Source organism: Citrus clementina, unplaced genomic scaffold (assembly GCF_000493195.1).
Source record: "Citrus clementina cultivar Clemenules unplaced genomic scaffold, Citrus_clementina_v1.0 scaffold_8, whole genome shotgun sequence".
Classification (NCBI taxonomy): domain Eukaryota; kingdom Viridiplantae; phylum Streptophyta; class Magnoliopsida; order Sapindales; family Rutaceae; genus Citrus; species Citrus x clementina.
In genome coordinates, this window is record NW_006262022.1 from 2,078,124 (window position 1) to 2,213,287 (window position 135,164).

Sequence of the window (135,164 nt, forward strand, 5' to 3'; positions counted from 1 at the left end):
TCTTTTACTTTTGAAAATCTTGGAGGAATAATGAAAAGAGGGAAATATGTAATGCTTATTTCAAGATTTTTTAAACTTCCATTGTCACATGTCTTAATATTATTAGTTGGTGATTTCATGTTTGATTGTGATGTGAAATCTCTAATCTGCTTTAGAACTTATGATTGAGATGATGGTATCAATTGCCTGCGGATTAAAGAAAAGTATTCTATTAAGGGCCAATTTGAGAATGTTGTAATTTCTAAAATAATTTTTGTTAGTTATGTTGTTGGAATAATTAGTTGCGAAGAGAATCAATTAAGTGTTTGGTAAATTTTATTTTCAAAAAATATTGTGAGTTTTGAAAGCAGTTACGAACGTTTAGTAAATTTTATTGTTAAACTATTGAAAGAAAATAAATGACTAAAATATATATAATGTACAATAAAATTTACTTATACATATAAAACATGTACATATAATACTTTCAATTAAGTATGATAATAATTTTTACTAAAAATAATATTTATAATATATTGATTTTATTTTTTTATCTTAAAACAATTGATAATTAAACTTATAATATAATGAACCAAATTTAATAATAATTCAACCACCAAATTGATATTAATAAATTTATATTGAGGAATTATAATAAAAAATATTAAATTATTGATTTTGTTTCCTTCGAATAAGGATAATTTTGGGTTTAGGTAATAATTTTAAGGATATTTTTGAAATTATATTAAAAGATAAAATTAATTTTTAAAATCAAAATTTAAAAGTTACTCCTTCTTCTTTTTTCAAAATCAGTTGCAAGAAGACTGATTTAATAAAAATAATTTTGATTTTTTATTTATCAAACACTTAAAGTTACTTTTTTAAAGTAATCTCAAATGGGCTCTAAGATAGACACAAAACGATGGAGAAACTGTTGGGTCCACCTCATTTGGGTGGCCCAAGCCCAAGTTTCATTAGTTTAGGTGTTTATGTAATTAAAGAAATATTGTGGGGTTAAGTGAAATTAGCGAATAGAAAATGTATATATAAAGAACAAAAGCATGCGGCGGCCCCAGTCACAAAATCCGAAAAAGAACGGAAGACAGAAAAAAAAAAAAACACTGAACTAAATAAAAAAAAGAACGAGAGAGGGAGAGAGAGAGAGACAGCGGCCTGAACTTGGTTTGGAAAGGGTTTTAATCTTTGTTTGAGCTTGATTCTAATTCCATTTTTTTTTTAAATTTAAAGAGTAAACTCCTGGCATCGTCTTCTATAATTCTACTGGCCTTAATTTTTATTTTATTTTCTTATTAGTTGTTATTTGAGATATTTACTTATTGGACTGACAAATATTAAACTGTTACGGCAAATTAAAATTTTTGATATTCTTAATGTTATTAGCCTCTAGAGTTATTTATAAAAAAATTTGTATTGTAATTCTATTGATATAGTAAAAGATTATATCATATTATGGTCTCGTAATTTTTTTCGTTTTGGGTTTTTCACGTAAAATATTGATCTCTTATAATTGATTTTTTAATTTGAATTGTGTTGATTTATTTTTGCCTTATTAATAAATGATACACATCTCATTTTAATCATTTAATCAGATAAAGGAGTAAAAAATTTAATTTCCGCTTAATTTGCAACCGCTTGTGTGAGTTCTTTTCCCAATAGTAACATAAACCGATCGACTTGTCTTTTCAAACTCAAAGATGCATCTATGACCCTCTGCAGCAGCTGGAACCAATTTGCTGAAGTTAACTTCTTGAGCGAAAGAATGTTTCCTGCATGATTGAAGATCCTTGTGAGCCAGTAATTTAAACAACAGCTCTCCCTCCTCCGTGGAGGATGATGTGTGAAAATGCGTGAATCCTTTTCAGGTAAAAAATTAGAACTATATCATTATGATAATCCTGAAATAAGAAAGGTGCACAAACACCTATAGAAAAACGAATTTCAATATTCTCCAAGGATTCATGCTTTGTTATTCTCTTGCCCACTCATTCTTGTCATAATCTTTTCAGCAGAAACATCATTGGATGAAAATTTGATAATAGCCAGGGATCCTCTCAGATTAACCAACTTAACCCTTTTCATTGTTTTCAAATCCAATGTTCGGACGAGAAGTCACCTTGAATTCCTCTTTCTTGAATTCCGATGTTCGGTAGAATCAAAAGGTTTTCAATTCATGGCAAATATCTTCAATTCATAAGAAACCGTAAGCAACCTGAGAGAGAGAATAGACTTCTTCCCACAGCTAGACCAGAGCTTTAAGATTGGATTCGGATACTGGTCACTCTCCTTGACACCGTTATCATCATCGTATATAAGTGAACGCAAGGGAGTATAAGCACCTAATTTAGGACAGGGAGAAACCAGGATTTGCGGTTGTTCTTCAGCTGAACAAGTAACATGCTTGATAGCAAAAGAAACGCTGTCAATTGGGTCAACCCAGAACTTGGAGACATTGCGGAACCGCTAGAGCGAATAACGGGGAGTCTCAGAAAGATTTCGTAGACGATCTCTCAAGGAATGCACGGACTTTGACATTTTGTGACTTCTATTATTCTTTGATCTGTAAAAACTATTCGAGTATCGTATATATTTGTGGGCAATTCCGAAGGTATTTGTATCAGACCTAGGAGACATATATGTGATCTCATAATTCTATTATGGTATACAACAATTATATTATTTTAATTATTTTCAGCAAGTATTTTAATTTTTGTCAATTATCTAAGTCCTTTCTATTATTATCGACGTACAAGTTTTTTTAGTCTAGTGGATTTATTCAATTATAGATAGTGTTAGATAGTCTTTCAATATTAAAAAAACCCTCTTTTATAGTTTCTTTTGAAATTATCTATCAAAATTTCTCTAATTATATCATAATAATCAATGTATTAAGTAGATGAAAGATATCCCCTCTGTCCAAGAGTCACAAATAAAAATCGGAAGGGCAAATTTAATAGAAAGAATGAATGCTGGGTTTATAAGGTGATAGTGAATACAGCGTCTTGGAAGATTCCGTATTGGAAAAATAAATAATCACAAGCGGTTTGCAGGAGGTTGAAGTGCATATGATCCTGCTGAGATCGTCTACTAACAAATCTTCCTGAGACTGCCTGTCAAAACACTTTTGATTTTCCATCGTGCCTCCAAGATCTGGCACATTGCTTCAGCAGCTCAACGACCAAATATTGTATTCTTCCAGTACTCTTGCCTGATTAAAGGTGGTAATCATCTGCATAAGACTGCATTCCCTTATATATGCCGGTAATTCATCAAAGAAAGTGCGTATTTGAATACAATATTAAGTGTTTTATATTAGTGAAACAGAACGCCATGTTCCCTGACAAAGTACAAGGGTGAAAATTTATTTATTTGGCTAATTTGGGATCAAGAACAATACACTGTAATTCTTGTAGGTAAAAACCATTTAAATAAAACCCTTACAGATGGGAAGTGAAATTTATGATTACACTGACTACAAACTTGTTCTCAGCTCTAGCGTTTTTTTCCAAAAGAAAAAGAGAAGAAGCTGCAGAACCAACACAATCAATGAGTACTCCTACTAATCTACGGCCTAAGATAAACCAAATCAGCTGTCTTGAGGAATTGGCACCTACGATCCTCCTCTGCTCCAATTATGTTGCCAAAGTGTCTGAGGGAAAGAATGTTCGCAGCGTAACTGTAGTTTCTTCTGTTATAATCCACTCTCTGTGGAACCTGCAGATTTAACACCTCTCTAGTTTTAAGGTCAAAAACAACTACAGGCAATTTCTGGCTACAATAAGCATCAAGAACAACCCCGGGACCCCAAGCTCCTACATACAAGCAGAATTCCTTGATAATGAGCTCACAGTTATGCGTTATTTTGTACTCTTTAACCCACTCTTTCCGATCATAATCTTTCATCATCCATATCTCAATGTCTTCGGGAGTCAGAATCACAATAGCCAAGCATCCCTTCAAATTAATCATCACGAACCTTTCGTGTTCATATGACAAAGAACCAAAGTCTGGAGTAGGGGTCCGCTTGAACTCCTCCTTTTTGAAGTCAAAAGATATTATCACACAGTTATCAACGCCTTTTCTTTGTCCAAAACTGAAGTGATCATCATCCGCCCAGTGCATGTCTCCATAAGCAGATACTCCGTTACTCATGTTGTCTAGATCCTCAGGGGGAACAGAGGAGATTTCACGCCATGAACTCGTGCCCAAAGTGTAAATTTCGCTTCTCTTTCCAAAAACTCGAACAATCTTATATGTACTGGTCGTACCATCAAATCCCATTGCATAAAAATCTAACCAACTGCCACCAGTTGTTGCTTGCGGTAGCTCTAAAACCTCCTTTCTAAGTGGATTGCATAGATAAGCTTTCCCAACTCCCCCACGAGTGTGAAAGCAAAATAAACCATAAGCAGAGTGACTAATGAAATTGCTTTCTTGAATATTGTTTGGAAGCTCTAAAATTGGATGCGCGCTTCTCTTAATGATATTGCCATCTTCTAGTGTTAGCAAGTGAAAGGGGAAAGGAGGCTTACTTGCAAAGGTTAATTGCAGAATTTGATTATCTTCATCTGCAGAGGCAGAAGCAGAAGCAGCAGCACTGCGCTTAATAGCAAAAGCAAGACTGTCGATTTTGTGGAGCCAAATCTTGGAGACACACCGGAACCGCATTAGAGATTTAGCGGGTAATTTTATAATAATTTCATCCACAATCTCATCAGGAATAGAGGGTCTTTCCCTGACCTTCATTCTCTTCTCTTCTTTTCTCCGGGGCCCCAATAACCAAAGAAGAAGAAATCAGAAAAATATTAAAGCCTTAATTATGAATATACGAGGAAAGCCGAAACAAATACGAAAACTTTTTAAAGAAGAAATCCTCAATTGACTTAAAGGAATAAAAGTATGACCTAATCCTAAATAAGAAAATTAATGTTGACCCAATTAAAGAATTACTAAAATCATTTGGACCCTAATTCAAAAAAGGCCACGGCTAGGCTACGTTGGACCAACTCTAACATAGAGCCAACAAATATAAAAGTGCGATGATAGCAACTCAATTAAAGAATGACAGCTCCTCTAAATTTTGATCGCACACCTACATTTGCTGGATCTACGTTGGAGTTGCTCAAATAGCCGAATTCAATAAATAATCCAACTAGAGAGAATCTATCTATGTTTCTAATTTAATGGCAATTGCGTGTATCTGGGTTGGATTTACCATGTCCATCATGAATCCATATTTTCGGCCCCCATAAACGTAAGGGGCCCAATTGGCAGTTTCTGTCAAGTCTTAATTCAAGGAACTTAATCAAGAAGTTTCCTTGTTACCTACTCTTGCTCGATTTTATACTCTTTTTGTATAAACTATCGGGTTGTAAATTCATATAATAGCGCCCTCGTGTATTATTTTATTATTATTCATTGATCAAAATTTGATGCTAATATTCTTAATTTTTTAATTTCCTTATGTGTTTTTCTGTATTTTGAATTGTTGTTCTATTTATAAAATTTTCTGTTTTATTTCTAAAAGTTTAATTATTTAGGTAATTTATGTCATAATTTTATTGTGCGACTCAGTTTTTTAATAGATATGTAAATAAACTGAGGATTGAGGTTTTTAAGAAGTCTAATTTAAAGAGAATGTACAACATTTAATCATGATGTAAAAGTAGATCTTGTAAACAACCATGAAGAATAAGCATCATAATTTCTTATGATGTTAGAAGTCAAATCCAACTGACCAATTCTTAACAACTTGTGTTCTAGTTTCATCATCTTATTTTAAAATTTTTAAAAATATATTCTTCAAAAGTCTGGAAGAGGACGAAAGACTTCAGCAACTCAACAATAATCATTGTCCTATTATTATCCGAATACAAGTTTCCACATGCACAAAATATATTTATGATCAGCTGAATTTTGACTTATTAGTCAACAAGTTACAACAATTTATTACTAATTGTTTCAACCCTTTTTTGCTCATCCTAGTGGTTGAAATATTAGCTAAGCAGCCCAAAAGTGGGCGAATTGGGTTTCTAAAAATTATAGAGTAATTAAAACAAAATTCAATACAAATATCTATATTAAGCAAATAAAAAATAAATAAATATCAACAATTTAAATGTAAAGAGAGAAGGAAAAGAGAATCGAACACGGGATTTTTATATGGTTCTGCAAACTTCGCCTACGTCCACGCCTCCAAGCTCACTGGGCTTAAGGATTCCACTAATCAAGCCTTATACCTTAAAGCTTCAAAATCTTTAGAATTGACTTCACGGGTGTTAATCAAACTTAACAACTAGAGGTTATCCCAAACCTCTTAATCCAAGTGTTTTCCACACTCTCAAACACTCAATTTGAAAATTACACAAAATTTTCTTCACACAATGTATGTGTTTACAAGTGAAAGCCCAAAGTGTGATTAGATGAAAGACTAATCAAGTTTTAAGTACAAAAGAGATTGAGTATGCAATGACAAGCTCAATGATAATTGTAGAATCACTGTAATTTGAATTTGATTGAGTCTTTTTATAGTTGGAGAAGAAAACTAGTTGTTGTTAACTTTCTGAGCATAATTGAATCGCCATTAATTGCTGTCAGATCATTATTTTGACCTTGTGCAAATTATTGTTACATTGAATTTTGAATAGTCAATTTACCATTAAATTTAAGTAACTAATCTGCTTGGAGTTGGCTTACATTTTAGGATTATTAGTTTGCCGTTTAATTCCAGAAACTTGCAAGAAATAATCGGCTACCTATTTGCGCTAAACGGTTCATCATTTTCAATTAAATTGCTCTTTGGAATTTATCAGTTAGCCATTTTCTAATAAATGATTCACTATTATCTTCCAGAATCAAAATTAAGTATTATCTTTATAAAATTGGTTTGCCGTATCAAGATTAACGGTTATTCAATTTTGTCATGATTCTTAAACATGCCAAAAAACATCATATGACTTTAAGAACTTAAAACAATTTTAATAACTCCAACATTTTTAACCTAGTTTGTTATCATCAAATGTGGGCTAGAGAGCATTAAACATTTACTTGATTAGGAGATGGTGACATAGTGCTCAGATCAGTTAGGAAGCTGTGTGTTTAAGGGAACTCGAAGGGACGTTGTGGGGCCCAAGGACATCAGGAAGCCATGGTACGCTTACAAGTTCCTCAAGGAGCTCTAGGGAGTAATTAGGACCACCTGAGGAGCTTCGGCAACTTTAAGGATGCTCTTGAAGGAGTATAAAATGTACACAAATGTAAATATAAAGGGCACAAGATTTATGTGGTTCAGCTTATGACCTTCGTCTATAAGGAGCGTCTCAATAATTCATCCATTATGTAAAATATGATATTATAAAAAGGTTCTTTATATGAAATGGCTTTCCTAATGCTTCTTCTCAGGTTCCTAAAAGGGAGATCTATATTGGCCTATGGAGATACTTCTTACGAGTGTCCTTATGTATGGAGGGTAAAGGGGACTGGCTACATTGTGTTGGCCATGGAGAAGCTCATAAGTAGCAATTGCCTCTTAGAAAGATGAGGATCGAGATAAAGAATGAGGAAGACGATCTCTTATGGAAATATGATAATAAAAGTGGGAACCCCCTATGGTGTATGATGTATGGTCCTGAGAGCTCTAAGAATGGAAGACATAAAATGATTTTGAGGAAATGTGATAGGTCAAAAACTTCCATTTCTTAAAGAGAAAGAAGAAAGAGAATAAGATAAAGAGTGGGCTCCAAAGTGAAGAATCTCTTTTAGCGGTTCAAGCTTGGTTTATATAGTAGTGCTGCTGAGGGCACCCTTAAGTCCCTTGGAATACATGGCATAACTTATTTGGCTATGACCCGCCTCATGTAGAGGCATTTCAATATATTCTTAATTTATTCAAATATTTGGAGTGTGTCTCTAAAAGACCTTTGACGTTCTTTTATTTTAGGATACCTAGGGGACTTATGAACCTTTTCAACATGGCAAGCTCCTGTTGGTCCCTCAAATTGTGTAGGGATAATGTATGGTTCATTCCCATGTGGTAGGCTCATATTAGTTCTTTATGCTAGGTAAGAATATCAGTTGCACAGGGATGCTCTGACAAGAGTTCACACATTTGTTCAGGAGATGCATACCATATATTTAAGAATTTTTCAGTGGAAGAATTTAGATCGCGCTGAAGTATACACTTTAGACACAAAATCACGGTGTCTAATCTCATCAATTTACTTATATTTCCTAAAAGAGCAAGGAGTATTGGCATATGAGGACATGGACTGGATGACTTATCGTTAATGAATGTTGTATAATGAATTTTGACTTCAAAGATGAGAAATTTAGGAGAACTATCTCCTTCGGATTTTGGACATAAGGAATATATCACATTGACTTATCTAAGGGAAAATTAGATTATATGGAAAATCTAGCTCTATGGGGCAATTATTGGCAAAATTCTTTTGTTCAACTGAGTGATTTATATTTCTTTTTAACCTGAAGACAAATTGCATGGAGCTAGAATTTTTTTATTGTATGGCAAAATTTTCTGACATGAAAAGATTCAGAAATGCAAATGGCAGGTTCGGAAAATTTAGGTCCAACTTTCTTAAGACAGCTCACTTGTGTTATGCCTCCCTTTAGAATAAAGACTAGAATTTATGTTATGATGCTAGACTGGAGTCATTCCATTTTTCAGTTTCTCAAAAAAAAGCGTTTTCTCCTTAACTATATGTTTTATAACATTTCTTATCAGTAGCTTGTCTCTTAATTATTTAATTACACATTCTTTGGTATGTTTGAATTCATTTCCAATTTTGTTTTCTTTCATATGAATTTTCTTCAAATAATAGGAGTTTGATGAATATCAGAAGAGGTTGATGGTCATCTTATAAGATGAAGAAAATATTATTCTTTTTTTTTGGAAAATTATTTAAAGAGAAAAATAGAAGCATAAAATTAAGAACAAGAGTCTTGAGAAACAACAATCACTAATAGAAAAATGGCCTTCAATGATACTAAAATAACATAAGTGGTATGTGTTTGGGTATTAAAGATGCACTAGTTGGACATGTCCCCATTCCTAGTCGGGGATGAATCTCCTCGGCTAGATGATGTAAGCAGATTCCTGGTGGTGTATTCTCCATGGAGCACGTGATGACCAACCAGAAACGCGTACCGACCAGAAACTTGTCATCCAAAGAGAGGGCACGATCTCACGACAGTGCGACAGTTTCGCCACACCTTAAACTGCTGGGGAGAACATGATGCCCCATGTTTACCCACGTTGATTGTTGAGACCCATAATGACCCTTGATCGCTCGAGTATGACTGGGCGTAAGAAATTTTCTAGGGACACGAAGTGATCGCCTATAAAATCTGGGAAAATCGATTGAAAAGAAGAGACACAAAAAAACAAAGAGGGAGAAATTCTGCCAAATTGGCATCAACATTTAACTTCATAAAAGCCTCTAAGGCACCTTTCTTTGATTAAATTGCTGTTAGTTTGCACAACCCTAAATTATATAATTTTTCCGAAAACCCCGTATACTGACTTAAGTATCGGAGGGTTTTTGGCGAAAAAACCACCGGCGCCTCTGATTTATTTCTGTAAGTGCAGGTCAGGAAGGACGAAGAAAATCACCGGCGCCTCTGATTTATTTCTGTAAGTGCAGGTCATGAAGGACGAAGAAAATCACCGGCGCCTCTGATTTATTTCTGTGAGCGCAGGTCAAGAAGGAGGAAGAATGGTGATTTGAGTTTCAGGAGTTTGTGTAATTGCAGAAGCTTGTGGAGTGCAGTGTTTTCATCGTAGTCAGTACAATCGTTGGTGAGCCAATCTGGTCGGGCAAAGGTTGACCAGATTTCAGCATCAACATTTTGGCGCCATCTGTGGGGATTCGAATAAAAAGCTATCATTGAGAGAATAACCATTAATGGAACAGTAAAAGAGCAGTTATGGATGTGATAAGGGGTGGCGCCCTAGGGGGCGATAATGAAACCAATGAGGCAATCACCCTCCAGGAAATAGCAAATGAGGCCAGAGAGAAACTAATGCAAGAGCGAATGGAGAGAATAAAAAACCAAATGGAAACCCTTACTGCAATACTGCACGAGATGAGGAATGAGTGGAAAAGAGACTATGACACTGTCGTAACAGGAGGTGAAGCAGCTGCGGAACCCAGTCATCGAAGGCATAGGAACGAGGAAATTCATTTACTGGGGGGACTATCTAAAAGGGTATATATATATAGAGATGCGGTTCGGATTCTGGGAGAGCATGGAAATAAAGAGATGGACCAATCCTGTAGCGGGCGAGTCTTGGGAAGCGATAGCCTAGAAGCGAACGCTCAGGAGAACGATTTTAGACAGCGGTTGCATACTATTGAACATGAGCGCGACTAGGTTGCTGCGCGCGATCCTAGTCAAGCTTTGGAATTTGAGGGAGAAGTGCGGCGGCTGGCATAGATAATAGATTAAATGCAGGATAGGAGAATATCCCCTAGTTGGAGGATAATGTTAGACGACGAATCTCTTCTCTCGGTGGAAATCATGGGAACAATAATACCGAGGGATTTTCGTTTTTCAGACCTCAAATATTCTAGGAGAAGTGACCCGTTGGTGCATATTAAACGTTTCAATGATATGATGGAGGGGTTAACACCAGCACAAAGGTGTAGGGTATTTCCATTGACGTTGGAGGGACGAACCCGAGAATGGTATCGCAAGTTGCCGCGTGGAAGCATAAAGGGCTATGAGCAAATGTGCCAAGAGTTGGCCGAACAGTTCCTCCTAGCGGTAGCCCCAGAAGACGATTTAATAGGGATGAAATAAGAGGAACACAAATCTCTTCGAGATTTTGTGAAGAGATATCATCGGGTCATACTTGACTTGAGGGTCTTCAATCATCGCCAGGCATTGAAAGGATTAAAAGAAGGGGTGAGAATAGGTTGATTGTGGTACAACCTAAGGAACCCCATTATTCAGAGTTATTTAACGGGGTATGAGCAGACGAATAGGGATATAGAAATCGAGGAGGAGAAAGTGGCGAAAATAAAGAGTGAACAGTTGGAAGAGCTGAGGCGAAAGGAGAAGAAAGTACCAGGTATGAGCGTGTCAAGGAAGCGAACCAGAGAATCATCAGCAGGTGGGGGAGCATTAGCTCGGACTCGTCCCTACCAGATGGCTTAAAGACCGCAACCGTTCCAGCACGGTCGAGCTCAGCATCAAAGCTCCCCATCCTTATCACAACACTCTGAGGACATTGAATGTAGTTAACCCTAGGGTTGGCCGACCAAACCAGCCACCCCTAATGCCAACCCATGGCGATTTTTATGACAGCTGAGCAGTCCAACTGATTGACCAGAACCCAGCGTACAAGTAGTACACCCCATTGAAGGTTTATATGGAAGAGCTATATGAAAGGATTGAAAGGTGAGGCCTACTGTACCCCCTATCTCAGTAACCAAACCTGTTCATAAACGAGATGAAGGCCGATTTTGCAAGTTTCACGACACTCATGGGCTGATGGGCATACTATCAGCCAGTTCCACGATCTGAAAAACCAAGTTGAAGATCTGGTAAGTATGTCGACGATGTGTTTCCTGTTATGGATTCACAATACACATTGGGAGCTGAAACTAAGAGAGACCTGGAGCGTGAATAGCCAACTATCAGGGTAATAGCAGAAGGGCCAACACTGGCTAGTGATTCGAATAAAGCAAGAAAGAATTATGGAAGATATGCTCTAACCAGCAAATAGGTGTTTTTCAATTTTTCGATAGCCAAGATGGCGAAGGTGAGACAAGTTCCCATCATGTGGACAGATGATGATGAAGAGGGCGTCTTATACCCCCACGAGGACACACTAGTAATCAAGGCGAGTGTGGTGGATAAAGAGTTCCAACGGATACTGGTGGACACAAGCGGCTTAGTCGACATACTCTTTAAATCAACCTTGAATGAAATGGGAATTGCAGACCTGAAATTGGAACGCACGAACACATCCCTAAAAGGATTTGGAGGATGACAGTTTACTCCCATGGGGATTATTGAGCTGCCGATTACTATAAGCTCAAGGCCGTCTAAAAAGACGGTGATGTTGGATTTTATTGTTGTAGAAGAAAAAAGCCTCTACCAGATAATACTTAGGCGACCATTCATGAGGGTAAGCCAATGCGTCATATCCACATATTACCTAGCGTTGAAGTATAGAGTGAACGGGGTGGTAGGCATGGTGAAAAGTGACTAAAGAATGGCAAGGAGTTGTTATGCTACAGCTGCCAAGGAGACCTTACAAGTTACCGCTCTCGATAGCCGATGGGATTCCAGGAATGGTCGCCAGGAGCCAGCTGAGACTTTGGAGGAGGTGGTGGTGAACCAAGATGATCTGAGCAGAACAATAAAGATCGGATTCAGCTTGAGCCAGGCAATAAGGGACGGGCTGGTAAAGTGCTTACAGTCTCATGCAGATATATTTGTCTGGTCACATGAAGACATGCCAGGAATTGATCCCGGGATCACTTGCCATAAGTTAGCAATAAAAAAAGGAGCTAGGCCGGTGAGACTGAAAAGGAGGTGTTTTAACCAAGAGATGTACGAGACCATAAATGTCGAGGTGGAAAAATTGTTACGAGCAGGTTTCATTAGGGAAGCCATATATCCGGAGTGGATTTCTAATGTGGTACTGGTAAAGAAGACAAACAGAAAGTGGAGGATGTACTTGAATTTTACGGACCTCAATAAGGCATGCCTAAAAGATGGTTTCCCTTTGCCAAAGATAGATCAACTGGTTGACTCAACGGCTGGCCACAGCCTGCTCAGTTTTATGGATGTATTTTTTGGATACAACCAAATACCCATAGAGAAGCAGGATGAGGAGAGCACGATATTTATCACCAACATAGGTTTATTTTGTTACAGGGTGATGCCATTCAGTTTAAAGATGTAGGAGCCACTTACCAGAGATTGGTAAATAAAATCTTTAAACTATTGATCAGACGCACAATGAAGGTGTACATGGATGACATGATTACAAAGTCCAAGAACTTAGCAGATCATGTGCAGCATTTAAAAGAAACCTTTGAGATGTTGAGGAAGTATAGAATGAAACTTAATCCCGAGAAGTGTGCATTTGGGGTTTGCTCGGGTAAGTTCTTAGGATTCCTGGTGAGCCACCAAGGAATTGAGGCCAACCCAGAGAAAATACGGGCAGTAGTAAAGATGAAGTCTCCTCGAACAATCAAGGAGGTGTAGAGCCTCACGGGGAAGCTGGCAGCCTTAAACCGATTCATTTCAAGGGCCACGGATAACTGCCACCATTTCTTCCAAATTATGAGGAATGGAAGAAAAATGGAGTGGAAAATAGAATGTGAGGAGACGTTCAGGCAGCTGAAGGAATATCGCGCTCGTGCCCCATTATTATTAACTCCAAGGGAGGGCAATGAGTTATACTTGTATTTGGCTGTCTCTAAGTGGATTACCAGTTCGGCGTTGGTCAGAGAGGATGAAGGAAATCAACATCCACTTTACTACACCAGCAAAGCCTTGGTGGACGCGGAGACTAGATATCCCGCGATGGAAAAATGGGCACTGGCCTTAATAACAGCAATGCGTAAACTCATACCATACTTCTAAGCGCACCTAGTAATAGTAATAACGGATCAACCTCTTTGAAAAACACTCTTGAAACTGGATGCATTCGATGGCTTAGTTAAATGGTTAGTGGAACTGAGCGAGTTTGACATAACCTATCGACCTCGAAGAGCCATCAAATCACAAGCCTTGGCCGACTTTGTGGCAAAGTGCACAGAGCTTGATGAAGGGGTTTATGAGGGACGACCAGCCGAAAAAGAAAGGCCAGAAGGAGTGTGGTTGATAATGGTTTGATGGGTCACACGGTGAGCAAGAATCTGGAGCAGGGGTGGTGATACAGAGTCCAGAGGGTGCCGAGATCTCCTACGTAGTGAAGTTTGAGTTTTAACTCATGAATAACCAGGCGGAGTACGAAGCCTTCATTACTGGGCTTAGGCTGGCGCATGCATTACGAGCAGAAAGGGTCGAGATTCGAGCAGACTCTCAGCTCGTCTGTAATCAACTTAATGAGAATTTTCAGGCAAGAGGTGAAAAGATTGAGCTTTATTTGAAGAAGGCAAAACAGATGATTGGGCTATTCCGAGAGGTTGAAGTAAAGCAGATAGCCAGGATAGAAAACTATCGAGCAGATATGCTAGTCAGGATGGCTGCAGCTGCAGATCCAAAGTTGCCCAAGTCAATCCCACTGGAAGTGAGAACTTCGTCAAGCATTGAGGCAAAAGCAGAAGTAATGGGGGTGGACACTGAAAGATCCTGCATAAATCTGATTCTCTAATATATCTGTGATGGCACCTTACCAGTGGACAGAAAGCAAGCAAGGAGGTTGAAATGTTGAGCAGCTAGAGATACGTTGCTCGATGGGGTACTTTACTACTGGGGGTTCACCTTACCCTCCTGAAATGCTTAGATGACAAGGAAGCAAATTATGTGCTACGGAAACTACATGAGGGAATATATGGCAATCATTCGGGAGCAAGGATTTTGGCGTTCAAGGCACTGCGATAGGGATATTTTGGCCAACCATGCACCAAAATGCAAATGAGATGCCATAAATTACAAAGTCTGCCAAAGTTTCTAAGATGTCTTTGCTCAGCTTCTAGAAAAGCTGACTGTTATGTCATCTCCTTGGCCTTTTACACAATGGGGGATCGACCTAATTGGTCTCTTGCCCAAAGGACAATGAGCCGCCACGTATGCAATCGTGGCTATAGACTACTTCACGAAGTGGGTAGAAGTTGACGCTCTAAGCTAGATCACGGAGAAGAAGACGACCGATTTCATTTGGAAGAACATCATTTGAAAATACAGAATCCACTGCGCAATCATAACAGATAATGGAAGACAATTTGACAACCATAATTTCATAGAGTTTTGCCAAAATTTGAGTGTTGAATTGAAGTTGTGCTCTCCAGTATATCCCCAGGCAAAAGGACAGGTAAAGGCAGCCAACAAATTCATAGAGAGAAAGGCCTACCGGACAACACACAAAACCGCAACTGGAGAAACCCCATTCGCCTTAGCCTTTGGTCATGAGGCCGTGGTCCTAACAGATATCGAAGTGGGAACACATCGAACATAATATTTCAGTGAGGAGCAGAATGACGAGCAAATATGTATAAACCTAGATCTGCTGGAGGAGAAAAGAGAAAAAGCCTTGCAGAAGGTAGCTCGGTGTCAGTAGAGGATAATGGGCTACTATAACCAAAATGTGCGCATAAGGCAATTCTGAGCCGGGGATTGGGTGCTCAGAAAGGAGAATCAGAACACGCGATATCCAAACCAGGGCGTTTTTGGCCCGAACTGGGAAGGCCCGTACAGGGTAATACTAACAACTGGCCCGGGAGCCTATAAGCTGGCCTACCCATATGGATGGGAGGTGAAGAGATCATGGAACGCCGAACACTTGAAGAAATATTTCCAGTAAGCAAAGTACTTTGTGAAAATTTTCTCGTTAAGTTATCCTTGCTAGATGTAGTAAGGAGTTGTTGCATGTGTATGTGTTCTATTCATTTTAACCCGCCAAATGTTCAATAGAGATGAATTATGTTAACAGATGTCTTGTTAAAACGATTTTAAGGTAAAAGAGTTGCCTAAACCTGCTCAGTCACTTGAGGACGAGCAGGCAAATTTTCAAATTCCATTAAGGCTAAAGAGTTGCCTAATCCTGCTGAGTCGCTTGAGGACGAGCAGACAAAATCAACAAATTTTGTTAAGGCAAAGATGTGTCTATTCCTGCTCAGTCGCTTGAGGACGAGAGGCAAAATCAACAAATTTCGTTAAGGCAAAGATGTGCCCATTCCTGCTCATTCGCTTGAGGACGAGTAGGCAAAATCAACAAATTTAGTTAAAGCCAAGATGTGCATATTCCTAGTCAGTCACTTGAGGACGAGCAGACAAAATCTATAAATTTTGTTAAGGCAAAGAGGTGTCTATTCCTGCTCAATCACTTGAGGACAAGTAGGCAAAATTTATAAATTTCATTAAGGCAAAAAGGTGTCTAATCATGCTCAGTCGCTTGAAGACGAGCAAGCAAAATTTACAAATTACTTTAAGGCAAAAATTTGCCCAAACCCACTCAGTCGTCTGAGGACGGGTAAATAAAATCCTAAAACCTACTTTATGGTTATACCACGAGCTGACAGAAGCTCAGGGAAAATTTCTAAGGCAATCCATAAGGAAAAGACTAGCAGGGAAACAATTAGAAAGCATCAAAAGTTTATAAAGTTCCAACGTTTGTAACCAAGCAGAAAGTTTATGATTTACATAGAGATTAAAGTTTATAGGTCCTGAGTAGAAGGTTCAATAACTTCAACGGAATGGGGATATACAATCTCAGGCAAAGAAAGACCAACGACTTTTAAGGGAGCAACCTCCTGACCTGCGCCTAAAGCTTAGTCCCTCTGCCTCCTTCTCCTGCTCCCCACTCGAATGAGCCTCTTCTTGGCCCTTGTCCCTCTGACCCTGCTCAGCCATATACTCCTGCACGCCTGCCTCCAGCTTGTTCATGTTCAGCTCTGGATATTCTTTCTTGAGCACGAACATGATGTATTTATAGCAAAAAGCAAGCCATAATCATACTTCGCGTCCAGTCGGTCGACCACATCAGCGGACTTACCCTTTAACTCAGCTACCAACATGTCCAAGGACTTGATTTGTTCTTTGTATGTCATCTTCTGAGTGTCTTGTTCGCTTTGAGTAGCCTCGAGATTAGACTTTAGGTCAGCCAACTCATTCTCAAGCTGAGAAGACTTGGACTCAGCAGAGCAACTTTCTCTTCTAGGTCCATGACCTGCCTGTGCAGCTTGAGCATCTTCTCCTTAGAGCGGTCAGCAGATTCAACATTTTTCCTTAAGTCCTGAATCTCCGCCTATTGCTTCCTCTCATGAGGCACGGTCCTGAGCTTGTAGCAAACGTAAAAGCAACCCTTTGGAGGAAGCCTCCCAGCTCGCCAAGATTCATGCTCTCAACATCTTTTACCAGTTTGGGCCCCACTGATTTGGTGTGTTCCCTCTAGTATGAGGCCAAATGATCACCTCGGTCACGAGGCAGGGGCGATGAAGTTTGATATCTGGATTGAGCGCTGCCCCCAGGACTCTTTTCGCAAAGTTTCTCTCTGCTATTCTTTCGGGTCGAATGAGGGGGCAAAGCAGGAGCAGGGGTTTTGGAATGACCAGTATTGCTTTTCTTCTGTGGAGAGGGAGCGTTGTTAGATTCGCCCGACGCCCGAGTACGTTTCCTTGACATGGCGCTGAGGATCTTATTATCCATCCCAGCAGTTACGTCAACTAGACGGGATTCGACGAAACTTGTTGGCGATAAGAGATCCTGGCAGTTGGAGGCATTAACTAGAGTAGTTTCGATTTCGACCTTGAGCAGCGGCTCGTTGTCGAGTTTGCTGACCAGGCCCCACGAGTCTAAAAACATAGACAAGGTTAAAGGAACAGATAAGTGACGACTAGAGACGTGAAGCATAAAGAAAAATAAACGACCTGGGGTGACAAAACGCGTGGGAAAGTGAATATCACCACTAAGCGACTGAATTGCTGGGCACCAGTTTCCCCCAACAAAGAAGAATTTGTTCTTCTAATTTTTACATGAGGAGGCAAATACCAGTCCGCCTCTTTTGGATTGCTCCTCAGTTGATACAACTTTTTTATTTCTAAAAGGGAGGGTTCCCCGAGCTGACACATTTCCCACAACACGAACAAGCTCGAGAATACCCTTCACCCATTCGGATGAAGCTGACCAGGAGCCAAATGCATGCCACCCAAAATCTGGACAAAATAAGGTTGAAGGGGCAATCTAGCTCCTAATTTGAAGCTCTCCAAATGCAAAGTTACATAGCCTCTAGGAGGTCGACTGGGAACATCACATTTCTCGGGGATGGTAAGGAGAACGTCGTTAGGGATTTTATAAAGGGTTCTCAGTTTAAGTAGGTCAGTATGGGTGGTGGCACACTTGAGGTAATCAATGGGGTAGGAATCGGCTTCCATCCTATGACCGATATTTCTTTTCTTGGCTAGTTGGCTTGGCTCGGACCTACTCTCTTCATTGCCACCCTCTTCTCCAGGGATTTCAGCCCCGTCAGAACAACGATTCTCACCAGAACCCGATGCTTGCCCACCGCGGTTCCCACTGGGTTCGCAGCTGGAAGGTGGCGAGATAACTTCTGGTCGTGGGTATCTAAGAGTGTCCTTGCTAGAGGAATGACCTATGATACTGGAAGGGATTTAGAGATCAGTGGCTCTCAACAAATTGGGGTATGAATTTATTTCCTCATCACTCTCAACTGCGATTATTTTTCCCTTTCGTCTCGACATAGTGGAGTTTAAAGAGAAAAGTACAATAAATCCAAGCACCAGAGCACGAAAGAACAGTATAAAACCCATGCAACAACAACCAAAGAAGAGGTTAAGGGCGATACCTGGGATAAATCAGCGTTGGTGGTGTCGCTGTGACAGTAAGAGGGCCAAGCAAAAGGAAATCTCTGGCGTAGGAAATGCGTTTGAGTTTAGAAAAAGAGTTAGTTCACGATAGAATGACGGAAAGTTGAACGCAGTAAAATCGTCGAATTAGGGATTTAACGCAGGAGAGAGTAAATAAGCGTTTAAGTTACGCAGGTGTCAGTTCAATCGCCGCATATCGAGGGCATATAAACCGCCATTTCAAATTTCAAAAGCAGAGTGTAGAAAGTGCCATGTCATCGACATTTAAGGCGACTGATAAGAAGCCAGGCCGGGCGTCTATGTGGAGATACTAACGTATATCTAAGCCCTGACTAGAAATCGTCTAAATGGGGTGTGTCATCTCAACTCCGTCGTAACAAAGCCATACCTGGGTAGTTGAACCCAAATGCGGCCAGATTCGAATTCTAATTTCCAGTCTTAACTCGTTTCACTCGCACTACTAGAAACCGAGGGACTGGTGTTTGGGTAGTAAAAAGGCACGTGTTTGGGTATTAAAAAGGCACCAGTTGGACATGTCCCTATTCCTAGTCGGGGACGAATCTCCTTGGTTAGATGATGTGAGCAGATTCATGGTGGTGTATTCTCCATGGGGCACGTGACGACCGACCAGAAACTTGTCATTCAAAGAGAGGGCACGATCTTACGACAGCGTGACAGTTTCGCCACGCCCTAAACCGCTGGGGAGAACACGACGCCTCACATTTGCCAACGTTGATTGTTGAGACCCATGATGACCCTTGATCGCCTGAGTATTACGGGGCGTAAGAAATGTTATAGGGACACGAAGTGATCGCCTATAAAATCTGGGAAAATCGATTGAGAATAGGAGACATACAAAAAAAAAATAAGAGGGGGGGAAATTCTGCCAAATTGGCATCAGCATTTAACTTCATAAAAACCTCTAAGGCACCTTTCTTTGATTAAATTGTTGTTAGTTTGCACAACCCTAAATTATACAATTTTTCCGAAAACCCTGCATTTTGACTTAAGCATCAGAGGGTTTTCGCCGAAAAAATCATCGGCGCCTCTTATTTATTTCTGTGAGCACAGGTCAGGAAGGAGGAAGAAGGGTGATTTGAGTTTCAGGAGTTTGTGTAATTGCAGAAGCTGGTGGAGTGCAGTGTTTTCATTATAATCAGCACAATCGTTGGTGAGCCAATCTGGTCGAGCAAAGGTTGACCAGATTTCAGCATCAACAGTATGTTTTACTGACACTAAATTTTAGTGTCAAGAACCTGGGGGCCAATAACGAATTGTCACTAAATTTTTGGAGTCAATAATTCCATGTTACTATAGTATCAAATGATTGTTGATACAAAAAAAAAATCCAAACAATGATCCTAGCTATAGTATCAAACAAATGTTAATACAAAGGCATCATAAAAATAACTATACTATGGTATCACCATTTATTTGAGAAAAATTTTTAAAAAAATTGAAAATTTGCAATCGCGTTTGAGTTGAAATCTCCATTGAATAATATGAAAAGTTATTACATTATTTAGAACTACACTAACATTGAAGCATAAAGCCGAGACATTAATGTATCAAACTCAAAAAAAAGAGGCGAAAATCTACCACATGAAAACTAGTAAACTGCCCATATCAATCATCAAAATTAGAAGTCTTTATTTCTATAATCTTGCTTAATCTTGAAAACCTATTCAAAAAAAAGTCATTTCCTTGGTACATTATAGCCTCCAATAAAAAGAAGCTCCTAAAACAAAGTAGAGCACCAAAGGTATGAAAGTATGAATTAACAATAAGAAAGCATGCATCATGGATAAGTTTACGAGCATATTAGGACACCCATTTTGCATGAACAGCATCAGTGAGTTTGCCCTGCAAAATATGAAATCAATATTAATATTCAAGTAAAACTGATAAAAATGGATGATTGCAAAAATTCAACTAGCAATATAGGCTTAAGGTCTCTAGTTGTTGCAAGCATTATATTGCTTATGATGCTGACAATTAGAAAGGTGTTGATCGATTTCGTTTGGTGCAAAGGTATTATTATTTGTTACATTTATCATAATTTGTAAATCTAATTAGTGTGACGCATCATGTTATATGTCTGATACGTTATGTTATCATAATTAAGTTTTGGGTTATTGCAGGTAACAAAGCAAGACTTAGAAGATATGTATCAGCCACCATTTAAGAGCTGTGTAAAGGAGGCACATGTCAGTAGTGTGATATGCTCGTACAACAGAGTAATTGGAATTCCAACATGTGCTGATCCAGATCTGCTCAAAGGAGTTATCAAAAGCCAATGGGGTCTTGATTGGTATATACTTAACATATGATCCAAATTCAAGCTCATATGCATACCACTTGTGCCTAATTGTGCTTTTATTGTTTGCATTTGGCAGATACATAATGTCAGATTGCGACTCTATTCATGTCTATTACAATGCCATATATTATTGCATCCAAATAAATGCTAACATTGAGTTTAATTTATAGTCATGATTTCATTTATACATAATATCTTCATATGATTTTGTCACACAGGTTTAAACATGAATTGTGAGGATTTTTTGGGAAAGTATACAGAGAATACAGTTTAATTGAGCAAGGTTGAAGAATATGAGGTTAGGCTTCTTTGACGGGGATCCCAAATCACAGCCATTGGGGAATTTAGGACCGTCCGATGTACATACAGATGATCATAAGTCCTTGGCTCTTGATGCAGCGAAGCAAGGAATAGATTCGCTAGATAACAAGGGAGCTCTTCCTTTATCTTCAAATAACACTAAGAACTTAGCTGTTATAGGATCGAATGCTAATGCCACGAATGTGATGATAAGCAACTATGCCAGCAAAACTTGTGGCTATACTAATCCCTTACAGGGCCTACAAAAGTATGTGCCTGCACTGACATATGAACCAGGTCGTAGCAACGTGAAATGCAGAGACGACTTCTTATAGAACAGGCAGCTAAGGCTGCAGGCACGGCTGATGTTGTTGTCATGGTTGTGGGCCTTGATCAGTCTATAGAAGCAGAAGGGCTTGATAAAGAGAACTTGACTTTACATGGATATCAAGAAAAGCTGGTGATGGAAGTAGCTAATGCTACAAAAGGAACAATGATTCTTGTTGTTATGGCTGCTGGCAATGTTGATGTCTCCTTTTGCAAAGACCAATAGCAAAATTGAAGGGATATTGTGGGTAGGATATCCAGGACAAGCTGGTGGAGATGCTATAGCTCAAATCATCTTTGGAGACTATAATCCAGGTAATTTTTTAACCTATGATCAGCTTAAGCTTTTGTACAAGAAGTTGAGGTTAATTGCTTAAATAACATTTAACTGTCAATTGGAAGGTTTCCATTTACATGATATCCGCAACAATATGTAGAGCAATTGCCAACGACAGAGATGAACATGAGAGCCAATGCCACAGCTGATCTCCCTGGAAGAACCTACAGGTTTTACTCGGGCAAAATCATCTAACCATTTTGCCCACGGACTCAAGTACTCATCGTTTTCCAAGATCATTATCTCGGCTCCTTCCACAGTACTCATCAAACCAAATGCAAACAACATTTACTCTTCTAATGATCAAGCAATTGATGTCACCATAGTAAAATGCAAAGATTTGCAATTTGATGTTGTCATTAGTGTCAAGAACAGCAGGCCAAGGGGCCGTTCTCATGTTGTGCTAATGTTTTCGAAGCCACCAAGTGCATCAGTAGCCGGTGCCCCAAATGTGCAGCTAGTTGGGTTCGAAAGAGTGGATGTGAAGAGGGGCAAAATCAAGAATGTGACAGTAAGGTTTGATGTGTGCAAAGGGCTTATATCTTTATGGATACTGATGGAAAAGGAAGCCGGTCATAGGGCAGCATATTCTTATTGTTGTATCTCCTAATAAGCGCCAAGTGAGGCACCGTCTCACTGTTAGGCTGCTAAAGGTACAAGTGAAAGAGAGTTAGCATTCGTGTAGTTTCAGCTCCACCATTACAAACAATACTAATATTAGCCACCCATATATTTGAGGCGTAGTATTATGTAATAGAAGTTACAGTTTCATATTTTCTTAATTTTTTAGGAAATAGAAAATATCCATTCTAAACTAGAGACCTGTTTAATAAAAGTAAAAACTTATATTTTTATACAATAAACATTTTAGAAATAATTATGGAACGAGACAAAAGTACCTCAATTTTCAACAATAGGTCGATTCATGCATCACCACCATCAATTCAACAGACAACACCATAGGATCTGTAGTAACGGTTTTCAACTGCCTATTTGATGTCCAGCATCGCAGTTTTCGTGAAGCTTATTGGTTTCTTGTAATTGATATTGCTGTAATTCAAGAGAACAAACCGGAGATGATCAAGAATCAAGAACCACGTATCCTTACGAAAAAAAAAATTGTTGTGCGAACAATTCTAACTGTAATTAATTCATAGCCCATAAACAACCCATTTTCCTTTCTGCAAAAACTATTTCTTGCGCTTTCTTGATCTGAAACACTCAATTCTCCTTGTTTTTTTTTTTACTATTAAACAAGAAAATGATGGGCTAAGTTTCTTTTCTTTTTAAAGAGTATGGGAGAATTGAGTTTTGGTGTTCTCTTGAAGCTTCTTAAAGAAATGGAAGGCAAGGAAAATGAATCTGATGATTGTAGAAAGCCTGTTTTATTACAAGTTAGAAGCATAATTCCTGTTTTGGTAGAGGGTGATAACCTTTGGCCTAATCAAGGATTTTTCTTGAAAGTTTCTGATTCTTCACGTGCGGCATATGTGTCATTGCCTGAAGAACAAGGCGACATGGTTTTATGCAACAGATTACAGCTAGGACAATTCATTTATGTTGAGAAATTAGAGGCGGCATATCCCGTTCCAATGCTTAAAGGCATGAAGCCTGTTCCTGGAAGGCACCCTTGTACAGGGGACCCTAAGGATCTTTTTTCCATAGAGAATTTGGAAAGATTTTGTGGGGTTTCTGAATTGAAGATGATCCTAGAAGAGTGTGATGATGATAAGAAGAAGCATACGGTAGGCTTCCGCACTTCAAATGTTTCAAAAGCTCGCATGGAAGAGCACGTAGGGATGGCAAGGAAGGCCTTGAGTTGCACCAGAAAAGTTGATCCTGAGAGGAAGACTTCTCGGAGAAATGGAATGTGTGATGTTGATCAAGATTGGATTATCGATTCTGAAACTAACTTGTCATCGGGATCTGCAACTAGGAGAAGAAGCTGGAATGGTCCAAGAATTGCAGAAGTTTCAGACTCAGTTATTATAAAGCATGAGATCAAACCCATTAGCCGTAGTGTTAGTACCAGTGTTTGTGTAAGTGCTTCAATCTTTGCATTATTATTCAATTATGAATTCAAATTAGCACCAAGATTTGAAGCGATGGCATAAGATTGTTGACCTTCTATGCAGTGAATAGTAATCAAGCATCTGACAGGAACTTTTAATTCACAAGTAGAATTTAAATGGAATTGTTATTATTTTATAGCTTAAGAATTTACTGTAATTACAGGTGGCCCCAGTGTGTCCCCCTAGATATGATAGCTCTGATGAGCACTCCAGCTCTAAACAAAGAAGAAAAGACATTGGCATTCCCAGAAAATCAGTAAAGGGTCCCAACCAGAGGGCCTCAGTATGGAAGAAGAGTGATGTAGAGTCCACTGACAAAAGATGGGCAGAAGCTGACATATCCTGGGACTCCCTCCCCTCAAACTTAGTGAAGCTTGGCCGGGTATTACTAGAATACGTTGCTTCATTAATTCTTTTTTTAATATTTGCATAAACACGTATCAAATGCTTGGCAGGAAGTGTTGAGGCAGAGAGATGTGGCTGTTCTTGCTGCTATTGACTGTTTACAGGAGGCTTCAGCCACTGAGAGGTTGCTCAAGTGCCTAAGGTATGCATGTTGTAGGCTTCTGCGCTGGTTGATTTGATCAATCAATTTAAGATTTATGCATAGTTTCACCAACCTGACCAACACATTTTTTTTGCATTTTCAGCATATACTCGGACCTTCATAAGCACCAATCAGTCGGTAAATTTTTCAATCTTCAAAAGGATTTGGCACAGACAAAACTAATTCTTCATTCATTAACAAAAATGAGTTCACTAAGATCGAATGATACTCAGTCAAATGACATTAGTTCCCTCAAAGAATTGCTTAAACTCGGATTGGATAGAAAAAAGAATGCTACTTCTTGGATCAAAGCAGCTCTAGCATCCGATCTCACCCCACCTTCCCCCGAGAACAATACCAAGAGATCTTCTTTAGACGCAACAAGTGCCAGCAAAAAATCAAGTAGAGCAAGTTATAGCAGTAGCAGTAGAACAAAGGGTACATACATTATTAGAATGCAGAGTAGCAATGTTGGATTCCAGGTAGGATTGGCAGGTGAAAATGAAAATCAGGCTGATGGTTGGGTGAAGGGAACCGCTTTGTACACAGCTTCGGAACTGGCTAACTCCTTGAATGATGAATGTAGAGCATTTTTTTTAGCTTATGTTGAGAGTTACTTAGATGAGTTTGATTGTGAATTAATTTTCAAGCAGTCTGATAGCCACGTAGCTGAAAAGATGAGCCAGATTAAGAAAGTGAGTGACTTGTTAGGTGTGATTGTCAGTAGGGAAGGTGACAAAGACAGTTTTGTATTGAAAGATTCAGAATTGGAAGCTTATTGGAGAGTGAAGAACAAGATATATGGTATCTTGATAAAGCACGTTGAGAGAACTGCCATGGCTTTTTAGCATATGGGTGCAGTTGCTCTAGTTTGAAGATCAATAGAAATGTTGGTACGTAGGTAAAGAGACACCTGTAGCAGAGATATAAAAGTTTTCCATTTTTAAATTATATCAAAATAGAATCACAGTCATATTGTTTAAGTTGGATTCTCAACCTAATTACCTAACCAGGAGAAATGTGGCAATGAAGACGTTGAAATAGACCAGTAGTTTGGTAGATATTTTCCAGAAAGTGTACATTTCTACAATTCTACGTTCTACTACCTACGTTGCCACTGTGCCCAACTGTCCTCACCATAATATTTATTATTATTTAATGCATTCAAAAAGCAAAAAGGGAAATATACAAAAACTTGTAATATTTAATGGATAATTTTGGCACTCCAACAATATTTTACTCTTCCAAGATTTATTTAAGGGTTAATATCATGGAGATCCATAATATTTTACATTTTGTTCTAAAAACGTAGGTTACCCCCATATATATTATCATATAGGTCCTTCACTAATAACTATCAACTACCACAACCGCTAAAGTATTTTAGTGTTGACTTAGATACTAAAAAATTGTACGGGCCAGCATTTGTAGCATTATTAAGTTTGAATTGAAATAAGATTATAATAGAGTTATCCGATTTGTATTACTTGTTTATTAATCGTATCAAGTTGAGATTGAAGATTTCAATACACTTATCAATTTATGAACATTGATTTGTTATATTAAATCATTCATGTTAGCTTGTTTGTTACCCAATATTACAGTGCTATATTTAATATAATTCAAAAGTATTTAATTATATTTTTTATCTCAATTAATTACAATTGAGTAGTATAGTATTATAAATATTTTAGAAAATTTATTAAAAGTACATCAGAACCTCTTAAAATTAATACTCGATAAATTGGTAATCTCGATTAAATAATAGTTTTTGTCGGTCACGACTTAGGGCTAATGTGGTAAATTAATAATTCAGTTAATTTATTAGATAATAAGTTCTTTAAAAAAATATTGTCATTCTATATGACCTAGTCAATATATAAATTGATAATTGACTAATTTAAAATTAAATACATATGATATGTCTATAATTTTCTTTGTTGTACTGCGTAATACCTTACATATTTCATCGATAATTATTACTTTCCTTACACCTTTCAAATGAGAGCCAATGTTGTATTTTATGTGTTATGTTAAGAGAAATAAGAGTGATATCGACTTAATATATTATCTCTAAAAGTCTTTTTTAACGCGTTACTATGTAATCATGATCTACCTATACAATCCAACCAAAAGATTATCAAATAACTAAGACGCTCAATCAATATCAAATTCAAATCATACCATATAGCTTTATGAAATCGCTACATTATCTAATTATACCACCTCTATACTTTATAAAAATTTGTATTATGTACGTGATATTATCTTTATAAATTAATAATCAATGAACTTATCGATAAAATAATAATGATTAATTTATCAATGTACTAATATTCATTAAATTAATATATTTTATATGATCATAAAACTATTAGTTTATTGAGAATTTACTATATGTTAAATAGGTGACATGATTACGATACAATTAGCAATTGTGTTGAATTAATTTTTTGATATTAATAAATCATAGTATGACATGAAATGTCTAGCCGCATTGTCGCCTTTACAAGATTGTTGATTAAAATCAAGTGGAGTCGGGGAAATTTGGTCATGTCATTTCATAAGATCCTTATGCGAGAAAACATACAAATGTAGGGACCAAGATGTTAAAACTCTAAATCATTTAATAACACATGAATTAACAATTCAGTAATAAATGCTGTAATAAAATATCATACAGTGACGGATTGACCATTAGATTAAGTTATCTCACTGCTGACAGGGGATTATGGACGTTGATTCTTCTCACGCCACGCACGTTTCACGCCCCTTGATCGTTAATATTAACTGAGAAAATTAGAAAAGCAAACAGCTTCATCGGACTTTTTATTTTGTTCTAACAAAAACCCCACTTGATTAGATTTAGGTTCTACTTCCCTCATTTTCCCCAACTGAAGCTGAAACTGAAACTTACCCACTTACATGTTCTAATCATTTGATCCAAAAATCCCAAATCCCCACCAAATCTTTGTCATTGTTTTTTTGACAAAAATGGAGTCACACGGCTCAATAACTTTGAAGCTCTTTCTGGGGTTTCTGATTTTGTCCTTAAATGTTCATACTTCGGTGTCGAGATTTGTCGTCGAGAAAAACAGCTTGATGGTGACGTCACCGGAGAAGATTAAAGGGTCTCACGACAGTGCGATTGGCAACTTTGGGATTCCGCAATATGGGGGAAGCATGGCGGGAGCTGTGACGTATCCTAAGGAGAATCGAAAGGGCTGCAGAGAATTTGGTGACTTCGGGATTTCGTTTAAGGCCAAGCCTGGAGCTTTGCCCAATTTCGTTTTGGTCGATCGTGGAGGTGCGACCCACTTGAATTTTTTTTTTTTTGTTTAATTTGATTGTTAGTTTGATTTGAGAGGCATCCTTTTCATCATTTGGATTAAACTGATTGTTTAGCTTGCTTTTTGGTTGATTGAGAAGATACCCTTTGGATATTTTAGTGTAGTTTGATGATTTTTTGGTGTCGGTTGTTCTGGGAGGTACTTTGTTGATTATTTGGATTAAATTGATTTGTTTTATCTTGATTTTGGTACTTTTCTTAGGTTTGAGAAGGTACTTTCATTAATCATAGGTCAGTTTGGTTGCTTTTTGCTGGTTTAGGCATTTGGTGAGGTATTCGTATAATTAATTTTGGTTATTTGGGAGATTCAAGGTTTACTTTGGTGATAGCATTGTTATTGTTCAAGTAATATTTGACACATTTGATTGTTGTGTGAGGTTTGAGGTTTAGTTGGTTTGTTTTTGGTATATTGATTTAGATCTTAAAGGGGAAAGTACCACGGTGGTACTATTTTATTACATATCTTGTGATGCTTTGAGGTCAAATTGGTTATTTTTGGTATTAATTTGAACCCAACTGCTTGTTTGTCTTGTTAGTCTCGAAACTGTCTGTTCAATACTGCGAAATTAGCTGCTTGTTTGTCTTGTAATCAATTTTCATTTATGGTTTGCAATTAAAAGACAAAAAAAGGGAAATGAAGGATTGCTTGCATTAAAACTGACTTGTGGTATTAAGTTTTTCTATTATCTTGGGACATAGTTCCTTTACTAGATCACTATTTTATGTGTTGCTTTCCAGATTGCTTCTTTGCCTTGAAGGTCTGGAATGCCCAAAAGGCTGGTGCTTCTGCAGTGCTTGTTGCAGATGACATTGAGGAAGCATTAATAACAATGGACACACCTGAAGAGGATATTTCGTCAGCAAAATACATTGAAAATATAACTATACCATCTGCACTTATTGATAAAAGTTTTGGTGAAACATTAAAGAAAGCACTCAGTGGTGGGGAAATGGTCAATGTGAATCTTGATTGGAGAGAAGCTGTTCCACACCCTGATGATCGCGTGGAGTATGAGTTATGGACCAACAGCAATGACGAATGTGGGGTTAAATGTGACATGTTGATGGCATTTGTGAAGGAATTTAGGGGTCCAGCACAGATACTTGAGAAAGGTGGCTACACTCAGTTCACCCCCCATTATATAACTTGGTACTGTCCTATGACGTTCACCTTAAGCAGGCAGTGCAAGTCTCAGTGCATCAACCATGGAAGATACTGCGCTCCTGATCCGGAGCAAGACTTTAGCTCAGGCTATGAAGGAAAAGATGTTGTACTCGAAAACTTAAGGCAGCTGTGTGTGTTTAAAGTTGCAAAGGAATCCAAAAAGCCTTGGGTTTGGTGGGACTATGTAACAGATTTTCAGATCAGATGTCCCATGAAAGATAAAAAATACAACAAGGAATGTGCTGCTGCTGTCATCAAATCGCTTGGTAAATAAGTTTCCATTTTGTCTTATGATTCTTAGTTCAGCGGCCATTGAGAGGATGCTTTTCATTTATGATGAATGATCATTAGATGTTCATATGATGTCTGTACAGGGCTTGATGCTAAAAAGATTGAGAAGTGCATGGGAGACCCCGATGCGGATGCTGACAATCCTGTTCTCAAAGAAGAGCAAGATGCCCAAGTAATTGTCTCTCGTGGTGCACTTAAGTTTAATAAATTTTATCACATTTTGATAGTTTATGACATACTTTCATTTGACACTTTTCATAGGTTGGGAAAGGATCAAGGGGAGATGTTACTATATTGCCAACCCTTGTTGTCAACAATCATCAATATCGAGGTCTGTAAGTGATTTTATGTTTCTTAGATAAAGATTTGGATGTCTTTTCCTTCCTAAAATACGTGCTTGCAGGAAAGTTGGAGAAAGGTGCTGTCTTGAAGGCCATATGTTCTGGTTTTGAGGAAACAACTGAGCCTGCTGTTTGTTTGAGTGGTGGTAAGTTTTTCCTTTTAGTTTGGTACTATTTAACAGAAATATTAACTAGTTGGGTTGAGGAGAGGTGTTTGGTAAACCAGTAGAAGTATAAAAAGCTGCTAAACTCAGGTATGATATCTTGAATCTTAGAATGAAAAGGTTAGATCATGTTGAGGACTCTCTTTGGTGGGAGTTGGAACTTCTTTGGGTAGGGTTTGACTCTTGGAAACATATTTATTTCAATGAGTTCTTCAATGGGTATCTCTTGTGTGGCAGATGTAGAGACAAATGAGTGCTTGGATAATAACGGGGGTTGCTGGCAAGATAAAACAGCCAACGTCACAGCCTGCAAGGTATGAACTAAAATATATTGGTTTATGAGGTTCTAGTAATGTTTCATTCTACTTAGATTTATTCTTTCCATTTGGCTGGGGGCTCAAGTTGTTTATGTTCTTTACAGGATACATTCCGTGGGAGGGTATGTGAATGCCCCCTAGTTGATGGCGTGCAGTTCAAAGGAGATGGCTATAGCCATTGTGAAGGTGAGATTTATTGAGTTGCAGCTACATTCGTACATAATCTATTGACAAGATAGATGTTAATCAGATGGTGTTTAGCCTGAGAATGATTCTTTTACTTACATTTTCTGAAATTATGATTTTTGGCTTAGTAAATTTAGGGAATTGGTGTTAAATGACATATGCCCGTTATGTAATTTTTTCTGTTTATTTACATTTTGCCATGTTTAGAATTTTAGTTGATAGCTATTACGAAATAAATAAATGAATCTTAGAAAGAAAACTTATTTTGTCATCCCTATTGAAAATGGACTTGGGAAGATGTTCATTCCTTGTTCGGGAGAGAGAGAGAAAAGGAGGAGGGGGGGGGGGGGGAAGGGGTTTAAACTCCATGAATTGTTCCACAATCATTTACTGTGGATAATCATTTAGGACAAGTACTGGAGCCATAAGGGGATTCTCTTGGGCAGTGTGTGATAGGGACAGGGCTGGAACTTGTTGAATCTAATCCTGATCCCTGACATTGATCAGGACAGGGCTAGGATGAAGCAAGGGTTTTTTCAGTTAAAATAATGAAAATCCTGAAGCAAATAGGTTATCTTGCATAACAGTAAGAATGATAAGTTTTAGCATTTAAGTTGCTTTATTCTGGCCGGTGGTTGTGAACCATTGGCATGTATGTAGCGTTTAGCTATTTTTCTTGAGAATTAATGCCTATGGTCATTTGTATTTGCACACCGAAAAGCAGCTCTGGTGCATTATCTTCAATTGAGTTTCTGGAATTGTAATTTTGGACACTTTATGGTTGTGTATTATGCTTAAAAATTTCCCTTTTTCTTTCAGTGAGTGGACCTGGGAAATGCAAGATCAATAATGGAGGTTGTTGGCATGAATCCAAGGATGGGCACACCTACTCTGCCTGTTTGGTTAGTGACCTCTCTTACAAATTATTTTGTTCTCCTAAACCTCCCATGCACATATGCACACTCTCCACAAGAAGTTGGGTTAATCCTCTGTGTGCTTTGAACAGGATTCTGAGAATGGAAAATGCCAATGCCCTCCAGGGTTTAAAGGCGATGGTGTCAAAAGCTGTGTAGGTGAGAAATACTCACATTATTATCATATTTTATGACAACTTTGACAATATACAGACAATGGAACTTCAGTGTCCCTTTACAATTTATTTGATTAAGTAGCAACATGAAGGTCTGCCATGAAAGATTCTTAGGTCTAGCTATTTGCATGCGAGTCGGAGGGGGTGATTCTCTGTCATTATGACATTGAAACTAACATGTAGTCCCGAAATGTTAGGAGCCTTAACATTTGGAAATTCTGGGCCATATTTTCAAAATGACTATGTACAAGCCTACATAGTCAACTTTGAGGCAAAACAGAAATTTCTGCTTTTAGGATCTTAGATTTATCATCATCTTGAAATATTTATTGGGAATTGATTTAATGTGAATAGTTTTTCATATCAGTTAGGCGTGTTGAAAAAATAACTACTGCTGAATTGATATTTAAACTCATTCGTTCACGCACGCGTGTGTGTGTGAATACAGATATTGATGAATGCAAAGAGAGGAAAGCCTGTCAATGCTCTGAGTGTAGCTGCAAAAACACCTGGGGAAGCTATGAATGCACTTGTAGTGGAGATCTTTTGTATATCAGGGACCATGATACCTGCATAAGTGAGTTCAGAAACCCGTGCTCTGTTGTCATTCAAATTATGTATGCTTTTGAAAATGCCTTCTCTGGTTCTTGTGTTGAGCTCAGCCACTTGTTAAATGGCAGGTAAGACTGCTACAGAAGTTAGATCTGCATGGGCTGCTGTTTGGGTCATCTTGATCGGCTTGGCCATGGCTGGTGGCGGTGCATATCTTGTTTATAAATATAGATTAAGGGTAAGAATCACTACTTGCTTGTTTTTCTTTTCCCTAGAGCAACATTTTTCTATTTTGCCCACCTCGGTTTTCAAAGCCATCGAAATCTTGGCTCTGCTGTTATATTTTATCCCTATCTTGGACTTGGGGACGTATGTGTTTTGGTTTTAAGCTGTGGTTAAGAATACCCAACTGCCCAAAATCGGAAGCCAACTATGTTGTATATCATGTGGTTCCTCTAATGAAAATTATATCAGCTATGTTGATTATCATAAGAAAATTATGATGTCTACTTCATTACTCTAATCAGGTTGCTGATTTTCCTTTCTTCTGCTGTGTCGCTTTTGCAGTCTTACATGGATTCTGAGATCAGAGCCATTATGGCACAATATATGCCTCTGGACAGTCAATCTGAAGTTCCAAATCACGTCAACGATGAACGTGCATGATCAAGGAAAATCATCAATCTTTGTAACGATTTCGATTGATACAGACTGGAGCCCTTCTTTTTTCCAGTCTAAGATTTCAAGCATGGATCTTACGTCCCTGTAATATATACGTTGGACAATAAAAGCTTTGATTAGAAATTGTCCTGTTGTTTATTAGGATTGTAACATGCTGAAGAGTTGAAATAGGAATTATTGCATTTGGGGCAAGCAATGAGAGGGATTAGGCTGTAACGTTATAAGAGTTTTTCGTTCCCATCCCTTCTCATATCACCCGTAATTTTTATAACCTATATATTCATTTATTCCTGTTTGGACCGGCTGAACATTTTGTCTCGACTGTACTTAGTTTTTAAGTTGAAGATATTTCACATTTTTATCCCAGAGTTATTTGAGCTGGAATGTTATAATTAGCTAATTAATTATTATTGATATTTTTTCATGGATTTTAAGGGTATGTTAATGACCATTCAATCTGCTATCTATGTGTTATTATTAGTATTATTTCAGGGAAAAAAAATGCTGTATTCCCTATTTCAGTTGTATTGGATTTCATATGAATAGCGTTTATTCGAAATTGAAGCTTGCGGGTACAAACACAGCTGCCAAACAACAGAAACTTCCAAGTAATTGCTGAGACTGGGTAGCTATTGTGCTGACAGTTAAACGCACAGAAGTTCCGACTTCCTGGTGCTCGCTTGATAGATGTTCACTTCTAGTTAAAAGGTTCTTATTTATTACTCATCAAATGAGAATCCTTTTCCAAATGATTTTGGTTTTCATGTTTTCGTGGGTTTTCGAGATGGATCGGGATCTTTTTCTGATCTGATATTTATCTAAGTAAATGTTATTAATATGAATAGTGGTTAATAAATGAAAGAAAAAGTAGTTAAATTTTATTCATTCATTAATATTAAAACACAAGTGGCACAATATTTATAAAAGATCAGGAGTGATCAGATTAGAAAAGGATCTCAATCCCTTCGGGATACTCTCAACGACTTATGTTATTATGATAATAGAATCTTAATGATCCGATCGATAGCTTAAAGCTTGCAAGAAGAATAACGAAATCGAAAGAAGTAAACATAAGTATACAATAAAAGACAATTTGTTCGATTAGTAATAAATAGTGATTGCAACTTAATTACATCTTTCTTTTGCAATTAGTTGTAGCAGTCAGCACCAATCATACATTTTCTCTAGTAAAATGCTAAACGGTTAAAAGAAGGAAAGAAGGACGACAAAAACGTAACATGAGCTACCGCTTCATGCGTCCTTCGCTTTCTTCCTTGTGGCTGGCAAGAATTATTAAAATAATATTTAAAAAAGAATGCAAAAAATAAAATTAAATTAAAAAGGCAGCCATTATCCACAAGCACCAGCACTCACATCAACATTGAAACATGCTAAGTGGCCATAAGGAAGAGAGAGAATGACGCATGAAACGGTAGCACAAACTGTCATTTCTGTCGTCCTTTTCATTATTCATTAATGGGCAGAAATTTTCATCTTAATCCAAAGGATTTCAGATACTTGATTGATACTAAGAATTTATCGGTTTCATAACTTTAAGCAATTTCTTGATCTCAGACAAATATTATATTGATAAAACTGTTTATGGCTCTACCATTGGTGATTTAAGACTTGGTTTTAGAGCAATGATATATGGCTGAACATTGGTGAAACGGCACCAGTTTATTGCGTTTTGTATTTGTTGAGTCAAGCACCAAAACGACACAAAAGTGAGAGTGTAAACTGGCCATTTTCGGGGTTGACGTTGGGTTTACGTGGGGATATATCATTTTTCTTTTGTTATTATATTAATTTCCAAAGTATAGTTTCAGTTTTTTATCAAAACCAAAGCAAGGCTAATTAGTTAATTACTTATCCGAATTGTCCCTTTCAAATTTTTGGGAACTAAAAAAATTTTTTAGATGCTATGTATGTATCGAATGAACACGTAAGACGAGAAATGAACATGTAACAGTATATTTTTCATAAAATGCTCTTCTTAAATTTTTTTGAAAAGAGGAGTTTCATAAATTACTTGTACAAAATAATTAAACCCAATGCCGTTTTCTTAATGATCTTCTAAGATAATTTTGATGCAGCAGCAAGCTTCAAATGATCAAGTCCAATGTTCATTCCATTATAAGCAATGGGAGCATACATCCATAAATCATCAGAGCTCAGGAGCTGCAAAATAACAAAATCAACAGAATTAGATCACTAATTAATACATTTTCTTTAAATTTCAAAAAAAATAAAAAATTTGTTGAAAGGATTGGTAATTGATTCTCTCTTTAATTACCTTAATTTGGAGCTGTAGGAACTTCACATATTGGACTGCTTCTTCAAGCATTGTGCTAATATCAACTTTTGTTCCATTTGGTACCAGGTTCTGTAAAATCCTCAGCCTCTCGTTGATCCTCTCTCTTCTTTTCTGCAACATAGATGTGAATCAGGAAACATAAGTTCATCAGCATTCTATTCAATAAGCTGCAAAAATGCGAATTCGGATTATTTTTTTCGTCATAGATAATTACCCTTGCATAGAGGCTTTGAGGATCAGTTGCTGAGCCCCTGCTGGCTCTAGTTTTGCCACTGAGATTGAGAGCTACCTTCCCTTTTGATGAATCCTCTCCTCCAATTTGATCCTGAGATGCATTCGACTCATCTTCCGAGCAGCAGCTGCTTGATAGCTGCGGCCTATTAGCACCAATAATACTCTTATTGTTTTCATTTTCATTATTATTGGCATCATTATCCTCCTCAGTATTGCTGATTGCTGAGACAGCACGCTTTTGATTCTTCTTTGACTTCAGATTCCTCTTGTTGTTCTTTTGAACCTGCATATTGTTGAAACAAAATCAGAACAAGCCATACAAAGTAACCAAGCAAAAATATAAGAATGGATCTTGAATAATGGACTTACGTCAGTTGCATTTCTTGATCTTTTCTTAGAACATTCTGATGGGTTGTTGAGTTTCTCTTCAACCGCCGGTTCTGTAGCTTGCATCTCAGATTCATTTTTCGTGTCCAAAGCCTTAATAGGAAAGCCAAGTTCGGGTTTGTTTCCATCACTAATGTTATTATTCTCTTGATTATTCAAACACTCATCCTCACCTTGATTATCAATAAGGTATGAGCTAGTGTTACAATTTGCATCCCCCATGCAAAAATCCATGGAAATGGAGCTATTGATATTGTTATCATTAATGTTGTTATTGCCCAAGATTTGATGTGAGTCACTCAAATAAATGCTTTCTTGGCTTGATGAATAGGGGTAAAAAATGCTACTGCCACCACCTCCACTATAAGCACCTATATCTAAAGAATAGTATGAACCATAATCATTAGCACCATGGCTAGGCCAAAATGTTGGTGATGATGAATTTCCAAAGCTTGAGCTGCCCTCAAGCTCGGCGGAGACTGGGCAGTTTCCAAGCAATTGAGCCATGAAATCAGCTTCTTGATCGGTGGTGCACATTCCACTTAAAGAGCTCCACTCTCCCTCTGCAATTGCTCCCTCCATTAATTTCTAGTTTGTATTTTTTTTTTCTTTTTTAAACGTTCAAGGAAGCTAATAAGAAGCTCAATTGTAATTCAATTAATGCTTGAATGGGAAACAAGATTAAGGGACATATTTATACCCAACAGCTTAGAAGAATGTCGCAAAAAGCATTGACTTAATATTGTGAAACAATATCTCATATGATATTAATCAATTATTCGTATGCAAAAGGTTTTCAAATTCCGTAATGGGGCCAAGTACAACTCATCAGGAATAGACCAAGCTCACACAATCATGCACTAAAATAAAATTAAATGACATGCATCATTTTACGTGGCCTTAAACATTACCAAGTGACAAAAACAAAAGAATGGTTTTAGTTTTTTTTTAAAATTTAAGTTTCATTTCACAACTGAAAATCTGACTTAACCTGAGATTAGTTAGGATCAAAATCAAATGAAGTCAATTATTTGGTACTGGGAAATAGAGAATGACACCTGGCAATCAAGAGAACGTGGGGGGGTTTTATTTTAATTAATTAATATGATGAACACGAAATAAAATGATTAATTATGTAAAAACAGCATGGAAAATGAAAGTGATGTTAATAAAAGGACTGCCAGATCGTGGAGATGAGTATGAGAAATTCTCAAAACTCATATAGAATCAGACAGTGCCATCTGTTTTCTGGATATTTGTCTCCTCTTCTCATTGACACCTAACAAGTGTTCTTCCAACTTTTTAGCTAGAAACTGAATCTGATCAAAATTTGAACATTTTGATTCATATATTTTGTTTAATGATCAAACAAGATAGATTCATTGGACTGTGTTCCAATTGTAAAACCTCCAATACATACTTTGAACTTCTATTAGGGTGCATATTCTGGTTAATTAGAATACATTAATTCTATGTTAAATGTGTCTTAAGGATATATGTTAAGATACTTATTTTATAAAGGGTGTCGAAAAGATAAAACTTTGATCACTCTATAGACGTACGAAAGTGGCATACAATTATCTTTTGGATTTATGTAAAATGGTTAGAGAATCATAGATGTATGAGCAAATGAGTTGCATTAATGGCAATAGTTAGAAGTCCATTGAAGCAATAAATTTGTGTGAAAATTATATATTTGAGGGACTCATTTTTAATTCCATATATATATATATATATATATGATCATTTTTCATCAAATTTTGCTTAAAGAATATGTTTTAACTTCAAGCGTAGTAATTAAGTGAATGTTAAATACTTAAACTGGTAAAACATTTGACACAGATCTAATAATATTAATTTATAAAAGAAAAATCAAGATGCATTTGGTTATAGTTGATTTATTAAGATTTAAAAGCCACTTGATGGTTAATGGTTTTTTTAAACATGATAATGGTTGGGTGCTTGTTATAAAATAATTAGATAGAAATTATTGAAGTTGCTCAAAATAAACAAAATCCAATTTTTTAAGGTTGCTTACAAAAGAAGAGGAAGAGAGATCAGAGCTTGCTTCCCTTTCGATTTCAAATCCCCAAATCATTGTAAATTCATTAAGACAACTCCAATCATTTACTAAATTTAGTTAACATAAACAAAAATAATAATAATATCTACCACTTTACATATATTCCATATCAATCTATCAACCCATATATTAACTATATCTACCTATCTACCATATCTATCTCTAAATTCATATCTATACTCTATATTTTCTTATTATACTTCTTATTAACTAATATAAAACCACATTCAACATCCTATTATCTCCCACACATGTTGGAATAATTTACAATGTTATAAATAAGATACAAACTCATCTCTAATAACTAGCTAGGTCCAATTATTTTTCATAAGATTTTAACTTTAATTTAACAAAATCCAACAGTATCAAATTACTTTTACCACTAAAATAAAATATGGATAACCTTTTTAATTAATTTTAAAATTGTTTTGACGTATAAAAATAGACTTCTTACTTAATACGATAACTATTTGAACGTAAATTTTTAACTCCATTCAAGACATCGGTTATGTATATATATATACACTCACACTTTATCTAAAACTTCGATTGATTCAAATTTTAATATTAGATTTAATTAAAATAAAATAAAATCAAATATAATTAATGTAATGATTATTGATTTTAGTGCATCTCGATTAGTTTAAATGATAAAATCTCTTATAATTATATAGTTTTTAGATTGGGTTTACTTCCCATTTCGCACTAAAGTTGGGATTGTTAATTCTGGGGAAATGAGTATGAAAAATGAAAACAAAACACCCATTACAGTATAATAAGATTGTTTTAAAACTGAATTCATATGAACTCATTAATTTTTCTTGGCTTTCTTTTTCAAATGAAACCTAGCAAAGCAGTGTGAATCAAAATTTTGCTTGGCTTCCATTACTCTTTTCACTTACATTTCAACCATAATATATTACTATAATTAATGTTAGGGAGTCAAAACCATGAAAGTAAAGAAAGTCTATTTCACTCTTATTACCACCCATTGCTTATACCCAAGTAATTAATTCTTAATTTAGTGATAAAGCCTCATCACGAGCTGTGTAACATGTAATTAAACTAAAAAAACTATTTGGGAGGGGTAAAGAGCCTTAACTGTGACTACACCCCGAATCCGAATTAGTCGGGGTCCAATGCGGTCATCGGAAATCGGGTGATTTAAACAAAAAAAAAAACTAAAAAAACAAGTGCTAATTACAAAACCCAAAAAGGTTATCCTGTAATTTAGCCTAAACTTAAAGTCTCTCACACAAAATCAATCCAATTAAATGAAATAGTTCTCCAAAAATGAAAAATTTAAGAACCATCTATCCTCCAATGGCCACATCCCCAAAAACCCACCAAAGATTCTGGCGACCTTCACGCTCCAACTACGCGTAATATTATTAATTAAACAAATTATTTTTGCTAAACGAAGCTTCCAAATTAAACATTTTATAAATATTCAAACACACACACTTTCATGTATATATTTTTTGGAAAATTAACAGGAAGCCGGCCACTTGCACGATCTCTTGTTGGCTGGTACATACAAAAGCTTTATAAGTTGATAAAATTAACAAGGTAGCTAGGGTTTTGGCATAATGGAATAAGATCTTGGCTCTGCAGCAATATTGGAAACTCATCATAAAATCTGATTTTATTCTTCACACATGAGATTAATTACATTTCTCGATTCACGCCGGCCGCCAGCGCGACCCATAAATTTTTATTTGAAGAAAAGGCAAAAAAAAAAAAAAAATCTGTTATGGATAGAGCTGGCAGCTTGGTTCACAGCCCCTGGCTATTAAAGAATGGCGAGAGAGGACATTAATACAAATTGTATCATCGTGAATTTAATATATCAACCTCATTTGTTTAAGATATGAAATTCTTTTTTTATATTTTATTTTATAAAATGTTTAATTTGGGGAATAGCTATGGTGTAGATGCGATATTCATCATTTTGGTACATTAGACATATAGCCTGATACGTTAAACATGTAACATGAAGCATTACACTTAATTCCAAAATCCTAAATTTATAAGATTTGATGTTTATTTTAGGGTTATAACTTTTCATATTTCTATGAATTTATAACATGAATCATTAAACTTATAACATAACATATATATTAGGCTCATAATATGTGTTAACGCTCACATTGTATAACGGGTAACCCTATAAATTAGAGGCTAATGTGATCGAGTTGCTGATTATGCATCATAAAGCACGATTTTAGAGTAATATAGAGCCACATGGTTTGGATATGGTTCATAATTATCATGGGGATTAATCCAATTTTATTTGCTAAGAGTTATGTGTGCTTTGTTGTTTAATCACGAATTTAGAGGATTTGATGCAATATACAATTAATGAGCTCTCACTATCCCTGGGAATCAAATCAATCTCTGAAAGATAAGAACTAAAAAATAATGAGTAGTGATTCTAACTTCCAAAGAGAAAAATAAAATAAGAAGAATGCTATGCATTAAAAACTTATTGAAACTTCTTGCATTCGGGCACATGTGAATCTTGTGGCTAGGTAGATGGAATGTGGTGGTGCTTGCATGGGAGGTTTAATCGGTGGGATTTGATGTCTTAATTTGATCACATGAGACTGTTTATGATATGTGAAGATTGACAATTGACGGAGAGTAAGTCACGATTTTAATATGAATAATGATGTTAAAGACTTGTTTAAATATTAATGTTGGGTTCTTGTCAATTAGGTTAAGTTTTTGGATCAAGTAGTTTTTTTAACATAATAGTAAAGCCAATGCCTCAAGTTTTGATTTTCTCTAAGTATGTAAAAATTCTTTCAATTTTTTTCTTCAATTTTCTAGTTCATTGTTGAAGTACTATTGTATTTTAATCTGTTTACTAACTTTTATCGTTAAAGTTATAGTCCATTTTTCACGTGATAAGTTTTAAATATTATTGTTAGAGTAACACAAGACGTTCATTAATTGATAATATTTCATTTGAGATATAAATTTTATATCCCAACTTTATAAATATATTATTACTCAACAACATCTTATTATCCATCCATGAGTGGAAGAATAAAACAGCTACATAGGTCAAGGGCACAAATAAATATTATAACATATGAGAAACCTACATGGAATAACAAGAAAACTAGTTAAACTAGCTACTTCATTAAAATAGAAAATTATTTATCAAAGATAAACATAATAAAAAGGTTGACAGTGCTTAAATTAATTAAGAACTTCCTTCAGCATGTCTCTTTACGATAATTGGCTTAAGCTTTCAATAAGTCTATCGAATTTCAGTTCTTGGTTTTATTTTATTTTATTTTTTTGAAGTCTTAAAACGAATTTCTTTGACTCTTTGAATTGGAACTTTTGCTAGTTACATAATTAGAACACATGCCCTCCTCGTGAAAACAATAAACTACTCTTAATTAATCGAAAGTAAAAGTTCTCACACCCACCAAGAGAGAAAGACCTCTCCTTTGTATATATATATTTATAGCCCTCAATAACCAATAAACTCCGTGTATGTGTGTGTATATATATATATATACATTCGCTGCATGCGTTGACATGACACAATTTTAGTTGATGAACTGAAGATGCAACTTAGAGTCTTAGACTCAATAATAAGGGATAATGACACGAGTCCCTGTTAGAAATTATTTTTATCATAAAAAGTTCTGATAAATTTTTAATATCTCCGTTTATTTTATATGTATGAATTATGGGCTGAATCTTGGAGTTAGGGTTCTCGATAGATTGAGAAAGAAGCATGGTATTGGTCGTTAATCATTATTGAAACTTTAAAGTCTAGAAGATTGTATTAATCTCAAGGATTTTCCCAACAATTATACTTTTTTTCTTTTCTAAGATGTTAAAGACATGTTCTAGCTTTGTGTAATTACTCGATGAAAGTATATGTCAAAAATGAAAATTTGGAAGGAAAATCTGATTGAAGTGGCTAATAATTAATATTTGGAGAAAGTTAAACGAGGGCATGCACAACTTAAACCCCGTTTAGTTTTGAAAATAGACAATGGTACCTTAAATCCCAGAGTATTTAAATTGTTTGATAAATAGTAATTGATTTAATTTGTAAGCTAAGCTAATTTAATTTACCACTTGTATGATAAAAAAAATTATAATATCTTTATTGGTTTTATCAAAATTATTGCTTAAAATTCATATTTATTATACAATGTTAACTTCTATTTTATAATTACAGTATCTTAATATCAAATAAGATCAGGGGCGGATGTAGTATGTGACCAGTGGGAACTGCAGCCCTCACTAGCTAAAAAAAAAAACAATTTTTAAAAATAAGGAAAATTATTTAAGATTTCTAATTAGCACCCATTAAATCTATTAAAATTGACCCTATAAATTTTATAAACTTACAAAATTTAAACTTTAACTTTTAAAATTATAAAAGCCTACGCTATAATTAAAAATAATTATACGTCATCACCACAAACATTTTTCTATTCTTAAAAATACATCAAGAACAATTATAAATGTATTAACAAATATTTTATACATTCAAGGTTTTAATTTTAAAATTTTACTATCATGTAATCTAACCCCCAGTAAATTATTTTTCTAAATCCGCCACTTAATAGGATCTCAATAACAGAATAAAAATTATTTCAATTCTTACTTATATGTTGTTTTAGTTTTTTGCCAACTAAAATAACCAAGGATTTATTAAACTCACACCCCATTCCCATTATATTGTTTCCTTTTAAAGTTTTATTTTTTTTATTTAATTATTATTATTATTATTAGATAATTTTTTTTAGATATATAAGTGAAGGCAACAGTATACATTTGTATATTGATCAAGTGCTCACTGGATCACATATGTTGACAAGTTCAAATCTCGACGGGGACCTCTAGTAAATGACCACGAAAACAACAAAAACTATAATGCTATATAGCCGTGAACACATTAATATAGCTAGTTCTATGTATTCTCTTTTTTTTTTTTTCAATTATTTTTGGCTTCAATCCAATTTTACGACCCATCAAATCAAATGAGTTGCATTTCTTTTTCACGAAAATAAATTCAGTTAATATAAAAAAGAACAGCTAAACGCGCAAAACAGTCTAGCATATAAACACTCGGTGATCACTTAATAGGAAAAATATTGATTAATATTTTGATCAAAGCGGAAGCACTAAATGCCCTTAAAATCTTTTGAATAGTTAGAGAAGAAGAATTCAAATGCAAAATTAACTTCCGTGTCGCCGCATAATCCCAAAATATATAGCTTGATAATATACATACATATATGTATATATATATATATATATATATATATAAACAAATTATAAATTGAGAAACAATTTTATAGATTCAGTTTTATTCTCTCTGGATGATAAGCCTAAGCTATGCTGCATTCAACACTAGATTTTTAAAATAAACAGAAATTAAAGTCACTGTTTGGGCGATTAAAAGAGCACGTGCTTCATCCGGTTAAGGTAGAATTAGGGGTGGGCAAAAAAACCGTAGTCTTAAAAAAACCGAACCGAACTAACGGTTTTTTTTAATTCGGTAAAAAAAAAACCGAACGGTACAATTTATAAAAAAACCGAGCCGAAAAACCGAATTATTTTTAAATTTTATTAAATTAAATATGTGTTCATTTTTAACTAATTGTGTAAGATAACTAACATAAACTTGCATACACACAATCAGAGTATATATATATGTTAGTGTTACAATTTCGTAAATTTTTATTTCCCAAAATAAACCCTAAAATCAAATATAAAACAATTTCTTAAATTTCATAAATTTCAATTTCTTGAAGAATTTTTTAGGCCAATGCAATCTCAAGAACAACAGCAAGTAGCTGAAGAGTAAATGATAGTTGATTGATGTTGCTTACCAGTAAGTTTTTTTTTTTTTTTTAAACTAGCATCTTATTATATAGATTGTTTATTTAATTATTTATTAATAGTTAGTAAGATATTATTGATAAAATGTGTTTTGAATACTTTGTATTTATTGTTAATATTTATAATGAAATTAGGATGAACTTGTTGAAAAAAATTATTACATTTATGAAGCTCAATGGGCTAAAAATTTAAAAATTCAAAATAGGCCCAATAGGTCCAGAACCGAAAAAACCGAACCGAACCGAAAAAAACCGTTTAAGTTCGGTTATTTTTTAGTTCGGTTCTTATTTGGTTCTTTTTATAAAATAACCGATTTAAATCGATTCTACTTAATTTCGAACCGAACCGAACCGTGCCCACCCCTAGGTAGAATCTTCTCTGCTCCATTACGATGAGTAGATACAATGGCACCAGAGCCTTCTTCGGTGTAAGCTATAGGTCGACCAGAGAATTGTTACTTAAAAATCGGGCACGATGACACATCAAGGCAGCAATTTCGCCACGTCCAAATCGTACAAGGGAGGCACAATAACCAATGTACGGTTTTTGCAATCCATTTGATCCATGATGGCCCGGATATGGAGGATGTGGGGGGACCTTCTAGACACAAAGGGTGGCTGCTTATAAAACCCCGAAAAACGACAGAAAAATGGGAGAACAAAAAAAAAAAAAAAAAGAGGAAACTCCACCATTTTGGATTCAGAGCTTACTTTCGTAAAATCTTTAAAAAACATTCCTTTCATTTAACAATTGTTAGCTTACATAGATCTATAGTCTAATGTTTTTCCCGAAACCCTACATACTGACTTAAGTATCGGAGGATTTTCGTCAGAAAAACCACAGGCACCCCTGATCTATTTCTGTGAGTGCAAGGCAGAAGAGAAGGAGCGACGTTGGTTGAGGTCACAGAATCCACTCGATTGGGGAAGGAACGAGCAGCGTAGTGCCCCAGTCATAGCTAACCTGAGCGTTGATGTGACAACATGATCAGCCCTACAACACGACCAAATTTCTGCATCAATAGTCACTATCTAATAATCATCATGTATTATTTTCTTCATTTTTTTCCTTGTTATGGAAAATTTCTCAAGCTCTTTTAGACTTAGTAGGACTTGAATATGTTACTATTATTATTGTTTTCTTGTACATTTTTAATTCTATGTCAACGAGTCACTTTCAATTAATTATCACAAAAGATATGTATGATTTTAGTAATTCATTAACTATAACCAAAAATAAAAGACTCATGTGCTCCTATTAATCAATTGTCCAAAGAGAGTAATTCTGCGGCTAATGCTTAATTTGGTTGAATTTCGAATGTATTGCTCATTATCTTCAATGGTGAAACACTCCTCCAATGGTAATTCAAAAGGATTTTGAATATTCAAATATTTTTCCTTTTAGCCTACCTGCAACTCATATTTGGATCCAATATATTAAACTGACCTATGATAGTGTATTTATTCAGCGTGGTTAAGATTTAATTATATATACATTTTTATCAAATAACCTTCAATTATAGATTACAATTTTATAAAAATGTGTGTTCACTTCAATAAATTATACTCAATAAGAAGGAAGACAATTTTAGCAAAGCTTAGAATCAGTCCACAATAGACAGTTGTAAAAGGCCTGGCCCGATGCCCCCTACTCACTACACATACATATATTATATTATATATAATATGCTGCTCATCAGAGAGAGATGACTGCATCTAATGGGAGTTTATTATTTTTATTTTCATTTTTATATTCTTTAAGCATTGTTTTATGTGAGTGATTAGGTTTAAAGAAAAAGAGAATAAATATCCAATTCTTATTAAAATCAATTTCAAATTCAATTCGTTTAGGAATTCGGAGTCAAATGTTCGTAATTGAATTATTGATTAATTAACTAATTTGCCCACCCCCTACTTTTTTTTTTTAAAATTAAAAAATCAAATTGATTATTTAATAAAGATGATTTCATATTAAGAATGATAATAAGACACCATTAGTTGCATTAGGAATGGTTATGGGGGCATGGGCTGGCTGGCCCTTTCTTTAAATCAGCTTTACATAACATTGTGGCTAGGCTGACCTAAGGCCCCTACTCAAAAAAGAAAATTCTAATAATCTAAATTAGCACTATTATTTTTTTTAAAAAAATTCAACTTGTAGTTTGATTTACATACAATATAAATACTACTCAATGTAGCAATCTCTTTGCTTTCAGGGGAGGATTTTAAATAAATAAAAGTACAATTTCTTTTTTTCCCTATGTAGTAATATACATTGACACCTTCTTTTGAAAGTGATGGAGAAATTAAACAAGTCAACCATTTTCTAATTCAGAATAAACAAAGTGAAAATAAATCCATTAACTTATTATTAAGCATTTAAAATGAGGATAATTATAGTAATTGAAACGGCCCATCTGTGCCATTGACCCATGCAACTCGCGATATAAACAATAAAAGGTGAAGAAAAAAAAAATAATATCATAAGATTATGCAAGTTTGAGGGTTCAAATTCAAATCAATTCAATGGTTAGAAGTTTTTAAAACAGAAACATAAAAGAAAATTTTTAAAATTTTTTGTAAAAAATTTGATTCATCTTAAGGCCCTATCTGCCGTTTTAATTAAGGATGTATGAAGTTTTTTATTTGTTAATTTACTCGTCACTCAATTTTAAGCTTTTTTATTAAGTCAAGATTCCCTGCCCTCTAGACACATAATTTATGCAAATATTAATTCTCAACATTAAAAGAATTAGCGTTTGTGTGTGTGAGACCAAAAACAAAACAAAACAAACCTAATCAGAATCTCGTTCCTCCCATTAATATACACATTAACTTTTGGTGCTTAGTTGCCACTTTTATTTATATATTTATTTTTTTACTTATAATAAATAAAAAAATTGAAATTAACAAATATTCACCCAAAAATTACCTTGTTATTAAAAATACTAAAAAGTTTAAATTTGTTCGATTTTCCACACCCATTGTTTACAATATGGATCCATTGTCCACCAAAAAACAGAATAATTCTCACAAACTAACTACCACCACAATTTGTGTTTGCATTTGTTTTGTCATTTCATAAGAGTAATAATATCTTTTTGGTGGATAGTTGATACAAGTTGTATATATTGGGTGCAAAATTGAACAGATTCAGACTTTGTAGTACATTTAACAACAGAATAAACTTAGACTAGACGACTAATATATATATATATATTTATATATTGGAATCTTAGTTCGTTCTTGCAACCAAAATTTAGATTAATGTATATAAATCTAATTGTCAATATATAAATATTATTGAAGTGAATCATCATTATTAGTGGAATAAAGAGAAAAGTTTTGCTTAAATGATTCAATTCAATAATTTAATTCAAGTTACGTTTGATACATTTTTAACGCATAACATTTCATACACATGGCATGGATGTAATATATGTTATGACTATTTAACTAAACGGCAGTGCCTTATCTGGGGGCGGCACTTAATCGTCCAGGTCTTATGGTGCAAAAAGTAAAATATATTAAAAACCAATGAAATTTAAAATATATTAAATTGGTAACATATATATGAATATAATTAATACACATTTTCGGTTAGTTTTTGCAATCAGTGACATGATTAATTAACAAATCAGCATGATTAATAAACAAATCAAATGCATGTTACATTTTGCCCAGATAAATTTAACATAACTGGCCAACTAGAATTGCCATCCCTATGCAAATTGGAAATTGTGTAACAAAAGATTGTAAAACTTTTAAAACATTATGAAAATTTTCAATATTTGCAAGTTCAGTACCTGAAGCTGAATAGAAAGCTAATTACAAAAAAAAAAAATCCACTTGCAACATAACATTTAGCCTTGTACCGGATTCACCGGTTTCCACTCCAAAAACAGATAATGAGAAAACAAGAGAAGAGAAAGAGGGGAACGCTATATATAAAATTCAACCGTAAACCGCATTTAACAAAAACAAAAAATTACCCCCCAGTTCACTTGTGCGTTTCACTGAGAAACCAGCAACAGTTCAATGCAACTATGCCTAGCACAAGGATGCAGCAGGACCATCATGCACGTCTCTGCATAAGTCACCCGAATCGGATCATAACTGCAGAATATTATTGCTACTGCTCCTCATCATCAAACAGCCTTTCGCCCAAAGCCCGCTGTGAGAGTCTGTAATACAGAATACCCATTGTCGCCATGCATGCCCTGTGCATCGATAATAGAAATCAGGTAAACAAAACAATAATTCATCCCAAGGGTCAAACAAAAAGGAGATTTGTAATGTGGACATTGGACAGTACATGATTGCTATCAAAAGAAGGATTTTTCGGGGATCTGTCCTCGATGGTCTTGAATGCCGCAAACGACCGTCCGTGGCATCATCTGCATTTGATGCATCTTTACGTGGAGGAGCAGTTACTGGTAAAGTTGGTAATGCACTTGACCAGAAAGGAAGCAGTGCTCGGAGAAACTTATGACGGAGGGGACCTACAATGGCTCACCCCAATCAGTTTAAATTTTAAACCTAGAATTTATGAAAATAGGGAAGAGGGATTGGAAGAATTGCAAGCAGAGTAGGCATTGAACAAAAGCAATATAAGGCACTACACCCTCATTCCAGCAGCCTGGCATTGTTACATGCTACCATTTTCCACCGAAAGAAAGTAGGTAAACATCAGGATTTAATATGAAGATAGTTCCAACCGGTTCATCACATAAATAAGAAGCTTCTACTCACCTCTTCGACTGTACTTCTTATGATTCCCATCTTCATCATCTGCAAAATATGAAATTTCAGAGTTCTGTCGCTCAACCTGGGATGAACTCTTTCGTGTTGTGGCACCAGGCTGGGTTACATTTCAGTATCAAAAGAAATGAATTAAACAACTAACAAGCAAGGATGAACCAAGCTTGAAAGCATAAGATAATGACATAACTATCTTATTTTTATATTCAACGATTAATTACAAAACCCTTACCACAGGACTAGAGCTTTTGATAAAATTTCCAGCTGGACTAGGGCCATCTATCTCCATAATTTCTGACACCGTAGATGGAGCCGTGTATCCTTCAGTTATGTTTATTCCATCTTTTGAGGGTGATGAGCTTGCATTTACATTAACTATCGGATCAGAGGCGAATGCAGGTGGAGGACCACGGGACTCTGCCACTGCTAAAGAAACTGGATGATTTCCAAACAAATTCTTTTCCAGACCAGTCTGCAAAAGTATTGAACAAAAGTAATTTACAATCTAATCCAACTGAACACTAGTATAGCAAGCTTAGTGACTACAGAATCTTTTTGAATATCCTTCTACATTTCAGAATCAACAAATATAGCAACAAGAGATCCCTCCCCAGACACTAAATCCAAAAAAGATGCATGCATTGAACCCCAAAAATAATGGCCATAAGGCTTCATCATGTGACCTATCTAATCATCAAAGAGAACAATATGCACTAACTCATAGTGGTGAAAGCTGCATTCAATTTAGTACCACTTAGGACCCTCACCAGCATAATTGCTTCCTTCAGTAGTGAATGAAGGCGAGATCCTGAATCTTTAACATTTTTAGGAGGCCATATCTGCAACAACCATGAGAAAATGAACCATAGTGTACAACTTAGACTGCCAGAAGAATAAGATAAGCAACAAATTAAAGGTGTACTAGAGTGCAAAAGCATCAAGCAAAAAATGACAGGTGACATCACTGGTTCGCTTGTAAAAGCACACAAATAACCATAGACAGAAATGCTCAATTCAATCAGAATTTCAAGGCACCACCACAGAATTGCATGGTTCACTTGTAATTGCACACAAATATCCATAGATAGAAATGCTCACTTCAATCAAAATTTCAAGGCATATATCAGTTGCGAAGCAATTTATTCTTTCCCCAATTTCGAGACAAAGTATACCCAAATCACTTTGCAGGAAAACTTTTGCCTCGGTCTCACTTGAGCCTTGAACACATAAAGGATCAGGAGAATATTTTAAAGGGCTTCTCTAACCTCTCATACAATAGGTTCCCTGTGGCAGAACTCCTACTATCCTTATTTTATTTATAGTTTTTTCAGGTGTGCAAAAACAAATATTTCTTCTACCCTCACTTCGCACATAATTACCTACACATGCAAGACCATCTGCTTTTAGTTTTCTTGACACTTTTTCCCTACTTAAATTTTAATTTACAGTTGTGGTCTCTTGGTATGCACTGAAGATATGAACTTTTTTTAAAAAAAAAAAAAATTAAGCAACTTAATAGTTTAACCAAGGAGATTGACAACAAATCGTTTTGAGTATTCTACCCTTTCAAAACGTAAAAAATAAATAAATCTGAGAGTGTTTACATATCACCTGATATACTTGCCATCAGAAACATGACACCAAGCAAATGGAAAAAGAAATGCTCTAAGATGAAAACAAGTAATAAAAATCTCACCGTAGTGGAACATAAAGGACACACATATCCAGCAGGTGCAGTGTGAGGAGGAAAGCTTTTGATATGTGAAACCAAGCAACTTGTGTGGATAACATCTAAAACAAGAAAAAATAGTTTTATGCTAAAAAGTATCATTTCAAAATGGATTCCCAACAAAAACTTGCATGTTGAATCAAGTATTTATATCTGCAAAATTACATACGTAAGCAACCCAATCGAGTGGTTTCTGAACCAGACTCCTCTTCTAGAACAGCTTGGCACTGGCAACACTTTGGAGGCCAATCATACTCCCCATCTATCACCCATTCTGAGTAAGTCCGAACCTACAAAAGTGAACAGAGTAAGTAAAAGCAACAAGCAAAAAAAGATTAAAAAAATTCAAATTCCCTCAGATATTTTTTCTCAAGTAAAATTATAAGCACATTTAACACTTGTTTAACAGTAAAATCTCATCCATATATGCAAACACACATCCCTACTCCACATAAAAATCATAATTGCCTCCGTAGCTTACTTTCTCTTTCTTTATACAACAAAACTGACCTATGCTCCTATTCAATTTACCAAATTAACTCCTTATATGACCTATTTCTCAAAATATATGCTAACCCATAATGCCACACAAGTATGCAAACTTCATTGCAGCATTCAAATTCCGATGGAACATAAGAAAAAAACCCTTAGAACCCAATTCACTTACTACGCATATTTGATGCTCGGGGAAGCAAATGCATTCGCCACAAAGGGAAACTTTGTGCACAAAACAATATAACTTGGTAGCCTGAAACATCCGAAAAATAAACAAAAAACAAATTAGTCACTCTTCAACTGAACAAAATTTCACAATTCATCAAGCCACGATGAAAGCTAAAACCGAACAAGACTGCATCGAGATTCTCCGATTCAGTGTTTTCATTTTGTTTTTTAACACGACAATCAAGTTGATCCATTAACTCAACGAACAAAAACAAAAGCCATGATCTGAATCACCCTTCATGCGACTCAATTGAAAATAATAAAATTAAAATAACGCCAAGATGATGAACCCGTCAATTAAATCAGATCTAAAATCCCAATTAATAGATCACACATTTCAACACTAAGTAAATAGTTATAGCCCCAATAAGCAAAAATTAAAATTTTAAACTAATTTTAACAAATCATACAAAATAATCAGCTCAGAGAAGACAGAAAGCGAATACCTTGCGGCATTTGCAGACCACCATTGCGTCTAAAAGCGTGTGAAAACAGAACCAATCAGTGAATATTTGATGCAATTAACGATTTAAAGAGTATAAAGATTTTTCAATTTTGATAAAAAAATTATCTAGGGTTTAAGGTGAAGCTGACTGAGATCGAACGATAGACGAAGTAGAGTTAGATCTCCGAAGAGAACAAACGGCAACCAAATTCGTTTTGTTTTTGCTTCAGTTGGTAATTTTTGTAATTAATTAATTATTTATTTATTTTTATTGGCCAAATAGGCTTTCCGAAATTGAGTGTGATCTATGAGGCCTCCAACCTATGGCCCAATAATTGTTAAAAAAAAAAAAGGCTTCACAGTGAGCCCAATTGTTTTTTTTAATATTTTAAATTCGTTTTAGCAATTAATTTGATTTTTTTTTAAATACATACAATATTAATTGGCATGGTTAATATTTAAATGAGTACTAAAACATGTTGAACTTGAACTAGACCAATATATTGTTAAGGATATGAAATTATATTAAATACTTGAATTTGAATGTGTCATAATTTTTTTTTAAAAAAATACATATGAACAAAGTTAAAATCAATTTTTTTTTAATTCTTTGTCTCTCTAAATTGAAACTCAAGTTGACAGTTAAATAAGGCTACTACTAGATCAAGCTCTTGATACCAGAATATACTAAACTCTTGAATGTGTATAACTAATTAAGATAGAATTTTGATTTGAAAATCAAGTTTTCTATTTTGTTTCTACTAGGATTTATTTATTTTTATTGAAAGAAGCTGTTTACAACAGTAATTATAAACCCCACACCCCCCAAAAAAAAAAAAAAAAAAATCAGAATCTTCATCTTCACAAGTCACAACCGTGTATCATCGCTTCCCTTGTTATTTTTTAAATTCAAAATTCCCCCGTCTAAATTCAAAAATCAATAAATAAATAAACAACCCAAAAAAAATACTCTTCACTCACTTGTTATTTCCACCTAGGAGTGGCAGCAGCAGCAGCGGCCACTCGTTCAATTTTCAAACCTCCTTTCCCCCCTCAGCCCCTCTCTCTCGCTTAAATCACTAACAGAACACGTCCCTAAACTCCTCTTCTCAATTCCCCCCCAACCAATCACGGCATGACAGCTGTCCACCCGCCTCCTACCTCCGGTCGCGAGCTCGGGAACCCTCCAAGCGACGGGATCTCGAACCTTCGATTCTCCAACCACAGCGATCACCTCCTCGTCTCCTCTTGGGATAAGGTACCCGCTACAGTCACAACCTCACTTATTTTTCTTTATTTTTATTATCCTTATTTTTTAAAAAAAAATTAAGTTAATTCATTTTGCGGGATTAACGATTATTAAAATTTTAAAAAATAATAATTAATGTAGAGCGTGAGATTGTACGATGCGAGCGCGAATGTGCTCCGAGGAGAGTTCATGCACGGTGGGCCCGTGCTCGATTGCTGCTTCCACGACGATTCTTCCGGTTTCAGTGCCAGCGCCGATCACACTGTTAGACGGTTTGTTTATGCCCTTTTCTTTTCATTTTATGAAATTTCAGTTTTGTTTTGGAATTATTTGATGGAAAATTAAATTTAAAAAAAAAAATCCAAATTTTGGTGCTTTTAATTTGATGGAATTACTAGATGTTAACTTATAGTTGGACGGTGACTGGTGTGCGGTAAAAGCACTGGCTGTCAAGTAAAAGTGAGTGTTTATAGAACACTGTTACTTGTTGTGCTTTCAAAGTTGAGTGGATGCAAGCATGCAAGAGTATAATTCAATTTTTTTTCTTTTCAGAAGTTCCAGAACTATAACCATTTTATGTTTTCTGAAAGATGAGCCGGTTGGTTTATTCAAATGTTTTTGTTCCTTTTCAGTGTGATGAGCTGCATGTATTGACTCTCTTGATGCTCATTGTTGTTATATTTTTAGACGGTTTTATGTTGGTCTTTATCAACTGAATGTGATTCTACTTGGATTTATTATTATTGACATAAAATTTGAATAAGTTAACCGTTATTCTCTATGGTGTTTCCAATTAGCCAGTTATGCCTTTGGAGTCATTATTTTTACTGAGCTTAAGATGACGGTACTAATGTTTCAGGCTAGTATTCAGCCATGGAAAAGAGGATATCCTAGGGAAACATGATGCACCTGTGCGTTGTATTGAGTACTCGTATGCAGCAGGTTAGTTGTGATTCACATGCCCCCTTCATTACCTATTTAGCCTTACTTGTTTTAGTGATAAATGTACAAAAAGCATGTGCTTTCAAGCAAAGGTAGCTGTGATCAGGATTGCAGTTACATTTTTAAGCAAGTGCTTTGGAAGTTTCATGAATATTTTACTGTTGCCTTATGAGTTGATTTTGTGGACAATTTGGAATTATTAGCAGCAGAAAGATACAAAGAGCATAAATTTGGTTTCTAGTTAGGAATTGACCTCATTTGTTTAGTTAGTCCCAATGAGCAGCAAAAGGTACAAAATGTCAGTAAAATATATTGCTACTGTGAAGGAAAGTGGATGTAAGCCTTAAATTTGTGGAAACTGATTATGTTGAAATCTTTGTTTCGAGGTCCTTTACCCAGTAAATGATCTTCCATATTATATCCATTCCATATCATATCCATTGCACTGCTGTTCTGGAAGGTTACAGCTGCTAATGTTGATATCAAGATATCTAGGAAAAAAAAAAAAGGTTGTTTTCTGTACTTTAGCATGACTTGGGAGAATATTATTATTTGTATTATTTTGGAATCTTGTATATTTAAAAATGCAGCTTTTGTTTTGTTTTTTTACTTTTCTCTAATTTAGCAAGTTCTACTCCATAATTTCCTGACTATGATTACAGGGCAAGTGATTACTGGTAGTTGGGACAAATCTCTCAAGTGTTGGGATCCTAGAGGAGCAAGTGGACAGGAGCGAACCCTTGTTGGAACATACCCTCAGCCTGAGCGTGTCTACTCCCTATCTCTTGTTGGAAACCGTCTGGTGGTGGCCACTGCAGGAAGACATGTAAATGTCTATGATTTACGAAACATGTCTCAGCCCGAGCAAAGGAGAGAATCTTCTTTAAAGTATCAGACTAGATGTGTGCGTTGTTATCCAAATGGAACCGGTAAGATTACTCTTTATTCGTGATAAGTACTTATAAGTAGCTTAAAATGAATAGCAGTTAAAATATATTCGGTCTGCTATTCATCCCTGTTCTGAGGTCTTTTCTCTTGGTATAATTTGTTTTCATGCACACAATGCAGGATATGCTCTGAGTTCTGTTGAAGGACGGGTTGCTATGGAGTTTTTTGATCTCTCAGAAGCTAGTCAAGCCAAAAAGTACATGTTAATATTTATTTTATCCTGTTCTGTATTCCATAATATATCTTTAGTTTGATACATGCCTGGGATCTGCAATACAACCCTTCGTGATTCTGTTTCAAGAAGTAATCCATTTCTTTCTTTCATATATTGCCATGGCAATGTTATTGACATATCATTCTGCTTCATATTCATTATTTTGTTCAGATATGCATTTAAGTGCCACCGAAAATCAGAGGCCGGAAGGGACATTGTGTATCCAGTGAATGCCATTGCCTTCCACCCCATGTAAGTTTCTAAGTTGTATTTTTTGATAAATCTATCGCTGAAAGACTTACGAAGAGTAGAAACTTCAGATACTCTGAAGGATTGGGTCAGTTTTACTCTGAAGATCCTAATAATTTGATATTCTGTTAAAAATTTCTAATTTGATGGATGGTTCAAATTGATGGTCTAATGCAAAATATTGTTAGCATGTTATCTGTCAGTTAGGTAAATAGAAAATTTGGAATGCAAGCCAAACCAGCACTAAGGGTGCACTGAACCTTTCCCTCATATGAAATTGTCTGTTGGAAAGTACAACTGGCCCTACGAGTTTGTGAGTAATTTTGCTGTGAAATACATATTATATAAACTTGAATAGGAAGTTTTTTCAAAATTAACTTTGATTTTGCCTTTTAGATAGGAAAATGTAAATATAAATTATTGATATCATCAACTAGAGTTGCGCATGATAAATTCATGTTTATAGTAAGCTAAATTGGTGGTTTTGATAGTAGTTATTACAACATCATCTTCTTCTTACTCACATAATAACTAACCTATGATCTCATTTACATTTAATCTTCAGCTATGGTACTTTTGCGACCGGAGGTTGTGATGGTTTTGTGAATGTGTGGGATGGAAACAACAAGAAGAGGCTGTATCAGGTAAACAGCTGTTAGAAGTTTGATGGTTTTTAGGTGAACGTGTGCGAAATTTCTCATTTAATATGAACATAATCATGCTTTCCTTTGGCAGTACTCAAAGTACCCGACAAGCATTGCAGCACTCTCATTCAGTAGGGATGGCCGACTTTTGGCTGTAGCATCAAGTTACACATTTGAAGAAGGAGATAAGCCGTAAGAATCAGTCTTGTCCCACATCCTTTTCTCCCTTGTTTCCAGCTTTAACGAATTGTTTGTTCATTTTTGCAGACATGAACCTGATGCTATATTTGTACGGAGCGTGAATGAAATTGAAGTCAAGCCAAAACCAAAAGCTTACCCAAACCCTCCTGCATAAATTAGGTTAACACTTTTCCAATTTACTGTAGTGTGTTTTCAGATGTAATATTTTGAAATACTCTGTAAAAGCTTCATTACTTAAGATGAAGCTTCATCTGAAAACTAAATTTGTATTATAGATTGGAATTTTCATTCTCTTCATCTTCCATCCTGTTTGCACCGACCGATAGTAAAGTTGGTTCAAAGAATTTCATTTGTTCTTTTCCCTGTTATTTTTGTTGAATTACTTGGACTGTAGTATTTCACGGAATTGATTTTGATGCATTTGTTAGCCTTTCTTACATAATCATAAATCATGTCAAACTTGCAAGTTCTTACATCCAAGAACAAGAGAAACTGTTTGGGGCCTTCAAATTAAAACTCACCAGAAAAATAAAGCAAAAACTGCTTAATATTGGAAAGATATTTGTTAGAAAGCAAAGAAAAATGTCAAACTTTTGATGTCTTTGCCAAGAAGGTAACCTAACAAAAATCCCATTTCCACAGATACAAATCTATACATCATCTAAAAGCTGAAGCAGCTACGAGCTTACCAGTCAGCATAGATACAACCACTGGGATCAAATGTAACCAGTGGATGAAAAAAAAGGATCAACCATAACCAGTAGCTCCTTGCATTGTGTGTGGAACAAAAAAGTTGACGTGATCAAACAGAACCCTTTCTTATGTATTTTAAGCTTATATGTTACAACTAATTCACCTAAATCCAGAAGGAGCTGCTTGTGGACCTCCTGCTTCTCTCTCCATGGACATTTGTTGAGCAAGCATCATATCGTAATCCTAATTTGAGAGAACTTGTTATTATAATGGACGTGGAACGGTGGAAGCATCAAATATCAGTAAAAAACTTGTTAGTTTTGATAAGTGAAAACATTACCCGTTTTTCATATGCTGCATCCTGTGAGTCGATTATCTTGTCTGCAAGGCCATACACTATAGCTTCTTTTGCTTGCATGTATTTAGGTCGTTGGATGTCTTTAGCAATTTCTTCCTTGGGTTTTCCTGTTCCTTTTGCTAATAGCTCAATGTAGCTTTCAGCGTTTGCTTCTAGATCTTTGGCCTAAAGAGAAATATAATGAGAAAAAGACTGAGGGTAATACAGGAAAGAGAGGAGGAGGAAGGTAGGGAATACCTTGCGCCACATGTCAGTAACGGGCCCACTCGACCTACCAACGACAGGCAAATATAATTTTGCTGCAATTTAACATTAAAATGATAAGAAACCATGGCGAACAAAGAGGATGATCTTCAGTTTTTATTTCTACATGTGATAAAGAACCTGTGGTTTTACAGTTTGATGACCAGCTAGCATATCATAACAGCTCCATTCTTAGAACAGGTCAGTATATAACAATATAAGTACAATTTGATTTGAAATTGACCAATGATTCTACTACTTCCTCGTTTACTTTTTCTTAATTAGAGACTGATGAACCCTTTACTGTGCAAGGAAAAAAAAGACAAGTTCTATGTCCTATTCAACAAGACACAGACAATATGCAGAAAAGTTATTATACTCCTCCCCTTGAAGGGAGTTACATGTTAAATCCCTGATGTCGGTCCCCAATTGGTCTAAAGTCCTACATGAACGGACAAGAAAGTAGGGCTACCAGTCTCATGAGTGATTGTTAATTTAGAAGTTTAATGCTAAAGTTTCAGGAAGAACTGGAAGCTGCCATACATCAGCGTTCAGCAAGCCCAAAGCATCAAACGCAATGAATGCAGTCCTACAAACCATTTCACCATCATTTGACCTTCTTACCGCTCTTAATGGCTCTCTAAATGAGCTTCGTCTTACTATAACTCTCATAATATAAAATTTTCATTCACATTCTACTCATCCCTTGAGTCCCACCAATATCGTTGCACAAATTTTTTTTCCCCTGCCAATTAATGTCTTATCAGTTCAACTGGAAGCCACAGGTAGTTCAGGTCATGGGGGTGATTGATAAGTTATTCTCTGGTAAAGTTAGATTCTCCCTATCGTGAATTCATTCACCACAAATAAAGAATGGAACACTATCATCACAAGCTTCAAATAAAGCAAAATATATCAGTAAATCATGACAATCAATAAGGTCTATATAGAAAGTGAATCATACTGGAAGAATTTGGCTGTAAACCGCGGTAACCCTTTGCTCCAACAGATAGAAGCATTGCTGCTTGACCATATGCCATGCCACAATTTACTGTATAGACTTTTGATTTGCAGTACTTCAGAAAAAAAAGAGAAAAAGGAGCAGAGGTTAATTAAAGCAGGTCATAAAGTTGATATAGAATGTAAACATAATCCAAAGCTCTATTAAATGATATAGGCCTCCAAAGGTTCTTTACAAGTATGTTGAAAAATGAAAACAACTCAACAAAGACGTTTTAACAAAATGGTGGTAAATAAATGAGTATTGAACCTTTGGCCACTTTCCCTAGTTCTATGGCACGCATTCAATATATACTTACAGCCATGGCATCAGCTATAGCATATGCATCAGTTTCGGCTCCAACACTCTCCTTCTTTTCATTCTACATGGTATAACAAAAAGCATATCAGCAAATGAATTTAGAAAGAGAATGCAATTCAAACAAGTTAAGAAAATTGATTCATATGTTGACATCCATTCAATATTAAGAAACAACATGTTCCAACACTAACCTGTGTCCCAGAGGAATTTATGTATAGATATATAGGCTTTGAGGCATTATCAAAATCCAACCACATAAACTGAGCAATAAGAAGCTCAGTCACTGCAGATACAATCTGAAGCAAACAGAACGAAAGTTTTAAAGTGGTACAGATCAAAAGGAGGAAGATGGCAGTAAAAAGTAGGGAAGATTGGTCAGCAGACAAGTTGAGGACCAGATGCATCATAAACACTCACCGGCATTCCAAGATAGACAATCCGAGCATCTAACAGCAAAGAAGGTAAGTCAGGAGGAGCAGATTGGGGCATATCATATACTCCACCTCCTCCACGATACATGCTCACACTCATACTATACTTTGAAGGGCCCCTATCACTCATGCCAGATAGACTCCACATCCCCCCATTATTCAAATAATGGTGGGCAGAAGAAATGGTTTCCTGTCAGGAGTTGTTTATTCAATAATCTCTTAATATTTTAATATTAGCAAAAATTAACTTCAAACCAGCAATTGACAAATAAAATGCAATGCTTTTTCTTATTCTATATCATCATTAAGTCACTCAGAAACTAGAGGAGCGTGTAAGAAGAGAGAACCTCTGTTACACTCGCTGCTTGCCGGCACACAGGGTTCTCTTCTGTCATGAACATGTCCATCTGTGAAGGTGTAAGGCCATAAAGGTGACGGGGCACATTCTTGTAGTTGTCCATCACTACGAAAGAGAAACAAAATGAATTAGAAGTAATAACATGAAATTAGAAGTAATAACATGAATCATCTTACTTCTATATGGAGTTAATTCAGAGCTCCTAGAACGATTTAGAAGAATCTCAAATTAGATTGTTAAAAATCAGTGCCCCCAAATTTTCTATGGCCACAATATCCTCTTATGCAAGCTTCTCTGTGAGAATGAGCAAAATCCCAAAAGCAAAGAACGAAAGCTAGATGAGGGTAAAACAAGCATTGGAAATCTAGTTTCATGAGTATAATTCGATACATAGACTCTCAAATTCGCAAGTGCTAACAATATACTATTTCTACTAGTCCATACGCCGCTCTAGATTCTACACTTACTAAATCAAAACAATTACCTATTCTCCTTCATCTACATGCTCACACTCACTCTTCACTCATTGTCACAACCCTCATTTCTGCACTTCTGCTCTCAGCGAAGATACCTAATTTCTACATTCTGAAGTTCAAATCGACCTTCTACCATATTCCAAAACATTACCACAAAAGTTATAAGAAAAATTTTCAAATACTTCCTCCAGAATTAAAGATATTAAAAGGGCCCGTGTTAGCTATGACGTCAAGGAAAATCTCCCTAATTTTGCTAGGCATCTGCAATTCCTCAATATTCTCATTCACCTTATACTTATAATCTCCGATACCAACATTGAGTGCCATTCGTATAGCTTCCAATCATATTGTCCTTCCAGAAACATAAAACAAGCTTTCTTTCCAATCAAAATCTAACGTTCATGACAACTCTATGTATAATTTTCTCTTACATTAAAATTGATTCAACATACACTCGTGTCGATTCTAAAGTCCCACAAAAGATTTTTGTTTTCCTTTAATATCCTTTATGTTAAGCTAGGTACAACTCAATCAAACAAAACGGGGACACCAAACCCACCAAAAACAAAAAATCCAGACTTTGGGCTCTGAGCACAAGGAATCGAAAAAAGAAGCGATGGGTATTGAGAAAAAGAAACAGAGACTAACATCCATCTTGGAGATTTTCTTCTCTGAACTGCTTGGGAATATGATTCACGGACTTCGCAGAGGGTGAGTTGTAGTACTTGGAGCATCGTTGAACACAGCGTTTTGTTCTTGAAAAGGGCGTCGAGAACAAGAGCTTGGGGTTGGGGATGAAGGAAGATTTAGGGTGGCTAGAGGTAAGAGCCGGTGGCTCTATTGATGGTGATGAGAGTGGAGATAGCAGAGAAGTTGCCATTAGAGAGATTGAGGATTTTTCTGCTTTAATTTTTAAGATTGAATTTATGTGTTAATTACTTGAACAACAACAACACAGAGTTGTGTTGAATCGAATCTGTTGATGGCGCTGTAATTAGAATTCATGGGTAATTTCGTAAATTAATCCTATGGACTCACTATAGGGCCCAACTAATCCAGACAAATAAGCCTGAGCCATGTGGGCTCGTAGCCCAGTTTTTTGGTCAGCGGGTTAATCAGGATGAAAAACAGTGTCTTTAGAGCCATTGGCACCCCTCTAAAATTCTCATCAAACGCCACTTTTGCATTTAATAAATCTATCTTCATCAGAATTTACATAAATGGACAAATAAAGCTACACTAAAACTCAGCTATTGTCTTTGTGCACCACCCTTATTGTAATACATTCAGAAGTTTTTTTTATTTGAAAGATTATTTCAGATAGACTACTAAACAACATATTATAGGATTTAAGTTTTTTTTTTTTTTGGATTTATACCTCAATTTTCTAATTCATCCTCTTTCTTTAACATATTTTCCTTCCACTCATTAATAGTCCAGTTGGTTTGTTGAGTATTCAATTATTTTTTTTTTCACAAAGATTTTCAAAATACTAGTGCAAATCTAGTAAATCTTTGTTTCTGTCTCCAGCTTTAGAAAATTAAATGACAATGACAAAAGAAATTTTGAGATAGAATCTATAAAATATGATAATAATAATTGTAAACATACATGCTGCTATATTTGGTTGTTTTAAATTATTTATAATTTATCAAAAATAAACTGATTTAATAAACTAATTAAAATTCAAAACAGAAAGAGAGATTTAAATGTTTGGTTGAACGATATTTTAATTTTTTAAAAGAATGTTTTGGGATTTAATTAGATTTATATATGTCCTTAAATGCAGTTTGCTCTATCAATTAAATTGTAAATACAGAAGAAGATGTTTTATGACGACAATGAGAGCGTGCCAACATATCTTTTCTCTAAATTATTCAATCCGACGGAAAACAAATGCAAAGAATATCCCTGAACCACCAGGAAAGTTACAAGTGAGGAGACCAGGAAAGTTACAAGTGAGGGGACCAACATGATTTATGGTGTGTTTATTTTTTTGGAATTGAAAATTATTGAAATCAAAATAAAATTGAATTAAAAAGAAAAATAAAAATAAAAATAAGTTGTTTACTTAAATTATAAGAATCAAAATTGGAATAAGTTGTGGCCCTGCCCTCCAACTTGGAGGGCAACAGTTCGAACCCCCACAATCGTAATGTGGGGGTATTTCCTTCCGTAATTATATTGTAAAATTGAATGAAAGTAGTCTTCTCTCTTACCCAATTGTGAGTTTAGTAGACATCTCTCGAATATTAATAAGGGTTCCCAAGTGTGAGTGGAGTAGACATCTCTCGAATATTAATGAGAGTTGAAATCTGGACAGAGCTCCATAAGCATTGATGTAAGTTGGTCTAGTAATAGTCTGATTTGTAAATATCAATTATAGTCTCGTGTAATATGAGTTGTAGTTTGAGCAATAGTCTCATGTAATAAAAAAAAAACAGAATAAGTTGTAATTCCAATGATGTATTTACTTTGTCTTGTAATTGGAATAAATTGTCACAAGTTATTTTAATGCCCTTAGACACAATTATATATTTGTTCACTAGCAGAATAAAGAGTAAATATTTTTACTATAAATATTATGACCCTAGTTGTTATTACAATTATTACAATCAAAATAATTATTTTATCAGTGCCATTATTATTATGATAATATAATATAATAATGACAATTATGATTACTATAACATTAATTATTACTATTATAATAATTGTTGCTATAATTATACGTATAATAATAGTAGTAAAATCATAATTATTTTATTTATTATAATAATTATAATTAATATTATAACAGTAATAATCATCATCATCGTCATCATCATTACTGCTACTACTATTTCTATAATTATAATAATATAATATTTTTGTTGTTGTTATTATTATTGCTACTACAATTATTTTACTTAAAAAAATTATTGTAATTATGATAATTATTATTATTTAATATTAAAATGGGGTAAAAAATGAATTTTTTATTTTGTTCAAGTGCTCAATATTCAACCAACCCATTTTTTTTAATATTTAATCAGCTTACTCTCAATAAACCGTGTTTAGGTTCTCGTTTGGGGAGATCTTGGAACGTGCCTGTTGTGTGAATGCGCATACAAATAGGGTCACTATTCACCGACTACTAATAAGGTAAGGGCAGATAGTGGATTTTAGATTGTATCAGTCGGGTAGGCGGGTTCTGGGAAAATCTCTACGAATTCTTCTTTGCAAGAGACATCCTTGGGTTTAGTGAAACATCAATTCATTCCCTCATTTTTATTCTCACCTCTTTTGTGAAAATGATGTTTTCATTCCTCATTCCTAAATTTTTGGACCACACCCAAAATTCATCTCCATTATTTTAATTTTTAGCAAGGAAGCAATATCAATAAGGAATGTGAATCATTCTTATTTCCTAATTTAAGAAGTAAACACACCATTTTAGTTAGATTCGGTTTGACATTGTGACATTGTGGCTTTAAAACCACAATCCTGTTTGGTATGACTTGTGTAATGGCCATAAGTGCGTATATAATTTTATAAGATCTTTTCAAAAATTTTGGTAATGTTTCATTATATTTTGAGTAGAGCTTTGGAGAATTTAATAAGCTATATTGCTCTATTAATGAGAGCTAAATTTTTGGGTTCTTGGGAATAGAAGTTGTAGTTGTAGAGCTTTTTAAAGAGGTAAATTATCTATAGTATCTTTAATTTGTTTCACAGTCTTAATTCATTCTTTTCATGAAATAACTTTAAAAAACTAATCTATCAAGGTAATTTTATAAATTTTGATAAATTTTTTTATTGACAACCAAATAAATTCTTTTTTTTTTTTTTGTAAAACTCTACTTGTCAAAACGTTACAACTAAAAGTTTTACTTAAATAAATTTTATTCGCAAAGTTATACTAAATAGAATTATAAAATGAAAAGCACTAACCATCAAATGAAACTATATAGAGTGTTTGGTCTTACTAATTTTTAAAGTCAGAGACAGTATTAATATAGATTTTCATTAAATAATTTTAAGATGAAATTAACTTAGTTTCAAAAACAAAAGTGAAAAGTTTAAAAAATTAAAAAAAAATAGCAACTTTAGTGTAGAAGCCCAACTGGTACACAAAAATTTGAAGCTTTTTGTTTGTATATCCAGATGCAGAAAGTCGAATATGGGGGCATCAAATTCTTAGCTTTAGCATGCAACGAGACAAAGAGGACAATAAAGAAAAGTCATTATCAAAACTAATGATAGCTGAACAACATGACTCCATGATGATGTCAATTAAATTCACAACTTCAGTATTATATTGCGCCACCAATACAGCGGGAATTATTACTCTCTAAATCATCTCTTGCACGGGCCGGGTTAATGCTAAATTGCTAGTCCTGGGGTTGAGCTTTTGCAGGCTCACTTAGCTCAAAGTTGGGCTCGGCTTGGAGTCCAATCCAGCCCAGCCCAGCCCAGCCCAATTGACAACCAAATTGCTTGCCGTGATATGACTTCAGTCAGGAGTCAACAGTGAAAAATGCATCGCCCCTGAGTTATTGGTTTCGGAACGGTCAAATACAATTTACGAAACGTGGGATTTGACCAAACATTCAGTTTCGTAACTGTTAAAATAACAAACGCCAATGATCGGAGCTTAAATTAATCAGCTTTTCAATGATACGCAAACGACCCCTCAGTTTTCTAGAATACTTCGAACATCGCACAAACCCAACAATCCCCCCCGTCAGATACACCTCAAATGTGATACAATTTGTCAATGCAAAAATTAGGTCAACGGCCCTTGTAATTCTTTTTCAATTTGTATTTCTAATTCATACGAAGAATTTTTATTTATTTTTTAATCTTTTCGATCCTGATTCATTTTTTTTAATACCCGAACCATGTTCGAGTGGAATCGGATTAATTCGGCCAAAATACAACTCCCAATTGGTTGATGATAAACACTAGGTATGATGGATAAAGATGAGTGCAATATGACTGTAACAATTTGACTGGAAACTTTTTGGTTAACCTTGGAAGTTCTTAGAAAATCCATAATTAGAGAGAAATTTCTTTACACGTAAGCTGTCACAGACTCCTCGACATTTCTAGTCTTGTGGGCAACTTTGATTTGGAATTTGAACGGCAAATCAAATTTATCCGAATCTTAATTCCCAAGTTACATGCAGTATTTTCTTGAAGCTTCCAGTAGATTTCCAGGAAAGCGTGGCCAGAAGGAAAAAAAAAAAAAACAAATAAACATATGACACCAAATAAGCACATACGTATATAATAAACTCGTGTAAATCCAATACAAGTGATTATGCGTGACATGACTTCATCAAATTTGCTACCTTTTGCTTGTGTGTATTGTATGCATAATGTTTTCACCTCACACTACCCTTCAAAAATTAAAAAAAATAAAGAATTGAAAATGAAATGACTTGCACTCTACATCATGCTTGTTAATTAAGTTGCTTTCTAAAGAATCGATTGGCCAAAATCATGCAACGATGACGCAATTCCGAACACGGGTTGGCTCGACGAATCAAGCAACAAAGTTGGTTCAATGCTGCTGCCCGCTTTTGGCTGCTTTCGCTTCAATATTCTAATGCAGTAAAAGTAGTTTATGACACGGCATGGGGGCGTTTTTGAGCTAGCTTTGAGTGATGGAAATTGTGAAGAGGAGGAGTGCCGGGTGTGAACTAAATGTAAATGCACATGCCTTATCCTATCTTCTTTAATGGAACCTTGAATTTGGCAAGCAAAATGCCAAAATAATTCCAAATGGACGCGGGACACATGCTGAAGAACTTTTTATCATTGACCCTCAATGCATTAACTTGTGAATATATTCTATTTGGTGGCTTAAACCATTCTAACAAATCTTCAATTTTACATGGTTTATCTAGAGTTGCCTACCGCGACGTTTTCTTTTTTGCTTCTTATCTACTAACTAAGTTAATTTATAATCAATGTACGCTAGCACCTTGGCTTTATTTTTGTAAGCAATAGTTAAAATGTTTGGTAAATATTTCTTTTCGTATAAGAGTGAAAAATAATGAATCAATTGTGGCATATTAATAATAAATTAGACCCATTCTTTAAGTTCTTTTTTTTAATTATTATTCTGATTTAGCTCATTTTTTGAATGCCCAAATCAAAACATCTTCTATTGTCACTTAAACTCAGATAATTATATATAGACATAAAATACATTCTTAATTATTTGAGATACGGTTGGTAAGTCTCAACAATACATAAATAATAATATTTGTGTATTTAAAGGTATATTTAAAACGTTTACCGAACAATCGAAAGAGCATCAATGATCTAAATTCCAGTCCTTCTCGTTCTTGTTAATTTTTATTTTTCTTGACTCACCTAAATTTCTTATTCCGCCGACTTCCAACTAAGAACACACAGTGAGGTAATTGATAACATCACCCCACACAACACTTTCTAACTCCTTCACGGCGAAGTGATCAATGCAATACGATACATGTCCACATATTACAACATGTGTAACAACCAAACCTTGACGTACTAGTAGCCACCAGAATTCTCGAAGCGTATCCGTTCAACTGTCGAGCCTGCCACGTGTCGTCTTCGTCATCACCCCCTTGAGCTGTCTCCACGTGGCGCCTTTTTAACAGACATCCCCAACAAATGGACGGCCTGATCTGGATCGTGGCATCTAATTGTCGGTTATGCGAAAAGTAGACAAAAACGACTTTAAGCCGTCACGTGTCCGTTTGTTAAAATATCACCGCGCTTGCGTGCCGTATGCCCTGACGGTTACGCGTCTCTCAAGCTACAGTCTTTGACAGTTCCACTCTACTTCTACTACCGCTTTACTCTGTACTAAGCTCAATCCCACGTATAAAGTTACCAAAACGCCCTTGAACAAAGTCAATATTACGGTTTTTTTTTTCTTTCGACTCTGGGTGAGATTATGCAATTACTTTTGAGTTTCTGAGAGACAGGCTCTACGGAGTGATTACACTAAGGTCTCTAATCTTTTCCTTTTCTCAAACTATGGCTTACTTCGTTGATTTGTGTGAAGAAGGTCCTCAACTCTCCTACGAAATGACTAAAATACCCTTGATGTTAACTTTATACATATGGTGCAATTTCAATTTGGGAGGTAATTTAGACATTGTGAAAAGGATTCGAGGACCTGTCTGATAGAGATGAGTACACTATGTCTTTCTTCATAAAAAACAAAGAAAAAAAGGGACTTAAATGTATTTGTCTAAATGTCGTAATTACGGTCATGGTAAACTATTACGCACGTTGAAAATTAGTGGAGCTGCTTGAGGCTGAGCTGTCCTTCTGGAGACAAAGCCAAAGGGCTACCAACCAACAAAACAACCACCCCAAGAAAATAAAAGCTTAGAACTTGGACAAGAAAGCCATTTCTCTATCTCTAAGCGACAAGGCTATGCGCGTGAGAGGCGTGATATCAACTAGAAACGGAGAGTTTTGTGTTGGTAGTGTGTACACTAATTAAAAAACAAATACTAAAAAAAAACAAGGTTAGTGCTTGTTAGTATATTTAGAAATTAGAATATAAAAATCTCATTGAGTAATTATTTTAAATAAAATAAATAAATTCGGGGGTGAAAGTGAAATGAAACCATTTTTTGTTACCATGTAGAATATCCTCTCTTTTGGATTTAGTGTTTTTGGACACTAAAGTGTCGAAAGGAAAATTAATGGTGATTTTACTTAATAAAAATGAGTTTTGTTTATACTATTTTCTATAATCTAGAATGTAGTTTTCATTAATTTGATGCTTCGGTAGCAATTTATAGTAATTTGTGAAATGAAGTTAGAATCTACAACACAAATACAATGCATTTAATTGGGTTGGAGAAGGAATTGACCAATATTACAAGCCACAAGATCCCCCCACTAAAGAGAACAAAACAACCCATTATCCTCCCAGATCTTCTAAGATATTGCCTCTTAACAAATTCAATCAATACCGCCACACAAATTAAAGATAAAATAATTCAGCCCAACTTTCCAAGAAATTACGAAAGAACCTAACACTTACCCTCCGTCCATAAATTAAGCAAAACGAAACGTGCTCCACACGCCCCTCAAACAGTGAGAGCCCCACTATCCCAAGTAATTGTAAAATAACTAAGGGACCCATCTTATTTGGTTAAAATTATATTTTAATCTAACAAAAAGGCAGAGATAAAAAAGTAAGCGTAGGATTGTTTTGACTTGAAAATAGGAAAGTGGAACAAGTCCAATCGTACGAGCTTATATTAAGAAGAAGAGCTCAGTCACCCCTTCGCCACTACTTCCAGTATTGTAATCTTTAGTTGACCGACTTCACTTCCCCCCACCAATTCTCCACTCTCCCCCTCTTCTATATATAAGGCCCCCACCTCACTCACTCTTCCATCATCATTTCCATCCATTTGAAATCACCTCTCTTCTCCTGCTCTCTCTCTCTCTCTCTCTCTCTCTCGAAACTCAACAGATTCAACCACAAGAGTCGAGAATTCACCTACAAGAAAAGAAAAAAATTCACGACTATGGCTCTAGAAGCTCTAAACTCTCCTACAACAAACACCCACAATCATCATCCGTTTAGATACGAAGACTCATGGACTAAAAGAAGGCGCTCAAAACGACCCCGTACCGACGAGTCCCCACCACTGCCACCAGCAGTAGCAGCTCCCACAGAAGAAGAGTACATGGCTCTCTGTCTCATCATGCTCGCCCGCGGTACCACCACCGCCAACACCGCTCCAGCCGAAAGAACCCCATCCCTGGCGCCGGAACAGCGGCCGCAGGATCAGTTCCCGGAGCCGCCAAGTTTGAAACTTTCTTACAAGTGCAGTGTGTGCAACAAGGCTTTCTCTTCTTACCAGGCCCTTGGTGGGCACAAAGCCAGCCACCGCAAGAACGCTGCTGACGCCTCGGCTTCTCCCAACGCCGCAGCCGCCAGTGACGTCACCCCACCACCGTCAGCAACGGCGAGCAGCGGAAGCGGCGGTAGGACCCACGAGTGCTCTATTTGTCACAAGTCTTTTCCCACTGGACAAGCTCTAGGAGGCCACAAGCGGTGTCACTATGAAGGCGGCATCAACAACAACAACAACAACAGCAGCAGCAATAATAATAAAAGTAATAATAATAGCGACGTTGTTACTAGTGGTAGCGCTAGCGTTGGTGCAAGTGCGGTGACGTTTTCGGAGGGCGGAGGGAGCAGCAGTCAACGTGGATTTGACCTGAACTTGCCGGCGTTGCCGGAGTTTTGGTCACAGGAAGTTGAGTCTCCGTTGCCGGCCAAGAAACCCAAGTTGTTGATGCACTACTCTTCGTTAGAAGATTGATTTATTACGACTATAGAATTATCAAGTTTTAATTTTTAAATTTTAATTGATTGCTTTTGGATTATTCTTGTTTTGATGGATTGTGTACGCCGTAGACTGTACAGAGAATTTGTTCTTAATTTGTAGTGGTGATTCTTTCATTCTTTTACTATTGCGAAAGATTATTACATCTAAGTTCAGATATGAAATTAATGATTTTTTACGTTATCGAATAGTGAAATCTCTTATTTTATTTATTTATTTGTTTTTTATTTTCTTGAAAGCCATCGAATGGTAGTGGATCTAGAACGATTGAGTAATAATATTTTGTGTTTTCTGTATGTGCCAAGTAAAGAGTTGTGTCCACTTTGTACACTATTGTTTATTTTAGTAACTTAAATATTTGTTGTGCCAAGTAAAGAGTTGTGTCCACTTTGTACACTATTGTTTATTTTAGTAACTTAAATATTTGTTATACTTTAATGTATTTTTTTTAAATTTTGTTTCTTACTTCAATAGGATTCTTCATATCAATATAAATATACGTTAAAATTCATGTATTGTTTCATATTAACTTGTAAAAATGAGTTAATTAGATTTATAAGTAGGGTAGACCATTCTATCTATATATAACTTTTTAATAATTATTCTAAATTCTCAATTTTTTTTCATTCCAATTAACGTGCCATCACTTGGATCACAATATTATTTATTTCAATTGCATGCAAATTTTCTGTTGTGTTACTACTTTTACGGTTCAAAAGTTTTCTTGCATTCTTAATTACTAGAGAGTTTTTTTTTTAATACTGATTAATCATCATATTACTGCATTACACAGATATTTACAACTGCTATTATAGCAGATATATTACACTGATATTTACAATCAGAAATACATGATTGGAACTTATATTATTACATTGAATTCTGTGAAGTACATGCCCAGATAAATAATCCCTTACAGAAGAGGGATGTCCATACTCCACTCGTATTACACGAGAGAGAGGAAATTTTTGAAATATTAAACAAATAAGCACGTTAGCCCCCACAAATACTTTTGTGGGGGCTTGAACCGCTGCCCTCACAATGCTTGTGAGGGCATTGTGAGGGCAGCAGCCCACCACTCCGACCAAGGCCGAAGTGGCAATTACTAGAGAGTTGAGTTTCTCCTTTATGCCTCATGCTGGAGTAGAGGCAAGTATTAGATATAAATTAATACAAGGAATCTACAAATATAGTAATAGGGGTTGTCGCGTGAACAGCAAAGAAACAGCAAGCAAATTGAACTCTGAATCTGTGGTGGAGGTGGCAGCGGCCTGGATTTAGTGCATCTTTTACAAATAAGAAAGCAAATGGAGCAGGCCAGCCAGCTGCAATTACAGCATCACCAACCATGTAAAGGGGGGGATGGGTTAGAGCTGTGAGAGTGAGGGCATGTGATCCATGACTTTAATGCACATGATTGTATCATGCATGTATCATACATTGTTTCATTAATTATACCTAATTACTAACATCTTTTGCGTTGCTTATGACACTTGTTGCATATATATATATATTATATTAGTTATTCAACACCTTGTTTTACAATTCACACTACAAAATAAAGTCAATTCTTGCTATGCTTGTTTCAGGCTGGCCTTCTAGATCATTTAAATTTATTGAATTAATTAATGATTCTTTTAGTTAACACGGATAAGATACGCTTTTATTTCTTTCCTCAAAATCATGAATTGCAATTATTTTCCTTTATCTAATTCTTAAAGAGATCTTGTGAATTTGTTTTACATTATTGTTTTTTCATTAATCTCTTTATGCACGGTAAAAGAAAATTATTCTTTTAAGCTACAGACACATACAAATTACAAATTGGCTAGTTTTGATTTGTACATATTTCATAAATTTTAACTTAATATCATCAAATTGTATGTTAATAAACTACATTTACTCCTTAACAATGTGATTTTTTTAATTAACTATTTATAATAGTAGTGACGAGATGAAGTATTAAAAACTTATCAGGAATGCACATGACAAAGGAATTTAGGCTCGGAATCAAAGTTTGATTCTATCCTAAATTAAGATTGAAGGAAATTCTAATAGTCAAAACCTATAATATTGCATACAATTAATTTTGATGAAGTTGAACTATTTCAAATAGACTATCACTACAAGAACTAACCATAAAAATTCTCAAATCATACATATACTGTAACACCCTAGGCGAATCCTACATCGGCAAAACACGAGAGAGATACTGAGTTTATAAGAGGTGATCCACACTTTAATTGACAAGATGCGTTTTGTAGTGTATGGGCGCTCCAGAAACAAAATCGTGCGGGCCTTATTAAGGCTCAAAGCAGACAATATCTTAGCAGGTCTGGATTGGGTCATGACATATGATATCAAAGGGGCTTCGCATGTCCTCTTGAGTAATGGTAGGGCAAATTTCAGCGAGGATGTTAAGTCCCTAAGGGAGGTATGTAACACCCTAGTTGAATCCCACATCAGGACCCTAAGTTCCTAAAAAGGGTATATAACACCCTATCTGAATCCCACATCAGGACCCTAAGTCCCTAAAGGCGGTATGTAACACCTTAGCTGAATCCACATTGGAGGCGATCCACATCTTAATTGTCAAGACGCATTTCGGGGTGTATGGGGGCCCCAAAAATAAAACAGTGCAGAACAATATCTTATCAGATCCAGTTGGGTTATAACATATACATTTAAATATAAGCATCCACTGTCCAAGTTGTATATGTTTTTTTCCCTTTTTTTTCCCTCTTTAACTACCCGATGGATATGGGCGTGGAGAGATTATCGAAAAGTATATTCTTGAGGTACATATGATCTATCCCTAAACCCGGCTTTGAAGTTGCTTTTTTTTTTTTTTTTTCTCTCAATTTCTTTCCCACCAAACACGGTGAGAAGTTGTATTCCACAAGAAATGTTCATGACCATACCCATATGCCAACGATGAAACATTCAAAGCCACGTTATTCAACTGTCCCACTTCCCCAAGAAACGAACAAACCAATGATCCCCTAACCCTAAGTGAAAGCCGATCATGATGTGTATTTGGCAGTAACTTGAAGTAGTCTAAATGCCAAGCTTTGCCGTGTTGTCAATGCAATTCGTCCAAACGCGGCCTCAGCATTTTTTAAATCATATTTTCTTATCTAATTCATAGAATATTCTTCCCTTAACCAGTAAACAAGGGCTCATAAGAAAGTTCTTTTACGGCTGAACTAAAAGTTAAGTGTTTGAATTCGCTGCGTGTAGGGGAGGTAGATAATATATGTGTGAATGCATTGGTGGAAACATTAAAACTTTATTTACGAAGTTTATTTTAATCCATAGAATGTTTGTTAATTAAGCATTCCTACTTGATCTAGAAAGTCCATGCTTAATAATCTATTTGTCCTTATCTTAAATGATTTTTTGAAATAAAGATTAATTACATAAATGTAACCTGAACCTCTATTTTAAACAATTTTTATCATTAACAACTACATATCTTTTTTGAAACATTACTAACAACCATAATTCTAATAAATAAATAAAAATTGGCTTGATGCAGTTACCATTATATCAATTTTCTAAGATTTGAGTCTTCCCAATAATTATGGGAGTATTACAACCCATACATTTAATCAGAAATTGATTGGATAATGACCTGGACAAATTCAAGATAGACATGAAAAAATCTTAAAGAATCCCCACAGTTATAAACACCGCACATCCACTTCCTTTTCATTGCTTTTATTATTACATTCCATTTTCCTTTTTTAAATTTTCTTGTCTTTGATTCCTTAATTTTATTATTACATAGTTTTAATTCTAACATTACAAAACGCCAACAGCCAGAATCTTTTTTTTTTTAAACCTTCTCTCAATAAATTGACATTTTCAAATATATACGGCCGTATTTAAAGGTTTCATCTAATCCATCAGCCAAGGGTATATTTGTTTTTAAAATTGAGATATTATGGCTTTTAATTTGCAGTCATTGTAGACTAAAATCAAAAGTTATCAAGTATAAGTATGTGGTTAATAAATAAATAAAAATAACTTGCTTAAATCAAATATACTCATGCTTAGTCTCTTGATTACAATTTTAATATATAATCTTTAAAATGTGGCATGAATATCGATTATTGCGAATCCAACTCCCACACTAGGAAATCTATGGTCGGTCACTTTTTTACATATTTACCTTATCTTTATGGGGTTTAATTATTTATCAAAATTTATAAACATTCTAAGACCTAAAATTTTATTAAAATAATTTTCGGAAATCACTCAAAAAATTTATCTTTTGATATGAACTTTTCATAAGTAAAATAGATACAAGTTTCTAGTTAGATAAAGTCATTATAGACCTGAGTTAGGGATAACGATCCTCCACTAATATTAGCTAATTCTAAAATTAATTTTTAAGGATGGGTACAATATTAGTCATGTATGGCAATGTTTTTTTTTTTTTTGTAATTATGTTGATTTTTATTAAATCATGCGCCACCCTGTCCCAAGGCGAAGTTTCCTAGTAATTGGGAAATGAAACCGAAACCAAAACCAATTTATGACTACCACCAAGTCCACCATCAAAATATAATAATTATTAGGCAAATGCTAAGTTATAATAATTGTAACATACATTCTTCATGTGAACCACACAAATTGTGGGTCCTACAATTTTGTGTGGTTCACATGAGGGATGTTGCTCCCTTATTATTAAATACATGCACTAACAACATGAACAAGGAAGCACAAACAGTAGAAACTATAAAAGCCAGGCTGACCCAACACAGCAGAACATAACAAATTAAAATTAAAAAACTGGGACAGACGGTTGATTCTTTCAACTGCCACCTGATTTTTCCATTTTCATATCTATGTACAACAAATAACTGTCAGCGGCGGTGCCTCCATGCCGCTGAGCTGATTATAAGTATAATAATAATAATAATAATATAATATTTATATTTTCTTTCTGTGTATGTGATTGGATGAGTTGCTTTCCAATTTGGCCTTGTATAGTTTATTCTATCAAGTGGGTAGCGGCATAAGCTTGGGTTAGCGTAATTGTACTTGTGTGCATCACGATTACATCTAATTTATTGCAGATTTAATGAGGCCCCGTTTCGGTTGTTGGGTGCTTGTTTGTCCTAATCCAAGTCCAATTCAACAGCCAGACCACAATTTTGACCCAAGTTTTAGTCTTTCACCAACTTAAATGAAAATAACACTTCATCGATCTAGACCTCCTGGCCTTTATAACAATAGTAAAAATAATAATCATAAACAGTACTTTGCTCTAATACTTGCGAGAAATGAGTTCTGTAAAATATTCTGGTCATTAATGATTAGAGCAGAGGGTCCGCCTATGCTGCCGTCTTTTGTCATAAACAGAACAAAAACAAGATAAAAATGTGGCGTGGCGCTGGCTGAGCAATCTAAAGTGATAAGGCCAGCCCCGAGTAGCGGGGTGCAACTTCCTGTTCATCTTTTGGCTGAAAAGATTTGCCATCTTTTGTCATGTCTTCTCAAGTAATTGTTGCCGCCGACCTTGTCCAATGGCATCTCCATATTGACTCACGCCATTATAATATTCTTGACAGAGAAAGAAATATATAATTATGTCCATCCATTTGTTGGGTATTTTCCTTATGCCTTGCAAGCCACTTGTTTAAATTTATATACGAGATTGGGCTACACCCTAAACTCCAAAGCCAATTTGTTAGAATCTTAACCCGATAAGCTCTGTTTGGCTTTTGGTTTCTGGAATCTGGATAAGTAAATTTGCATACGAGAGCAGTATTGTGCTTTTCTAATCTGAAACAAAAAAAAGAAAAAAAAAAAGCTACTTTTGAAACTTATAAAAGTAATTGTCGCTGGAGACGAAAGCACTTTCAACACACGGAGTGTGAACAAGGGCATGCACACGACTCTTCTAATTGTTGGGGGCTGCCGCTGCTGCAGGCATGATGCACGGGCGCTCCCCCTCGAGTCCCCACCATTTGTTTAACCACACATCGGTAAATTACTTGTATAAAAGGAAAAAAAAAAAGTACTGTTATTTCTAAAGATTTTAAAATAAATTAAGATTTTACACAATCAATCTACTTATTTATTTTTTATATATTTTTTATTTAGTTCTCTTTAATTACCACGTTTGACAATAAGTTTGCATGAACACATATAATGTTAATCTTTTTTGTCCCTTTTAAGTAAATATATCAGAACAGCCAAAAAATTATTAAAGAATAATGAATGAGAATCACGTAATATGCATAATTAAAAGGAGTGGTTTAAAGATTGACATGTGATCATCTTCATAATCGTATTGATGAGTTCATGTAATGAAACGATAAAAAGCACACGCCGACCTTGGGAGCACTAGTGGGAAAAGTTGGCGTAAGCCTTTTGTTAACTTTATTTTGAAGGTCTAATTTCTTGCTATAATTATGAGTGATGTATGCAATCGGATAATGCATGTTCATGTTCATATTCATATTCGTATTCTTCCTTATTAACATTATTTCTTTGAAAACTTTTAACCTAATAGTGCCCTCAGAATTTTATAAAATTTTATTTTTTAGGACTTTTTTCACTTAATAACTTAATTGACTTAGGTTGCGTTTGTTTTTTTATCTAAAATTTGAATAAGTCTTAATTTAACTAAAGTCTGAATGAAAATATCTGAATGATAAGTTTGTTTTTTTCTTTTTCAACATCTGAAAAGAAAAAAAGAAAAACTTAAAAGCCAGTAGTTTAGCATAAATATCATTTTAAGTGGTGCATATATTTGTTATTCATAATTTATAATTTTTACAGGTTGATTAGTTTGGTAACATTAAAAAAATAATATCATTGTTGATGTTAATTTAATTTTTTTAATAAAAGATGTAATGATAACATCAAATTTTATTATAAAGTCAAAACTATTATTTTGTTTTTGATTCATCACAATGAACATAATTTGATTTGTTCAATATTTCAGTTTAGTTAATGTTATCATGTGAAAAAAAATTTAAAGCAATTAAAAAAAACTTCAAGAATAATAAAAAAAATTAGGTTTATACATAATATTGGAAATCCATGAATTGTTAAAGGTATTTTTGAAATTTGAAATTGAAAATTTTCATTTAGACTTCAGACTTCATATAAAAGTAGATTTTTTCTACTTTTTTTCTATTCAGATAAAATTATCTAATAATAAGTTAAAAAAACAAACAATCTAAAATAAACAAATGTCTCAAAAAAGTTAAATTCATATTTCATGCTAAAAAACAAACAACACCTTAATGTCATTTAGTTATCATTATATCTGTTTTTTTTAATTAATGAAAACTTTAAGTTATTAAGCCTTTTTTTAATTTTTGCTTAATTTAAAAAGTTTGATGATATTATTAAAGAATATTCTCCAAAACGTCCTTATCTAATTAATTAATTTTTATCCTTACCTAAATAAAATTTAATAATTAGCATCATTACCTATCTCTATAACTTGTGATAAAATAGTGATAGACTATTACTATTTTTATCTTTTTTATTTTTTTCAAATTAGCATTATTTAACTTCATGATTTTTTATGAGTATTTTCATATAAAAACATCATAAACTACAATAAAATTGATTAACGTGTACTAATTTAGAACATAAAGGATTCTATTCAATTGAACAATTGAACAATTGAACATGATTTATATTATGATAATATATTATCTTATTTAAGTTCTTTGAGATGTTTGTTATTTGTTTAATATTAATTTATAATTTATAAGGGCACAAATTTAAAAATATTAAATTTGAAAAATTTTAAGTTAAAAACAACTTAATATTTATTTTTAGGAATTTAGACAAAAAAAATAAACATATAATTCAGATTCAAACATTTATTTCTATTCAGAATTTAAATTAATTCATACCTATTCAGATTTGAGATAGAAAAACAAATGCTACCTTAGTATATATACTCATTGGGTCCTATTCTCTCTTCCTCTTTCATTTTCTTTAAATTAAGAGGGTCCTTCTTAAAATATGTAATAAGTGCATGGAGTTGAAAGTAAATTTTGATTTAAAACTTAAAAAAAAAAAAAACCATAGTGATGATGATCTACTTATATATGTTGATTCCCGGTAGCCCCGAAATAATAAAATATCGGAGCTAAAAAAAAAAACTTACTTTGAAAACTAAAATTTAAGCTTTTATAGTCCGATCTTAATAACATAATAACTCGTTGATCTACCTCCTTTTATTGCTACTATTGAGTTATTTTCCTTTTATTTCTAGCATTTTATACATTATTAGATGCAATTTTTTAGAAATTAAAGTAACTTGATCTTTTATAGAAAGCCTGAATTCTGGGCACGAATTAATACATTACTCACAACCAAAAGTTAAATTTCCACTGTTGAGTCAATTATCGATCTGCTTGCCGTGATATATTAATTAGCCATGCATCAATTGTACTTTTTTCAACATAATTAATACGCAAAACTTGATGTAATTGACTAATTGTAGTTTATTATTAGAGAAACAAATTTAAAAAGTACATGGTTAAAATATATGAGTTATATACACGTATAATATATTTGGTTTGGTGAAGCCTCTGGGGTCCAAACTTCAATGCTCTTGTTGATTAATTAAGACTCCATATGTTAATAGTTCACAAGCAATTCACATCAATGTAGGACCTAATGAGGCATCCTGCGGGTACCTAATGAGGCATCCTGCGGGTGATCTTTTATATGTTAAATTGAATTGATTGACTTAAAAAAACAAGCTAATTATAGAGAAAGGTTCAATATTAATTAATGCGAAAGAATATACTAGCCTAAACATGATTAAGATAAGAAGATTGTCAATTCCATGTTAATTTCCGCTTGTTTTCTCTTTATTAATTAATGATCAAAACCATCTTGTTTTTTCACCATAAGGATAATCACAAACAATTATATAAGAATAATCTTCCATGCATTTGATGATAGCCCATTATATGTGGTTGAATAATGAACATTATTTTAATGGTGAACCACAATTTCAAAAAAATTTCGAACATACAAGGTGGGTGTGTGTGTGTGTGTGTATGAAGTAGGGTAAAAGCTCGTTTAGTCCCTATATTTTGAGGTTAGTATCTGTTTAGTCCCTATATTTTTAAAAATACCTCAAAACATCCCTATCATTAAATTATTGACATCTTTGCCATTACCTTTTGTTCATTTTGACTTATTTTTACAATATTACTCTATTACAATAATGTTCCTTTTTTTAAACATTATTAAAAAGAAAAATTAAATTACCAGTTTAACACCAAAAAATAAAATAAAAACAATATATATTAATTTTTGTGGAACACTCTGCTGAGAAGTTAAAATATTAATTTTTTTAAAAAAATTGATAATTTATTTTTTTACAAAATTAATTTTTTTGGACACACATGAGCTTCCACAAAAATTAATATATATTTTTTTTGTTTTTTATTTTATTTTTGGGTTTAATTTGATAATCCAATTTTTTTATTAATATCTAAAAAAGAAACATTACTGTAAGAGTGTAAAATTGTAAAAGCATGCTAAAAAAAATAAAACATAATGATATAAGTGTTAATATTTAATAGTAAGGACGATTTAAGGTATTCTTAAAAATATAGAGATTAAATGAGCACTAAGCTCATAATATAGGGACTAAACAAGCTTTTACCCTATGAAGTATATATGAAGATGGGTTCATATATATACTTCATATATCTCCTTTCAATATTCAATGAAGAAGTTTTGTAGTTTATAGAATTGTAGTTTTTTCTTCATCGATATTTTAGTTTCATAGTCTTCATTTTTGGACGAAAAGAAAATACGGCCATTGGCGCTTGAAGAAGTATTTTTCAGATTCCTGTCCTCATTTAGTCTGAAATACTGATTGAACATTTTAAATTTTTAAAAATAAAGAATTTTATTTTTTATTCTACCACTTGCATATTAATGTAAGGTTGTTGGGTTCTGCTCATCAAATAACCTTTGCTTCTGAATATCAAGGAGAGGGTAATTTTGAATAGAATACTGGGTAATTATATATCAAAATAAATGCAGAGTATGAATTAAGAAATGGGGTCTTATGAAATTAAAAACAAAAATTGGGTTGAATTACTCTTTTCTTTTATTATAATATACACGGGAATCGATGACTGTTTCTATGCATAATTTGGTAGAGTAACACAAAAGTTTTATTTTTCTACAATCATGCGATATCAAAATTTTTGGAAGGTAAACAAAATTGATTCATGCAACTCTGGTGGCTTTCCAGTTTCCTCATGATTCTTTGCCTATTTTCTTGCGGCTTTTTTTTTTTTTCTCCCGGCCTGTGAAGGAGTATAAATAATACTAGTTGCGGCCATTTTTCAATTTACAATTTGATCAGCAAATTTTAGAAGTCATATGGGATTTTTGTTTTTTTTTTTAAAAGAAAAGTTTGTGAACACTCTAGGTGAGAAATTGGAGGAAATTAAAGCCACATATGTTTTGGATTCCAAAGGTATTTATGGGTTTGACGCACTGGCTTATAATGCATTTACAATGCGAAGAGATGTTTAGAGATCAACAACTGTAACTTGTAAAAAAATATTGGAGATGATCAATGCTAAAATTTGAAAAATACCTACAGAGAGTAGCATATGATTATTAATTAAATCAGGTGTGAGGAATTTAATTATAGATAAAATAGTTACTGGATCTGATGGTGTGGAATCAAATAAATAGAACGGATTGGTAGAGATTTAGATATAAAATGAGATCTCCCACCAACTCCACATTTCTCAATGTAGAAGAAAAAAAAAATTGAGAAATGGTCTTTAGCTAATTCTTGTTTAAGTCAAAAGAAATCCATAATCTAAATCCATGAACTTTTTAAGCACAAATATTGACAGAAACATTGGAGTAACTTTTACAAATTACAATAACCTGGTCTAATTTATATAGTGCATTTAGGGCACTATCGCTTAATACGTTTATTTATTCACAACAAAAGTTAATTTCCATTGTTCAGTCTTTTCTGCAATCGATCTGCATGCCATGCAATGCATATTAATTAGCTATTGTATCTTTTTCAATATAATTAAATCGCAAATCTTGATCTAGTTCTAGTTTATTATTAGATAAACAAAACGTAAAACATGGTAAAGATGAGTTATTTACATATACGGTGGAGCCTTTGTGGTCCAAACTAACTCCAAATCAGTGTACTTGAGTTTCTTGAATCTAAAGTTCACGTTAAATTAAAGTGTATGTTAAAAGATTAGTGAAGACTCCGTATGTTAAAAGTTCACGTTAATGTAGGACCTAATGATGAATTCATGCGATCTGCAATGGTAATTGAGTTTCTTGACCGAAAAATTTTAGTTGGTAGATAAAGGTTCAGTAATAATACCAAAGGTATATAATTTTAACGGACTCTCTCCATCACTTGATTGTCGTAATATATGTCCGATAATGTGTCTCCAATCAAAATGAAGACTCAATAATTAGCAAGGTTAACAAAAGCTCTCCCACGAAGATCTATTTGTGATTAATGTCAGATGTATTCCAACAGGTCAAAAGAAAGGTTCATAAATGAAACTTATATAAATTATAGGACATATAAACTTAGCTCTGATATCATATCAGTTATTTAGTCTAACCCAAAAATTAAAATTAATGGGTAATATATGTAGTCAGCAGCAATGTTAAATATCTTGACATATGGATATATTAGGCATGCCACATATATAATAATCGATTCATGTGATGTTTCAAGCCATTGATTACGTGCCCAAAACATTGAGATTGATGGTTGCTATGATTAATTAGGGTATCGTTTTATCTACCGTCTGGGATTCATATCCTGTGTATATATCTTAATTTATATACGAGATTGGACTACACTCTAAACTCCAAAGCCAATTTGTTAGAATCTTAACCCGATAAGCTCTGTTTGGATTTCGGTTTCTGGAATCCGAAAAATGAATTTATATACAAGAGCAAAATATGGAGAAAGTACGAACTGCAAGATAATTGTTCTGATCTTATAAAACAAAAACTTAGACATTTACCCAATTTCTGGATTCACACGCAGTGTGAACAAGTGCCTGCACACGACTCTTATAATTGTTGGGGGCTGCTGCTGCTGCCGCTGGCATGATGATGCACGGGCTTGGCAATTGGCATAGTTGGACACACTAATTATGAGTAGTTTGTACATGTTGAGATGATTTCCTCAATATTTGGGATGTCCATGCTAGTCAGAAAGATCATTATTTCATAATCAAAATTTATATTTGTCCAAACAGAAAGGGAAAAAAAAAAATTCTTATATATGCGAACCTATGTAACTCTTCAAGGATTTGTTAGGTGCACATTTTTGTAATCATGTTAATCAAGACATCGGTTATCTTTATAATAACGGAATCCATTAACTAGTGGCATAATTAGGATTTTAGCCCATAGGGAGTCATAATGGAGAAACTATAAATTTGAGGAGGTTAGGTCATAAAGTTGTCATTAAACTTAAAAGGGTTAAAATGTAAAATTAACAATGAAATGGGTAAAATTTTGTAAAGTTCCTTGTCGTCATTAGAAATTTTCCTGTAAACACTAAACAGAAAGTAAGATCTATAGTTTTATATGGACAAGTTTTGTGATCATATCATGTATTCTCTATTTAATATTTATCTGTAAACATTTGTCACGGTGAACTTATCACTACTCGATCTACGTGATTCATGTTTAATGTGTAAATTAATTAGATTGGATAGATTAAACACTAAAAACACTCTTAATATATATGCATTGAGAATTGAGATTCAAGTGATCAAGATTAGGCACGTAGGTGGGACCTTTAAAAACACCCCGCGTGACAATAAATCGTTGACTATTTCATATCGAGCATCCCTCCACAAAATGGGACTTTCGGCTAATTTAAACATTTAATTTTTCTTTTGAATTTTGGCATATAATCTGAAGATTTGGCGTAGAGAATAAGGAATCAAGTGTTTCTTAAGGAATCCTTTTTCTTGTTCTTTTTTTTCCCCCTTTCTTTTCATTCAAGATAGAATATTAATTTACGAAGCATTACAGTCAGCAATGACTCAAATTCGCACAACAATAAATAAATTTTTTATTTTAGGGTTTATGATGAGAACTACATCTTTTAGTTTATTCATGAAAATAGATTACACTCCACCGAATTACGTGAAGTAATTTTCCTGTTTATACATGTATGGGCATCGGTATTTGTTATGTTTATGCTATTTTGACAAAGAGAATTAATAAACCCCCGCAGTGTTCAAAGGAAAGAGACAATAGGGTGGCCGAAAAAATGTGATTTTATATTATTATATATGTAATTGCAAAGAAATCTAGCACTTTTATTGGGAAGTGCTCTAGTGAGAATATGAAATGTTCTTGCTAATCTTATTACGAACATCATATGCTGTTTCTTTGCTTTTTTTTTTTAATTATTATGAATGGCAAATGATTCTTGCTTGCGCCAATTGTGATTAGTAAAATTGGCTTAAGACTCTCTCTCACTCACTCATGGGCACATGCAAATGCAAAGCACATGCATATTTGTACAGAGCTTGATCATGCAAGACGTCATATAAAGGTCATCGAGAATCTCTTTTGCAAATTAATCTGCAGCTAATTAAATAATCAATGCTAATTAATTAGAACTTCACTCTGAGCTGTTCTATGCATTAACAAGAATATCTCTTTTGAACCCAGGTGACTGGTGGGGGATTAAGATCTCTCTCCTCTTTAGTTCTTTTAAGAAACTATTTCACACATATATATTGTGAAATTAAGGTGTTTAAATTTTATTAGATGGGCTCATGGACACATAGATAACGTATAAGTGCACCGTTGTAGATAATGAATTTGAGTCCCATCTAAAAATTCGCCATTCCCTATAAACACTTATTACATCGGTGTGAATTTAGTCTGTAAACCTAATAAGAGAGGACCTTTTGGAAAAGTATACAGTAAAAAATGAGAAAAATGATGAGACAGCCAAGCTAGGTTTTGTTACAAACGAGTGTACAAGCTGTAAAACCCTAACAGGATGTTAGGTTTGGCTATTGAATGAAGGTCGATTCAGCCGTTGAGTTCATCATGATCCTGATATGAGCTATACCTGTAGCCTAGCTGTAGCTATAGTTATAATTCTTCCTAAGAAGAACAAAAAAGTTTGAACAGAACGGCTAAGCAAATCATCATGATCGGCTTGAATTTAAGTATATGAATAATGCATGCTCCCGATTGAACCAAACGGAATCAATTATACACGAGCAAGTCATAGGCACGTTTATAATAAAGAGATAAAAGAGTATGGAACTAGAATTAACCTTTTCTTTCACTCACACGTTTTCTTTTTGAAGCGCAGACAAGAATTTTATTCAACGACGTAAATAGTAGTGTATAATAAGGTATTGAGATCGATTTACAAGCAAATTGTTACTGTAAGTAGGGGCTCAAATTAAAATATCACAATGTGACATAGACGAATGCAAAAGAGACGCCTTCACAAAATTATCTGTATCAACTTATAATGTTGTACACATTATTCTTAATAGATAAATACATCTAAAATTCCTTGTGCCTCGCATGATATATTATTAAGAAAATTATAGAAAAAATCCTAAAATATTAAAATTTCAACAGAGGAAAAAAAAAATTCCCAATTTTAAGTAACCTGCAGAGTTTAGTGAGACTTATTGGACACCCTGAGGTGGTGACTGACGGACTGGTGAGATGAGTCTTCAGTTCTAATTAGACTGAAGAAGGAGCAAGGGGGTGATGGGTTGATTAGGCTGCAAGCAAAGGGCTGTCAATTAATTAATAAAAGCAGCTGCAGGCAACAAGCTAGCCGTGTTGTCAGTTTTGGCGTACGTTATTGAGCAATGTATTCAACTCACTCTCTTAATACCAGAACCTCCCAAAATTAAATGAATTTATTTTCACTTTCTCACACAGCTCACAAAAAAGTTCTCATTTTTCTTTTGTTGCATAAAGTAAGCAGTAGAAGTGCTGTGTGTTCTCACAAGACTGATAAAACATTTCCAAGTACTTGCTTTTAGCGTTAAATAAAGAAAAAAAGTTCTGGTTCTTTCAGAAACAAACTGATGGGCATTTGTGGGTACTTGTTTCTTTAGCTTTTGGCGGTTTTTGAGTAAATTTGTATTTTTTCTTTTCCCCTTCTTTCTTTTTCTCTCATAGTGGGTTTAGTAATTAGTACTCAGTGAGTTAGTGTTCAGGCATGGCCCATTATGTAATGTCATTGTTCTTCCTCACTTAGTATAGTGAAACAAGCAAAGCTACAGCAATAGTGGTGTAGATTTCTTGGTACGTTTTTCCTTCTTCTTTTTTTTTTTTTAATTTATTCTTTGGTGGGTGTTGTTGAAATTACCAAATTTGAAATGGGTTTGTTTTATTTTTACGCTAGAGTTAGAAGTTAGGAAGCAATGCTGAAGGCTTTTGCAGATTTGAGAAATAGGGTCTTGGGTTGTGTTGGGGTTTGCACGGAGAGTGGCTTTTGGGGACTGTCCTTTTTGTTTAAACCAACTTGAAGTTTGATAATGGGGCTTCTACATGTGGGGATTTAGGGTTTATGCTTATTATAACAGTACAATATGATCTTTTGGCTTATTATTTAACTAGATTCCTCTGAATATTCTGGTAGATTTCTCTGATCACAGTTCATATTTTAGTCATATGGTTGTTCGGTAGTTAATATTTGATAGTTGATTACTGCTATAATTTTAATTTCTATTGTGATCTTTCTCATTTATGCCCACATAAAGATAGATGCTTGTTGTCTACCGTTTTGGTGATTCCCTAAGCTGATACCAAGATGCTGTTTTCCGTTGCAGGCTTTCAAACTTCAACGGTTGGGAAAACATTATGTATATAATTATATATACACATTGATTTGTATATTTCAAGTTTGGAACTTGAAGCTTTAAAGTAACTCAATTGGTCTTGGTGGCATGAATCTTTACAAGCTTTTTTAAAAGGCAAAACAAAGAAACAGAGTAACCAGAACTCAAATGATAAACAATTAGTTAGTGAGGTGGAGTCAGATTTGTGCTTGTGGGGTGTCTCTGGGTTTTGAGAATTGTTTAGTGTAGATGGTGATAATTATTTAGTGTTAAGAGTCTGTTGGCTATGTCTCCTGAGCTAACCGGTTGAGCCCGGACTCCGTGGGCTTTGCCACCACCCAAGGAAACAATCTCTTCTTTGGCTCTCTTGCCATTGAAGAGAACCTTTTGTTAAAAAATTACTCAAACCCCCCAATTATCTATTCCTTTATCTTATTTGGACTCCTTGCCTCGATTGCTGTCAAGATTCGGTCATACTCTTCACGGCATATATCCCTACCCTTCTTTGGATCCTTTACTCTCTGTAAGCCCAAATAGTTGGTCATTCACAAATTTGGTCCCCACAACTGGGGAATTCTCATTCCATTCCTGGAAAATTTTCCTCGATTTGTGTAATGTGTGTTTTACTTGGCTATGCTGTAGTGAGTGTGAGTTGTTTGATTTAGAAGTGGAAAGCTGAGTAGTGCGAAAGGTTCGTTTTTCAGGTGTCGAAGAAGAAGTACATCATTTGCTTGGCAAGATGAAGTTTATGAAGCTTGGATCAAAGCCGGACTCTTTTCAGGCTGATGGGAATAATGTTAGGTGAGATCTCTTGGTGCCTTACTTTCTCTGTATTATTTTTTTCCCCTAGCTCTCAGATTTGCTGGATGCATTTCGGTTCCTTCTGCATAAATCTTAGTGTATGGTTTTCAGCTGCTTTTCTGTTCATTGAAATTGAATGTTCCGTTCTAGTACCTTTCTCAATTTGTTGTTGCTTAACAAGGTGCTTTTATTATTTTTGCTATATGGATGGTATGATTTCCGAGTCTTTTCTGGAACGTCGTGTCTTATTATTTTCCTATTGCCTTATAATACAATATTGACCAGCTTTGATGCTGGGTTTGCCTTCTTAAACGCCTGTATGTACCTTGTCAGTATCAGGCCCTTTTTCAGGAATATTAAGATTTGAAATGTTATGGTCAGTATCTTGATACTCAAAGAGGAGATTGTTCCTGCTTCAAGCATTTGTCACTTTTCCAGATCAATATCCCCTGAGAACTGTAGATGTTTCTGTTTCCATTGTTGGAACAGAAAACCTGGTATTGGTTTTATGTAGCTCAAATTTAATCATCTACTGGCACTATTTTGTTACCTGGATATGTCGGAATCTTAGACATTCATATAAGATGACTGACACTACTAAGGAAATAAGAATTTATCTTTTAACCATTTCATTTGTTCGATGATTGCCTCCAACATTGTATGTATACAATGTCAGGGAGCTTGTAGATTGATGCTAAAACTAGGTATAAAAGCATTATGAGGCATGTCAACCCCGTATGTTCTGTTTGATTTATATCAGGAATGGTTGTTTCACCTCAGTCCTACAAGTGCACATAAAATTTATTCTTCTTTGGGAATGCTGACCAGTAAGTATGACTGTTATGATTGTAAACTCTCCTTTTAAATTGTGATGCTTATATGAAAACTAATAATGCTGATGGAAACTTGGGAAATCATTGCTTCATCTTTCTCAAATTGTCAAATTTACTCAAAACCTTTGTTTTTATTTCACTTTAGTAATTCACTATAATCCGATTCTTTGATGTGGGCATTAGATAAAATGCTTTCAGAGTCATCTCCGATAACCTCTTTCACCTTATAAAGTTAAGCTTTGCAAGAAAATAATTGAAGGTCGAATTTATTTATTTATTTATTTGGAGGGAGGTTGAAGAAATTAGATGCACTTTATTCCTTATATTAATTTTCGGTTTACCTAGTTCATCATATTTTTGTGTAATTATGGAGAGATTTTGGTAACAGCATGAAGAAAATATTTGTTCACAGGTACGCTGCAAGTGAGTTGGCGACTGATGTTATTGTTGTTGTCGATGACATAAAGTTTCATCTGCATAAGGTATGATGTCTTTTTACCCGAAAGGGCCTTGTAGTATATGCTTTTGTATGCTTTGTAGAGCATATGCTCATCTTATGCGACTAAGAAAATGAAAAAAAAAATGGTTTGCAGTTTCCCCTGCTGTCAAAAAGTGCCTGCTTGCAGAAGTTGGTAGCAACCGCCAATGAAGCCAACAACAACGAAGTTGACATTTCTGATATTCCTGGTGGGCCTTCTGCATTTGAGACTTGTGCCAAATTCTGTTACGGCATGACTGTTACCCTCAATGCATACAATGTTGTGGCGGCTCGATGTGCAGCCGAGTACCTGGGAATGCATGAAAGTGTTGAGAAAGGGAATTTCGTTTACAAGATTGATGTCTTCATCAGCTCTAGCATTTTACGCAGTTGGAAAGATTCAATCATTGTTCTACAGACAACCAAGTCTCTGTTACCAATGTCTGAGGAACTGAAGGTAGCCAGCCATTGCATTGAAGCCATAGCTACCAAGGCCTGTGTTGATGTGTCTAAAGTTGACTGGTCATACACGTACAACCGCAAGAAACTTCCAGAGGAAAATGGGAATGATCCAAACTGGAATGGTGTCAGAACACGAGCAGTGCCAAAGGACTGGTGGGTTGAGGATTTGTGTGAGCTTGAGATTGATTTTTATAAGCGCTGCATAATGACTATTAAAACCAAAGCCATACTTTCTAATGAAGTGATTGGCGAGGCCTTGAAAGCTTATGCTTACAGAAGGTTATCAGGCTTCAGCAAGGGTATGATCCAATCTGGAAATGTGGGAAAGTACCGATCCATTGTTGATGCAGTTGTATGGCTGTTGCCTGCCGAGAAAGGCAGCGTCTCTTGCAGTTTCTTGCTCAAGTTGTTGAAAGCAGCCATTATCGTAGATTCGGGAGATATGGTCAAGGCGCAGCTGGTTAGAAGAATAGGACAGCAACTAGAGGAGGCCTCTGTAAATGATATTTTGATAAGAGCACCTGAAGGGGAAAGTACTATGTATGATGTTGACATGGTGCACAAAATAATTGAAGAGTTTTTGATGCAAGATAAGAACGCTGAAACTGATGTACCAGAAGAACACGAGGTTGTAGAGATAAGAAGACCGGGTGTTTTATCTGATGCTTCCAAGCTAATGGTGGCAAAACTTATGGATGGGTACCTCACTGAAATTGCAAAGGATCACAATCTACCTGTAGCAAAATTTGTTGATCTTGCCAAGTTGGTGTCAGGTATCTCCAGGCCCACTCATGATGGGCTTTACCGGGCCATTGATATGTACCTCATGGTAAGAGTTGTTTGAAAGGTTTGTTTACTCGTTGTGCACATGCAGTTAGTATTTTTGTGACCTACAATGTCCTGTTTGCTCTTGCATTTTCAGGAATATAACATTTCTTTGTATTTGGATTTTCATGGTGTAAGTTTTGACCTCTATTAATGGCTGTTGCACTTGACTAATTTAGGTATATTAGTTGTGACAAAAAAAGTTAGGACATCATTACATAGTTGCTGATTACATCCTAAACTGTGCCCTGATGCAGGAGCATCAAGCAATTAGCAAGAGCGAAAGGAAGAAAATATGCAAGCTGATGGACTGCAGGAAGCTATCAGTTGATGCCTGCATGCATGCTGTCCAAAATGAGAGACTTCCATTACGTGTTGTTGTGCAGGTACTCTTTTTCGAGCAAGTCAGGGTGGCTGCCGCGTCGGGCAGTAGCACTCCTGACCTACCTAGAGGTCTGAAGGATTTAAACAATGGTTCTCGTAGGAGCTCAAGGTCAGCAGCAACCAATCCAGAGGAAGATTGGGATGCTGTAGCCACAGCTGAGGAGCTGAAAGCCCTAAAAGGGGAGCTAGCTGCCTTAAGGTTAAGCAATGGAGTGGGAGGGAGTGAGAGAAATGGAAGTGACAAGGCTGCCATAACTAAAATGAAAGGGTTGCTCAAGTCTAAGAAGATCTTTGCAAAGCTCTTTACAAGCAAAGGAGGACAAGGTGAAAACAGTGGCTCAGATTCATCAGAGAGTCTCGGTTCTGCCATCCTGGAAGAAACTAAATCCACACCTTCCAGAAACAGAAGGAATTCAGTTTCTTAGTAGAGTCAATTTACATAAGAGTTGCTTTTTCCTGTTGGTCTCTTTTGAGCTTTGACCACTCTAAAATGACATCAGCAACTTCAGAAACTAGTGTTTATGTTTAAAACTAAGCAAAACAGATCATATATAGTCTGTAAGAAAAAGTTGGAAGTTCATTTTGCAGCTGGGTTGTGCAGAAACTTGTAGAAGCAGATGCATAAATCAAGAGGCGAGCCTCCACTAATTTTGTAATGTCACATTTCTCAGCATTATCGCTTGTGACAGCTGACTTGGCTTCCACACATATAGCCCATTACGCAACTTTTTCACTTTAAGGTCACCAATGATGAGTAATTAGTAATCAGCATTACTTTAATGTTTAATCTTCTGTCATTATTATTAGGCAAATGCTATGTTACAATTAATGTAACATAGCTCCCTTATTATTATTATTCTTAATCTTTTAGCTCTGCATGCATTTAAATAAAATTTAGACACTCGCACCGGATAACTTCTACCATTTTATCTAATTGGGCGAAGCCAACTAGAGATGGCAAAAGTTCGGGTCGGGTCTGGGTTTGGGGCTGTCTGGGACCGACCCGGATGTCAAACTTAGCTATCCGGACCCGCACCGTGCCCGGAATTTTTCTATGCGGGCCGGGCACATGCCCGACACTATCCGGGCACGGGTTTTTTCGTGGGTTTTCTCTACCCGGATTTGAGTGATGATGAATTCAAATGAGGTCAAAATCAAACTCTCATAATATATGTATGGCTTCGAAATTAACCATTTAACTTCCTCTTTTACAGAAATTCATCTTCCAAGTTTCCAGATGCAGAATACACCATATCCAAAGAAGCGACTCAAATGCAGGTTCTACAATTTTCCTTTACATTGACTACTAGAGCTGTTACTTAGACAAAAAAAGGTTCAATTTAAATTTGTTGGATTGCAGCATTCGTTGCAACCTCACAACAGGTCATGCTTAAGTAGGGAGTTTTAAACAAAGGTTTGCCATATTCCTCTGAAGGTATAAAAGGTAAGGATTAAAAAAAGAAAAAAAGAAAAAAAAACAATCAACACCATTTGAATTTTCCGCAATGCGTTTGTACGATGAAGTAGAAAAAATATTTCAACAGAAACAACTAGATTGAAATATTTCAGACTAACAGTAATGCTCTGTTTATATAAGGAAGGGAAAAGACTAACAGTAATGCTCTTTCTTATTATGTTCTGTGCAGGCATTAACAATGTAAACACTTCCAGCATCCAAGAAAATAATTAAGCATATATTGAAAGCAATTTCATCATTTTTTTTTTTGAAAAAACAGCCAAAAAAAAATTACTTCGTGGGTCGTGGCTGTGGGTTGCAAGCTTGCAACTGATATGGTGACAACTGAAAAAACAATGGAGTGAGAGTGTGAGACCAGCTATGGTGGCAGACGCCGTCGCGCGGTGGCTGCCGCTGAGAAGCTGACCAAACAATGAAGAGCTCTTTGACCGTTTGACAGATTAACGAGTGACGACTGTGCTTTGCGGTTCGTGGAGGGAGAGGCGCGGTCAACTGTCAATACTACATCGCCATCGGTGAAGGATGGGTGGTGGCTGAGGCTGACTGGTTGTTGGTGGAGAGACGGAGGGAGGAGGTGCCGATTTCGCGATTTAGGGTTGGTTGGTTGGGTTTGGGGGAAATTGGGCAAAGGCAAATGGAATTTTTCTTTTTATATTTTCCTCTTTTTTTTTTTTACTTAATAAAAAAGCGGGCACGGGTCCGGGTTCCGGGTTCTTGGTGCTGTGACCGGACCCGTGCCCGTAAACACCCGGGCATTGAAAAATCAATGCCTGGATCTGCATTTTTCATGTATCCGGTCCAGATCCGGTCCGGACGGGCTTTTCTGCCATCTCTAAAGCCAACAACGCAAAAGCACTGGTGGTGGTTTGGGCTTGGATTGTTGGATGTGATGGCACCTGCAACACCATAAGCGGACACTTTTTTATCCAAATGTTAAAGAGTTTTCAAGAGAGAAGAGAGAAATTGATTATGAAGTAATCTAATAAGCCGTTTTATTTAAGTAATTCTTCTAAACAGTATCGAAAGTGCTTTTAGTAGTAACAAATAACAAACCCCCAGCTGCATAGATCCGGCCTGGATCAAACTAAAGTAGACACAAAAAAAAAAAAAAAAAAAAGCTTTAGAACTATCGTCACTACCGTCAGCTTCTACCAGCTTCCACTTCCCAAAAATCCATTTTAATTTTGTCCCATATCATGGAATTATTAGAAGTAATATTGAATCAAATCAAGGTGTTATCATCCTTAATTAGCCGCGTCTATGTGATGCGGCAACAAGTGTAAAAGGAAAACTCATGAAAGATTTGTTTTCTTCCGCGTGCGATGTACCGTTAATCACAAAGTTGTAGTAATGCGTAAGACAGAACCCAAACAATAACATTCTCGTTTTTTAACGGTTATTACAAAGGATTTCACTTGTGTTTGTGAAAGCGATCGCTTAATTTTTGCAGCAATATCATGCTATTGGATTTATGAATTATAGTCACTAATAACCAATGTCGTGTTACATATGTACAACCAACCACTTATAAGCAATGCCGTGTTACACGTACGGAGTGTGTTTTTGGAATATTGATCAGGAAGTACAAATTATTTCGAGATTAAATGTATTATTAAATATTGGGTAATCTAGTAGGCAAAGTCGCTCACCTTATCTTACGACGATAAGAACCACATTATATATTATTATTGTGAAAGAATCCAAATCAAATGCAAGTCAAGACTCAAAAAGCATACACAGGGTATAGGTTCTTCTTGTCCAGTGGCAATCCCCAAACCTCAAATGTCTTTATACTCCAAGGAAGAGGCACTCATGCTAAAAAGATTTATTAAGTTTCATTTTTGTGTTGCCAAAAAAAAAAAAGAAGCACCAAAAAAAAGGCAAAAACGTCACTCTTTCTCTCGCTAATCACAATCGTCGTAAAAGTTTTGGAGTGCATGAATGAGGATGAAGCCGAAAAGGCATCAGTTTGTGTTGTTTAAATTTAATCCAATGAATATGCAAAGCTAAGATTAGTTCATGCGATTGGAATCTCATTCTCCACAAACTTTGGTCTTGTTGAATTTTTTGATTAATTAATTAATTAATTAATTAAACAAAGTAATTGCGGTCCAAATTAAAATCGGATAAAGATGCCACGTTGCTCCAGCTGCGACTATAACTTCTATGCTTTTGTTGCATCTTCATTTTTCGTCCTCTTAATAATATATGTCCTTGTTGTAGTTTCTACTCATCTGCTCATGATCCTCGTAAATATAACCAAGTGATTAACTTGAGTCCTTAACTCATATTAATTTTGTACGGTATAGTCCATTTCGAAAGTGAAATTTTATTTCATTAAAAAATGAGTGCAAGAATTATATCAATTAGGTTTTGTTCGGGAATTGTTACAAAGTCTTCAAAAATTGAATTTAAAAAAAAATGAATTGAATCTTCGATTCATTAAGGTCATTTTTTGAATTGATTGAGTTTGGTTTACTAAATAATAATAATAATTAAATTGTTATTTACTCAACCCAAGATTCAAGTTTCCATAGTTTTACGTTGATTTTTTTTTTTAATAATTACAACCTTCTTTCTTCGCATAGGTACTAGATTTTAATGTCACCTTAACTATTCTAAATATATTTATTTTTCAATGAAGAAACATTCAAACATAAAGCACTCCATAATAAAATAAATTTATTTGACGGCATAATTATTATTACACACATATAATCAAGATTTATTTTTTTATTGATTATTCTCTATTAATTCAAATAAAAAAAGAATCTTGATCCAATCAAACGTCACCAACTTTAAGATTTTCATATAATTAATTTATTTGGATAAAAGTCTTTTAAACTCAAAATAATTGACCAATTAAAAAGCGCCGTGTCTCCTACAAGGCACAAAGGAAGAACCAAAAAGGGCAAAAAAAAAAAAAAGAATCTGGTCTCCCCCATAGATATCCCCGAAACGCAAATCCAACGGCTGAGAATCCATCCAACTCAACTCCTCAAAACCATTTGCGGAGACACGGAGCCGCAGGGCCCCCACCACCCCCCCACCCATTTCTTTGGAACCCAAAACTCAACCATGGTTACCTCAACGAGTCCCACTTAACTAACCCTGGTCACTCTACCCAAAACCAATAGTTATTAACTACTCAGGGGGTAACAACATTTGCCTACTCAGCTTTTTGCGTTTCCCCAAATGAGGATATAATTTCTCCATTTTTTTCAAATACATCCCTAATTGGTAATCCCCGAGTTACCCTCACCGTGTTAAGTTTTGCGTGCATTACTTCTCGTTAAAGGATATTTTGATTATTGTATTAGCTGTCAGTATTGGGCATTTTGATCGATTTAAGACTCGTTTGGGGCAGTTGCGCTGCCACCACGCAGCTGCTTCCCAGACCAATTCTAGGAGAATAAAGATTGGTTGTGATTTAGTTATGAATTTTATAAATTGATCGAGTTTAGATTCAAATCAAAACAAATCAAAAAAATTATCAATATAAAATAAAAATTGTTACTCCAACTGAAATTGATTCAATTTAATTCTTATTTCTCAAATTTAGAGAGATTTATATTTCTCAAAATTAAATCTAAAGTATTGCCCACTCCTTACATTAGTTACCTATACGAGGTAAAATGGTCTAGTGTCCTCGTAGTATGGTGTTTGACCGAAAACAGTTGAGGGTAATTTAATCATTACATTTGTTGTCACGAACTGATTGATACAAATGAACAAACGGTGTACTAACTCGTGAAATGGTAAAAAATCAAGGATGCAAAAGTTATTATCCAAATGGTTCACTTAATCCATTTGCCTATATATATTATACACACACACACCCACACCCACACACACACACACACCCGCACACACCCAAATACACTCATACCCTCAAAATCTTCTTTCCTTGTTGCTACGAGTCTACGACTATTCTTTCATTCTCATCTCTCTCTCTCTCTCCCTTGCTTGCAATCCAAGAAACCAATCCAAGCTTTATGCTTTCTTTATAATTATTTATTTAATTTCATTTTTATTTTTGCTTCTGTTTCGTATGACGTGTGCTGAGCGAAAAAAAATCAACATGAGTTGCAATGGGTGTAGAGTTTTGAGAAAAGGTTGCAGTGAAAACTGCATGCTTCGTCAAAGCATTCAATGGATCGGCACCCCACAAGCTCAAGCAAACGCCACCGTTTTTGTTGCCAAGTTCTTCGGCCGCGCCGGCCTCATGTCCTTCATCTCCGCCGTCCCCGAAACCCAACGTCCCTGTAAGTTCCTCTAACACAGCACAAATTTATATTTTTAACTAAAAAATCCTTTTTTTCTTCAAGATTTTTCGGCGGCTACCAGACTTTAAAAAAAATGACAGAAAGCAAGTGGGTGTTTTTATTTTAGCCAAAAACAGCAGTTAAATTTCAACCATTATTTCATTATTGAGAAGAAAAGGAAAAATTCTCTGAAAAGACAATGCCTTGCTGTGGGGATTTTATGTTAAAATCGGTAAAAATATTATCTAAATTTCAAGAACATTCATATTATATCAATAAGAATTAATAATTGAATAAACCAAAGCCTACTTGAATTTTAATGCTTATTATATTTTAGAATCGTATATAATTCATCTTTCAGATCAACAAGTTATCATAAAAAATTCCTTTCTGCTACCCTCAAGTTTCTCAAATTATCCTTGGTATCATCATCTGAAATCCATTATGCATGTTTTTTTTGATAAATTTTATTTTCAGCATTGTTTCAGTCGCTGTTATATGAAGCGGTGGGAAGAACAGTGAACCCAGTGAGCGGCGCCGTGGGGCTTCTGTGGACAGGAAACTGGAACGTGTGCCAGTCGGCGGTGGAGAGAGTTCTCTGCGGCGGCCCGTTGCAGCCGCTGCCTTGCTCACTGGCGCCGGAACTTGATGACGTGTCAGAATCTGCCGTGAACTGTACCAACAATAGTCCGAAGGACGTCATCACTCCGCCACCGAAGAGGAAGGCTGTTTCTGATTTTCAAGATGATCTTCATCTGGGTCTGAAGCCTTGTTTGCCAGAGAAGCTTAGGGCGGAGACGCCGTCGGAGGAGTCCGAAACGACGACGTCGGGAACCGGGTCTGATAATTGTTGCTCTGAGGTCGCAGGTGAAAAGAAGCTTTTGAGACTCTTCCTCTGAAACAACAGACGAGTATTAATAACCTCTCTCTTTTTTTTAGTCTTAAATAATTTTAGGACAATTAGATAAGAATTAATCTACAATCTTCTCTTCTTAATTTTGGCCTTCAGTATATTTAATTAAAATATTTCCTCACTCTAGTGCTATAGAGGAATTTTGAGTTTTTTTTTTTTTTATCATTCAATAAAATATGACTACTTAATTGTCATTAACATCTCTCCTCTTTATTGACGTTTATGATTGAAAAAGAAGAAGAAGAATGAATTGTCGCTTCATTATCAATCACAAGAAACCATAGTCAAGAGATGATGGCAGCAAAATTTGGAGCCATGAATGGATTGTAGGGCAAGTAATGTACACAAATAGCAGAAGTTAATTTCAGATGATGAAACCGAAAGGTGACTGGCTTTTGAAAAAGGCAAATGAATGGAATTAGCAGCATTTGATTTTGGGTTTTGATTTGTTATTTCTGACCTACCAAAGGAAAAAGGAAAATAGCCAAATGGTTTTTGGGCAACAAGCGAATCCCACCATATCAAAAAGCACGTCAGTAGGAACGAAGTAAAGCAAATAATAATAATTATAGTCGGCATCAAAATTGATTTTTTTTTTTGGTCTTTCATTGTGATCAGATAATTTGAGGATTTAGCCCCATTGACATTGCTGGCAATGGGGCTGTGGGTTCCATTTTGACGCCATTTTGCAGCACAAGCACATATAATGCTTTGCTTTGTGGCCGCATCACCCATTTTTGCGGGGACCCCTTTATAGCTTTTCGTTGTTCTCTCTTCTCCTACAACTCAGTGTGTGGGATTTTATTATTTTGGATCATTTTCTTGTGGATTTACTTTTTTCCAGCGTCGTTCTCAAAATATATTTTTGAGTAAACAAATTTAAATAAAAAGGTAAAAAGCATATTTCTACTCCACCAATAAAAAAAAAAAAAAAAAACTCCTAAACTGAAGGTTTTTTTTTTTCTTCTCCCGAATTTGTTAAGTGCTCTAAAATAGACAAAATAATAGTTAACTCCATTATAAGAGTCACAATGCTGTGTAACTCTGGTATGACATAATGCTGATATTAAGTTGGCTAGTTTATTTTTTTCGTATTCAAACTAGCAAGATTATGCGCAATGCGTCATACCCTAATTGTGAAACCGTACCGAATTTTTAGATTTTGTCGAGAAAGTGCTGTCAAAAAGGGACCCAAATGAGTACTTTTGATTAGGTTAGCATCTTGATTGTCTTGAGTTGTGTGGACTGACTGTTCATTATCCCCAAGGTCACATAGAATTATATAAAGTTTGATCGTGAAATCTTTGATGCTCATTATTGCAACAAACAATTAGCACGGCAAAGGAGATACAAAAGCATTATATGGATTATGGGACAAATCCCATGTCCCATGTTGGGAGATTTGCACAATGATATGAATCTTCACTCTCTCTATTCTCTTGAGGATTCGGCGTGAAACTTTGACCCAAAATTATACTCCCCATGAAAATGCCTCAAAATAGCCTAAATGTAGTTAAATTGTAATGCTTTTGATGTAAACAAAGAAAATTATATACAAACAAATTGTAATTGCAGGCTTAATTAAATATAAATTTAAGCAAGGATCATTTGCTGTATGAAAAGGGATAAAAATTAATTATCTATAGGATGATTAATATGGCGATTGAGAAAACGTGTTATTAAAATTTATATGGCATGTGGGAAAATGTGAGTTTTATTTTATTTTAATGAACAAGTTGGGTGATAGAATAGTCAGATACACCTGCAGCGCATGTTAGTGGCGGGCGCTGGGGTTCTCAGTTCCCCATGCGCCGGAAGTACAGCGCGAGCTGTCGCTGACTTTGTTGATCAAACCGTCAATCCGGTCAACTTCTACTTTGGGGGCTTTCCCTGCTTCCTGACTCCTGTCCCTTGGAAGCGGTAATTTTCATTTTTGCCCATTCTAGATAAGATTTTTATTCTTTGCCCCTTGCAGGTTATATTTATTTCCATTATGGCCCACAGTTTTACCGTAGTCTTTATGAATTTTTCCTACGTTTGTTTCTTTTCATTTTCCGCCCCTACAGAAATGGTTGCGCATACTTCCAACATAAGACACATTTGAATTTACACTTCATCTCAAGTACTGTCTTCCATCACTCGTCGGCAATCTAACACGTGGCATTAGATGAAATGAACTTAAGCCTAGCAAAAGAAAAGGCAACTCTGCCTTGAATTGATTATAAGTGGTACATGAACCCAGAATGAATGTGGGTTCAATAATTGTATTCCATGCACTAACAAAGAAAGTAAGTACACTCACGTTTTCATGCAGATTAAAAGTGACCACCATGAGAGCCAAATTTATCAACCTACTTGCCAGGTAGCACAGATAAGTCCGTCATAATGATAATGTACAACAATGCTGTACAATGGCACTTGCTATCTTGCTATTTTAATGAACGGTCATACTCAGCTTAGAAACTGCAGGATTGAACAGATTCATTGAATATAGAGACATCATATGCACGAACAAGCAACCCACACATGACATCATCGGATAAAATCGGTAAAACGGTAACTGGGTGCACATATAACTACATGATTGTCAGTATGATCAGATGAATTTTTACATATATACATATACAATGCTTTTCCTTTTGCCTAAAAACAGCCAGAGTTGTTTGTATACAGCTAATTAGTAAGTAAGATTTAAAGCCACATCCTGTAATCTTCTGATAGAAAATACACGCATTTAGGAGATCGTATGAAAATGACAAACAAGAAGCCAAAACTAGCTAGTGAGATAAATTCTTATATGCTCCAGTGCGCCTCTACCCAGCAGAAAAAGAAGAGGGTGGTTATGATGTTAGCTTTTAGAGTGAGTGAGTGGTCAAATAAGATCAGATCTACACGCGTGCTGTCAGGCTGCTGGTAGTTGTTACACGATTCCGCTGTATTATATGTGTTCTCAAGCTACAATCCTTAATCTGTTGAAAGGAACTTTTAATAGTTTCATAAGCGTATTAAGTGGGGAATATTTCACCCCTTGGGGGGGGGGGGGGGGGAGCGGGGAGAAAAATGCAGAAAGCGATATATACCTGCAAAGCTGATAATGTGGATGAGAAATCTTTACATTGCTCAAGTAAAGCCATTTCTTTGGCGGTCACACTCATGAGTTCCGCCGTTAAGGAATTCATGTTCTCCACCTATGAATGAAACATGGTTTCAATCAGTAGACATGGCATGGTGAGGTCAAATCAAACATACTGCATACACAAATAGCTTTCAGCAACCCATATGAAATAAAACGATGTCTCTACCCACTTGTTTCAGCATTTAGCAAAAGCTTTGATGTAATTTGTTTCTATCATTTAGGTGGTAGCCGTCTCAAAACCTTCCACAGTAGGAGCTACGTGACTAGAAGCCACAAGCAATAAAACTATATGCAATTGTCGCAAACTGGTTAAGAAATGAGGGACCTGGTATAGGGATGGGCACGGGTCGGGTTGGGTCGGGTTGACCAACCCGCATGTAGAGCGGGTTAAAAATTTTCAACCCGACCCAACCCGCAAAACTACGGGTTGGGTCGGGTTGGGTTGATTGGGTTGGACTTTTAAAAATATTCATTTTTATAGTTTAATTAAATAGTGAACAAAAATAAATTAATTAATTAAAAAAATTAAAAAATGCAAATGTTAGAATCTTTAGAACAAATCCAACATTTCAAATTTTTTATATTTATATTTTTTAATTTTTATATGAAATATCAAATTTTATATAATAATTTTTACACACATATGGGTTGACCGGTTGAGTTAGGTTGATTACATTGGATTTTTGAAAAAAATCTATTGTTATAGTCTAATTAATTAGTGAACAAAAATAAATTAATTAATTAGATAAACTAAAAAATACAAATATTAAAATCCTTAGAATAAATCCAACATTTCAAAGTTTTTATATTTATATTTTTTAATTTTTATATAAAATATCAAAATTTATATATAGATATACGGGTTAACGGGTTGGGTTGAGTTAAAAAATTTTAACCCAACCCAACCTGCAAAAAATCACACGGGTTGGGCGGGTTGATGCCCACCCCTACCTAGGTATAGCGTTAGAAACAACCTCTGTGCTTCATGAGAGCAGGTTCCTTTCACTAAACATAAATGATAGAGAAACTTGGATCATTTGTTAGGGGGGCAAGGCTTGGGCTATCAGCCGGTGAAATTTTGTACTGAAAAATCACTATTTATCACTTTCCCTTAAGAGCTAAAAGAACAAAATAAGAGAATAAGCTTCTCAAAAAAAAAAAAAGAACAAAATAAGAGAATAAGTCCAGCTGAGTCAAAATCCAAAATAATCAAATTTCCTCTCGTGCTGGCCAATAATTTCATTTCCATGCTTCTCAAGGCCGTGGAAATTCATAGGCTACAGATAACTCCAAGATCCTAACAACAGGACTCTGCCAATACAAACATCCCAGTACGATTTACCCTTCAGTTACAATCATTTATGCTTCCACAAAGTCCACTAACAATCAATTAAAAGTAGAATAGTCAAAAGACAATTTATAAAATAACTAAGCATACTTAAGAAAATGTTTTAGGTGAGGTGAAACTGGCCAGTAGTTTTTGTTAATTCTATAATTTAACCAGTTATAGTCAAACCAAGAGCATAGCTATTATTTTGTTCATAAAATTCTGTAATAATCTCTTCGAGAATAATTGGTGTCACGGTAAATTAGTGAAGAGCATTTTCTAGTATTATACTGTTTTAATTATCAACTGTAATTGGAATGAGCTTACCTTTGATGATAGCAAGCATATTGAGGATGCCATTGCTTGCATCACATCAAGTGCTGAACTGATAGCATCCTTCAGATTTTGGACATCAGCCTAATATGCCCAAAAAGGAAAAGGAAACGTTTTTAAGAAAAAGATGAGACGAATCAAATTTTCAAAGTCAAGAACACTAATCATAGAATCACTCTCTGTCTCAATCACTAAAACGTCACTGGTCTCAAATTAAAAAGCAAAAAATGAAAATGTAGACACATACTATTGCTTTTCCAACAACTGGAAGACGAAGAGTACTGGCCTTCAAAGCTTCAGTTGCTCCAAGCAAAGAATTAGTGTGATCTTTGTCTAGAAGAGCCCATTCTTCCAAATAAGGAAACTACATTAACAAATTAAAATGAATTTCAGCTGAGGAAAGAAAAATGATGCAACAGTTAATGGCCTCTCAACTGCAGTGGCGGATGGGGAAGCAAGGAAAGAAAGAAGGAAAATATGTTTCACTATGTATGTGTTATATTCAGATATGAATCACCTACACCCATGCAGTACAACACACTAGGTCCGAAAATGTGTACGAAAACCAAATATACAACAATCAATCATGTCGTGTCAGACCCTTCACAGGATATTATTATAGTTGGAACTTATATGGCTTCAAAAATGCACACCTCTAGAGAGATAAGAATATTTCCCCCACACCCAATTCTGCGCCGAAACATTCTATGACATAATTGCCTACAGATTACCCTAAAATTCCACTTTCTGAATTGCATCCACCAGATTTGGGATTTCTTTATTCATTCGCTTTGCTTCCCACAAATAGAAGTGCAAGTGCATATGTGGATTGGGAAAGCATTGTCCACATACACTGCTACAATACCGTAGCAGAAACAAGAGGTTCCTACACCCGATTTGAACTCTAACGAAAAACGTACAGATTCCGTATGTCTTTGATGATTTTTCATAAAATAAATATAGGTTTTTGACAATTTTTCAAGCTGATCATATGGGCTTGATGTCTTGCTGAAACATGGTATAGGTGGATGAAAGTTTTCCCTATGATTAATCAGAGAATAAAAATTATTAAGAGAATATAAGTCTGTAAATTGAAAATCATTATAGTTCTTGCTGCTTTTCTTGAGTTCTATAAGTAAATAGTTGTTTATCTTACTTCAGTCTTGTAGCAATGTAAGTGGATGGTTTTTTTACTACAAACTCCAATTACAAATCCAATGGGGAAATTAAGAACCAGACACACAGCATATTGTGAAGCATGTAAAACATAATCATATGACAAACATAAGATTTCCTATTATAAATGCTTGCAGGGGTTTTCATTTGAAAAGATTAAAGCTCTAAATCTTACCTGTCCCTTGAGGATGGAAGTCAATTTCAACTTTTTCTTTACCAACAGTAACTTGATTCTTTTAAGAGTGACTGAATTCCGTAATTCTGAGATTGTTACCCATGCATTCCAAATATTTTTCTGGTAAAAAGAAAATAATTACATAATCAATAGAAGGAAAAAAATGTACATACAACTGGTTCCGTTTCACAGGTGGATGGAGAACTTCTAAAATCAAGGACATTTGATATTTAACACAAGCAAAAACTATCAAGAAATACAAATCAGAAACCAGAGTCAGTGTATTTGTTCGAAATCTCTGTAGCATTTGGTACAAAAGCTACTAATGGTCAGCCTGGATAACCCTAAAATCAAGCATGAGCCAACCCCGCTAATTTGCTAAGTGTAGCTTTAACAGAATCTATTATTTGACCAAACCCAGCCATGTCCACTAGATTGTTCATCAGAAAGACCTAAGTAGAAATAAATACCTTCAACCGTCTATTGAATTCCTATGTCCGAGGGGGAATTGATTAAAACCTTAAATCTTAAGTTGAAGCGATGCATGTGATTTCTCATGAATCTTTCCATCATATTCTTTAGACAGACGAATGTTAGGCATAACCTGCCTCCTTAAGTAATGCTAGGATACTAACAGATTACTTTGACTGTTCACGTGCAAAAGTTTGATAAAACAGAAATATGTTATCATTCTTTCTAAGCAGTTATTTCTCTTGTAATATCATGATAACAAGCTGTACAGGGAGGCACTACCCTATAGACCAAAGGTAGCCTTATGTTGGTATTTTGCTTTATTAGAAGCAAATACCAATTCTGAAGAACAAGATCCTTGACTTAAGGCCACCAAAAAAGGCATAGATCAGAAAGAATCCATATTACCAGCCAACAATTTTAAGTGAGATGTTCAACTTGTGTAACAAGGAAACAAAAAGATCATAATCCACTATTTTAATCTGGAATTTTTTTTTTCAATTGCTTTGAAATAATAAGATTTATATTTTCAAAACTAACACTCATATCAACATTGACCCAATGTCCACTTGTATCATATAAGTGACACAAGTAAAAGCAGACATGCAATACTCCAAATTACATATGCCTGGAAAGAATATTACTTTTGAGTATTAGATGTTCATGTAAAACACTTATGAATCCTCTCTACAACAACAATTAACCAGCTACAATTACCTCTGTCAAGTCAATGTTCATGTAGAACACTAGCCACATCATTATCAATTGCTAACACATATTAGCCATAAAAAAAATGAATGAGAAGATTTTCTGAATGTCATCAGTGGCCAATCGATAATTCAAATAAAAATCAATATTGATGGGACCTATGAATCTTCTCTACAACAAGAATTAACAAAAACAAGGCACTGGTTAAAAAATAATCCAAAAATCATGATTCAGACAAACAGATGGGGCTCTATGTCTGCAATCTTCCATTTGTTTTCCTAATCATTGAAAATTTTATTGAACCATATAGTTCTATGGGAAGAAAAGTCTAATGGCAGTGGAAATCAGAAAATTCATCAATCTTATGAAAGGCAACAAAGAGATGTTACGTAGAAAGCACCGAACTACCAGCCAAGATTGGTAAGATAAAGCTCACAGTTCCACTTGAGGAAGTTTAGGAAATTACAGTTACAACTAAGTACACCTATTACACAGAACACCAACAGCAATATAGTCCTTCATTAAGACAATGCAGACTCATTTGTTGAGGCATACATGGTCTGGAGTTTTGCTCTAGACGGTTTTGGCCTCAAACAATCATAGACAGTACACATAGGATACTTATGAGTTCCCACAAGTATCAATTTAACAAGTCGACCCACAAAAGTCCATCTAATTTTTTCTCATAACTTAGAGAAAATGTTGTGTCGCATATCAGACTGCTTCCCAAGGTTAGTACAAGCAACAAATTCCACCTGCCGGAGAAAGCAATAAAATGCCTATGCTACCTGGCAAGACATCAGACTGAAAAAAACCACCCTTCTAATGCAAGTTCAAGAAATTATAGTTAAAAATTAAATATCAGAAAAAATTGTATATGCATAGTAAATAATTGTGCAATCCTTCCACATAAAATGCAGTGTCTTTTCTTAAGGGCAAAGCATTTTAGAGTGAAAATCTGTCTTTAGCTGCTATCAAACTCTCCATTCACCTAAAGACTTATAATCACCAAACAACAGTGTGAGTCACCTTAAGGTCCTTCCTTCTCCAAATTCTTCACTCCACGAATTCTCAGATACCTATATGCTGGCTTAAGAAATACAAATTCCTCCCAGGATGTCATATGAAATAAATAAATTGCATCGTTTATTGTTCCAAATTTAGACCTATTTGTCAAAACAACTATATAATGCTGAACTGGATAATGATAACAAAACAAGTGCAACGAATATGTATTTTTCCTTCTAATTTAACCATGCAATCCATTCCACGGGCAAAATAATCTTTGCTGTTATAGTTCTTTTTCTCAAAGCAGTATAAAGTAGATGAGCATCCAAGATAAAACTCAATGAGTGCAAATCAAACTTAAGTAATCAACAACTGAAAACACAAAAACATACAAGTAAAGACCACACCTCTGCATTCAGTTGCTGCACCATGAAGGTAGCATCTGCTCGAGCATTTACAAACCGCCATTGCAAGTAACGGTTATGCAGAAGCCTCAACATATGCGCATCAACAATTCGATCCTCTCCCATCTTGCCTCTCTTTAAATCCACAGAAAAACTAAGAATCGAAGGTGTGTTCCTAGAATTCCCACTCAAAATGCCACCAACTCCATTTCTCACTCTAGCAGGACTAGGAATGCCCCTTGATGGGGACATACAAGGAGTATTCCAACTCTTATTAGGAGATGAAGGCCTATTGGCTCCCCTTATAGGTGAAGCCATAGTTCTTGGAGGCGTAGACACTGCACTATCACTTGAAAATCTTTTTGATTGCAAAAACTTGGATGGGTTACTTGTTCTTGAACCAGGACTGGTCGATAAAGGTGACCCTGGATCTTGTAATCTCCTCAACCGGCTATTAGTTTCTTGCCAGAATCTAGCAGAAACAATAATGCCACGAGCACCATTTTTCATTCGTGAAGCAAGAGCACCACCAGATTCTGGTACCCCAGAAGTGTTGGTGCTACCAGATGACACACTATCAGTATCATCAGAAGTTACAAGATCACAAGACTCACTCACCAACAAATTGCCATCTTTATTTTGCTTAGCATTATCTAAGTCCAAGTTCAATCTACTCTCATTTTCAATCAAAGATTGGTTCAGTGACTTAGCCACCGCCCCAGATCCAAACCCAACGAACTTCTTACCCTCCACACTACAATCCAAACTCCTTGATAAACTCGGATTCCCTTGCCGGCTCCTTCCCGGCCAAGGTTGATCTCTCACCGGCGTCCCTCTTCTTCTCTCAGGAGTTGCCTTAGCTTTAGTCTTACTAACAGGAAGTGAAAAGGCCTCACCTTGAAAAGAAACAGATAGGCTCCTAGTTGAAGTAATAAGCATCTTTGTTGCTGTTGAAAGCTCTTGGCTTTGCTTCGAGCTTGGAACTGGGGTAGTAGCCCTTGGACTAGAACCAGTCACAGGCCTCCTTCTATCAACAGATTGTGATCTCTTAGGCCCCAAAGCAGGAAATGTGCTTTGTAAATTAGATGAATTTGTTGAACGAGACAACAGTGGAGAAGAAAATCTCTGGCTCTGACTGTGACTCTTTGCTGTTGCTGCTGCCGTTGTTGAAGATGAAGATGAAGATGAAGAAGGAGAAGGTGACAAATATCTTGAAGAGACAAGTCTTCCTCTGGGTTTCCTTGTACCATTAACACCAGAAGCACTACGTGCATTGTCTTTTTCAGAAGGCAAAAGGGGAGGCCTTGAGCTTGTCGTTGGGTTCTCATCAGAAATGGCAGCCACCATTATCAGAGGAACTGTAGAAATAAAATAAAAATTCTTTCTTTCCCTTCACATTGCCTCTTGTGAAGTCCAAGAATGTTACTTTATCAGTCCTTTTTTTAATTCTTCTTTTCACTTTAACCCAGAAAGCATTCGATTTTGTTCAGGGCAAGAACCTGCTGAAAAAAATAAATGAGAGCTGAAGAAGATTAATAGATATGAGAGAAACAAAAACGGGTGGGTTAGTGAAAGGATTTGGCAATTCGGGAAACAGTGAAAACAACAGTGCTCTTGTGATTTCTATGAGTGATAGAGAGAGAGAAATAGAGAGTGTGAGAGTAGGTGAGGTGAGATGAAGAGAGGCTTTTGGGTTTGGGATTTTCTGAATCTTTTAGAGGGATGTTAGCTTAGTTTAATCATATTTTTCAGTTAATGAAATCTTAATTATAGTTTATCAAAGTGTATTTATGTCTTTGTTATTATTTCAACCCAATAATTTGTCTTAAAAAATTCAATAATTATTAAATCGTTTAAATCATTGTTGTATTAAAGAGAAAGGGGTTTTTTTTAACATTATATTTTAAATGTACTCATAATATGAAATGACAATTTCTAGTGCGAATGCTCGTATCTTTTAAGACGTGGATTTGCGATATATTATATATGTCTATATAGCATATTAGTATTTTTATTTAATTAATATATCATATGGTACGTATGGTGAATTCGTATTTTAAAAAATACAAACATCTTTACTTAAAAATAATTATATTACTATAAATATAAAAAAATGGTCACAACCTCCTACATCACTTGTGGAATAACGTAACCCAAATATATAAATTTATAATAAATTGGAGGTGCGTGGATCATGCTAGTAAGTGATTACCAATGACGAATAATTTACATTAATGATAGAACGATACACAAAATTATTAATTCCAAAATTTTCTTAAGGTTTGCAAGAAATATGCAGTATAAAGTTGTCATATATCGGCAAAATGTAGGTTGAGTCACGGGCAAAAATTTTTATCCTATACAATAAAACTGGTAAATTCTTGAGAAAATGAGGGAGAAGTTCAACATAACTAAGGATATTTTTAGTTTTTTTTTCATATATTTAATATTGATTATGTGTGTTTTTCATGGACATAAAAAAGGTAGATAAAAGAATAAAAATAACGTATAATTTGCACATCAAAAAGTTTAAAAGAGTAACAATAAAAGAACTCTATATTAATGTGACTATTGAATACACCTTTTTATCGACCACAATCGTTACGTTGTAACATTGATACAAACTCACTATTGATTATTTTTTGTACAATATTATTGTTATTTTTACTATTCTAAAAAATGGGTTATAAATATTTATGTGATACAAATCCAATAGTTTTATCCTTCATTATATTAAATTCCTATGAACACGCTAATTTAAATTTTTTTTTTCAAAAGATAAACCCACTATTCTAATTTCTAACATAGAGATTTTGAAAGAAAATAGATTATCTTCTAAATGGGTAATTACAAGGAAGAATGCAAAACTCAAATCATTATCACTTCTATTTAAGGGTATGTGATAAAGATTACCTTGAGGAAAGAAATGAATTAGCTAACCTCCATGAAAGGAGCTCTCAAGCAAATTAGAAGTTGATGTTGTCAATGAATATTGAAAGAATGAACAGCACAGCCTAGCAAATAAAAAGCTTATTATAACGAGGGAACTAAAAAAAAAAAAAACAATTATTGCAAACTAAGTTATCACAACTTGATTTATTAATTAATTTTAGTTTTAATTAAGATGTTATGTCTCTTTTGGTCTCTCTCAGTTTACCAATCTTGCTTTCAACGCTTTTTTTTATTTTTCTCCTTCATAGAAAATATCACCATCCTCTTCTCTCTGTCTTAACTCTTTGCTAGCTTGATCTTAAAAACTTGTACAAATTTGCAAATAATTTTTCTTGGCCAAAGTCATAATAAAATGTTGAATAAGTTATTTAAATTTAGAAATGGTAATGGATCAAGACAAAGTTGAAGGAAGTTTCTTCTCATCTTTCAATATTTCTATCTTTATTTTAGGGAGGGAAAAAAAAAAAAAGATTCACATACTCTTAAAGTTTGCTCTAGTATACATGTAGGCCCTTCACATTTTAAGAATACATTTTCATTAGTGTTTTACATTCGACAATAAAGAAATTGTAAAAATTATTTATCATGAACTATAAGACAATAGAATCGATATCACGAAAATTTTAATCGAAAAATAACTCTTAAATTGGATAAATAAAATTTTTATCATATCGTCAAAATTACTTAATAAAACAAACTCATGGGAATTGGATTATTTTCAAAATCTTAATTTAATTTCAAATATGGTATTAAGATTGCTTCAAAGCCAAAATTTAGTTGACAAAATGTGACTTTGATAGAAAGTGAAACAATGATAGTCCACTACAAGTAAATGGAGAGGTGAGGGGTCGTATTATTATACTCACTACTTTTTTTTTTTTTGTCTTTTTTCATATCTTTGAATTAATCATGAAAAACAGGTGACAAAATTGATGTTTCAATCGTCACTGTATACATCAAAATATAAGTCTTAATTAAGTTTATTGTACAATGATTAACGTGTCTAATCATACGTAAATTCAATATATCAATGGAGTTTCAATGTATAGACAATAATTTTCATCTCATTTTTACAAAAAGCCGATCAAGATTCATACTTTATTATAAAAAAAAACTATTTGTTTAAATTTATTAAATTAAATACACTTTTCTTGTTGTTAAATTATGTATTTTTAAAATTTTATCATCATTATTATTATCCTTTGTTGATAGTAAAAGAATCAAAAACAGGAGACCGAAGCTAGACAAAAGAGAGACAGGACAAAAATGAGCAAGTTCGTACATTGCTGCCCGAAGGTAAACCAAAAGAAAATCATTGATTAGATTAGTAACCGACAACTAAAGCCAATTAATAACTTAAGTAGGAGTTGTCGTATCCACTTACCCTATTTTAATTTTGTTTTCAAAATTTTCCCCCTTTTGCTATATCATGAAATGACTGAAGTTAAGAGAAATTATTTATTTTTTTCTCCTTTTTGTGGGCATGTGACTTAGGGCACACTCAATAGTACAATTGGTTTGAAAGAAACACAGCACAACCACTAAGTGATTTTATGTTTGTTTATAGACATGCCATAGAATTAGTTAGCTCATTTTCAAAGTGATTATAAAACTTATATAGGAGAATGATCTTGTTGAAATCCACTGCCTTGCCAACATTGCTTCCCCTTTCCACTTCATTATCCCCACATTTTAAAGGGAATTTACTCCTATCTCACAAAAATGGTGAGCCCCTAAAAAAGGTTATTGGGATATTATGTAAAATAAACCATATATTTTTTAAAATTTAATTCGTATTTTATATGATGTTAATATACATTTTAATTGATATATATATATATAATTCACAAGAGTGATTCATATGTAGAGTTGTGAAGATCATTCTATTTAGCAATTGTGCATTATCAAAATGTGTTTTTATAATTGGAAAAAAAAAATGGTCGGCAATGAATTTTCTTGGAATCTAAGATTCCCAAAGGAAAAAAAGATAAAGATAAAGAAAAGTTATTTGGAAAAACTTTTGAGGCAGGTCATGAACACAAAGCCACCCCAGCTCCTGCCTTTTGGCACATGCTTGCTTGTTATTACTTTTTTATTTTTTTTTTATCTTTGAGTGGAACACATCTAAGAATTAATTAATGCCCAAAACACTACATCTTTCTTGCTGTATCTGCATAACAAAGTTAGATTTATTCTAGAAAAGCTAAGGTTACAAGAATGATCCATAGAATAGAACCAAAAAGCACATACAAACGAAGCCGTAGTGAGAGGAGCAATGATCCATTTAACCAACCTCCTTAGACAAATTCTTTTTTTCCTTCATCTTTAAGTCATCTCAAGCAAGCCCTTTTTAGATTTATTTTCAAACATCAATCAATTTCTTTACCATTGAAGCATCAAAGTGTCATGGCCAAATAAGAAAAAACATCTTAGCTTGATTGTCCTCCAACTCACTGATTAATTTGTCTCCCAGTTGTCAATTCACCTGTGCAATGTTAAAGTTAATGCAACTATCAAAAGTAATTATGCTCCCTCAGTGATCTAAATAATCCTGAAATGAAGTTGCATTTACTCTTGGTGAAAACGACAAATCACTTTCTTAGCGACTGATATCCCTATCTTAAGCATACAACAAAATGTATCAACTTCAGATAAAGTAGTTCCATATGCAGGACTTTCATATAATTAAAAGCAATAGGCCAATGACTTTTGTCAACTCTTTTCTACTGCTACTACGCAAAGAGAGCCAGATGACATCGACTAGTGACCTTTGCAAGATTTCCTAAGACATAAAACTAAGGACAACGTAGCATAGAATAACCATTTCACTGAGAGAATTCGTTTGCAGCTTGTTGAAGGAAGTTTTAAGCAGATGAAGGTGCCACAGAAGAGCCATAATGCTTGGGATGATGTGGTGGTGGCAGCTTTGGAATGTAAGGCATGAAAGGAGAGCCATGCTCAATCGGTCTAGATGTTACCGTAGCTGATGAACTTGGAACTGGATCTATCTGGTGGTAGTCTTCCAAGATTATGCTGCCCTCAATAAGTTTCCCTTGAGTAACAGTATTGCTTCTATCCTGCACTTGTGAAAAACAAGAAAGAAAGACACTGTCCCTTTAACGGTATACATTTTGGCAGCCACAAAGAAATCCTTCTTCTTAGAAACCCAATGGAGCCATGCGCATGTCTCAAAATATAAATAGAACCCAGTTGAAAGTGAAAAGTATTACCGTCAGATCTATGATTGATGTTGTTGCTGCAACATTATCCTTACTGTTACTTATGGGGGAACTCATATCTGGGTGCAAGTCAAATAGGTCAGAAATAGAGACATGCATAATGGAAAAATTGCCAAACCAATGTCGTAAATTGCATAGTCAAGGCTCTAAATTGCACAACGCCAAACACCATCCATCTTGAGGAATACTAAATATCATCTGCCGTTGTGTCAATAAATCATGATTCCTATGGATTTAGATGCTAAGTAAAAATCTTCCTCACTAAACCAAATGAGCCCAGAAGAACTTGGAGAATGGGATATGCTGATGATCATGCTAATGAATGCATAATTAGCTGTAATGTCCTGTAAAGATACAAATAATGACTCATGATATGACACGGTTGGCGACCACTAACATGACACATACTTATTGCCTCAAGGACACTTTATCCTGCAATAATTAGTGAAGGGTTCTACCATGTGAAAGCCAGAATCAAGCTTCAAGAACCAGATTTAAAGTTCTCTACATGTAGAAAGTTTGATTCCTACTTATATCAGTTGCATCAACATACACAAGATGAGATAAGCTAATTCCTCAAAAGCATGTAGTAGTTGCTTCAAGTTGTTACTCTCTCTATCTCTTCTTTCATGAAGTTTTAAAATAATGTAAAACATGAAGAAGTATGTCTCTTTTCATTTAGTAAAAACAAAGACAATGGTGAAAGTCTTGGGCATTATTACCTTGAGTAGAGGAGCAATTGAGGAAGAGGAACATAAGAGTTGCTTCAGTGAGCTGTAACAAAACCCAGAATCCAACCATTTTCATCTTTGTCAATGTTTATGTACACAGACGAAAATAACCAAAACAACTTTCGATAAATGTTCAAGGCTTTTTGTTAATGTGGGGGGAGGGAGAGAGAGAGAGAGAGAGCATTAGAGGTGATGCTTTTGTCGTAATAAACATAACATAAAGAAACGCGTGAAGAGAATTGAATTCGAGTGTAATGAAAGTCGAGCCGTCTGAAATTTACAAGACAGCGAGGAGCTAAAAGCAGATTATTGGATTAAACGCTGAACAGAACAGAGCTCAGCTCATTTCCGAGAAAAAGACTCGTGATATTTTGGAGGTTAATCACGCTGTCCTGATGCTGTTGAAGCCGGTAATTCCCCCCCCCCCCCCCCTAAATTGTCATAATTACAAGAAATTGTTGCCAGTCGACTGAAATTACGAAAGCCAATCAAACACAGTTGGATGCATAAAATGAGTTTGTTTGTTTGAAGTTTGAGGCCTCGTGTGGATTAATCATCACGGTAACAAAGTATACTCTGTTCATTTCATCGGCATCCATCAAGGGATAAACTGATGAAGTAAGGCTCAATGTCAAGAGATGGCATTAATCTTTTGAGAGTGGTTGATAGCAGCAGCAAAAGAACTTGAACACCAAAAATTAAACTTCAGAGTAATAAGTAAATATTTTTCTTTGCCCAACAATCACTTCACAAAAACAGCTAAAACAGTAACATCCGTCAAAAGTTCTTCAACACAAAGAAATCTCTACAGGCATCCACTTGGATCATCTGATTAGCCACCACTCCTCCGTCAGAGACTAAATTTTAACGGTTTCAGCGGTACTGCAAAACAAAATTTCAGAGAATCAGTGCCAACACAGAGAATCAATGGTCTTAATATATTTCTAAAGATTACCTTAATGAAACCAATCTCCTTGGCATTGCTCCGAAAGCACTGTCTGCAACACATGATTCCATACTTCCTGATTATTGCATGAGGGTTCCCACATACCCGGCTATCAAAAAGAAAGAACAGATGGAACAAGTCAGTATCCTTAAATCTTCACATAATCCTTCCAATCACCAGTAATACATAATGCTAACAAAGTGGTGATAAGGGCGGATATGAAACACAGTCCAGAACTTCTGCCTGAAGAAGTAGTCAAATTATAGAAATTATAGTTCTTTCCTAGAAAAAGAAAAACAATGCGATGGCTAAACTAATGGATAACAAAATTGTCAAAAAAAGGGGTAAACACTGAGACTATACACAAAGGCCATCCTTGTCAAAAAAAGGGGTAAACACTGAGACTATACACAAAGGCCATCCGGACACACTACACTTACAACACAAAAGTGACAAACAAACGAAAAATCCTTTCTTCTGACACAGTTATAAAAAATATATGTATTAGTAATTCAATAATTAGAACAGTAAAGCAACAAAGTACCATCAAAATAAAAATGTGCCAATCAAAAAGGTCAAGATCTTAAGCCAGTACATATTAATTGATGTAAAATCATATCTGGGTTCCATCAAAATAGTTTCCGTTAAAGACAAGCAACATGTTTCAAGATATTCAAAAACAGAAGACCAATTAATTTATAACATATTCCGGCACACATCTATCAAATAAATTGGTATGAAAAGAATTTTTCCGCAACGCTTGGCAATAACTTGCTCTTGTTTAGACACTACAATTGAAGGATCAAAACAAGCAAATTAAAGTAGTTGTACACAGTGTTTTCGGATGAATCTCATGTTAAATAGCTAAACCGCAAAGTGAACACTTCACAAAAGTCTTACTAATAACACCAAATTAAGACGAAACCGAAAACCCAGAAAAGATCAAAGTAAATAGAAACCAATTTGAATATGCAAATATTCAAGAAACCAGCACTACAACACAATAGTGATTGATCTTACAAACTAATACACAGCCAAAAAAAGGCGAAGTTAATATTTACAAAAAAAAAAACTTTTACTGACCAAGCACGAGAACCGGGCCCGTAAGTCTTAGGGTGAGAGTTCCAAACGTTGGTGTGACCCATGATTGATTCTTGCTTCTCTCAGAAAGCAAAGAGCTGCCGCGTTCTCACTTAAGAGGTGAACCCTATGAAGATTGGTTATAACGTATACATCCCTGAATTGTTTATAATAACGTTTTTAATGAATAAAGATACGTTTTTCACAAGACGGGGTATAATAACGCATACGTCCCTGAATTGTTTATTTTTGAAAAAATCGTATTTACATAGTTTGTAATTTATTCACACAATATTTCATGTTTCACTAATTAATCATAAATCTCCCGACACGAACTCCTAGCCCATGTAGAGATGAAAAGGATATTGCTTAGCACTAAACTATTAGCAGTTGCTCCTATGGATCAATCCATGTTCAGTTTTAGCATGATCAACGTCGTTAAAATATAGCGGCCATTCTGGCTAATTCAACATTAAAAATTAGATCTTCAACTTAGAACAAAAACATAATCTTGCTACCATTTATCCGTTTTAAGTTTCTAAAAGAGGAAAAAAAATGATAATTGAAAACTTGCTCAGTGAACCAAATGATACCCATCGTTCCACTCCATTCGCACAAAATTTTGCATTAACATATAAAGCAGCTCTATTAGAAAAAATTGCTCAATACTCTAATATTTACCAAAAGATAGGAAACAGAGGAAAAGACACGCTCAGTGTATGATCAATATCATTCACTGTTGGCTTGATTTCAACCAATTTAAAATCACTGAGCTGGATTGATGATACAGTGAAAGAACAAAAATAACTCAGCACCAAGATGTGAGAATGATTAAACCTTAATAAGAATGATCAATGATATTCTTAGTCCAACAATTGCTTTGTCAAACATTGAATCAATTTAAGACAAAACATCGCTTAACAATCCTTGAGAAACAGAAATTCGCTACAGGCATCACAGATGAAACAAAATCAGCATGGTACTGGTAACCCCCCTTCCGATGTTGACAACATGTTAATCATTTAGCGGTACTGCCAGGAAAAAAAAAAAAATCAGAGAATGAGCAACACCCAAGGATCAATGGTCTGAAAGAGGTAGAAGAATATATCTGAAGGATACCTTAACAAAACCAATCTCCTTGGCATTGCTACGGAAGCATTGTCTGCAGCACATGAGCCCATACTTCCTGATTATTGCATGAGGGTTCCCACAAACCCGGCTGTGAAAAACAAAGAACAGACAAACAAAGTCAGAATCCATATATCTTCACAGAATCCTTCCATCAAGAATAACAGCCAGCACTGCTAATGCCGTTATGAGAGGACAAGAAATACTGAAAGAGATTGACGAATTATTACTAGATCTTCTGCCTAAAGAATTAGTTGAAGCACAGACAATTTCTCATGCAGTTCCAATTTTCATAGAGATTATCGGGTACAAAGTTGTCAATAAAAGGTAACCACGAGAACCTTCAAGTAAAAACACATCTTAAAACGCGTAACAATATAAGCACACAGCCAAAAGGCTTTCTCCCAATGAAGTGTTCAATTAAAAGAACATAAGCTTTAATCCTAAAACACTTAAAACAACAAGCATCATCAAAATAAACACAAGCCAGTCAAAATGACTAAGGTAGCACACATGTTGGCATTTGTGAATGAAATTGAAATCAAGCAACACCTGCCTCCAAACAACATAATATTTTAAGTTTTTTGTTTAAAAAAAAAAACTAAAACCAACTAATTTACACAGATTCCCACCACGATTCTAATCAGATGAAGTAATTAAAAACATCTATCACAATAATAATATCAAATCGAAGATCAGAAAAAGCAAACGTAAGAACAAAATATCCATACCTTTTACTCAAAACCTACAATATAACAAATTAGCACGCATGATGTTAATCGACACTTAACAATAAGAAAAAAATTTCAATCTTCAATTATTCGGGGATTTAACATACTCAGGGCTATAAAATCATTCCAATTTCTCATTGTCCAATATTAAATCAGCAAATCAAAAAACAGTAAAAGTAGAAGTTACAAACTTTTGACTTACCAAGCGCGAGAACCGGGCCCATAAGTCTTGGGGTGAGAGTTCCAAACGTTGGAGTGACCCATGATCGATTGTTTTCTTCTTCTTTAACAAAGAGAAGAGCCGGTTCGCTTAAGCTTGTGTAAAACCCTACAATCTGCCGAGGAATTTATATGAACGAAGAAAAGTGCGTATTTATACTACGCAATTTAAACTCTGATATGGATTTTAATTGTAATTTGGGCTTGGGCCGGACCTGACCTAAATTGTTGGACAAGTATGATACTATTTTCGGATCCCAAATTAATCATGCTCTCGTAAAAATATTTTTCTCAGGAAAATGCTTCTCAGCGAGAATGCTGAGAGAATGCCAAGAGAAACGGCATTCTTTTGCTTTCTCTTTGCTCCTTTTGCTTTTTCTTGCGCCTTTTGCTTTTTCTTGCGCCTTTTGCTTTTTCCACCTTTTTTACTCTTTCTACCCCACATTTGATTCTAGCTAAACGAAATTACTCTTCACGTGAAAGGGTTGAGTTGGGATTTTTCTCTCATTTCACAAGCAGAGAGAACAGTCGGTAAGGAATAATCATGCTCTCGTAAAAATAGTTTTTAAACAACCTAAAGTTAGCTGGAAAATTATGATTTTTTCTTCACCCGGTAGAACGCAGCTGAACAGTCGTGACTCTCTAAAAGCCTTGCCAAATCCTCAAACTTGAAAATCTCGGTCGACTCGTTATGGCGACCTATTCCTCAAAACTGCCGGTAAGGAATAATCATTGCTAATGATCAAAACGTCACCGTTATATAATATCTTTTTTTTTTTTGTCTGAATTCGTTTGTCTCAGGAAAACGGACCCGAAGACGAGGATGAGATGATGATCGGAGGGGAATTAGGTTGGGTGAGACATCTGGCCTCTTGTGATCACCTCGTTGCTTCCTTGTCGTCTGATCTCGCTCGCATTCCAACTCCCGATACACCCTGCAACATGTTAGCCAAACCCTTTAAACACGTCAATTTATATAATTTATTTTTGCTTGATTTCATTTCATGGAAATTCGAAAAATTCATCATATAATTATAATATAGAAAAAGAGGGAGGGAAAATATAAACTGGGTATATTTATTGTCAAATCTTGAGTCCAACTAATGTGTCATAACTATTGGTTGCCGCATGTAAGTTATTTATTTTACAACACAAGCAATGAGTAACGCAGTGATGATGCTCACGTAACCTGTGGAGTGATTTGCATGTATGAAGGTGCAAACACCCGAGGGGAAACTGGCTATGTTTGTGTTGCAAGGAAGTGCTTTGCAGCCGTTATGTGAACAAGCACATGCTTCGGCATTACCGGGAAAAAAACCATTCTGTAGCATTAGACTATAGGTATGACCATGAACTTTGATCGTTGTTGTATTTTCCCATGTTTATCTCTCGTTGATTATGTTTGAATTGGAAGGGTGTTCTTAACTTTTATATATTGTGATTTATAAATACCTTGTTTTTGGCTAAGCAGTGACCTGTCAGTTTGGTGTTTCGCCTGCCATGCATATTTAAATGCTCAACCGATTCTGCAACTGCGACCTGTTCATGAGACATCTTACGTTCTGAAATTTGGTCGAGCCCTCCCTTTTAATACGGGACAGCATCCTAAGGTTAAAGAGGATGATGAGATGATGCTCGGAGCAGAATCGGGTTCGGTGAGACATCTGACCTCTTGTGATCACCTCGTTGCTTCCTTGTCGACTGATCTTGCTCGCATACCAAATCCCGATACACCCTGCAACAGGTTAGCCAAACCCTTTAAACACGGCAATTTAAATAATTCATCTTTGCTTGATTTCATTTCATTGAAATTGGAGAAATTCATCATGCAATTATAATATAGAAAAAAGTGGGGGAAAATGGAAACTTGATATATTTATTGTCAAATCTTGAGTCCAACTAATGTGTGATCAGTATTGGTTGCCGCATGTAAGTTATTCATTTTACAACACTAGCAATGAGTAACACAATGAAGATGCTCGCGTAACCTGCGGAGTGATTTGCATGTATGAAGGTGCCAACACCCGAGGGGAAACTGGCTATGTTTGTGTTGCAAGGAAGTGCTTTGCAGCCGTTATGTGAACAAGCACATGCTTCAGCATTACCAGGAAACAAACCATTCTGTAGCATTAGGCTATAGGTATGACCATGAACTTTGATCGTTGTTGTATTTTCCCATGTGTATGTCTCATTGATTCTGTTTGAATTGGAAGGGTATTCTTAACTATTATATATTGTGATTTATAAACACCTTGTTTTTGGCTAAGCAGTGACCTGTCAGTTTGGTGTTTCGCCTGCCATGCATATTTAAATGCTCAAGCGATTCTGCAACTGCGACCTGTTCATGAGACGTCTTACGTTCTGAAATTTGGTGAAACCCTCCCTTTTAATACGGGACAGCATCCTGAGGTTAAAGAGGACGACGAGATGATGCTCGGAGCAGAATCGGGTTGGGTGAGACATCTGACCTCTTGTGATCACCTCGTTGCTTCCTTGTCGACTGATCTCGCTCGCATACCAAATCCCGATACACCCTGCAACAGGTAAGCCCTTTAAACACGTCAATTTTAATATTTTATTTTTGCTTGATTTCATTTTCATGCAAATTCGAGAAATTCATCGTATAATTATAATATATAATTATAATATAGAAAAAGAGGGAGGGAAAATATAAACTGGGTATATTTATTGTCAAATCTTGAGTCCAACTAATGTGTCATAACTATTGGTTGCCGCATGTAAGTTATTTATTTTACAACACAAGCAATGAGTAACGCAGTGATGATGCTCACGTAACCTGTGGAGTGATTTGCATGTATGAAGGTGCCAACACCCGAGGGGAAACTGGCTATGTTTGTGTTGCAAGGAAGTGCTTTGCAGCCGTTATGTGAACAAGCACATGCTTCGGCATTACCGGGAAAAAAACCATTCTGTAGCATTAGGCTATAGGTATGACCATGAACTTTGATCATTGTTGTATTTTCCCATGTTTATCTCTCGTTGATTATGTTTGAATTGGAAGGGTGTTCTTAACTTTTATATATTGTGATTTATAAATACCTTATTTTTGGCTAAGCAGTGACCTGTCAGTTTGGTGTTTCGCCTGCGATGCATATTTAAATGCTCAACCGATTCTGCAACTGCGACCTGTTCATGAGACATCTTACGTTCTGAAATTTGGTCGGGCCCTCCCTTTTAATACGGGACAGCATCCTAAGGTTAAAGAGGACGATGAGATGATGTTCGGAGCGGAATCGGGTTGGGTGAGACATCTGACCTCTTGTGATCACCTCATTGCTTCCTTGTCGTCTGATCTTGCTCGCATACCAAATCCCGATACACCCTGCAACAGGTTAGCCAAACCCTTTAAACACGGCAATTTAAATAATTCATCTTTGCTTGATTTCATTTCATTGAAATTGGAGAAATTCATCATGCAATTATAATATAGAAAAAAGGGGGGGAAAATGGAAACTTGATATATTTATTGTCAAATCTTGAGTCCAACTAATGTGTGATCAGTATTGGTTGCCGCATGTAAGTTATTCATTTTACAACACTAGCAATGAGTAACACAATGAAGATGCTCGCGTAACCTGCGGAGTGATTTGCATGTATGAAGGTGCCAACACCCGAGGGGAAACTGGCTATGTTTGTGTTGCAAGGAAGTGCTTTGCAGCCGTTATGTGAACAAGCACATGCTTCAGCATTACCAGGAAACAAACCATTCTGTAGCATTAGGCTATAGGTATGACTATGAACTTTGATCGTTATTGTATTTTGCCATGTGTATGTCTCATTGATTATGTTTGAATTGGAAGGGTGTTCTTAACTTTTATATATTGTGATTTGTAAACACCTTGTTTTTGGCTAAGCAGTGACCTGTCAGTTTGGTGTTTCGCCTGCCATGCATATTTAAATGCTCAAGCGATTCTGCAACTGCAACCTGTTCATGAGACTGCTTACGTTCTGAAATTTGGTCGGGCCCTCCCTTTCCTTATGGGAGAGCATCCTAAGGTTTAAGATCAGTGGACTGCTGGTACATGATTAGATAGTTAAAATGATAGCTTTGATCACATGGTTAGTTTAAATGATAGCTTTCGTCACGGGGTTTTGTTCTTCTCTAACCTTTAAATGATGTTAGTTTGGGGATGATTTCTGTTTTAACTAATTGTGGTGTATTTGGTATCTGCTTTCCTAATTGTAACGCAAACTCGGAACTGTTACTTGGTTTGATTCTGGATGACGGTATGCGCATGGGTGAATTTCTAGTCTTTTTTTTTTTTTTTTACAGTGAAAATTCTGCCAAATCTGATTGCATAATTGACAAATTATAGTAAACAATTACTCTAGGCCTACTTCCCAATCAAATGCTAAGCAAAATGCATTCTAAATCAATGACAAAACATGTTATAGCTTTCATTCAACTTATCTTCAATATTTTCACTACAATACCTACATAAGCGGTCTTGTAAAACTGATAATTCAAAGTAACGCAAAAATGCTTTCCCAATTGTTTCTTAGAGAATGACACCCAACACAATCAATGGGATATAATATCACCTCTTTAAATTTCACTGACAATAAGTTGTATTTCTTTGATTCACGTACGAATAATAAATACAAAATAATATTACTAGCAATGAGTTTTGTATTCCAGATTTTTATGCATTTGGTACTTGGCTACTTCAACATATCTGGTCGGCTGAATCTGTAGTTCCTTGTAGATCACATGCACGTTGCTCGCACTCCAGCTTGCCCCACCTTGCATCTACTCGTTCACAAGGGAACACCAATTTGCCAAGGCTGTTTAAATAACCAAATTGCTAAAGCATAATAAAGTGATTCGGTTATAATATATGGTGTGCCATAGACCCTAAACAAGAGAACCACAACTTCCTCAGCAGAGAAAAGAGACAATTAATATTACCTTCTATTAACCACATTATGCACATGACAAAGCCACTGAGAGAACTCATCATGAGATTCAGCTTGCACAGGATTTGCTCTATCAAACATTAACAAGAATACATCCATCAGTAAAGGATACATTGTGTTCAGTACAAAGTACAAACGGTTATTTGGTAGCCATATGGACAGAACACTAAAGTTTCACTTTCTTCCAGCATTTTTAAGCATATAACCATGTAACAGTGTAATGATAATAAAATCCATGTAACTGGATATTAAGAAAATTTTTCAGTTTAAGTACTTAAGATTTGTAATTTTTTTTTGGGAGGGGGGGTGGGGGAACTTAGGTTAGTCTCATGTCAATTCAAGTACTCTTCCTATCTTCTTTCATCAGACTTTTTTCCTAAGAAATAATCAATTTGCAGTAGCAGTGGTACTTTAATTAAACATCTATTACTGACATTTACAGTTATATAAACTATTTTTCTTTGTATATTAAACTAAATTGCACATGGTTAATAGAATGTACACAAAGTTTGAGTCCGCTTATGATTTAAGTAAACAGCTTGAGCTACACCCTTAATTAAGGGGAGGAATGGGAATAACGGTATATGTCATCCACCATCAGCCAGCAAAGCACTGCCATTATTGCATTAGAAAGAAAATGGACTAGCATCTAAAGAAAGGAAAGCCCACCACCAGATAGAGGGAGTTGGAGAAGAAATATAGTGTACCTCAAGACTTCTTTAAAGTGCATCCGAGATAATATCGCCATCTGCAAGTCAAATAGGATCCTTAAGGTTAGTAGCCAATAAGGTAAATGAGTTTATTCTACTATAAATTCCAGTTTCGGGTTACAAATTAGTGTCAAGTCTACAAACCAAAACCACATAAGCTGGATAAATTCTGGGTAGTTAAGATGTACAGAAAGGAAATTTTAAGGATTTGTGTTCAACTAAAATATGCGTACTTGTGAATGACATTTCAGTTTAAGAGAGTCAGACAGCATCGTACCGGTTCTTTTACATCTTTCTTTTGTTGCCTTGTTGGATTTTCTGGATATTGAGAACAAAATAATCAAGATTCAAGCAGCCCAAACTAGAGAAATGTAAAACCAAAAAAAGAAATATAAACAAAGCAGGATGAGGAGAACCAACAGAAAAGAAATAAAAGCACTGGTAATGAGATGACCTGAGAAGCAAGTGTTTGAGAGATGTCCAAGTGGCTCTTCCAAGCTCGTCTTTAGTTACAGGAGCAGAAGTCCCCTGAAAATAGCAATAACAGTTTACTCAAGCATGTTAAAAGTTCCCAAATGACCCATGAGAGTACTGGACGCACCAAGCTAATATAAGTCCCTAAAAGTATTTGCAATTTAGCACAAGCTGAGATTCAAAATTCTACTGCATTTTGTTTCTAAAGAATGTTTCTACAAGAATGTCACCATGTCATCGTCATAAGAAAATGACAACCAAATATGCCCACTACCTTCAAGTCTATTTTATTCAAAAGAACAGCGATGAAGAACTAAATGGCAAGAAACACAGCGAATGCCCTTCTTTTCTTTTATTCTTGCTCCTGTTCTTTGTCTATTGCCACACTATATTATATGTAACAAAAGAAATAAACACAATGAAATCTCATTCAATGCAGCATCAATTTCATAAAAAAATCATATAAATTCAAGGATAATTTTCCAGTCAGGACTTATCTCAAAATATCCATACCCTTTACTCAAAATCTACAATATAAAAAATTAGCACCCATGATGTTAATCTACACTTAACAATAAGAAACAAATTTGAATCTTCAATTATTCTGGGATATCAACATAATCAGGGGTATAAAATCATTCCAATTTCTCATTATCCAATATTAAATCAGCAATCAAAAACAGTAAAATTAGAAGTTAAAAACTTTCGACTTACCAAGCGCGAGAACCGGGCCCATAAGTCCTGGGGTGAGAGTTCCAAACGTTGGAGTGACCCATGATTGATTGTTTTCTTCTTCTTTAGCAAAAGACAAAAGCCGGTTCGCTTAAGCTTGGATAAAACCCTAGAATCTGCTGAGGAATTATAACGATTAACGAACGAAGAAAAGCGTGTATTTATACTACGCAATTTTAAACCCTGGATTTCTGTAGCCGGTGCGTTTTACGCATGCCTCCGCATAAGCTTACTGACATGGATTTTAATTGTAATTTGGGCTTGGGCGGGACCTGACCTAAATTGTTGGACATGTATGATACTATTATCGGATCCCAAATTAATCATGCTCTCGTAAAAATATTTTTGTCTAATTACATAAAGCCAGCTGGAAAATTATGATTTTTTATTCACAACTTTTGAAAAAATGAAAAATTAAATTGCACGATGCAGAACTCCACCCGGTAGAAGGCAGCTGAACAGTCGTGACTCTCTAAAAGCCTTGCCAAATCCTCAAACTTGAAAATCTCGGTCGACTCGTTATGGCGACCTCTTCCTCAACACTGCCGGTAAGGAATTCTCATTGCCAATGATCAAAACGTCACCGTTTTCGAATTTTTTTTTTTTTTTTTTTTGGGTCTGAAATCGTTTGTCTCAGGAAAACGGACCCGTAGAGGAGGATGAGATGATGTTCGGAGCGGAATCGGGTTGGGTAGAACCTCTGACCTCTTGTGATCACCTCGCTACTTCCTTGTCGTCTGATCTCGCTCACATACCAACTCCCGATACACCTTGCAACAGGTTAGCCAAACACTCTAAACACATCAATTTAAATAATTCATTTTTGCTTGATTTCATTTCATAGAAATTGGAGAAATTCATCATATATCATATAATTATAATATAAAAAGGGGGGGGGGGGGGAGGAAATAGAAACTTGATATATTTATTGTCAAATCTTGAGTCCCAATTAATGTGTCATAACTATTGGTTGTCGCATGTAAGCTATTTATTTTACAACACAAGCAATGAGTAACACAATGAAGATGCTCACGTAACCTATGGAGTGATTTGCATGTATGAAGGTGCCAAAACCCGAGTGAAAACTGGCTATGTTTGTGTTGCAAGGAAGTGCTTTGCAGCCGTTTTGTGAACAAGCACATGCTTCAGCATTTCCGGGAAACAAACCATTCTGTGGCATTAAGCTATAGGTATGACTATGAACTTTGATCATTGTGTTATTTTCTCATGTGTATGTCTCATTGACTATTTTTTAAATTGAAAGGGTGTTCTTAACTTTTATATATTGTGATTTGTAAACACCTTGTGTTTGGCTAAGCAGTGACCTGTCGGTTTGGTGTTTCACCTGCGATGCATATTTAAATGCTGAAGTGATTCTGCAACTGCGACCCGTTTATGAGACTGCTTACATTCTGAAATTTGGTGAGGCCCCTCCTTTTCATATAGGAGAGCATCCAAAGGTTGAAGATCAGTAGACTGAGGGTACATGTTTAGACAGTTACATGATATCTTTGATTACAGGTTTTTGTTCTTCTCTAATCTTTGATGATGTAAGTTAGTTTGGGGATGATTTTGGTTTTAGTTAAATGTGGTGATTTCGGTATTGGATCTCCTAATTGTAATGCAAAATGAGAACTGAGAAGCATTTCATTGTTACTTGATTTGATTTTCAATGACGGTTTATGTGTGAAGTGAATTTCTAGTCTTTTTTTTTTAACAATGAAAATTCAACTACTTATGATTGATTTGATAAATTATCCTAAACAATTGCCCTAGATCTAGTTCCCAGTCAAATGCTAAGCAAAATACATTCTGGCTTTCGTTCAACTTATCTTAAATATTTTCACTACAAAACCTCCGTAAGAGGTCTTGTAAAACTGATAATTCAAATTGACACAGAAAATGCCTTACCAATTGTTTCTTAGAGAATAATACCCCACACAATCAATGGGATATAACATCACCTCTTTAAATTTCATTGACAATAAATAAATTGTATTTCTTCGATTCATTTACCAATAATAAAAAAAAATTACTAGCAATTAGTTTTGGATTCCAGATTTTTATGCATTTGGCACTTGGCCACTTCAACATATCTACTCGCCTAAATCTGGAGTTCCTTGTAGATCACATGCACGTTGCTCGCACTCCAGCTTGCCCCACCTTGCATCTACTCGTTCACAGGGGAACACCAATTTGCCAAGGCTGTTTAAATAACCAAATTGTTAAACCATAATCAAGTGATTCAGTTAAAATATATTGTGTGCTATAGACCCTAAACAAGAGAACCACAACTTCCTCAGCAAAGAAAAGGGAAAATTAATGTTACCTTCTATTAACCACATTATGCACATGACATAGCCACTGAGAGAACTCATCATGAGATCCAGCTTGCACAGGATTTGCTCTGTCAAACATTAATAAGAATACATCTATCAGTAAAGGCATACATTGTATTCAGTACAGACGGTTATTTGGCAGCCTTATGGACAAAGAACAATAAAGTTTCACTTTCTTCCAGCATTTTTAAGCATATAGCCATGTAACAGTGTAATGATGATAAGATCAGCGTAACTATGTAACTGGATATTATGAAAATTTTTCAGTTGAAGTACTTGAGATTTGTTTTTTTTTTTTTTTTTTTTTTGAGAGGTAGAAGATTAGGTTAGTCTCATGTCAAATCAAGTACTCTTCCTTGCTATCTTTCCTCAATTTTTTCCTAAGAAATAATCAACTTGCAGTAGTGGTGGTGCTTTAGTTAAACAACTATTACTGACATTTACAGCTATACGAACAATTTTTCTTTGTATCTTGAACTAAATTGCACTGAGTTAATAGAATGTACACAAAGTTTGAGTCGGTTTATAATTTAAGTAAACAGCTTGAGCTAAGCCCTTAATTAAGGTGAGGAATAGGAATAACAGTATATGTCATCTACCATCAGTCAGCAAAACACTTCCATTATTGCACTAGGAAGAAAATGGACCAGCATTTACAGAAAGGAAAGCCCACCACCAGATAGAGGGAGCAGGAGAAGAAATATAGTGTACCTCAAGACTTCTTTAAAGTGATCTGCACATTCTTTGCAAGGATACATCCGAGATAATATCGCCATCTGCAAGTCAAATAAGATTCTTAAGGTTAGTAGCCAATAAGGTAAATGAGTTTATTCTACTATAAATTCCAGTTTCAGGTTAACAATTAGTGTCAAGTCTACAAACCAAAACCACATAAGCTGGATAAATTCTGGGTAATTAAGACGTACAGAAAGGAAATTTTACGGATCTGTGTTCAACTAAAATAGGCGTACTTGTGAATGACATTTCAGTATAAGAGAGTCAGACAGCATCGTACCAGTTCTTTTACATCTTTCTTTTGTTGCCTTGTTGGATTTTCTGGATACTGAGAACAAAATAATCAAGATTCAAGTAGCCGAAACTACTAGAGAAATGTAAAACCAAAAAAAGAAATATAAACAAAGCAGGAAGAGGAGAACCAACAGAAAGAAACAAAAGCACCGGTTATTAGATGACCTGAGCAGCAAGAGTGTGAAGAAATGTCCAAGTGGCTCTTCCAAGCTCGTCTTTAGTCACAGGTGCAGAAGTTTCCTGAAAATAGCAATAACAGTTTACTCAAGCATGTTATAAGTTTCCAAAATGACCCATGAGAGTATTGGACACACCAAGCCAATACAAGTCCCTAAAAGTATTTGCAATTTAGCACAAGCTGAGATTAAAAATTCTACTGCATTTTGTTTCTAAAGAATGTTTCTAAAAGAATGTCACCACGTCATCAACATAATAAAATGACGACCAAATATGCCCACTACCTTCAAGTCTATTTTATTCAAAAGAACAGCGATGAAGAACTAAATGGCAAGAAACACTACGAATGCCCTTCTTTTCTTTTATTCTTGTTACTGTTCTTTGTCTATCGCCACACTATATTATATGTAACGAAAGAAAGAAATACAATGAAATCTCATTCAAGGCAGCATCAATTTCATAAAAAAATCATGTAAATTCAAGGATAATTCTCCAGTCAGGACTTATCTCAAACAGTTACATAGCATCAACACTGTGGTGTGAAAAAAGCCAAATTTTTTTTTTTTAAAAAAAGCAAGAAGCTAAGATCAATTATAATGCGAAGGCAGCGATTGTATATAATTATAAGAACAGATAGGCAACTGGGTAATTCTTCACCTTGAGGAGAATTTGATGGGCGGCGGAGTCCGCGTTTGATGATGATGGGTTGTTTTGTTTATTGATGGAAGGAGAAAGGAAGAGGAGAGGCTTCCCATTGGCGGGTTGCGATGATGACGACGATGAGCGGCGGTCAATGAAATTTGAGAGATGGGTTTGAATGCAATTTGTCACTTTTTGAAAGTTCACAAAGAGGGCTTGCAATGGATGATTTTCAGCCATTTTGATTTAGAGAAAAATGGCGGGAAGAAGCCGGCTTATAAACTATATCCGTATCCGTAATATTGTAATAATGAAAGTTAATTTTTAATCAAGTCACTAATTAATATCATTTTTGTAAAAAAAAAAAGTCACTAATTAATATTTAAATTGAGTCACTAAATATTTAGAATATAACTTTCTTCTGAGAATCCAGAAGGCAAAATTAATTTCTGATACAAAAATTGATATGGAAAAAGGTCGAGACTCCGTAGTTCTTCCCTTTAAACAAATATTAATTTAATTCCAGATTGGAATTCCAACTGTGTTCACTCTGTCTTTCCTAGCTTTTGTTTTCCAACGAAAATTCTAATGCCCGATTCCCCTTAATCAAGTCAATCCTCATTCCCAAAAGAAAACTAAAAACCCTAACAGCCCTTCAGCCGCCACCGTTCGTCGTCACTAACAGCACTTCGCCACAGTTCGTGGTCACTCACCAACACACAGCCGCGCCAGTCAGTTGCTCCTGCCCTGAAGGTTTTTGCTTTTTCTATGTTTTTTTTTTCTTTTTTTCAATTTGCATGTTTATTTATTTCAAATTGCTTCTGGTTTCATTGATTTGAGTCATTTTGACATTTTGTGTGTTTTCATTCTCCTCCTTCTGGTTTCATTCTCGGTTGCATAGCACCGAAGCAGAGACTGCAGCCATGGAGAGCTCACTGAAGCAGAAGCTGCAGCCATGATTTGAGCCTAATAAAGGTGAGATTATCATTCATAAATACCTATATTCGTTTGTTGGCAGCTGAAGTTTGTTGTTGCTTCTCTTATTAATTTCACCCATACAGCCATATTGTTGCAGTATCAGCCACATTTCATAGATGAAAAATGCTCATTTATTAATCTTATTGAGTTGTTTGATTGTCTGGGTCTTTTTATTTTTCTAGTTATTTTTCTCATGTGTGTGCATTTTTCATTTATTGGAATGCAATTTTCGTTATTTCTCTTGATGTGTCTAAAAGCTCAAATAAAGTAGACACGAAAATGGGATTGTTTGAAGAGCTGTTATGTGATTTAAAAGATAGGCCTTGGAAGTAGAGGAGAAAAGGGTCTAATGCAGTAATGCTGGATGCTAATAACTTAGTACTAGTTGGTTTTAAACCTGATACAGTAATAATCATCAGTTAATGGTGAAATCAGATTTAATGTTTTTGTTTTTGCAGAGTTCTTAATTGCTTGCTTCTTAAAAATGCTAGTATCATATTCAATTATTCATTTTTAAATTTTGTGTTCTTATATTTTAGTTATCTCCCGATCAACTTTGATTATGAGAATGGTGAAATGAAATAGTACTTTTAATTTTATTTTGAAATTCCCTGTTTGTCTTTCTATTTAGTTTTTCACATCACACTTTTCTTACAATGACATTTATATCTCGCAAAGTTCTCTGGTTGGAACAGGTAACATAACAAGATGCCTCGAGGGCCAACAAGGTATAAAAGAATGTTGAATCCTCAGCCATTAACATTCTCTCCCTTTGCTCGTTCAGTAGCTCAAATTGCCTCTATTCACAGGGATAAACGTCGAACATATAAATCGAAAGACCAGAAAGGATTTCCACTTAGCTCCAAAGGTATGATCATCTAACTGATCTCATTCTTTTTTAATTGAAAAGCAGTTGTTGTGTTCTTGAAATCCTAGGCATGTTAGTAAATAAACTCACTGCTTTGAGCACTCTCTAGATAAAGGAATTCCTAAACACACTCTGGAAGGGAAGAGTGATCTGTCTGGGTCTTCTGAAGAAGAAGGTTCTGAAGTAAGCAGCTATTTATTTTCTTTTCCTTTACTGAAATTATTATCAAGTCTGAAGTAAGCAACTATTTATTTTCTTTTCCTTTACTGAAATTATTATCAAGTGATGACTTTTGATTTTGGTTCCATATGATATCATTTTTTGTTGTAACGTATATGAGCTTGGTCTGTTTACTGAAGGGAGTTGTTCAGGCAGATTTTGTCTTCTTTGATCCGAAACCAGATGACTTCCATGGAGTGAAGATTTTACTACAAACTTACCTTGATGATACACAGTGGGATTTGAGTGGTTTTGTAGACTTGATCTTAGCACAGACCACTGTAGGTACTGTTGTCAAAATGGAGGGTGATGATGACGATACACCTTTCTCTATCGTTACTGCTCTTAATTTGGGAAGATATAAGGCAAGCAACTTGTGCTCCTGATTCTTTTTTCTATATATTTCTGATGGCCAAAATCATATCCTGAATATCTTGCAATCTCTAATAAGAAATGAGGGTTAATAAATGTACCATCATCATTAATGTGCATTTCATATCAACACTGTCTGCATTTGAGCAACATATGTGGATGGGGAAACCTCATCCCATTTTAAATTGATCTTTCTTTTATCCTGTCAACGAGGTAATTACATATTTAGCCATCTCATTCTTTCCTTCCGTATTTTGGTTGTTTTTCCTCTCTCTAGTGCAAATAAGTAATCTTCCTTGCGATCCGTAACCGGTGGTTTGTTGCCAGTAGCTCTTGTGAGCTAATCTTTGTATGTGTTATCATTTGTACTAGATAAAGAGCCACAGGTTTATTCTTCTCAGGATCATAAATGTATCGAGGAGCTTAAGGAGTTTCTTCTTAAAGTATGCCAAGAGAAGGATGTCATAAAGGACTTGGGATTGCTTATGGGAGAACAAGCACATGATGTGGGTCTATTGGTCTCCCAGCGTGTGGTCAATTTTCCTCAGCTTTTGCCACCTCTTCATGATGCGCTCTTTGATGAAGTCTCATGGGCTACGGAAGATGAGGTTAGATGACTATTACAGCATGGATGGTGAGCTTGTTTGATATCTCTCTTTACATGCTGAAAACGAGTTTCTTGACCAAATTTACATTTCTTGTTTCACTTTTTGAAGCCGACAGCAGAGCTCAGGAATTCCTTCTGCTTCAAGTGTTATCTACTAGTCAGTAAAATTTACAAGGTTTTCCTGTCTTGGCACCTTAGCACTGCTCCTTATATTTTGATTATCAATTTCTTTCTATTGATGATTGGCTTCAATAGTTCTTTCCTATATCTTTCTCGTTCTTTCCCTCTCTGTGTATGTTTGTGTATGTAACTTGCTTCTTCGGATGCAAAACTAAAGCACAAGAATGCAAACCAGAAAAATAACAGAAACCTGATAAGGAGGTCAGGTAGTGACAGTGGTGATGGAATAGTGTACGTCAAGCCAGAAGATGAAATTTTTCACAAGGTATTGCTTCTTTACCCATGTAATATTCTTTGTATCACCTGATTTTATTTTATTTTTACGATTTTTCCCCAAACGATTAATGTTTCTTTTACTAAATCTTCACACCTACTTATGCTTTCTACCTTACTTATTTTACTACAAATATTATTGATTGCACTTTCTGATGCTTTTCAGCTTAGCTTGTGGTCCTTTAGTTTTCCCATGCACGCCCAGCAGGTTGAAACTCAGGAGGCAAGTAATATTGTTGTTTGCTTCTTTTGGTTTTAGGGCCGTTTCCTCTCATTTGAATTTTACTGTCAAACATCAACCACTATTCCTCTTTCTTTTTTAACATGCTTCTTGTTTGCAATGGCTCTGTTCAGCAAGGCCTAAACCAAAGTCTTTAACAAAACAGAACACCATCTATCTCTGCCTTTGGTGCTCAAAATCAATCCCGACATTCCACTGCTCTAAGAAATACCATTTGGCAGCGTCTTTGACCTTTTAAACTGTGAAAAGTTGTGCCTCACATCATCAAGCACCTTCGCACCCCCTCCCTAAAACCCTCTTTACTGATTTTACTATACTCTTATCCCCATTGGTACACCTTCACTTCACTTTGCTATTTCTATATAGAATGGCATGATGTGTTTTTAACTAACTTTTTATTCTTGGTGTTGATGTCTTTTATAACGTAACATTATAATATGTTTGAATTAATTTTGCAGCTAAAAGATTATCGTTTAATGGGGTTAGTCATGGCTGTAGAGGCAGCCAAAATTTCAACATTCCGCCAGCAGTTGCAGTATTTAGTTGTTGAATCTTGAGATCCACAGGTTCATCATTTCTTTTGTTTAACAGCTTTGACTTTTCTCCTCCTAAGGCCTCTGCAACAGCTTTAGAACCTGCTGACTTTTTCTTATTTGCAGGTATTTTTAGTCGCCAGATACTGGCGGGGTCTGGCTAGCAACTTTGAACTCCTGGTTCTTCCATTTGTTTTCCCCTGGAGACGCTAGGAAAGCTATCTGTTTCAGTAGGTACCAATTTTGAAGCCACGGCAACAATGAAACTACTTTTTGCTGACAATTTATAGCAATTGAAATATGTTAGGTATATACTTGGTGATGAATTTGCTGTGACAAGTAGGCACATTAGGCTTAGGATTTTAGAGTTGGACTTTATGACGTGTAGTTGCAGTCTAAGTGCCTGTTTGGTATGGCTTATTTAAGAGCCATAAGTGCTTATTTAATCGTATAAGCACTTTTAAAATTTTTTTATGGTATTTGGTTATTTTTTTAATAGAGTTTTTTTAGCTTAAATAAGCTAATTTACCTCTACTAGTAAAAGCCCAAAATTTGAGCTTTTGGGAGTAGAGGCTATAGAGCTTTTCTAAAAATATATAATATAAAAAATATCACACAGTTTAATGGTTCAAAAGTGCTTTTTTTATTGACTACCAAATACCCAATGACTTTTTGTCCAAAAGCTCTATTGATATAAACTCTACTGCTATAAGCTCTACTGTTATAAGCTTTATTTAATAAGCTGTACCAAACGGAGCCTAACTATGTTATCCCATGATCCCTCTGCATTTTTATGGCGTTGGGTAGGCCTCTCCAATTATAGTCGTAAGTCCTACACAGGATAGGTTAATAGGATGGTTACATGTCATAGTGGGAAGCTAATGGATAAAAGCTACGTTCTTTTAATGTTCGGCATTTTTGTTAGTTCCTAATAAAATTCCTTTTCCCTTGAGTCAACTTTGTAGATAAAGGTTAGCTAAGGTCGTTCATAATAGTGCCAAAATGATGACCTTCGGGCACGTGATGCCATGGTTTGGTGCACTTGCACCTGCAACAAGCGAAATTTATGTTGTCTTGACTCTTGACCAGAAAATGAATCATAAAACCTCAAGAAAAATGATTTTATTTCTTAACTAATAAGGATAATTTTAAATTTTTATAATATATAGGAGAATGTATATGAAATTGTATTAAATATAAAAGTTATGAAAAATTCTACCATATTTTGTTTCTAAAAGAATGTCATTATGTCATCAACACAATAAAAGGACGACCAAATATGCCTTCTGTTCAGTCACCAGGCCCAGTACCTACGAGTCTATTTTATTCAAAGAACAGTGATGAAGAATCAAATGGTTTGCAAGAAACACTACGATGCCCGTCTTTTCTTACATGCTTGTTCCTCTTCTATGTGTATCACTACGCTATTTTATACATAACGAAAGAAATAAATACAACGAAATCTCAATCAATGCGAGCATCAATTTCATAAAAAATTCATGTAAATTCAAGGACAATTCTCCGTTCAGGACTTCTCTCAAACAGTTCCATAGCACCAACTCCTTGTTGTCAAAAACACCACGACAAAAATAACCCAGAAGCTAAAATCGATTATAATGCGAATGGAGTGATTGTATATAATTATAAGAACAGATAGGCAAATGGGTAATTCTTTACCTTGAGGAGAATTTGATAAGCGGCGGGGTCCGCGTTTGATGATGATGGCTTGTTTTGTTTATTCATGGAAGGAGGAAGGAAGCTTCCCATTGGCGGGTGGCGACGATGATGACGATGAGTGGTGGCCAATGAAATTTGAGAGATGGGTTTGAATGCAATTTGTCGCTTTTTGAAAGTTCACAAAGAGTGCTTGCAATGGATGATTTTCGGCCATTTTGATTGAGAGAAAAATGGCGGGAAGAAGCCGGCTTATAAACTATATCCGTATCCGTGAAGATGAAAGTTAATTTTCAATCAAGTCCCTAATTAATATAATTAAAAAAGTCACTAATTAATATTTAAATTGAGTCACTAAATATTTATAATAACTTTCTTCTGAGAATCTAAAAGGCCAAATTATTTTCTGATACAAAAATTGATATGGAAAAAGGTGGAGACTCCCTAGTAAGTTCTGCCCTTTATACAAATATTAATTTAATTCCAGATTGGAATTCCAACTGTGTTTACTTTGTAAAAGTTGGATATTTTATCCTATGTATCTTTGTATTAACTGATCCTTTCAAAAAAAAAAAAAAAAAAAGTATCAACTGATCATTAAATTTAAAGACCAAAGCACGGAAACGTGCGTCTCTGTCTGCCCATACCTTAGGAAAATTCAATATCCACGCGTGTAAATCGCGCGTACACAACAAACCCTCATGCAAGCAGCTGATATTTTTCTCTCAAGAGCCAATTCAAAGTATATTGTATAAACAATTTGTTTCAGCTTTGACGGTTCCCCACTCTCTAAAGATAAGTGTCGTAACTTGTAATGCCTTTGAAATTCAACTTTGCAATAATTGAATCAGATTCCCTTTATGATGATGAGTTCGTTAGCGTAAAGATCCGTTTTTGTTGTACAAAATCAAACTCAAGCAGGACCCTTTTGAGTGATTCTTCAAAAACAGGTAGTTTCTTGAATCAAATTCCTAGTTTTTCAAGTGTTTTCTTTGTGGGTGTGAAGAAAATAGTCGAATAGGCAATCAAAATCTGATTTTTAGGACAGCCCAGTTGACTTAAATCATTTTAAACTGCTTCAGTTTTGGTGAAGTTTCAATCTTTCTCTTGATTCTCCCAGTGGATGGGAGAAGAGGGAATGACAAGTGATGTGCAACAGAAAGCAGCAAAAACAAGTCCAAAGCTAACTGTATTGCCTCTTATTGCTTTGATATTTTATGAGGTATCTGGGGGTCCTTTTGGTGTTGAGGATTCAGTAAAAGCAGGCGGTGGCCCTCTTTTATCCTTGCTTGGTTTCTTGATTTTCCCTTTAATTTGGAGCATACCAGAAGCTCTAATCACAGCTGAGCTTGCCACAAGTTTCCCTGAAAATGGAGGCTATGTTATTTGGATATCTTCAGCTTTTGGTCCCTTTTGGGGATTCCAAGAAGGATTTTGGAAATGGCTTAGTGGAGTTTTGGACAATGCCCTTTACCCAGTTTTGTTCTTGGATTACTTGAAGCATTCGTTGCCTATCTTTAACCTATTAATTGCTAGAATTCCAGCTCTTTTAGGCATTACAGGTGCATTAACATATTTGAACTATAGAGGTCTGCACATTGTTGGTTTTTCAGCCGTTTCCTTGCTAGTTTTTTCGCTTTGCCCATTTGTAGTGATGGGCATACTTTCAATCCCTCGCATAAAGCCTAGAAGATGGCTGGTTGTAGACTTTAAGAAGGTGGATTGGAGGGGATACTTCAATAGTATGTTTTGGAATTTGAACTATTGGGATAAGGCAAGTACTCTTGCAGGGGAAGTTGAAAATCCAAGTAAAACATTCCCAAAGGCGCTTCTTGGAGCTGTGGTTTTGGTGGTTTCTTCATATTTAATTCCACTTCTTGCAGGGACGGGGGGTTTGACGTCCCCGTCTAGTGAGTGGAGTGATGGATATTTTGCAGAAGTCGGCATGTTGATTGGTGGGTTTTGGCTCAAATGGTGGATTCAGGCAGCTTCTGCAATGTCTAATTTGGGACTGTTTGAAGCAGAAATGAGTGGTGATGCCTTTCAACTCCTCGGGATGAGCGAGATGGGAATGCTCCCTGCAATATTTGCTTCAAGGTAGTTATTAAAGCTTTCCTGGTTCTATTGCTTTCTTCCTTTATGGTTAAATGGCTTATTTTCCTGTTCTTAAATTAGACAATGGTTACATTTGGCAACCAATGAACATAATTAGTCAATTTTTTTCGATAGAATAATTAGTCGTATTTCAGTATCAAAAGAGAGTTTGATCTTCTGCTTAATTTGCAGACAAATGATGTTTTTCATGCTCTTTTAAGAACTGTCTTCAACAACTAGATTCTTTTTTTTTTTTTCATTTCAGATGTTTGTATAATGGTCTATTGGTGACTCTCAGAATTAAGTTTGAGTAGAATTCTTCTTTCATAGAATTTCCTCGAAAGTGGGAACTGAATCATTTACACTGAATTGGCAGTAAATTTTGTTTCAATGAGAAGGTTCATTGTCTTGAGAAGTAACATGACTGTTGCCTTTGAATGCTTTATGTAGATCAAAGTATGGGACCCCCACTTTGAGCATTCTGTGTTCTGCTACTGGAGTAATTTTTCTGTCATGGATGAGTTTTCAAGAAATTCTGGAATTTCTTAATTTCTTGTACGCAATTGGAATGCTTCTTGAGTTTGCCGCTTTTATAAAATTAAGAATAAAGAAGCCAGATCTTCACAGACCTTATAAAGTTCCTTTGCAAACATTTGGGGTAACAATGCTTTGCCTCCTGCCTGCAGTTTTGCTTGTTCTTGTTATGTGCCTCGCTTCTCTAAGGACATTCATAGTAAGTGGTGGTGTTATTATTGTGGGGTTCTTATTATATCCTGTTCTAGTTCATGCAAAGGATAGGAAATGGACACAATTCGATATAGAACAACCCACATCGCCTTCTGATACCCGTCAAGAAAGCCATTCAGCTGTGTCAGAAATGTACCCAGGAGTAGATGAGGCTTCGGTCAGCCTTCTTTCAGACCTGTCATCTACCACCCAACCAGACCAGGAAGCCTGTGTATCTGAGAATGAAGAACTCTTGAAAACAGAGTAGATTGTCATTGTTTATACTTCTTTTAATTTATTAATAATCATATGATTATACTGAAGCCTTCACCGTGATGTAGTGAACATAATTTAATTTGAACTTGGTCTGCACAGGATCACAAATCTAAAGAAATATACATTAGTGCTTTGCTTGTGTTCTACCATTCTATACTTCGATATTTCTGTGTTAAGTGTTGGTAGGCTTACAATAGTTGG

At 35.3% G+C, this 135,164-nt stretch overlaps 22 protein-coding genes across 42 annotated transcripts in view; 11 read left to right on the forward strand and 11 right to left on the reverse strand.

Moving 5' to 3' along the window:
- Positions 1-3,398: 3,398 nt before the first annotated feature.
- LOC18035655 (putative F-box protein At3g52320) lies at positions 3,399-4,789 on the reverse strand. Its single transcript, XM_024179318.1, has one exon. The coding sequence runs from the start codon at positions 4,741-4,743 to the stop codon at positions 3,562-3,564; it is 1,182 nt and encodes a 393-aa protein (XP_024035086.1). The 5' UTR covers positions 4,744-4,789; the 3' UTR covers positions 3,399-3,561.
- Positions 4,790-16,407: 11,618 nt separating this feature from the next.
- Positions 16,408-18,068, reverse strand: LOC112096134. The gene is made up of 4 exons (XM_024179056.1): positions 17,822-18,068; positions 17,109-17,489; positions 16,691-16,891; positions 16,408-16,598 (listed from the first exon to the last, which is right to left on the reverse strand). The coding sequence occupies exons 1-4, from the start codon at positions 18,066-18,068 to the stop codon at positions 16,408-16,410; spliced, it is 1,020 nt and encodes a 339-aa protein (XP_024034824.1).
- Positions 18,069-18,281: 213 nt separating this feature from the next.
- Positions 18,282-22,415, forward strand: LOC112096135 (probable beta-D-xylosidase 5). The gene is given in 10 exon segments (XM_024179057.1): positions 18,282-18,335; positions 20,458-20,544; positions 20,663-20,832; positions 20,918-20,976; positions 21,054-21,132; positions 21,134-21,456; positions 21,459-21,676; positions 21,678-21,784; positions 21,865-21,997; positions 21,999-22,415. Coding segments are annotated over 10 exon segments (1,647 nt in total).
- Positions 22,416-23,100: 685 nt separating this feature from the next.
- On the forward strand, positions 23,101-24,310 carry LOC18035667. Its single transcript, XM_024179058.1, has 2 exons — positions 23,101-23,844; positions 24,041-24,310. The coding sequence occupies exons 1-2, from the start codon at positions 23,101-23,103 to the stop codon at positions 24,308-24,310; spliced, it is 1,014 nt and encodes a 337-aa protein (XP_024034826.1).
- Positions 24,311-27,157: 2,847 nt separating this feature from the next.
- LOC18035656 (vacuolar-sorting receptor 3) lies at positions 27,158-32,955 on the forward strand. The gene is made up of 12 exons (XM_006422764.2): positions 27,158-27,731; positions 28,512-29,204; positions 29,313-29,401; positions 29,491-29,560; positions 29,633-29,716; positions 29,972-30,048; positions 30,156-30,237; positions 31,057-31,139; positions 31,244-31,310; positions 31,776-31,904; positions 32,008-32,117; positions 32,447-32,955. The coding sequence occupies exons 1-12, from the start codon at positions 27,419-27,421 to the stop codon at positions 32,543-32,545; spliced, it is 1,896 nt and encodes a 631-aa protein (XP_006422827.1). The 5' UTR covers positions 27,158-27,418; the 3' UTR covers positions 32,546-32,955.
- A 1,681-nt stretch (positions 32,956-34,636) lies between these two features.
- Positions 34,637-36,080, reverse strand: LOC18034871 (transcription factor bHLH84). Its single transcript, XM_024179059.1, has 4 exons — positions 35,481-36,080; positions 35,092-35,394; positions 34,857-34,988; positions 34,637-34,741 (listed from the first exon to the last, which is right to left on the reverse strand). The coding sequence occupies exons 1-4, from the start codon at positions 36,078-36,080 to the stop codon at positions 34,637-34,639; spliced, it is 1,140 nt and encodes a 379-aa protein (XP_024034827.1).
- Positions 36,081-47,394: 11,314 nt separating this feature from the next.
- Positions 47,395-51,351, reverse strand: LOC18034770 (zinc finger protein-like 1 homolog). The gene is made up of 9 exons (XM_006422768.2): positions 51,123-51,351; positions 50,621-50,701; positions 50,123-50,243; positions 49,921-50,015; positions 48,992-49,063; positions 48,457-48,696; positions 48,216-48,324; positions 47,779-47,965; positions 47,395-47,683 (listed from the first exon to the last, which is right to left on the reverse strand). Exons 1-9 carry the CDS (start codon positions 51,144-51,146, stop codon positions 47,596-47,598), a joined length of 1,017 nt encoding a protein of 338 aa, XP_006422831.1. The 5' UTR covers positions 51,147-51,351; the 3' UTR covers positions 47,395-47,595.
- Positions 51,352-52,073: 722 nt separating this feature from the next.
- On the forward strand, positions 52,074-55,912 carry LOC18034563 (mitotic checkpoint protein BUB3.2). Its single transcript, XM_006422771.2, has 9 exons — positions 52,074-52,379; positions 52,512-52,642; positions 53,230-53,312; positions 53,975-54,241; positions 54,381-54,456; positions 54,646-54,726; positions 55,289-55,367; positions 55,459-55,559; positions 55,635-55,912. The coding sequence occupies exons 1-9, from the start codon at positions 52,257-52,259 to the stop codon at positions 55,720-55,722; spliced, it is 1,029 nt and encodes a 342-aa protein (XP_006422834.1). The 5' UTR covers positions 52,074-52,256; the 3' UTR covers positions 55,723-55,912.
- A 131-nt stretch (positions 55,913-56,043) lies between these two features.
- LOC18034870 (ATP-dependent Clp protease proteolytic subunit-related protein 1, chloroplastic) lies at positions 56,044-60,418 on the reverse strand. Its single transcript, XM_006422774.2, has 9 exons — positions 60,097-60,418; positions 58,962-59,077; positions 58,601-58,804; positions 58,375-58,479; positions 58,182-58,244; positions 57,827-57,938; positions 56,857-56,918; positions 56,602-56,784; positions 56,044-56,504 (listed from the first exon to the last, which is right to left on the reverse strand). Exons 1-9 carry the CDS (start codon positions 60,326-60,328, stop codon positions 56,421-56,423), a joined length of 1,161 nt encoding a protein of 386 aa, XP_006422837.1. The 5' UTR covers positions 60,329-60,418; the 3' UTR covers positions 56,044-56,420.
- Positions 60,419-67,785: 7,367 nt separating this feature from the next.
- Positions 67,786-68,937, forward strand: LOC18035015 (zinc finger protein ZAT10). Its single transcript, XM_006422776.2, has one exon. The coding sequence runs from the start codon at positions 67,986-67,988 to the stop codon at positions 68,787-68,789; it is 804 nt and encodes a 267-aa protein (XP_006422839.1). The 5' UTR covers positions 67,786-67,985; the 3' UTR covers positions 68,790-68,937.
- A 14,818-nt stretch (positions 68,938-83,755) lies between these two features.
- On the forward strand, positions 83,756-89,228 carry LOC18033726 (BTB/POZ domain-containing protein NPY2). Of its 3 annotated transcripts, none has more exons than XM_024179348.1 (6): positions 83,756-84,146; positions 84,674-85,483; positions 86,729-86,798; positions 86,910-88,085; positions 88,179-88,214; positions 88,339-89,228. In XM_024179348.1, the coding sequence occupies exons 2-6, from the start codon at positions 85,422-85,424 to the stop codon at positions 88,888-88,890; spliced, it is 1,896 nt and encodes a 631-aa protein (XP_024035116.1). In that variant the 5' UTR covers positions 83,756-84,146; positions 84,674-85,421; the 3' UTR covers positions 88,891-89,228. The 3 variants fall into 3 exon arrangements, with proteins under 3 accessions (XP_024035116.1, XP_024035117.1, XP_006422840.1); XM_024179349.1 differs by having other exon boundaries at positions 85,387-85,483; XM_006422777.2 differs by lacking the exon at positions 88,179-88,214.
- Positions 89,229-93,800: 4,572 nt separating this feature from the next.
- Positions 93,801-95,555, forward strand: LOC18035614 (LOB domain-containing protein 38). 3 transcript variants are annotated; one of them, XM_006422779.2, is made up of 3 exons: positions 93,801-94,207; positions 94,685-95,118; positions 95,356-95,555. In XM_006422779.2, the coding sequence occupies exons 1-2, from the start codon at positions 93,994-93,996 to the stop codon at positions 95,104-95,106; spliced, it is 636 nt and encodes a 211-aa protein (XP_006422842.1). In that variant the 5' UTR covers positions 93,801-93,993; the 3' UTR covers positions 95,107-95,118; positions 95,356-95,555. The 3 variants fall into 3 exon arrangements, with proteins under 3 accessions (XP_006422842.1, XP_024035294.1, XP_006422841.1); XM_024179526.1 differs by having other exon boundaries at positions 95,359-95,555; XM_006422778.2 differs by lacking the exon at positions 95,356-95,555 and having other exon boundaries at positions 94,685-95,318.
- A 2,186-nt stretch (positions 95,556-97,741) lies between these two features.
- Positions 97,742-105,550, reverse strand: LOC18035352 (QWRF motif-containing protein 2). Of its 5 annotated transcripts, none has more exons than XM_006422780.2 (6): positions 103,862-105,550; positions 101,268-101,387; positions 100,164-100,280; positions 99,911-100,000; positions 98,201-98,308; positions 97,742-98,089 (listed from the first exon to the last, which is right to left on the reverse strand). In XM_006422780.2, exons 1-6 carry the CDS (start codon positions 105,203-105,205, stop codon positions 98,009-98,011), a joined length of 1,860 nt encoding a protein of 619 aa, XP_006422843.1. In that variant the 5' UTR covers positions 105,206-105,550; the 3' UTR covers positions 97,742-98,008. The 5 variants fall into 5 exon arrangements, with proteins under 5 accessions (XP_006422843.1, XP_024035258.1, XP_024035261.1 ...); XM_024179490.1 differs by having other exon boundaries at positions 103,847-105,550; XM_024179491.1 differs by lacking the exons at positions 97,742-98,089; positions 98,201-98,308 and adding an exon at positions 99,133-99,567 and having other exon boundaries at positions 103,847-105,550.
- Positions 105,551-109,459: 3,909 nt separating this feature from the next.
- LOC18034177 lies at positions 109,460-111,194 on the reverse strand. The gene is made up of 3 exons (XM_006422781.2): positions 110,772-111,194; positions 110,041-110,108; positions 109,460-109,887 (listed from the first exon to the last, which is right to left on the reverse strand). The coding sequence occupies exons 1-3, from the start codon at positions 110,854-110,856 to the stop codon at positions 109,675-109,677; spliced, it is 366 nt and encodes a 121-aa protein (XP_006422844.1). The 5' UTR covers positions 110,857-111,194; the 3' UTR covers positions 109,460-109,674.
- Positions 111,195-111,223: 29 nt separating this feature from the next.
- On the reverse strand, positions 111,224-113,035 carry LOC112096182 (40S ribosomal protein S29-like). Its single transcript, XM_024179270.1, has 3 exons — positions 112,810-113,035; positions 111,736-111,835; positions 111,224-111,662 (listed from the first exon to the last, which is right to left on the reverse strand). The coding sequence occupies exons 1-3, from the start codon at positions 112,869-112,871 to the stop codon at positions 111,654-111,656; spliced, it is 171 nt and encodes a 56-aa protein (XP_024035038.1). The 5' UTR covers positions 112,872-113,035; the 3' UTR covers positions 111,224-111,653.
- A 391-nt stretch (positions 113,036-113,426) lies between these two features.
- Positions 113,427-115,029, reverse strand: LOC112096181 (40S ribosomal protein S29). Its single transcript, XM_024179269.1, has 3 exons — positions 114,868-115,029; positions 113,926-114,025; positions 113,427-113,837 (listed from the first exon to the last, which is right to left on the reverse strand). The coding sequence occupies exons 1-3, from the start codon at positions 114,927-114,929 to the stop codon at positions 113,829-113,831; spliced, it is 171 nt and encodes a 56-aa protein (XP_024035037.1). The 5' UTR covers positions 114,930-115,029; the 3' UTR covers positions 113,427-113,828.
- A 153-nt stretch (positions 115,030-115,182) lies between these two features.
- On the forward strand, positions 115,183-119,159 carry LOC18034319. Of its 3 annotated transcripts, XM_024179265.1 has the most exons (10): positions 115,183-115,602; positions 115,686-115,828; positions 116,100-116,225; positions 116,356-116,628; positions 116,899-117,024; positions 117,155-117,427; positions 117,708-117,833; positions 117,964-118,236; positions 118,507-118,632; positions 118,763-119,159. In XM_024179265.1, the coding sequence occupies exons 1-10, from the start codon at positions 115,576-115,578 to the stop codon at positions 118,905-118,907; spliced, it is 1,638 nt and encodes a 545-aa protein (XP_024035033.1). In that variant the 5' UTR covers positions 115,183-115,575; the 3' UTR covers positions 118,908-119,159. The 3 variants fall into 3 exon arrangements, with proteins under 3 accessions (XP_024035033.1, XP_024035035.1, XP_024035034.1); XM_024179267.1 differs by lacking the exon at positions 118,763-119,159 and having other exon boundaries at positions 118,407-118,599; XM_024179266.1 differs by lacking the exon at positions 118,763-119,159 and having other exon boundaries at positions 118,427-118,599.
- Positions 119,159-121,038, reverse strand: LOC18035548 (FAD-linked sulfhydryl oxidase ERV1). The gene is made up of 5 exons (XM_006422783.2): positions 120,987-121,038; positions 120,810-120,850; positions 120,530-120,570; positions 119,815-119,892; positions 119,159-119,690 (listed from the first exon to the last, which is right to left on the reverse strand). The coding sequence occupies exons 3-5, from the start codon at positions 120,568-120,570 to the stop codon at positions 119,573-119,575; spliced, it is 237 nt and encodes a 78-aa protein (XP_006422846.2). The 5' UTR covers positions 120,810-120,850; positions 120,987-121,038; the 3' UTR covers positions 119,159-119,572.
- Positions 121,039-121,725: 687 nt separating this feature from the next.
- Positions 121,726-123,432, forward strand: LOC18035648 (histone deacetylase 6). 2 transcript variants are annotated; one of them, XM_024179268.1, is made up of 5 exons: positions 121,726-122,031; positions 122,171-122,286; positions 122,376-122,518; positions 122,803-122,928; positions 123,060-123,432. In XM_024179268.1, exons 2-5 carry the CDS (start codon positions 122,260-122,262, stop codon positions 123,211-123,213), a joined length of 450 nt encoding a protein of 149 aa, XP_024035036.1. In that variant the 5' UTR covers positions 121,726-122,031; positions 122,171-122,259; the 3' UTR covers positions 123,214-123,432. The 2 variants fall into 2 exon arrangements, with proteins under 2 accessions (XP_024035036.1, XP_006422847.1); XM_006422784.2 differs by having other exon boundaries at positions 121,726-122,286.
- A 330-nt stretch (positions 123,433-123,762) lies between these two features.
- LOC18033799 (FAD-linked sulfhydryl oxidase ERV1) lies at positions 123,763-126,202 on the reverse strand. Of its 3 annotated transcripts, none has more exons than XM_024179391.1 (6): positions 125,941-126,202; positions 125,272-125,346; positions 125,093-125,140; positions 124,789-124,853; positions 124,068-124,145; positions 123,763-123,908 (listed from the first exon to the last, which is right to left on the reverse strand). In XM_024179391.1, exons 1-6 carry the CDS (start codon positions 126,160-126,162, stop codon positions 123,866-123,868), a joined length of 531 nt encoding a protein of 176 aa, XP_024035159.1. In that variant the 5' UTR covers positions 126,163-126,202; the 3' UTR covers positions 123,763-123,865. The 3 variants fall into 3 exon arrangements, with proteins under 3 accessions (XP_024035159.1, XP_006422848.1, XP_024035160.1); XM_006422785.2 differs by having other exon boundaries at positions 123,763-123,943; XM_024179392.1 differs by having other exon boundaries at positions 123,850-123,963.
- Positions 126,203-126,358: 156 nt separating this feature from the next.
- On the forward strand, positions 126,359-130,653 carry LOC18033873 (protein BCCIP homolog). 8 transcript variants are annotated; one of them, XM_024179625.1, is made up of 12 exons: positions 126,359-126,675; positions 126,824-126,897; positions 127,579-127,628; positions 127,710-127,768; positions 127,878-127,951; positions 128,128-128,352; positions 128,761-128,967; positions 129,076-129,141; positions 129,304-129,411; positions 129,586-129,642; positions 130,119-130,226; positions 130,320-130,653. In XM_024179625.1, the coding sequence occupies exons 3-11, from the start codon at positions 127,609-127,611 to the stop codon at positions 130,215-130,217; spliced, it is 915 nt and encodes a 304-aa protein (XP_024035393.1). In that variant the 5' UTR covers positions 126,359-126,675; positions 126,824-126,897; positions 127,579-127,608; the 3' UTR covers positions 130,218-130,226; positions 130,320-130,653. The 8 variants fall into 8 exon arrangements, with proteins under 8 accessions (XP_024035393.1, XP_024035394.1, XP_006422851.1 ...); XM_024179626.1 differs by having other exon boundaries at positions 127,596-127,628; XM_006422788.2 differs by having other exon boundaries at positions 127,579-127,768.
- A 1,811-nt stretch (positions 130,654-132,464) lies between these two features.
- LOC18035502 (probable polyamine transporter At3g19553) overlaps positions 132,465-135,164 on the forward strand; it is a 2,714-nt gene continuing 14 nt past the window's right edge. The window contains exons 1-3 of the mRNA XM_024179676.1: positions 132,465-132,817; positions 132,950-133,964; positions 134,412-135,164. The exon at positions 134,412-135,164 is cut by the window's right edge and continues 14 nt beyond it. Coding sequence (XP_024035444.1) covers positions 132,991-133,964; positions 134,412-134,955 — 1,518 coding nt within the window. The 5' untranslated portion in view covers positions 132,465-132,817; positions 132,950-132,990 and the 3' untranslated portion in view covers positions 134,956-135,164. The remainder of the gene's footprint in view (positions 132,818-132,949; positions 133,965-134,411) is intronic.

What these genes read in the sequence shown, in the direction of transcription:
- LOC18035655 (XM_024179318.1), bottom strand. Translation starts at nt 4,743, where the DNA reads ATGAAGGTCAGGGAAAGACCCTCTATTCCTGATGAGATTGTGGATGAA.
- LOC112096134 (XM_024179056.1), bottom strand. Translation starts at nt 18,068, where the DNA reads ATGGAAGCCGATTCCTACCCCATTGATTACCTCAAGTGTGCCACCACC. An exon ending in TGGCATGCATTTGGCTCCTG is followed by an intron (nt 17,490 to 17,821) that starts GTCAGCTTCATC and finishes CTATGTTTTTAG; the next exon opens with ACTCGTGGGGCCTGGTCAGC. An exon ending in GCCCCTGCCTCGTGACCGAG is followed by an intron (nt 16,892 to 17,108) that starts GTGATCATTTGG and finishes GACCGCTCTAAG; the next exon opens with GAGAAGATGCTCAAGCTGCA.
- LOC18035667 (XM_024179058.1), top strand. Translation starts at nt 23,101, where the DNA reads ATGGGAGAATTGAGTTTTGGTGTTCTCTTGAAGCTTCTTAAAGAAATG. An exon ending in GTGTTAGTACCAGTGTTTGT is followed by an intron (nt 23,845 to 24,040) that starts GTAAGTGCTTCA and finishes CTGTAATTACAG; the next exon opens with GTGGCCCCAGTGTGTCCCCC.
- LOC18035656 (XM_006422764.2), top strand. Translation starts at nt 27,419, where the DNA reads ATGGAGTCACACGGCTCAATAACTTTGAAGCTCTTTCTGGGGTTTCTG. An exon ending in TGCTGTCATCAAATCGCTTG is followed by an intron (nt 29,205 to 29,312) that starts GTAAATAAGTTT and finishes ATGTCTGTACAG; the next exon opens with GGCTTGATGCTAAAAAGATT. An exon ending in ACACCTACTCTGCCTGTTTG is followed by an intron (nt 31,140 to 31,243) that starts GTTAGTGACCTC and finishes TGCTTTGAACAG; the next exon opens with GATTCTGAGAATGGAAAATG.
- LOC18034871 (XM_024179059.1), bottom strand. Translation starts at nt 36,080, where the DNA reads ATGGAGGGAGCAATTGCAGAGGGAGAGTGGAGCTCTTTAAGTGGAATG. An exon ending in GATCAAGAAATGCAACTGAC is followed by an intron (nt 35,395 to 35,480) that starts GTAAGTCCATTA and finishes AACAATATGCAG; the next exon opens with GTTCAAAAGAACAACAAGAG. An exon ending in TCCTACAGCTCCAAATTAAG is followed by an intron (nt 34,742 to 34,856) that starts GTAATTAAAGAG and finishes GTTATTTTGCAG; the next exon opens with CTCCTGAGCTCTGATGATTT.
- LOC18034770 (XM_006422768.2), bottom strand. Translation starts at nt 51,146, where the DNA reads ATGGTGGTCTGCAAATGCCGCAAG. An exon ending in CCGAGCATCAAATATGCGTA is followed by an intron (nt 50,244 to 50,620) that starts GTAAGTGAATTG and finishes TCACTTTTGTAG; the next exon opens with GTTCGGACTTACTCAGAATG. An exon ending in TCAAAAGCTCTAGTCCTGTG is followed by an intron (nt 48,325 to 48,456) that starts GTAAGGGTTTTG and finishes AATGTAACCCAG; the next exon opens with CCTGGTGCCACAACACGAAA.
- LOC18034563 (XM_006422771.2), top strand. Translation starts at nt 52,257, where the DNA reads ATGACAGCTGTCCACCCGCCTCCTACCTCCGGTCGCGAGCTCGGGAAC. An exon ending in GCCGATCACACTGTTAGACG is followed by an intron (nt 52,643 to 53,229) that starts GTTTGTTTATGC and finishes CTAATGTTTCAG; the next exon opens with GCTAGTATTCAGCCATGGAA. An exon ending in TTTGAAGAAGGAGATAAGCC is followed by an intron (nt 55,560 to 55,634) that starts GTAAGAATCAGT and finishes TCATTTTTGCAG; the next exon opens with ACATGAACCTGATGCTATAT.
- LOC18034870 (XM_006422774.2), bottom strand. Translation starts at nt 60,328, where the DNA reads ATGGCAACTTCTCTGCTATCTCCACTCTCATCACCATCAATAGAGCCA. An exon ending in CTATAGCTGATGCCATGGCT is followed by an intron (nt 57,939 to 58,181) that starts GTAAGTATATAT and finishes TTTTTTCTGAAG; the next exon opens with TACTGCAAATCAAAAGTCTA. An exon ending in TTTACAGCCAAATTCTTCCA is followed by an intron (nt 56,919 to 57,826) that starts GTATGATTCACT and finishes GTTAAATTGCAG; the next exon opens with CAAAATTATATTTGCCTGTC.
- LOC18035015 (XM_006422776.2), top strand. Translation starts at nt 67,986, where the DNA reads ATGGCTCTAGAAGCTCTAAACTCTCCTACAACAAACACCCACAATCAT.
- LOC18033726 (XM_024179348.1), top strand. Translation starts at nt 85,422, where the DNA reads ATGAAGTTTATGAAGCTTGGATCAAAGCCGGACTCTTTTCAGGCTGAT. An exon ending in GCTGATGGGAATAATGTTAG is followed by an intron (nt 85,484 to 86,728) that starts GTGAGATCTCTT and finishes ATTTGTTCACAG; the next exon opens with GTACGCTGCAAGTGAGTTGG. An exon ending in CCATTGATATGTACCTCATG is followed by an intron (nt 88,086 to 88,178) that starts GTAAGAGTTGTT and finishes TTGCATTTTCAG; the next exon opens with GAATATAACATTTCTTTGTA.
- LOC18035614 (XM_006422779.2), top strand. Translation starts at nt 93,994, where the DNA reads ATGACGTGTGCTGAGCGAAAAAAAATCAACATGAGTTGCAATGGGTGT. An exon ending in CCCCGAAACCCAACGTCCCT is followed by an intron (nt 94,208 to 94,684) that starts GTAAGTTCCTCT and finishes TTTTATTTTCAG; the next exon opens with CATTGTTTCAGTCGCTGTTA.
- LOC18035352 (XM_024179490.1), bottom strand. Translation starts at nt 105,205, where the DNA reads ATGGTGGCTGCCATTTCTGATGAGAACCCAACGACAAGCTCAAGGCCT. An exon ending in CAGTTGTTGGAAAAGCAATA is followed by an intron (nt 100,001 to 100,163) that starts GTATGTGTCTAC and finishes TGGGCATATTAG; the next exon opens with GCTGATGTCCAAAATCTGAA. An exon ending in CCACATTATCAGCTTTGCAG is followed by an intron (nt 98,090 to 98,200) that starts GTATATATCGCT and finishes TCCTTTCAACAG; the next exon opens with ATTAAGGATTGTAGCTTGAG.
- LOC18034177 (XM_006422781.2), bottom strand. Translation starts at nt 110,856, where the DNA reads ATGAAAATGGTTGGATTCTGGGTTTTGTTACAGCTCACTGAAGCAACT. An exon ending in CAATTGCTCCTCTACTCAAG is followed by an intron (nt 110,109 to 110,771) that starts GTAATAATGCCC and finishes ACTTGCACCCAG; the next exon opens with ATATGAGTTCCCCCATAAGT. An exon ending in CATCAATCATAGATCTGACG is followed by an intron (nt 109,888 to 110,040) that starts GTAATACTTTTC and finishes TCACAAGTGCAG; the next exon opens with GATAGAAGCAATACTGTTAC.
- LOC112096182 (XM_024179270.1), bottom strand. Translation starts at nt 112,871, where the DNA reads ATGGGTCACACCAACGTTTGGAACTCTCACCCTAAGACTTACGGGCCC. An exon ending in GGGCCCGGTTCTCGTGCTTG is followed by an intron (nt 111,836 to 112,809) that starts GTCAGTAAAAGT and finishes TCTTTTTGATAG; the next exon opens with CCGGGTATGTGGGAACCCTC.
- LOC112096181 (XM_024179269.1), bottom strand. Translation starts at nt 114,929, where the DNA reads ATGGGTCACTCCAACGTTTGGAACTCTCACCCCAAGACTTATGGGCCC. An exon ending in GGGCCCGGTTCTCGCGCTTG is followed by an intron (nt 114,026 to 114,867) that starts GTAAGTCAAAAG and finishes TGTTTTTCACAG; the next exon opens with CCGGGTTTGTGGGAACCCTC.
- LOC18034319 (XM_024179265.1), top strand. Translation starts at nt 115,576, where the DNA reads ATGGCGACCTATTCCTCAAAACTGCCG. An exon ending in TCTGTAGCATTAGGCTATAG is followed by an intron (nt 117,025 to 117,154) that starts GTATGACCATGA and finishes TTGGCTAAGCAG; the next exon opens with TGACCTGTCAGTTTGGTGTT. An exon ending in CCCGATACACCCTGCAACAG is followed by an intron (nt 118,237 to 118,506) that starts GTTAGCCAAACC and finishes GCATGTATGAAG; the next exon opens with GTGCCAACACCCGAGGGGAA.
- LOC18035548 (XM_006422783.2), bottom strand. Translation starts at nt 120,570, where the DNA reads ATGGCGATATTATCTCGGATGCACTTTAAAGAAGTCTTGAG. An exon ending in CACTTTAAAGAAGTCTTGAG is followed by an intron (nt 119,893 to 120,529) that starts GTACACTATATT and finishes AATGTTTGATAG; the next exon opens with AGCAAATCCTGTGCAAGCTG. An exon ending in CATAATGTGGTTAATAGAAG is followed by an intron (nt 119,691 to 119,814) that starts GTAATATTAATT and finishes TTATTTAAACAG; the next exon opens with CCTTGGCAAATTGGTGTTCC.
- LOC18035648 (XM_006422784.2), top strand. Translation starts at nt 122,260, where the DNA reads ATGGCGACCTCTTCCTCAACACTGCCG. An exon ending in CCTCTTCCTCAACACTGCCG is followed by an intron (nt 122,287 to 122,375) that starts GTAAGGAATTCT and finishes CGTTTGTCTCAG; the next exon opens with GAAAACGGACCCGTAGAGGA. An exon ending in CCCGATACACCTTGCAACAG is followed by an intron (nt 122,519 to 122,802) that starts GTTAGCCAAACA and finishes GCATGTATGAAG; the next exon opens with GTGCCAAAACCCGAGTGAAA.
- LOC18033799 (XM_006422785.2), bottom strand. Translation starts at nt 126,162, where the DNA reads ATGGCTGAAAATCATCCATTGCAAGCCCTCTTTGTGAACTTTCAAAAA. An exon ending in AGAAAGATGTAAAAGAACTG is followed by an intron (nt 124,854 to 125,092) that starts GTACGATGCTGT and finishes TTTGACTTGCAG; the next exon opens with ATGGCGATATTATCTCGGAT. An exon ending in CATAATGTGGTTAATAGAAG is followed by an intron (nt 123,944 to 124,067) that starts GTAACATTAATT and finishes TTATTTAAACAG; the next exon opens with CCTTGGCAAATTGGTGTTCC.
- LOC18033873 (XM_006422788.2), top strand. Translation starts at nt 127,609, where the DNA reads ATGCCTCGAGGGCCAACAAGGTATAAAAGAATGTTGAATCCTCAGCCA. An exon ending in TTAATTTGGGAAGATATAAG is followed by an intron (nt 128,353 to 128,760) that starts GCAAGCAACTTG and finishes TATTCTTCTCAG; the next exon opens with GATCATAAATGTATCGAGGA. An exon ending in AAGATGAAATTTTTCACAAG is followed by an intron (nt 129,412 to 129,585) that starts GTATTGCTTCTT and finishes GATGCTTTTCAG; the next exon opens with CTTAGCTTGTGGTCCTTTAG.